This window comes from Bombina bombina, chromosome 2 (assembly GCF_027579735.1).
Source record: "Bombina bombina isolate aBomBom1 chromosome 2, aBomBom1.pri, whole genome shotgun sequence".
NCBI classification, from domain to species: domain Eukaryota; kingdom Metazoa; phylum Chordata; class Amphibia; order Anura; family Bombinatoridae; genus Bombina; species Bombina bombina.
The window spans coordinates 566,410,155-566,554,333 of NC_069500.1; the positions used below are offsets into that span (position 1 = coordinate 566,410,155).

Sequence of the window (144,179 nt, forward strand, 5' to 3'; positions counted from 1 at the left end):
CCTTTTGAGCCCTTCAGAGATGTCCTCTATCATGCAGAGGGAAGCTGAATGTCTCTGTCAGTATTTTTATCTGCACAGAAAAGCACTAAAATAGGCCCTTCCCACTCATATTGCAACAGTGGAAAGCTTCAGGAAACTGCCTCTAGGCAGAAATCAAACCAGCAATGTGGAAAAAAAAAAAAACTAGGCCCCAATAAGTTTTGTCACCAAACATATATAAAAACGATTAACATGCCAGCAAACGTTTTATATTACATTTTTATAAGAGTATGCATCTCTATGAATAAGCCTGATACCAGTAGCTATCACTGCATTTAAGGCTTTACTTACATTAATCTGGTATAAGCAGCATTTTCTAGCAAATTCCATCCCTAGAAAAATATTAACTGCACATACCTTATTGCAGGAAAACCTGCACGCCATTCCCTCTCTGAAGTTACCTCACTCCTCAGAATATGTGAGAACAGCCATGGATCTTAGTTACTTCTGCTAAGATCATAGAAAATGCAGGCAGATTCTTCTTCTAAATACTGCCTGAGATAAACAGCACACTCCGGTACCATTTAAAAATAACAAACTTTTGATTGAAGAAATAAACTAAGTATAAAACACCACTCTCCTCTTACGACCTCCATCTTTGTTGAGGGTTGCAAGAGAATGACTGGATATGGCAGTTAGGGGAGGAGCTATATAGCAGCTCTGCTGTGGGTGATCCTCTTGCAACTTCCTGTTGGGAAGGAGAATATCCCATATGTAATGGATGATCCGTGGACTGGATACACTTAACAAGAGAAATAACTTTTCATCTACACCTGATTGAACCGTTACACTTACTGTTAAATGAGTGCCAAGATCACAAAACAATGTGTGGCCATTTTTCATATCTAGGCTTTGCTAGACAGGGATGTTTTCACAAAATCAAGAATCATAAATTTGCAACTTGAACCAATTATTTATTTTAATTTACCAACCAATTCCATGTTTACCATAAAGGTTTTAATTGCCCACCACCTTGGTTTTATGCAAAAAAAAAAAAAAAAAAAAAAAAAAAAAAAGAGAAGAAGAAGAAGAGAAAAAGTGAATGCGATATTTTTAAAAACTTTCAAAGCTGCAATAAGTCTAAAAAAAAAAAAACAACAACAACAACAACAACACAAATAGTATTTTACATATTTAATACATATCCAAAAATAAGAACCGAACATTTATAGAACTGGTGTCACAGACTGAAATTTATTTAAAAAAAAAACAACAACAAAATAAAAACAAAAACACCCTTCAGTCTCATATTATTAACAACAACAAAAAAGGTAACTGAATTGGCTTAGAAGCGTCAAGAAACAACCACATTTCCTATCATGCAGTTAAAAATAAAAATGTTGCACTCATTTTTTTGTATAAAAAACAAAACTAGAAAACAGTTATTTAATATAGACAGTCCATAGATCCAACCACTCTGATTGGAAATAAATATTTATTGTTAAAGTGATGGTAAAGTTAAGTAGAGGCCAGAATATTAAAGTATGTCATCTGTACATTAAATACATTTCAAAACAGAACCAGAAAAGCCCATTTATTTAACATCTGCTTTTGTGTTCTCAGACAAGCAGCTGGCTGCCCCTTCTATACCTGTCTTTTTTTTCTAAAAGTCCCTAGGAGGGCAGAACAGCTCTACCCTCCATCCCATTGAAGATTGCTCCGTGCTCTTGGCCTCTGCTAGAAAGCCATATCAAAAGGTGCACACCTGCATTTGGCATTACAGGCTTTATGGCCAAGCAAAAGTAAACCGTGAATTGCCTCTCTAGCATGCAAGTACAACCTTCAATGGGACGGACACTACAGCCTCCTTGTGACCTTTAGAAAATAAAAACTGAAAATGGTTGAATTCTAATTGTTCACAATGTGCATATACGCTGCTTGAAGTGCAAAGGAACATGTATTTACTTGAGATCGGTTCACTTGTTTTTCGTGCAAAAAAAATAAATGCGTTTATGCATGATAGTAAATGCCAGGGTTTCTTCCCCGTTAAAAAGGCACACTATTGTTTAGGAAAGTGATGGCCTTCACTAGAGGTCATACAAAGAAGCATTTAGATTGTTTAAAACATTTAACTAGCTCAGCATTTTGTATACACAAATGTTTCTTTATGCTGTACATGATTTCTTTTTATAAAAAAAAAAACATACCATAGCTTTCACACAAATTGAAAGTGTCATATTAAGCAACCACACACACACCTCCCTGTATCTTGCATAAGATGAAAAATGTGCAGAGAAAATTCCAAAGGCATTGCTTTACACTGAATAGCAGCTTTGTCTCTAGATGTATGTGAGCAGAGCTAAACACAGGCCGTATAAGTCTAGAAAATGCAGAGCAAGGTGTCTTAAGCATATCAATGTGCTTATCAATATCATCTCTGTTGATACAGCCAACCTCTTTCCAACAACAATGTTCCTTCATTCTTCAGTTCTGCAACAGGTACATATAAAACACAGTAAAACACTCTGTAACCACTCAGTCTTTAAACCAGCTTGACAGCAGGAAAATATTTGTGTGCAGAGAAGTCAAATTCGGGTGGAATCTAAGTATAAAAAAGAAAAAAAAAAAGTTTCATTAAAAGTGATGCCAAATTATTGTGTGATTATTCTGTAGATACATGGTTTTAGCGGCATATTATTTGAGTGACAAATGAGACATAAACAAAGTTCTGGGCTGCCCTTGTGTTTTCTTTTTGTTTATATAATTATAATGCTATTACTAGGTTTGGGTGCCTCCATTTGTCCTCTTAAAAGCATCTCCAATAATACAAAGCTATCCAAACTCAAGCGTATAATATGACAAATCTGTGTGCACCCGCTATACAAAAGAACGTGATTGCAGCCACACTACTCTTCTTCAGCTTGGTATATTGTTTCTCCCACCTTTGCCAGACATACTGTAAGCATATTGTGTGAAACTGAGCTTAACGCTACATGAAACTTAGGTTCTCTGCTGCCTCTGAGCTTGCCTAGATAAACCTTTCAGCAAAAGATAACAAGAGAAGGAAACAAATTAAATAATAGAAGTAAATTGGAAAGCTGTTTACAATTGTATTATCTCTCTGAATCATAAAAGAAAAAAAATGGGTTTCATGACCCTTTAAGCTAATTTGTGTCACAACACACTACAAATGTTCTCCTACTACTTTCTGGCAAGTTCCATTGCAAGCAATGGGGCAAAAACAGCAGTACCTGCAGAAACTGTATATGTATTGTAGGGCACATCTGAGCATCTGCAAACAACAATTACCTATAGCTAAATAATAAAATAATTATACATCTTTTTAATAACTCGTGTGTTTACAAACAAATATACAGGCTTGTGCTTGATTTGTACTAAATCTACCCGATAGATCCTATGTAGACAGCTTCTATCTTAAAAGGACACAAACTCCAAGTTTTTTAATTCAGGATTCACATACAATTTTAAACAACTTTCCAATTTACTTCTATTATAAAATCAGCTTCATTCCCTTGATAGAATTTGCTGAAGAAGCAGCAATTCAATACTTAGATCTAGCTGAACAAGCAGCAATTCAATACTTAGATCTAGCTGAACACATCTAGTTAGCCAATCACAAAACACAAACGTGTGCAAGCACCAATCACCAGCTAGCTCCCACTAGTGTACATATTATTTTTCAACAATGGATACCAAGAGAACAAAGTACATTTACGATTTAAGTTAATTTAAAAGTGTCTTAAAATAACATCTGAATCATGCAAGTTTAATATTGACTTTCCAATCCCTTTAAGTCAAAACTGTAGTTCCTGAGTGTCACAAATGATCTTTTTCTGCCAGATTCAATGGATGCCTGGCTTTGTTTTTTGTTTTCTTAATTACTTCGGAATGATCAAAACCTGGGATAGCTGTTTCTATAGTGCAATCTTACCACCATCTTTATGTATATAATAAGCACCAGAGTATACTGTGATTAGCACTGGAAACTACTGTTCACATAGATGCACACATACAAACTGAAGCTTGTAGGATGGATCATACTAATAGATTATCATTCTTTGCTAGCAATGATTAGCAGCATCACTGTTTGTGCAAGATGCTACTTTTCACATTGTAGAGCAGTCTAATGATCTCACATGAATTGGTACATCCTTATTCACATCAGCATGTATTAGTACCTGGTCTTGCATTCTACAGCAGTATATATTATTAAAATAAGTGAATTTGATTTAAATAGTAGTGCTTGAACGCCACATATTAAATCATTAACCCATCATTTCAGATTTCAGTAGGTAGAACAGCTTTAGCAACCTACAACCGATATTGTTGAAATTAAATTTCATAGAGCATTTAACTATTATTATTGTTATATGTTGTGACCATAAGGACTTAACCTTTTAAAGCCGTTATGACGTTCTATTCCATCATAATTAGACTGGGCTTTAAAGCCGTTATGACGTTCTATTCCATCATAATTAGACTGGGCTTTAAAGCCGTTATGACGGAATAGAACGTCATAACCAACGGCTGTCCTGAAGCCTTCTGTGCAGTCAGGACTTAATCGCGGTCTTGGGGGCGTTCCTAGCATTGTAGGGATGCCCCCCAGACGCAATACAATAATTGAAATCTCGCGATCGTGTGCACGATCGAGTGGTTTCAATTTGTCTACATCGGAACAGTTGTTCCGATGTAGGCACTTTAGCCCAGACTCGAAAGGGTTAATGGTCCAGAGTGTATGAATACATGCATGCTCACTATAAGCTTTCCCTTCATAACTTTAGTTTTAAGAAAATAACATTAAGCAGGAACTGAATTATCTGTTAAGAGTATCACCTCATAAGAAACCAGAACAAACAGAATTATTAAAAATATATATAAAAAAAAGTAAATTCTGCAATCGGATAATTGACACAGTATTAAAAGCAGAACCCATGCTTACCCTTGAATCTTTCTTGTGGCCTCCTGCAAGCAGCTTCATTACTACAATATTATTTTTGGCAACCTTCAAAATCTCACTGACCTAAAGAAAAAGTTCAATAAATGGACCATTCAAATGAACGCATAATAAATGACACAATTGCAAATCTTCTGCAATATTATCCTGCATTTTAAAAACAATGTATAGTATATGTCTCTAAAGGTCAATACTGACAAGTCGGCTAAGAAGCATTTTACTATTTGATGATCATTGGTGAATAGTTAGGCAGAAACTTGAAATGTTTGAGTCCCCTAATTTTACTGTTCACTCCCCTAGCCTCCAATTTAACCATTTAACAAGAGAACACGCCAAACAACAAAGAGTGTATTTCATGTGATGTAATTAAAGGGACAGTTAACCCAAAAAATGAAATATATTTAAATGAAAGAACATAATCCATTATGTATAAGAGTGCAACTGTATTCTTACAATCTAGTTCCCTTATATGAGTAATTATATTTTTTTATCTAGCGTATTTCTGGTAGCTTACCTCTTCCCCATGTAAACTTTTCTATACGCACGTCAAATATCTTTTTCTATGGAGTTCCCGTCTCACTCCCTTGTCTATTACAGCGCATGTGTGAGTCTTTCAAGTGACGTTAACTAAAAGGGAGCTGAGCTCTGTCTTTTCATGTAGTCTTGTTATTGTTGGCTGGATCCCTTTGTCATTTTTTTATTTATAGCAGTGATATAATGGGCTGTGGTAATGCAGAGCTACAGTATAAATAACCTGTGACTGCCTAGTGTAGAAGTGACATTATGGCTGGGGAGATTGCAACTGCACAGTTTATAAAGGACATGAACTTAAGCTACTAATAAAATTTGTGTGCTATAGTGAAGTACAGCACAGGTTCTGTGCCCTGTGTGATTTACTGAGGTGCGTTTATAACTTGCAGCTCCGGGATCTGATCCTGTCACTTCAGTGTGCAGTCTTCAGGACCCTGCTCTCCGTTGCTGCCCACACAAGTTGCAGCTGTAACACTGCAATGTTACTAGTTTCTTTTTTTTATTCTTGGCTGAACCCCCTGTTTTTGGATACTACTATTATTATTATCAGTTATTTGTAGAGCGCCAATAGATTCCGCAGAGCTAAAAACAAGACAAATGGATAGAGGGCCCTGCCAGGAGTTTCACTGGTGTAAATCAGCTCTCATGAAGGAGATCTGCAAAGCAGCTAGGCTCGTAGGCTTACATGCTAAAATAAATTGATCTTTATTGTCAAGCTGACGTGCGCTCATGTGACAGATGCAGCTAGGGCTTCCTTGCATACTCCTTTTGGATTGTAGTGGGGGCGTGTTCCAAACTACCCTTGGCTCTGCCCATCTGTTAGGGCGTCCCTACCTTGCAGTGCAAAACTGCTCCAGAGCATTAAGGTAAAATAACATTTAAAATATAAATTTTTATTTTACTTAGCGCTTTAGCGCTGCAGAATCTTTTGACGCTCTACAAATAACTGATAATAATAATACTTATATCCACACATTTTTCAACTATTCAAGATACATTTGCTAATATTGTTTATTAATTGTGAGTCCTTTAAGAATGTGACAAAAGAGAATAATTGGTACTATACTCTTTCAAGCATTCCCTATCCAGGTTCCCCATCCACCAGTACTAAAACAATGACGAACACCATATGGAAAAGACTGTTAGTCAGGTCAACAACCCAGAACAAGAAACAACAACATAACAAAAAACATGCTATTCATGAAAAACAAACAGTAGAAGCAGAGGTGAAAAATGTTGTTAAGATATGTAAATAAGACTGCATAGGTACAGTAACATGCAGTAATAGGAAAAGTCAGGTCTCTCCCTCGCAGCATTATTACCAGAACTGACACCATTAGGAGGGCAAAGGCCCCGAGACCCTTACTAGAAGCTTTGTGCAGGACAAAATAGTTATATTTCTGAGCTCTGACCACCTGTGTAGTGTACAAGACAACATCCAGGTCATTACAGGGATTAGGACAAAAGACAGAAGAACCAGTAGTAGCCGACACCACCTTGGGGAGGGACTATGGCACTATAAGCAAAATCACCTTATCTTGGAGGAAAACCAGAGAATATCTTGTGAGGTTAAGACACAATGTTCAGTGAAGTGACATGTTAATAATATGAATGTTAGTAAAGTTATCTTCAAGGTAAGTTTCAGAAAGATGTAAACCAAAGCTAATCCAATACAATGCAATAAAACCTGCATAGCAATGTTACACAAGTATTAAAAATTAACAAAATTGCTGAATGCAAGTTATTAAAAATTCATGCTTGGATAAATGGGAACATCTGTTTTATCTACTCAATTTATTATTGCAACATTTAGATCAGTGGTTCCCATTTTTGCTTTGGAACACTTTTGAAATTCATAAATCGCCTGTGAATTATTTTCTATACCTGTGACAACCTCAAGGACTCAATGTAAATAAAAGGTGGGAAAGAGACAAAGTAAAAAAACAAAATTTATGCTTACCTGATAAATGTATTTATTTCTTGACACGGTGAGTCCACGGATCATCTAATTACTATTGGGAATATCACTCCTGCCCAGCAGGAGGCGGCAAAGAGCACCACAGCAAAGCTGTGGAATATCACCTCCCTTCCCTCTAACCCCAGTCATTCTACCGAAGTAAAAGGAGAAAAAGGAAGCAACAAGGTGCAGAGGTGCCTGGGGTTTATAATACAACAAAAATACCTGTCTTGCAAAAAAACAGGGCGGGCCGTGGACTCATTGTGTCAAGAAAGAAAGAAATTTATCAGGTAAGCATACATTTTGTTTTCTTTCTAATGACACGGTGAGTCCACGGATCATCTAATTACTATTGGGAATAAATACCCAAGCTAGAGGACACAGATAAGAGAGGGACAAGACAGGGAACCTAAACAGAAGGCACCACTGCTTGAAGAACCTTTCTCCCAAAAGAATCCTCAGCCGAGGCAAAAGTATCAAATTTATAGAATTTGGAAAAAGTGTGTAGAGAGGACCAAGTTGCAGCCTTGCACATCTGTTCCACAGAAGCTTCATTTTTGAATGCCCAGGAAGAGGAAACAGCCCTTGTAGAATGAGCCGTGACTCTCTCAGGAGGTTGCTGTCCAGCAGTTTCATACGCCAAGCGAATTATACTCTTCAGCCACAAAGAAAAAGAAGTAGCCGTAGCTTTCTGACCCTTACATTTCCCAGAGAAAACAACAAACAGAGCCGAAGACTGGCAAAATCCTTAGTCACCTGTAAACAGAATTTCAACTCACGCAGCACATCTAGGTTGTGCAGCAGACGCTCCTTATGAGAAGAAGGGTTAGGACACAAAGAAGGAACAACAATTTCCTGATTAATATTTCTATCTGAAACCACTTTAGGAAGGAACCCCAACTTAGTACGCAGAACTACATTATCAGAATGAAAAATAAGATAAGGGGATTCATACTGCAACGCCAAGAGTTCTGAGACTCTGCAGGCAGAAGAAATTGCAACAAGAAACAAAACTTTCCAAGATAATAATTTAATATCCAAGGAATGCATAAGCTCAAATGGAGCCTGTTGAAGAACCTTAAGAACAAGGTTAAGACTCCAGGGAGGAGTAACAGGTTTAAACACAGGCCTGATTCTGACCAAGGCCTGACAAAAGGATTGCACGTCTGGTACATCCGCCAGACGCTTATGCAACAAAATAGACAAGGCAGATATTTGACCCTTCAAAGTACTCGCAGATAAATCCTTCTCCAGACCCTCCTGGAGAAAGGACAAAATTCTAGGAATCCGAACTCTACTCCAAGAGTAGCCCCTGGATTCACACCAATGCAGATATTTACGCCATATCTTATGATAAATCTTTCTAGGCACAGGCTTACAAGCCTGAATCATGGTCTCAATGACCGACTCAGAAAACCCATGCTTAGATAAAATCAATCGTTCAATCTCCAAGCAGTCAGCTTCAGAGAAACTAGATTTGGATGAAGGAAGGGCCCTTGTAGTAGAAAGTCCTTCCTCAATGGAAGTCTCCAAGGTGAAAGATGACATCTCCACTAGGTCTGCATACCAAATCCTGTGAGTTCACACCGGTGCAATGAGGATCACCGACGCCCTTTCCTGTTTGATTCGAGCAATGACCCGAGGAAGGAGAGCGAACGGAGGACAAAAGGTATGCTAAACTGAAATTCCAAGGAACCGCCAGAGCATCTATCAGTACAGCCTGAGGATCCCTCGACCTCGAGAGCTTGGCATTCTGTCGAGATGCCATGAGATCCAGTTCCGGCTGTCCCTTATTTGAGAATCAAGCTGGAAAAAACTTCTGGATGGAGCTCCCACTCCCCCGGGTGAAAGGTCTGTCTGCTCAGAAAATCCGTTTCCCAATTGTCCACTCCTGGAATGTGAATTGCAGAAAGACAGCAGTTGTGGATCTCCTCCCACTGAATAATCCTGGCTACCTCAGTCATGGCCAAGGAACTCCGAGTTCCTCCCTGATGGTTAATGTAAGCCACTGAAGTTATATTGTCCGACTGGAACCTGATAAATTGGGCTGAAGATTACTGAGGCCAGAAGAGCATTGAAGATTGCCCTCAGCTCTAGAATGTTTATGGGGAGAACAGACTCCTCCTGAGTCCATGTCCCCTGAGCCCTTAGTGAGCCCCAGACTGCTCCCCTTCCCAGCAGGCTGGCGTCCGTTGTCACAATCACCCAGGTGGGTCTGCGGAAGCAGGTTCCCTGGGAGAGATGTTTCTGAAACAACCACCAAAGAAGAGAATCTCGTCTCCTGATCCAGATGTAATCTCTGAGACAGATCTGCATAATCCCGGTTTCATTGTCTGAGCATGCATAACTGCAAGGGTCTGAGGTGGAAACGGGCAAACGGAATGATGTCCATGGCAGCTACCATCAGACCTATTAACTCCATACATTGAGCCACTGATGGCTGAGGAGAGAACTGAAGAACCCTACAAGAATCGAAGATCCTTGATTTTCTGACCTCTGTCAGAAATATTTTCATGGATAGGGAATCTATTATGGTTCCCAAGAAAACTAACCTTGTAGCTGGAATTAAGGAACTCTTTTCCAGATTCACCTTCTATCCCCGAGAGTGCAGGAAAGATAACATCTCCGTGTGGGAGTTTGCTTACTGAAAAGGATGGTGCCTGAACCAGAATGTCGTCCAGGTAAGGCGCCACTGCAACGCCCCGTAACCGGAGCACAACCAACAGAGATTCCAGGACTTTTGAAAAAATTCTGGGAGCTGTGGCAAGGCCAAATGGAAGAGCCACAAACTGGAAGAGTTTGTCTAGAAAAGCAAACCTCAGAAACCTGTGATGATCCCTGTGAATGGGAACATGCAGGTACGCATCCTTTAAGTCTACTGTTGTCATGAATTGACTCTCTTGAACCAAGGGAAGAATGGAACGAATAGTTTCCATCTTGAAGGACGGTACTCTAAGGAAATTGTTTAGACTTTTGAGATCTAAAATTGGTCTGAAGGTTCCCTCTTTTTTGGGAACCACAGATTGGAGTAAAAATCCAGACCCTGCTCCTGTACTGGAACAGGAACTATCACTCCCATGACGGAGAGGTCCCAAACACAGTGTAAGAATGCCTCTCTTTTTATCTAGTCTACAGATAATCTTGAGAGCAGAAACCTGCAAGGTCTTGAACTCTAGTTTGTATCCCTGAGACACGATGTCTACCGCCCAGGGATCCTGAAAGTCCCGAATCCAAGCCTGAGTGAAGAATGAAAGTCTGCCCCCCACAAGATCCAGTCCCCGATCGGGGGCAGACCCTTCATGCTGATTTTGAGTCAGTAGAGGGCTTCTTAGATTGCTTTCCCTTGTTCCAAGACTGATTGGACCTCTAGGAAGGCTTGGATTGTTCCTGCTTTGTAAAGGGAGAGGAAGGCTTACCCTTGAAGTTTCGAAAGGAACGAAAATTACTCTGACGTCCCTTCTGCTTATTCCTCTTATCCTGAGGGAGGAAATGACCCTTTCCTCCCATAATGTCGGAGATAATTTCAGCCAATCCCGGCCCAAACAAAGTCTTACCCTTGTAAGGAATAGCCAAAAGCTTAGACTTAGACGATACATCCGCAGACCAGGATTTCAACCATAAGGCTCTGCGGGTCAGAACGGCAAATCCAGAAATCTTTGCTCACAGTTTGATAACCTGTAGGGAAGCATCCGTAATAAAGGAATTGGCCAACTTAAAGGGACATTATACACTAATTTTTTCTTTGCATAAATGTTTTGTAGATGATCTATTTATATAGCTCAAAGTTTTTAAAAAAAATAAATGTATAGTTTTGCTTATTTTTAAAGAACATTGCTCTGATTTTCAGACTCCTAACCAAGCCCCAAAGTTTTATGTGAATACTGTCAGCTACCTTCTCCAGCTTGCTCTTGTCTGTGTAAAGGGTCTTTTCATATGCAAAAGAAGGGGGAGGGGGGAGTGTCTTATTTGCCACTTGCAGTGGGCTTTCCAGCTACCTTTTCAACAGAGCCAAACTGACAGCTTCTAAGTAAGTTTTTAAACAGTTTTATACTGGATTTTTATATCAGTATCTGTGCATCTTATTCTTTATAGTAGTGTCTATTACATGCAGTTATATGAAAATGAGTGTATACTGTCCCTTTAAAGGGACATAAAACCCATTTCTTAATTTCATGATTTAGATAGAACATAACATTTTAAACAACTTTCTAATTTACTTCTATTATCAAATTGTCTTAGTTTCCCTTGTTATCCTTTGTGAAAAAGCAGAAATGTAAGCTCAAGAGTGTGCATGTGTCTGCAGTACTATATAGCAGCAGTTTTGCAAGAATGTTATACATTAGTAGGGGCACTAGATGGCAGCACTATTTCCTGACGTGTAGTGCTTCAGGCATGTGCACGCTACCTACCTAGGTATCTCTTCAACAAAGAATAACATGAGAATGAAAAAAATTGATAATAGAAGTAAATTGGAAACTTTTTAAAAATTGTGTCCTCTATCTGAATCATGAAAGAAAATTTTTGGGTTTAATGTCTCTTTAAGGGCCTTGAGCCTATCCTGGATCTCTTCCAGGGGAGTGTCTGTCTGAATAGAATCAGACAACGCATCAAACCAGTATGCCGCAGCACTAGTGACGGTAGCAATACACACCGCAGGTTGCCATTGTAAACCCTGGTGTACATACATCTTTTTGAGCAACCCCTCCAACTTCTTATCCATAGGATCTTTAAAGGAACAACTATCCTCAATGGGAATAGTAGTTCTCTTAGCTAAAGTGGAAATTGCCCCTTCCACCTTGGGGACCGTCTGCCAAGACTCCTTGATAGAGTCAACAATAGGAAACATCTTCTTAAAAATAGGGGATGGAGAAAAAGGGTCTCTCCCATTCCTTAGCAATAATCTCTGTAGCCCGATCTGGTACAGGAAAAACCTCCACCATGGAAGGTACATCAAAATACTTGTTAAAGGACCAGTCAACACATTAGATTTGCATAATCAACAAATGCAAGATAACAAGACAATACAATAGCACTTAGTCTGAACTTCAAATGAGAAGTAGATTTTTTTTATAACAAATTTCAAAGTTATGTATATTTCCACTCCCCTTGTACCATGTGATAGCAATCAGCCAATCACAAATGCATATACGTATAGTCTGTGAATTGTTGCACATGCTCAGTAGGATCTGGTGACTCAAAAATTGTAAATATAAAAGACTGTGCACATTTTTTTTAAATTGGAAAGTTGTTTAAAATTACATGCTGTATCTGAATCATGAAAATTTAATTTAACCTGAGTGTCCCTTTAAGCTTACTGGACTTCTTAGGATTGACTACTACGGTAGTGTTGGAATCGTTCAGGGTAGCCAAAACCTCCTTAAAAGGGACAGTCTACACCAGAACTTTTATTGTTTAAAAAGATAGATAATACCTTTATTACCCATTCCCCAGTTTTGCATAACCAACACAGTTATATTAATATTTGTTTTACCTCTGTGATTACCTTGTATCTAAGCCTCTGCAGACCGCCCTCTTATCTCAGTGCAGACTACTAAATAACTCCACGGGAGTGAGCACAGTTATCTATATGACACACATGAACTAGTACTGTCTAACTGAAAAACTTTCAAAATGCTCTGAGCTAAAAGGCGGTTTTCAACGGTTTAGAAATCAGTTCGAGTCTACCTACGTTTAGCTTTTCAAAAATACCACCAAGGGAACAAAGCAAATTTAATGATAAAAGTCAATTGGAAAGTTGTTTAAAATTGCTTGCCCTATCTGAATCATGAAAGTTTAATTTTGACTAGACTGTCCCTTTAAGAAACAAACGGAGGTGCTCCAGCTTAAATCTAAATTATATCACCTCAGCATCAGAAGAAGGAGTTACACTGTCTGAGTCTAAGATTTCACCCTCAGATGCCACCAAAGTACCTTCCTCTGCAGAAGAAATAAGGGAAGCAATGTCTTGCAATTAAACTCCAACTGGAGCTTGTGAGGATGTGCAGGGCACTGCATGTATGGACGACAAATTTTGGGACATATGAGGAGAAAGCTGCGGCATATCTTGAACATTTGCAGGAGACCCCTGAACAGCATCCACATTAGACAATGCTGGCTCAAAATCAAACAGCCTATCCCTGTAATTCAATGTTCTCTCAATACATGAGGAACAGAAAGGGATTGGTGGTTCCACATTAGCATCAAAACAAAGTACATGTAACATTCTGCAGGGCCTCTTGGTCCATCTTTACCCAAGAATTAACCAAAAGAAAATGTTTTTATTCGATTTTTAACTTTTAGCACAAAAAACGGTACTGTCCCTTTAAATTTTAAAAACAATACTCTTTTTTGTGTGTGATACCACAAAAAAACCCTCTTATAACCACCCAGACAGCCTCTACACTTCAGACAGCTTTCCTGCTGAGGTACCTACCTGTCCTGCTGACCGCTGGATAGAAAACTGCCCAACTCCTGTTAATATAAGATCCAAACTCAATAAGAACTGCTCCACTCGGTTTCCACCTTCTGTTTTTTTAGAAAGCGGAACCGCACTTATGCAAAGCACCTCTGACACACCAGAACTAAGAAGGGATGAAGGAAAGCACGCAAATTCTTTGCCCCTTCTGAAAACAGACCCGCCTATCATGGGTGTTACAAACAAAAACTCCCGTCCGACATTAACTTTGAAAATGAAGTCGCTAGGAGAGTAAAACCACCATAAGCTGCATAATAAAAAAGAACTATAGTTCCTTCCTCACGTCCCCAGTCCCTGCACAAACTGCCTGTCATGTCCTATAACCCACGATAGGATAAATGAGTCCCAACAGATAGAATGTTCAAGTTCCAATATTTTTCTGCATGTCTCCTAGCAAAATAAACTTAGCACTTACCTCTGAAATCTGCCTGGCAGCAGATATATATATATATATGAGGCGCAGTGACGATTATACCCCACAAGTTCCCATTGCTTGAAAGCCACCACTGCTCTACTGAAGAGACTGATATGGACTATGGCTACACCCTAGGACAAAGCAGCTCAATCTTGCACTACTAATTCTTCTAATACCTAAACTTTACCACTTCCTTGCTTTAACATAGGCAAAGAGAATGACTGGGGTTGGAGGGAAGGGAGGTGATATTTAACAGCTTTACTGTGGTGCTCTTTGCCGCCTCCTGCTGGGCAGGAGTGATATTCCTAATAGTAATTAGATGATCCGTGGACTCACAGTGTCATTAGAAAGAAAACAAAATTTATGCTTGCCTGATAAATTTCTTTCTTTCCGGATACGGTGAGTCCATGGAATCATCAATTACTCTTGGGAATATCACTCCTGGCCAGCAGAAGGAGGCAAAGAGCACCACAGCAAAGCTGTTATATGTCACTTCCCTTGTCACAATCCCCAGTCATTCGACCGAAGGAAAATGGAGAAAAAGGAAATAACACAAGGTGTAGAGGTTAAAGTTAAAAATAACCGTCTTAAAATAAAGGGAGGGCCGTAGACTCACAGTATCTGGAAATAAATAAATTTATCAGGTAAGCATAAATTTTGTTTTCTTTCCTAAGAGTCGGCTATATTACAAGTTGTGCGTTAGGGTAAAAAAGCAGCGCTAAGAGGTCCTAACGCTGCTTTTTAACGCCCCCTGGTATTACGAGTCTTGCAGGTACAGGTGTACCGCTCACTTTTTTGGCCAGACTCGGAAATACCGCAAATCCACTTACGTCAATTGCGTATCCTATATTTTCAATGGGACTTGCATAACGCCGGTATTACGAGTTTGACCAAAAGTGAGCGGTAGACCCTCTCCTGTCAAGACTGACACCGCATTTAAAAGTCAGTAGTTAAAGGATTACTTTCTGTTATAATTTTTAAGCTAAACAACTAACATATTAAAGTTAATAAACATTAATTAAAACCTACTGACCTATATTTTCTCCAAAACGAAGTTTCATAACGTTCTAAAAGTTATATCTTTTATTTGCCGATGATGTCACGTTATCCTGCCCACTATTTTCAGCACTGCGTGTTCAAAATACTTAAACCAATAACTTTTGTGTTTAAAGCGCCATTTTGAAACCTAGGTATTGTAAACGGATTGGTACAGAGCAAAGGATACCCACGGAGTGGGTTTGGAAAACAATTAAATTTGCAGACAAGATTTCTGATATACGGTAGAGATATGTTAATGAAATGCTATTCATAAAAAGCGTATTTGGGGTAGTTAGTTAGTAACAGGCATAGAAAATATTTACTTACAGTGGCCCTTTAAGAGTTTTACACTACAACGCTGTAGCATAAAACTCTTAACTAAAGTGCTAAAAAGAACACTAACACCCATAAACTACCTATTAACCCCTAAACCGAGGCCCCCCCACATCGCAAAAACTAAAATAACATTTTTAACCCCTAATCTGCCGAACCGGACATGGCCGCCATTATAATAAACATATTAACCCCTAAACCGCCGCACTCCCGCCTCGCAAACATTAGTTAAATAATATTAACCCCTAATCTGCCTGCCCTAACATCGCCGACACCTACCTACATTTATTAACCCCTAATCTGCCGCCCCCAACGTTGCCGCCACTATATTAAATGTATTAACCCCTAAACCTAACACCTCCTAACAAATATAATTTTAATAAATCTACCGTAAATAAAATTAATACAATTAACTAAATTATTCCTATTTAAAACTAAATACTTACCTATAAAATAAACCCTAAGCTAGCTACAATATAACTAATAGTTACATTGTATCTAGCTTAAGGTTTATTTTTATTTTACAGGAAACTTTGTATTTATTTTAACTAGGTACAATAGTTATTAACTATTTAATAACTACCTAGTTAAAATAAAGACAAATTTACCTGTAAAATAAAACCTAACCTATGTTACAATTACACCTAACACTACACTATAATTAAAATAATTACCTAAACTTAATACAATTAATTACAATTAAAAAAAATTATCTAAAGTACGAAAAACCCCCCCACTAAATTACAGAAAATAATAAAATAATTACAAGATTTTTAAACTAATTACAACTAATCTAATCCCCCTAACAAAATAAAAAGGCCCCCCCCCCCAAAAAAAAACCCTACCCTACACTAAATTACAAATAGCCCTTAAAAGAGCCTTTTGCGGGGCATTTCCCCAAAGTAATCAGCTCTTTTACCTGAAAAAAAAAAGTACAAATCCCCCCCCCAAACATTAAAACCCACCACCCACACAACCAACCCTACTCTAAAACCCACCCAATCCCCCCTTAAAAAAACCTAAAACTAACCCCTTGAAGATTACCCTACCGTGAGAAGTCTTCACCCAACCGGGCAGAAGTGGGCCTCCAGACGGGCAGAAGTCTTCATCCAGACGGCATCTTCTATCTTCATCCATCCGGCGCGGATCGGCTCCATCTTCAAGACATCCAACGCGGAGCATCCTCTTCTTTCTTCGTCCGACGACTGAATAAAGGTTCCTTTAAATGACGTCATCCAAGATGGCGTCCCTTCAATTCCAAATGGCTGATAGAATTATATCAGCCAATCGGAATTAAGGTAGAAAAAAATCCTATTGGCTGATGCAATCAGCCAATAGGATTGAAGTTCAATCCTATTGGCTGATCCAATCAGCCAATAGGATTGAGCTGGCATTCTATTGGCTGATTGGATCAGCCAATAGAATGCAAGCTCAATCCTATTGGCTGATTGCATTAGCCAATAGGATTTTTTCTACCTTAATTCCGATTGGCTGATAGAATTTTATCAGCCAATGGGAATTGAAGGGACGCCATCTTGGATGACGTCATTTAAAGGAACCTTCATTCAGTTGTTGGACGAAAAAAGAAGAGGATGCTCAGCGTCGGATGTCTTGAAGATGGAGCCGCTACGCGCCATCTGGATGAAGATAGAAGATGCCCTCTGGATGAAGACTTCTGGGGTGAGGACGTCTCACAGTAGGGTGATCTTCAAGGGGTTAGTGTTAGGTTTTTTTTAAGGGGGGATTGGGTGGGTTTTAGAGTAGGGTTGGTTGTGTGGGTGGTGGGTTTTAATGTTGGGGGGTATTTGTACATTTTTTTTTTTTTTTTTACAGGTAAAAGAGCTGATTACTTTGGGGCAATACCCTGCAAAAGGCCCTTTTAAGGGCTATTTGTAATTTAGTGTAGGGTAGGGCTTTTTTATTTTATTTTGGGGGGCTTTTTATTTTGTTAGGGGGATTAGAGTAGGTGTAATTAGTTTAAAAATCTTGTAATTATTTTATTTTCTGTAATTTAGTGGGGGGGGTTTTCATACTTTAGATAATTGTTTTAAATTGTAATTAATTGTATTTAGTTTAGGTAATTAATTTAATTATAGTGTAGTGTTAGGCGTAATTGTAACATAGGTTAGGTTTTATTTTACAGGTAAATTTGTCTTTAGTTTAACTAGGTAGTTATTAAATAGTTAATAACTATTTAATAACTATTGTACCTAGTTAAAATAAATACAAAGTTGCCTGTAAAATAAAAATAAACCCTAAGCTAGATACAATGTAACTATTAGTTATATTGTAGCTATCTTAGGGTTTATTTTATAGGTAAGTATTTAGTTTTAAATAGGAATAATTTAGTTAATTGTATTAATTTTGCTTAGATTTATTAAAATTATATTTAAATTAGGGGGGGTTAGGGTTAGACTTAGGTTTAGGGGTTAATAACTTTATTATAGTGGTGGCGACGTTGTGGGCGGCAGATTAGGGGTTAATAAATATAATGTAGGGTTCAGCGATGTTGGGGGCAGCAGATTAGGGGTTCATAAGTATAATGTAGGTGGCGGCGGTGTCCGGAGCAGCAGATTAGGGGTTAATAATTATAATTTAGGTGTCGGCAATGTCGGGGGCGGCAGATTAGGGGTTAATAAGTGTAAGATTAGGGGTGTTTAGACTCGGGGTTCATGTTAGGGTGTAGACATTAAAAGTATTTCCCCATAGGAATCAATGGGGTTGCGTTAGGAGCTTTACGCTGCTTTTTTGCAGGTGTTAGGTTTTTTTTCAGCCGGCTCTCCCCCATTGATTCCTATGGGGAAATCGTGCACAAGCACGTTTTAGCAGCTCACCGCAACCGTAAGCAGCGCTGGTATTGAGGGGAGATGTGGAGCTAAGTTTCAGCCGAGACAAAAGAATTCAATTTGTAAAATTTTGACAGGGAATGCAGAGAAGACCAAGTTGCAGCCTTGCAAATCTGTTCCACAGAAGCTTCATTTTTAAAAACCCAAGAAGAGACAGCCCTAGTGGAATGAGCTGTAATTCTCTCAGGAGACTGCTGGGCAAAACCAATTATACTTCTCAACCAGAGAGAAAGAGAAGTAGCAGAAGCTTTCTGACCCTTACGTTTCCCAGAGAAACAAACGAACAGGGCAGAAGACTGGTGAAAATCCTTAGTCGCCTATAAATAAAATTTTAAAGCATGCACAACCACCAAGTTGTACAACAAACTTTCTTCAGAAAAGAATAACTACGACAAAGAGAAGGAACAACAATTTCCTGATTAAAATTTCTGTCCAAAAAAGGAACCTAACTTAGTACGAAGAACCACCTCATCTGCATGAAAGATAAGGCGAATCACACTGCAAAGCTGAGAGTTCAGACACTCTCCGAGCAGAAGACATAGCAATAAGAAACCAAAACCTTCCAAGATAACAACTTAATATCTATGGATTGCAATGGCTCAAACGGAGCTTGCTGCAAACTTTTAAGAACAAAAGTTAAGGCTCCCAGGAGGAGCAACAGACTTAAACACAGGCCTGATTCTGACCAAGGCCTGACAAAAAAATGCACATCTGGAACATCCGCCAAACGCTTATGCAGCAAGAAAAGATAATGCAGAAATCTGACCCTTCAGAGAACTGACTGACAAAACTCCAGACCTTCCTGTAGAAAGGGCAAAATCCTAAGAATCTTGACCCTACTCCTAGAGTAGCCTATGGATTCACACCATAAGGACATTTATGCCATATCTTATGGTAAATGTTTCAAGCAACAGGCTACAAGCCAGAAACATGGTCTCAATGACCGACTCAGAAAACCCACGCTTAAACCGAACTAAGCATCCAATCTCCAAGCAGTCAGCTTCCGAGAAATGATATTTGGGTAAACGAAATAACCCTGAATTAGAATGTCCTTCCTCAGAGGAAATCTCCAAGGTGAGAGAGATGATGATATCTACACTAGGTCTGCATACCCAATCCTGTGAGGCCACGCAGGAGCTATCAGAATTACTGATGCTCTCTCCTGTTTGACACGAGCAATGACTTGTGGAAGGAAGCAAACAGGGATGCGAGATTGAAATCCCAGGAAAAGCCACCAGAACATCTACCAGAACGGTCTGTGGATCACTAGACCTTGACCCGTATCTTGGAAGCTTGGCGTTCTGCCGAAACGCCCTCAAAATCCAACTCCGGAAACCCCCCATTTGAAGGTTTACTCGGAGAACACCTCCGGATGGAGAGTCCCACTCCCCAAATTAAATATCTGTCTGTTCAGAAATCAGATTCCCAGTTGTACACCTCTGGAAAGTGGATGACAAACAGCAATCGTGAGCTTCCGCCCACAGACAATCCAAGTCACCTCCTATGACTAAGGAACTCTGAGTTCCTCTGGATTAAATAATGTCCATGCACCGCATAGGTTAACTGGATTCTGGAGTGGTGGGATCTGAACCCACGTCTCCAAGGAGACTGGAGGTTTTATTCAGTGCCTTAGACAGCACGTCGACTGATGTAAGCCACTGAGGTGACCTTGTCCGACTGGAACCAAGCTAAGTACAACTGAGGCCAAGCCCCCAGAACATTGCAAATCTCTTTCAACTCCAAGATGTTAAAGAGGAAAGCAGACACTTCCATGCCTTAAATAAGTCCCAGACTGCTTCCCAACCCAGCAGGCTGACGTCCGTGGTCACATCACCCAGGAATGTCTCCTGAAGCACTCACCCTGAGACAGATACTCCTGAAAAAACACCATGGGATAAAGTCTCTTGATGATTGATCTAGACCTATCTCCTGAGACAGATCCGAATGATCTCCATTGTATGGAAAATAGCAAAAAGAAAATAATGTCCATGGAAACCATCAGACCAATTCCCACCATACAGAGAGTCACTGAAAAGTGAAGGGAAAATCAACTGCAGCTAGATTCAAAAGCTCAACCCTCTGTGTTATGACTGCTTTTATAATTCAATAAAATATTGAATTTGTAGCTGTTCCTTTACTTCAACTCACAATGTTTTTCTTTATGAGCGAAGACAATGTTAGAACAGCACTTTTATTTGTAGCAGTAAAATGTCAGCAAGACAGACTTAATTAAATTCAGTGAAGTTATTTGTAGCAATAAGCCTCTTTTCAGTGTTTGCTTAAGATACCTTGTTAAAGATGTACAGCATACAAGAATTACAGAATGTAGCAGAATATCGTTATTGCTAGCAACTGATGCATGTAAGAGAAAATGTGGCACTTTAACACAGAAAAATAGCAGTCTCTTTTGAGCACACAGCTGGAGGCGGAGACCAGTGTTAACCTCACAGAGCAGCGGTGTGAAATGCTGCAGACAGTGATTGAAATATGAACAAGGTAATGCTAGATGTATTTACAAAGTCTATACAGTCTGTATCAAGAAGTTATTGTAAAGAAATACTTGCGGTTCAGGCCGTTAGCACTGTGAATTTAGTTGACAGTTGATACAGGCGGCTTTAAAGGTAGAAAACAAATGCAGCGTGGCTTGATGTTGTGGTTCAGCTGCAGAAATCAAGAAGCAGGCTTTTAGTAAATTAACTTCACTCTAGAAAGAGTTTAAGGATATGAGTTTTGAAATATATCTTGCAAGCTTTTTAGAAGTAGATCTTTAGATTAGTTCAAAGAAGAATCCAGGAGCTTTGATTGAAGTAGATTCCACTTGCATAGTCTGGTTGTTTGCAGGTAAGCTGAGAAAGCAAACTAACTTCAATAAACAAGCAAGGTTCAGGTGTAAGTGTCAAACCTTTATGGGAAGGTGATGAGAGGCGGGACAAAGTAGTTAAAGGCACAGGGAGACCTGACTGATCCCCCTCTTCAAGAAACCCCCCTACGAAGAGTCAGTCCAGGTTTGGAGGGAAACATCAAATGAAAATCATGTAACAATTGAGGAGCGTGTATGTCACGGAGGGGTATCCACGAATCCTCCTCAGGACCGTAACCTGTCCAATGAACAAGATACTCCAACCTCCTCCACCGAATTCTAGAGTCCAACATGGAGTCCACTTCATATTCAAGGGAATCATCAACCACAGAATGAGAGGAATCAAAATGTGAAGGGTCTGAGGTTGGAACTCCTAGATGAGGTTTCAACAGGGAAACGTGGAAGGATGGATGTATCCGGAGAGCAGGAGGTAGATGTAGGACTACTGCGTTGGAGTTGATTATTTTTTTAATCCTGAATGGTCCTATAAATTGGTTAGCCAATTTTTTACATGGAACCTTGAGTTTGAGGTTTCGGGTAGATAGCCAGACTAAGTCATTCACTTTGTAAGTTGGAGAGGGGGAATGTTTCTTGTCGTAGTACACTTTTTGTTTTGCCTTTGCATTCTCAAGATGTTTTTTCAGAGACGAAAGAGAATTTCTGATTTCAGAGAGGTAATCGGTGACATGGGGTGAATTTGAGGACGGAAGGATATTTGGCAAAGACATGGGATGAAAACCATAGGAAGCAAAAAATGGAGAAGTTTTTGTTGAAGAGTTTGGTGAGTTGATGTAGGCGAATTCAGCCATAGAAATCCAATCGGACCAACCTTCCTGAAGATGGGATACATAGCAACGGAGGTACTGCTCCAAAGTCTGGTTTAACCGTTCCGTTAACCCATTTGTTTGGGGATGAATAGCAGTAGTGTACTTAGGAGTAACTTTTAGTAAACAACACAGTTCCTTCCAGAACTTTGACGTGAACTGAGTGCCACGATCTGATATAATAGATGTTGGTAATCCATGTAGTCTAACTATTTGAGAGAAAAAGACATTAGCTGTCGTGACCGCATTAGGGATTTTCTTCAATGGAATAAAGTGTGCCATTCGAGTTAAATGGTCTATGACAACAAGTAGGGTTGTAAAGCTATTGGAAGGAGGTAGATCTACTATGAAATCCATACTGATCGTTTGCCATGGAGTGTCTGGAATAGGTAAAGGATTCAATAACCCGAAAGGTTTAGGATGATCTTTTTTGCTTTGGGCACAGATTTGACAATTTGTGACATATTCATATACATCTTTCTTAAGACCGGGCCACCAGAATACTCTTGTAAGAAACTTTTCGGTCTTAGTAATACCCGGATGTCCAGATAGGGGTAAATCGTGGAAGTTGTGAAGCATTTCCTTTCTTAGAGAATGCAGAACATATAGGAGATTTTTATGATAGTATAGACCTGATGTATGATATTTGAAGCAGGTGGAAGGAATGTTGGTGTCCTTATTTTGAGCGTTGAGCAATTCAGATTGTAAAGTGGTAGCATATGACAGAAATTTATGAGTGGGTAAAATGTTTTGGGGTTCTTCACGGTCAGGGAAGAACTCGAAGGCCCTAGATAAAGCATCTGCTTGAATATTTTTCGATCTGGGTCTGTAGTCGATATTAAAATTGAAGCGATCAAAGAAGAGTGACCAACGTACTTGCCTGGATGAGAGTGTTTTGTTCTTTTTTAAATATTGTAAATTTTTATGGTCTGTTAAAACAAGAAAAGGTTTGTTTGACCCTTCTAACAGATGCCTCCAGTGTTCAAGTGCGCTCTTTATGGCGAGTAATTCAAGATCTCCAACCGAGTAATTTCTTTCAGCCATGGAGAGAAGACGTGAGTAGAAAGCAATTGGATGTCGCTCATTTGAGTGGGTCCTTTGTTGAGATAGGATTGCCCCTAATCCAATGTTGGAAGCATCAACCTCAAGTGTGAAATTTGCTTCAGGGTCTGGAAGTTGTAAAGTTGGGGCTGAGGAGAAACATCTTTTCAATTCGTCAAAAGCTGTCTGAGCCTCTGGAGACCATTTGAATTTATTTTTTCCAGTAAGTTTCGTAAGCAGATGAACAATGGATGAGAAATTGTTAATAAATCTCCAATAAAAATTTGAAAAACCAAGGAATCTTTGTAAAGATTTTAAGGATGAAGGAGCTGGCCAGTTTAAGATAGATTCTACCTTCACAGGATCCATGTGGATTCCATTTGGTGTTATGATATAACCTAGAAATTTAATTGTGTTTACGTGGAACTCACACTTATCGAATTTGGCGTATAATCTGTGCTCTCAGAGTCTTGTTAACACCCACCTTACGTGTCTGACATGGTCTGATTTGTTTTTAGAGTATATTAAAATATCATCAAGATATATTACTACACAGACATCTAACAGGTCTTTAAAAATGTAATTAATAAAAAACTGAAAGGTGGCTGGAGCATTGGTTAATCCAAAGGGCATCACATTGTATTGAAACAATCCGTAGCGTGTTCTAAAAGCAGTTTTCCACTCATCCCCTTTCCTCATACGAATGAGGTTGTATGCCCCCTTAAGGTCTAATTTAGTGAAGATAGAGGCATCTGTCAATCTTTCAAGAAGTTCGGGGATGAGTGGTAACGGATATCTATTTTTTATAGTTATGGCATTTAGAGCTCTATAATCAATTATTGGACGTAGTGTCCTTATTAGTTACAAAGAATATACCAGCTGCAGCAGATGATGTGGATGTGGAAATTAAGTCTTTTCTAAGATTGTCATCCAGATATTCTCTGAGATGTTTCAGCTCTTTAACTGATAATGGAAATATGCGCCCAAAAGGTATGATAGACCTGGGTTTTGTGTCAATAAGACAGTCGTATGGTCTATGAGGGGGCAAATTTTCGGCTTCTTTGAGATCAAATACATCAGAGAAATCTGTGTATTCTACTGGAATATGACTTTGAGCGTGTAGTATTTGAACGTATGGGAAGCAAGTAGAGGTGCAATAGATAGAGTTAAATTGACAGGTATTCTCAGACCAATTTATGTTGGGGTTGTTTTTGTAACCATGGATACCCAAGTATGATAGAGTGTAAGGAAGTGGGTAAGAAATCAAATGAAATATACTCTTTATGACCTTCTGAACAAGTAACTAAAATGGGTATAGTGTGGCGAGTTATTGGCCCCTTTAAATAAGAAGAACCGTCAATAACTTTAACAAAAACAGGTTGATGCTTAATCACACAAGGAATTTTATTTTTGGATACAAAACCATGATCCATAAACATTCCATATGCTCCGGAGTCGATCATGGCCTCATTCTTGAGAATTAGTTGGTCCCACTGTAAAGACAATGATATTGTTAAATGAGTTTTGGGTAGCGAATCAATTTGTGGATTGACAATAAGTATCTTACCCTTTTTTTGTCGAGTCAAGATAGGACAGCTTGTTACATTATGTTCTTTATTACCGCAATTCATGCAGAGATTCAGTGTACGCCTGCGTATCTTCTCATCTTGAGAAAGAGGGCCTTTCATAACTCCTATTTCCATAGGTACTGGAGTTGGGTGAGTCTTTTCAACATGAGAGCTATAGACTTTCTTAGGATAGAAGTCAGATGGAGTTTTTTCTGCACGCCTTTCCCTGTATCTTCTATCCATTGCTATACAGGTTTTTATGAGAGCCTCCAAAGTTTCTGGGAATTCAATTCTTGACAATTCGTCTTTTAGGTGTTCAGAGAGCCCCAGACAAAACTGTACAGTTGTTAATCCCTGAGCTAGGATATCAACCTTCTGATTTAGTGATGTGATTTCATTTGTTAAAGATGCAGGATCCATTTTGGAATTATAGGGTTAACTTTTAAAGGCTTGTTTATTCTGTTATGACTGCTTTTATAATTCAATAAAATATTGAATTTGTAGCTGTTCCTTTACTTCAACTCACAATGTTTTTCTTTATGAGTGAAGACAATGTTAGAACAGCACTTTTATTTGTAGCAGTAAAATGTCAGCAAGACAGACTTAATTAAATTCAGTGAAGTTATTTGTAGCAATAAGCCTCTTTTCAGTGTTTGCTTAAGATACCTTGTTAAAGATGTACAGCATACAAGAATTACAGAATGTAACAGAATATCGTTATTGCTAGCAACTGATGCATGTAAGAGAAAATGTGGCACTTTAACACAGAAAAATAGCAGTCTCTTTTGAGCACACAGCTGGAGGCGGAGACCAGTGTTAACTTCACAGAGCAGCGGTGTGAAATGCTGCAGACAGTGATTGAAATATGAACAAGGTAATGCTAGATGTATTTACAAAGTCTATACAGTCTGTATCAAGAAGTTATTGTAAAGAAATACTTGCGGTTCAGGCCGTTAGCACTGTGAGTTTAGTTGACAGTTGATACAGGCGGCTTTAAAGGTAGAAAACAAATGCAGCGTGGCTTGATGTTGTGGATCAGCTGCAGAAATCAAGAAGCAGGCTTTTAGTAAATTAACTTCACTCTAGAAAGAGTTTAAGGATATGAGTTTTGAAATATATCTTGCAAGCTTTTTAGAAGTAGATCTTTAGATTAGTTCAACGAAGAATCCAGGAGCTTTGATTGAAGTAGATTCCACTTGCATAGTCTGGTTGTTTGCAGGTAAGCTGAGAAAGCAAACTAACTTCAATAAACAAGCAAGGTTCAGGTGTAAGTGTCAAACCTTTATGGGAAGGTGATGAGAGGCGGGACAAAGTAGTTAAAGGCACAGGGAGACCTGACACTCTGGTTGCAAGATGGTTAAGCTATCAACCGGACCATTAGAACTTCCACTGCCTTACTGAAGAGACTAACGTGGAGTACAGTTAGACCCAATCTTGAGAGGAAAGGTCAGAGCAAACCTACTCTAGCTTTAAAAATAATAAAATATTCTTCAGACACCAAAACTTCACCTCCTCCTTGCACCGAAGGCAAAGAGAATAACTGGGGATTGTGGGAAGGGAAGTGACATATAACAGCTTTGCTGTGGTGTTCTTTGCTTCCTCCTGCTGGCCACGAGTGATATTCCCAACAGTAATTGATGATTCCGTGGACTCACTGTATCTTAGGAAAGAAAGCTAATTTTACACAAGGTGTGTCACTAAATATCTTTCAAATGATGGATTTATGCTCAGAAAGGAACATTAAGTAATTTCCGATCTATTCACCATTAACACTAATTGTATGAGTCTACGTCAGTTGAGGGTTAGGGCACTGCTGGACGTCTGGAAAGACCAGAATAAAAATAAATGTTTTATAACTATTTAACATGCTTAATTAAACCTTTTTTTATGTGGGATTTGATTTTGGAGTTTCATATCCTGCTAAATGAATCCATGAAAAGGAAAATCTCACCTCAAGATCCTGATTAGGAATATTCTCTAAAATCATTTTTGCTTGTTGAAAATGTTTGCTGGCTGCCATGTACAGGTCTGAAGACTGAGGTGGCGGACTATATTTGTTCAAATCAGACATTTCCTTTAACATAAAAGTCAGAAGGAACCAAATGTCACATTCATGCAGGATAATGCACATTATTATAATAAACATCCAAATACAGTTAAAAATACATTTAAAAATCAGTACGTAGCCTATTTTTCAAAAAATGTATATTACACATAGATCAAAGGTATACAATAGATCAACAGTGTATTTTTTTTTTAAAGAAATGATTGCTGTCTATTTATAAAATCTATAATATTTAGAGGACAAACCTAATATTTGCATGGGCCATGTTGGAGGGAAAAAAGCAAGTGAAGCCCAAAACAACAAGAAAAAAACAAGATTGTTCTTTGCCTAATGTATTACATATATAACGAGTTAACAAGAGAATATGCATAAGGAAGCACTTGCTCTAAAGGGAGAAAATGTAGTGTAAGTGGTTGTAAGTGGTTATGAAAGCTGGCCCTCTACAGCTACTTAACGGGGGGGGGGGGGGTGCATAATAAAGACAATGTAATAAAACTTTGAATTTAATTTCAAATAAGCAGATATTTTTCTTTCTGACAAATGTATTCCCCCTCCCCCCATTTTCTGAACCCCTGTTTTATGTGACAGCCATCAGCCAATCACAGACTAGTATATGTATAACCTATGAACTTGTGCACATGCTCAGTAGAAACTGGTGCCTCAAAGTTTCTATATAAAAAATAGACAAAATTTGATAATGGAAGTAAATTGGAAAGTTTCTTAAAACTTTATGCTCTATCTGCATCATACAAATCTAATTTGACTTTACTGTCCCTTTAAAAATGATTAATAATGCATTTCAGCTACAAGAATGTTTAAAGTATAGCACCTTGAATTGTAAGTAGTGCACTGGTGGAGGTGTGATAACACTGTTAAATGGAGCAAACCGGTGCTCATACCGAACTTGTTCACTATCCAGCTCAAACTTTGGTTTCCTGACTTTGCCGTCCATATCAAACGCAATCATTGTCTGGGGATCATAATAAAAAAAGAAAAATGATTGTTCAGATACTAGTAATTAGTGAAACATAGGCTAAGTTAGGGTTTAGGTTAATGTGCTCATTACCTTGTACATCCCAGCACACATGTTCTGATATGCTTGGCTTAGAGTGATCTCTTTACTCAGTGGTCTAACTGTGGAAACATTTAACACATAACACAAAGTTTTAGTGAAGTTAAAGCGACATGAAACCCAAAATGTTTATTCATGATTAAGATAGAACATACAATTTTAAACAGCTTTCCAATTTACTTATGTTATCTAATTTGCTTCATTCTCTTGGTATCCTTTGCTGTAGAAGCAGCAAAGAACTACTAGGAATTAGTTAACGCGTTTGGTGGTTGCACATATATGCCTCATGTTATTGGCTCACCAATCAGTAGCTCCTTAGCCTACCTAGGTATCCTTTTTTAACCAAGGATGCCAAAAGAACAAAACAATTGAAATAAAAGTAAATTGAAAAGTTGTTTAAAATCCCTCGCTCTATCTGAATCATGAAAGAAAAAAATGTGGGTTTTATATCTGTAGAAAGGCTTAGGTTGTCTGGGAGAATTTTTTAAAGAAGCTTATACATTACTCCATTGTGACCTGTAAACATTAGTCAGTATATTAGTCCTAAATACATTATTTCTTAACGAATTAACAGGTTCAAGGCTGTAGTATACAAAGTTCACTTGTTCTACATAATGATGTGATATTCTTTAAAAAAAATATGTATTGCGTTGCATTAAAAATCCCCTGCTGTATGTCCTTAAATATACAGTAGGTATAGATAGAAATCAAAATCTTATATAAAAACTACAACTCTGAATATGTACAAACAACAAATATTTTCCCTTTATGCATACGTGGAGAGTATTTCACAGATTTATGCATAAACTATAAGCTAGTGTACTAACCAGTGTGGGTCTGATTAAGGTCTTATACAGCAAGAATGAAACAAAAAGACACTGTGCTAAAGATATGCCGTCACCATTATAAAAACATATTTACATTATGTTCTGCAGCATAAGTCTGTTCCTATATCAAGCTCCAGCACAATATAACTCACTGAAGAAACGTGAAACATTCTCTGTTAAAATAAGTTACCTTTCTTTTTTTTCTTTGTTTTTTTGCTGCTCCGGCCCTTTTGTTGTTCCTCCATTATCCTTTCTTCTGCCATCTGCGAGCTATCTGCTCGACTTAACGTGGACATCAACCAAGCATAAAGAAATTCAGAGAGGTACCTGCAAGAGAACACATTTCACAATAAAATGGGAGATATGACCACAAATCCACTGTTTCTGTGTAGAAAAAAAAAAAAACACCCACAAAGTGAAGCTCTCTTGGTTCTTAAAAAGGAGACTCAAATGTAAAATGAGAGGATTATTTTAATCTCGCATCTGATATTGAGACTCTCTCTGCTGAAAGGTTAAACCATCAGACATAATATTCAAAGGATGAAATACCCTGTGAAAATACACGATTGTTCTTTTAGTCCCCAAGATTAACAATGATCTATATTATAAAAAGCCTTTACAACAAACTTGACTGAGTTAATTAACTGGTTATTGCGGATTCTTCACACACACACACACACACAGATATATATATATATATATATATATATATATATATATATATATATAAATATAAATATAAAATATACTAAAATGTGCTCTAGGGGGTGCCAAAGTTAAACATATGGACAAAGTTAATATGAACCAAACAAAGTGGTGAATAAATTAATAATAATGAACCAAGGAGACACGATTGTATATATGAAAATATAATGTCCAATAAGTCTTTAAAGTACTAAAGTGATGTGGTCCCAAGTTCATACAAAAAGGCATAAGATTCAATAGTCTTGTAACTTGTCCCTGTGATTCTGCCCGGCTTCTTGTGTTATGTATTTAATGTTAATCTGAGCATTTTTAATATTCGCTAATTTTAGCCGGGTGGTCAGTAAAATCAGCTGGGTGGTGCACCCGCTAAAAACGTCCCGAGGAGAACACTGATGCATATTATAAAGCATTAAATGTATTGGATATTACACCAGGCTTATTCAAGCAATTGATAATGAAAATTGCAATACCTAAGTAATGATCTTTCTATAGAGAAAGAGATGAGGCCTTTGTTTATAAAGGGATAAGATGAGGTCTTCTCTTCCATTCAGTCCATATGAATGGGCATGTTCTCTAGAACAATGGGTTGTGGTTTCAATGAGCAAAAACAACTATGTCAAAGGAAAATAAAACCCAAAGGAGCAATTTCCTGCACATTTAACACTGCAGCTGGTATAAAAAGTAATTGGAAGCACATTAATATGAATAGGAAACCAATCTTACAGTACAGTATCATCAGCAGGTATAGTGATAAGTTTTACAGTAGAGGGGAAACCCAATGGAAGAATTATTGTAAAAAAAGGGAAGCATAAAAAGGAAAATTACGTTGCAAGGGGAAGTTTCTGACAAAGTTATAGTAAGGTTGGCGGCTCCTGGGTTTTCAGTATTAATTTTTTGTTTTGTGTGTATAACTTACCAGTAAATGTAGTAGTATTCATGCATGCTATAGAGCTCGAGTTCAAATCCACTCAACAGATACTGGATCATTATCCTCAAATTATGGTAAAGAACCCAGGTTCCCAAGCAGGCCAAATGTTGCCTCTGTGGTTCTTGCTTTAGTAGCATGCTGTGAAGAGCTGCATCTACCTTTTCAGCCTAGTGTGAACAAACAAAATCAGAAATACAAGAAACCACATAAACAGTAGACCCCAGTAATTAACGTAAAATAAAGCAAAACTCATTAACTTAGCAACAAAATACCCCAATTAACCATAGTTCATTTTTCCCATAGGAGGACAATTACAAACAGTTAAAGGAAAAACAATATTTGCCTACCTCATCTTGTAAAGTGGCAAAATCTTCCAAAATATGTCCCAGTTTATCTCTCTGTCGTGCTCTATTGTGCCCATGGATCTGAATCAAGCTGCAGAATGGCTTAAAAACAATAGCAAATAAATAAAAAGGTAAAGCCCATTTGTTTCCAGAATATGTTTACTTATAGTCCATACAAATAAAAATAATAGCAACAACAGCAAGGCCTAATCATTTTAACTTGGGGCTTTAAGTATACAATGTTAGGACAAATCACTAGGGTCTTAAAGAGATATACAATTTATATTTGAAATGATTGCACTACATTTTAAATACTATTTGAAGCGTTACTGCAATCTGCATGCCAAAAATGATTCTCTCCTCGGTTCTTGAATAAATGAACATGCCTTTGAACCACTGCACATACAACAGTCACACACATAGCTATGTCTCTAGCAGAATCTCTGAGTGCTGGTGACAAGAAACACATTGGGAGTAGTCTGAGGAGGCAAAGTACAATGCCTTGCAAAGGTATTCACCCCCCTTGACTTTTTACCTATTTTGTTACATTACAGCCTTAAGTTCAATGTTTTATTAATCTGAATTTTATGTTATGGATCAGAACACAATAGTCTAAGTTGATGAAGTGAAATGAGAAAAATATATACATAAAACAATTTTTTTAGAAATAGAAAACAGAAAATTGGCATGTGCGTATGTATTCACCCCCTTTGTTATGAAGCCCATAAAAAGCTCTGGTGCAACCAATTACCTTCAGAAGTCACATAATTAGTGAAATGATGTCCACCTGTGTGCAATCTAAGTGTCTAAGGGTTAGGTTATAAAAAAAATATCCAAATCTTTGATGATCCCCAAGAGCACCATCAAATCTTTCATAACCAAAATGGAAAGAACATGGCACAACAGCAAACCTGCCAAGAGACGGCCGCCCACCAAAACTCATGGACCGGGCAAGGAGGGAATTAATCAGAGAGGCAGCATAGAGACCTAGGGTAACCCTGGAGGAGCTGCAGAGTTCCACAGCAGAGACTGGAGTATCTGTACATAGGACGACAATAAGCCGTATTCTCCATAGAGTTGGGCTTTATGGCAAAGTGGTCAGAAGAAAGCCATTACTTTCAGCAAAAAACAAAATGGCACGTTTTGAGTCTGTGAAAAGGCATGTGGGAGACTCCCAGAATGTATGGAGAAAGGTGCTCTGGTCTGATGACACTAAAATTTAACTTTTCGGCCATCAAAGAAAAAGCTATGTCTGGCGCAAACCCAACACATCAAATCACCCAAAGAACACCATCCACACAGTGAAACATGGTGGTGGCAGCATCATGCTGTGGGGATGTTTTTCAGCAGCCGGGACTAGGAAACTGGTCAGAATTGAGGGAAAGATGGATGGTGCTAAATACAGGGATATTCTTGAGCAAAACCTGTACCACTCTGTGCATGATTTGAGGCTAGGACGGAGGTTTACCTTCCAGCAGGACAATGCCCCAAACACACTGCTAAAGCAACACTTGAGTGGTTTAAGGGGAAACATGTAAATGTGTTGGAATGGCCTAGTCAAAACCCAGACCGCAATCCAATAGAAAATCTGTGGTCAGACTTGCTGTTCACAAGCGCAAACCATCCAACTTGAAGGAGCTGGAGCAGTTTTGCAAGGAGGAATGGGCAAAAATCCCAATGGTAAGATGTGGCAAGCTCATAGAGACTTATCCAAAGCGACTTGGAGGTGGCTTTACAAAGTATTGACTTTAGGGGGGTGAATAGTTACGCACATTGACTTTTTCTGTTATTTTGTCCTATTTGTTGTTTGCTTCACAATAATAAAAAAAACATCTTCAAAGTTGTGGGCATGTTCTGTAAATTAAATGATACAAATCCTCAAACAATCCATGTTAATTCCAGGTTGAGGCAACAAAACACGAAAAATGCCAAGGGGGGTGAATACTTTTGCAAGGCATTGTAGGTAAATACATGTGTGCACCTGACCTACGGCTGTAAGTACAGGGGGTCGGGAACATGTTAAATAATATTCTATATCAGATATGGGTAGTGTAATATTGTGACAAATTATAAATAAAAATATTTTAGAAACCTAAAAGTAAACTGAAAAATGTGCTTTTAATTTTAAATAAAAAAATGCTGTAATATAAGTTTTACCTCTTCCTAAAGTAGACAATCTAAGATATGCATTATAGAAACACTGAACTTGTGAACGCATCATATTTCTATAGTCACATGAAATAGATTTGCATTGATCTGTGGCTAACAATTGTTCATAAAAAGGAATGAGGTTAACCAATGTAAAGTAATGAACCTATTTAAAAAATAAAAAAAGTGTCCAACTGGTCAGTCTATCTAATTCAGCAACAGTTTCCCCATTCCCCACCAGACACCTCATTTATAACCAGGGATCAAGTCCTACAAAAGAAAACAAACAAAAAAAAAAAGCGTGGGATCTTACCAAGACTTCCATCCTCCCTCACAATTACTATTGTGTATATATATATATATATATATATATATATATATATATATATATATATATATATATATATATATATATATATATATATATATATATATATATATATATATATATATATATATTATGACTAATACAGAACCTGGCCACCAGGAGGAAGCAAAGACACTCCAGCCAAAGGCTTAAATACCTCCCCCACTTCCCTCATCCCCCAGTCATTCTGCAGAGGGAACAAGGAACAGTAGGAGAAATAGCAGGGTCAAAAGATGCCAGAAGAAAACAATTTAAAATTTAGGGCCGCCCACCAGAGAGCACGGACAGGAGCTGTGGACTCTCCCTGTATTGAAGGAAAGGAAATTATCTGACAAGTCATAATTTGATAGGATGTAGATAGTTGCCGGTCTTTTATATCCATGGCAACTATCTACATCCCGTCATCTTGATAAAGGCATCGTTTAGATGCTTAAACGCGTAGATAAGTGACGGATGTGAAAAACCCATACAGAGACAGCTGACTTGAAGCTGGTCTACAATTGCCGGGTGATACCTGAAATAACAACAAAACACGCTTTTCTCCTATCTGGAAGACCCGGGTGAACACGGAGCAGAGAAGCCGACAGATACAAAAGCCATCACAGACAGCGGATTGGAAGCTGGTCTGAAACACTCTGTTAATATCTTGTGACTAAGAAACGTTCACTCCTTTATACAAACTACTCAGTAAATCCGAGTGAAGAATCGTTTTACTTTCAGCACTTTTTTCAAATAGAAGATCAACACAGAGATTGGCTACTTAAGAGCCACGTGACCCCACAGACGGAGTAACGGTTGGAGAACGCTGCTTACGATATACACAGAGCCACCCCGATACAGTAAGAACCAAGGGGGATAACATCAAGGATATAAGGTACTGTAAATTGACACACGAAAAGTGCAACAGTAACACACCAAAAGGAACTTGACACAATTTCATTTGGCTATAACCCAAGTGGATACAAAGTTGCAACCATTAATAATTTTTTAACGCTTACAGCTGCAGGAATATTCTGTTTAGACACTATATATATTTTAAATTATAAAATTCTATCCTTTGTTCATTTTAATTATTGGAAGATACCTATTTTATATATATTTGTTCTTACATTTACTCATAGAAAGGTAGAAAGGTACTATTTTATTCATATTGCGTGAATAGCCTATTGCGTGAATAGCTAATTGCATAAACCCCTTATAGGTTTAATACACACATATTGTGTTAATACCCTTTATAGGTTTTATTTTTATATCCTTTAGCCTGTTTGTTTTATGGGCGCCACTCTCTATGTATTGATTCTGTTGTATCTTAAATTTAGCTTCTGTGAGAGGATCACGCTTTTTTTAGAGTGTGCCAAAAGGATTCCAGGCTAGTGAGGTCTAGAGACTTTGTTTTGTCAAAGCGCATTCAAGGATCTAACCTGGCGCCACACTAGACCTCAGTCTAAGTCCACCCCTGATTGATGGAAAACGGAAGAAGCAATCCAAATTCTGATGGAAAACCAGAACACCAAGACTCAGGAGCCACCATAAGCCTAGAAATAGGCTACTGTCACATAAAAACCCCAAATCCCAAGACTTAGGATCAAAACGCGGATTTGAGAAACCAACGCCCCATAACCAGACCATGTTGAACAAGAATGGTGAAATGGTCATCCAGTGACAGCAGCTGGATTCGATCCCTCCACCTTTGAGATGCACAGCCGCAAAGATAACCATCAGGCTACACTGGACTGCTTTAGTCAGATAAGACATCCTAGTAGAGAGAACCTAGGGTTCTCTCTAAGCAAAGATGAGTAATAGACTCCAAGGGTTTCCAGCAGGGTGGAATAAAAAAACTCATCCTGGCCTCTAGGACCTCCGAACCCATGTGATCCAGCATCCAGAAGGCCTAGGACGACAGGTTCTGTCTGTCCTCCTTGATAAATAGGACCTGCTCTGCTGGACCATAATGACTCGAAAGAATAAACAGACTGAACAATTACCCAAAACAGGACCTGCCCGTCCATCAAGGGTAAGATGCATCTGTCATAAACCAAAAATAAATGTCATAATCATAAATTCCAGCAGTGCTAGGAAAACTGAGATAAATAAAGAAAATAAGATCTATAAAATCGAGGGAATCATCACCCTGAGGAAGCCAATAGTCACGACCAACAAAGTCGAACAAAACAACCCAAGTGACGAACCTCCAAAAGAAAGGGACCACAAGAATCCTGAGCTCTTAAAAATAAAAAACTATCGGAAACTGATTAAGAAATCAGTTAAATTCAAAAGGGAATAACACAGACCCCCCCCCCATAGAGCTTGGGACTGGGATTTTATAACTATATACATACGGACGATAAAGAAGAGGATCCAACCCCTTCCATGCGTCTAAGCAAGATCGTTATCCGATAGAGGGGACAGAGTCGACTGACGAATCAGGACTAGGAACCTCTAATATCAACAAAATCTCTCACAGAAGTAAATGCAGGCAGGCCAATCTAAGTCTAAACGCCAAATCCTCTGCAGACGGAGGAATCAAAACAGGCGATTCCAACCCCGGAGGTTCTACCACCGAAGCCTCAGAGGGAACTGCCCCCCCCCCCCCCGATAACTGATCTGGTAGTGTTGCCATTTTACACAACGGCCCATGTGAAAGAGAGCACAGACTAACCCCTCGCTTACACGTAGGAGAAAGAGGCAAACTCGCTAAAGCCATAGAGATGGCCATGAGAAAAAGCGCAGTAACCTCTGGCGGAAAAAAGTCTCCCTCAGACGAAGGAGTAATGGCACTTAGGGAAACTGCTTGTGTAGGATAAGATTCTAGCGGACGTACCTCACGGGACGAGGAATCCACAGAGGTAGACGGCTCAGTGGTCTCTAACATCTCAACATTGTTTGAACACCCCCTATTGCGGAATACGGAACATAATTGAGGAGGCTGGTTTACCCGGTCCTCCTCACAACATACACAGGTATCAAAATCTGTATCGGAGGAATCCTCTATATCAGAATCCTCCATAATCTTAATTAATAGATTTTAGACAAAAACACAACTGGCACCTCTAACCCCCAATAGCTGGGGCACTCACCACCTTCTATGACCCAGACAGGTAGAGAAATTAGCTCTTCTCCGCAGCCACTCGGCCAGGAATCGGAAACAAGATGTGACTACGCCTAGTCACATGGTGCCTTATGCAGGACCACCCCTGCTAAGTAAAAGCGCGCCAGCTTAATAAAACTGTGCAGCACTATAACCTGTATGTTCCATAATAGCCTAAGAGCCTAAAATGTCTCCGTACACATACGCAGTCAAAATCACATAACAAACATGATTAAAATGACCCCAATGTTCAATAATCTCCCTCGGGAGATATTAACCCTCGATCCCATAAACATTTAGGAGTCCCACTGAGACCCTGTCTATCGTTAATGTGTGTGTAAAATCAATCCTATCCGTGGAACAGCAACACGGTTCTTCAAGTTTGACAGATAGTAGCAGCGCCTCTGACATGGACTTGAGTGAAGAAAGCAGCCAGCAAAACTCGTCAACGCTGACTGCTTATAGGAGCTGTTAATCTGAGTTTGGATTGTTTCGCATAAAGACCCTCCCTGCATCTCCAGACTCTAACTTTCATCCATGCTCTGAGAGGCTGACAAGACTACTTAAAACTCCAGTTCTATCCTGAAGGGCAGATACCCCTCATAAGGAACTACTCCAAAAACTTTCGACACTTCTCTGCCAACCTCCTGTGACGAAAGGCAAAAGAATGACTGGGGGATGAGGGAAGTGGGGGAGATATTTAAGCCTTTGTCGACTCCTGGTGGCCAGGTTCAGTATTTAGAAGGAAAAAAAAAAAATATATATATATATATATATATATATATATATATATATATATATATATATATATATATATATATATATATATATATATATATACATACACACACACAGTCAGTATATACACACACACACTGTATTTATATTATCGATACACATTAGTTAGTGAAAGCAAATAAAATCCAATGAAGGATTAAATGGTTGCCTTTGGGCCTGAGAATCCTCACCTGTCACAGAGTCTCACCCATGTAAGGTGCAATAGTCCTATTTCTGCTGAGGGGAGCTAAATAACCCCAGAGCAAGACACACAGAAATGTAAGCACCATGTGTAATAAAAGATAATAAATATAATATTCATAACAGGGGTTATAACACAGCAGGACCGCTGAAAGACTTTTAGTTTATTGTAGGAAGTGTTACTGCCCATTACTAGAGGATCTCACTATCCCTCTAACCAGACTGTGCTCCAGCTCCTCCCACCAGCAGCAGCGTTTTTACTGAAGTGCTGTTCTCCGTCTAGAGGGAACTTAGTTCCTCCTGTAAAAATAGTGCAGGAACTCCGTTCCCATGGGTTCCTGCTTAATTTGACCCCTGTATATAACTGTGAAGGAAATTAAACAATTTAAAGGGGCATAAAAGTTGAAAAATGACACTAATTAGTTACATCATGTCATCGTCAGACTATCGATCCTGCACTACTGTGCATTTATCCCCCGTATAGGGGATAAACACACAGTAAAAGTACAACTAGGGACCCACAGAGCTGCTGGTTCTCAGCGGAAACTGACGCTGATTAAATCAGCAGAGCTAGTTAGACAGCCGAGTTCTGTGACTAGCACTGCTTATTGGATTAGTGGCAGCTTCCGGTCTGGACCACCAGTACTCTGAGGGTCCTTAGTGGTGCTTCTACTGTGTGTCTAACCCCTTTGCTGGGGTTTGACACACAGTAGCGCAGGATCAATAGTCTTAAAATTATATGCTGGAAAGAATTAGACAATGCATTTTTTTTTTACTATTATGGCCATTTATCTTCAACTGAAGCGCTACAGTACTCACCGCTCAAAATGAGTCTTAACTGGCAGATCTAGGCAGGTGAAAATACGTTTTATAAACTTTTTTTTTTAATGATATGAATATCAGAGCATCAACATATCAATTAGGGCTCTCTTTAAATTGAGCCTGTTTTCAAATTACTCACCCGCACACAATGAGTCACAAAGGAATCAATGTAGTCTTTTGCTTGATGGCTATTATATAAACAACATCTGAAAAAGAAAAAAAAAGTTGAGAGCTTTAAAGACAAGACCGGATATGTTCTGAAAAGTTACAGTATTCTCAAATAACGTACTTTGATGAAAGGACAGGAGGACTCACAAAAGAGCGCAGTGCATCTTTAACCATATCTTGCATCAGATGTGTTCCAAATACCTTCTTATTGTCCACTAAAAAAGTAGTCTTCAAAACAAAGAATGGCAGGTTTTTTAATGCAGAACAAAATTGATATAAATAATCAGCTGCAAAGACACATACAGTATATGTACACACACATTTTCTTTTTACTTGTTGAGTTACAGAAATTATATATAAAATATAGACCTATAGTTTATAAACATTATTGAAATTAGCGGATACTTGTTAGTTACCTGCAAGAGAGATCTTGAGAGAACACAAGGTGACTGTTCACTGAATTCACAAAAAAAATCCTGGTATACAAAGGCAGAAGAACAAAAAAAAAAAAAAAATCACCATAAACATTTATTGGAAGGTTTAAGATTGCAGAGGTTATGTACTAAACAGGAGCACTAAACATTTTTTCCTAAGACTTACAAAAATCCAGTGCACATCAATACGTACAATTTAAAAAGGGACAGTCTAGTCCAAATTAAAAACTTTCATGATTTAGATAGGGCATGCAATTTTAAACAACTTTATAATTTACTTTTACCATGAAATTTGCTTTGTTCCCTTGGTGATATTTTTGAAAAGATAAACCTAGGTAGGCTCAAACTGATTTCTAAACCGTTGAAAACCGCCTCTTATCTCAGAGCATTTTGAAAGTTTTTCACAGTTAGACAGTACTAGTTCATATGTGTCATATAGATAACATTGTGCTCACTCCAGTGGAGTTATTTAGGATTCTGCACTGATTGGCTAAACTGCATGTCTGACAAAAGCAATGAGATAAGGGGGCAATCTGCAGAGGCTTAGATACAAGGTAATCACAGAGGTAAAACATATATTAATATAACTGTGTTGGTTATGCAAAACTTGGGAATGGGTAATAAAGGGATTATCTTTCTTTTTAAACAATAACAATTCTAGTGTAGACTGTCCCTTTAAATTTTTTGATTGTGCTTTTGTATGCCATTTCAAAATATCCCAATGAAAGTTCTCTCTTGGAAAGGCTATCTTGAGTCATGTAGAGTTAACAAGATTACTTCATGCTCTACTAATAAGGAACAGTACAGGTATTGGCTTGTATATAATTTGATCAGAAACATTATCAATCCATAATAAAACCGTCTAAATCACTCAAATGATGAAAAGTTAAAAAAAAACTGAGGGGAATCTGTTTAATGGATCAAGGGAAAATACAGTAAAGACAAGATTCACACATTGCCAATACTTAAAAGGGACACTGAACCCAAAATTTTTCTTTTGTAATTCAGAAAGAGCATGCAATTTTAAGCAACTTTCTAATTTACTCCTATTATCAATTTTTCTTCGTTCTCTTGCTATCATTATTTGAAAAAGAAGGCATTTAAGCTTTTTTTTGGTTTCAGAACTCTGGACAGCACTTTATTGGTGGATGAATTTATCCACCAATCAGCAAGGACAACCCAGGTTGTTCACCAAAAATGGGCCGGCATCTAAACTTACATTCTTGCATTTCAAATAAAGATATCAAGAGAATGAAGAAAATTTGATAATAGGAGTAAATTAGAAAGTTGCTTAAAATTTAATGCTCAATCTGAATCACAAAATAATTTTTTTTGGGTACAGTGTCCCTTTAAGGGAACCTGGTTTATAAACATAACCCATATTACCACAATAAACGAAGATATATAATATTAAATATGAATGCTACTTATTGTTAGACATTTGCATTTTGGCATTCAGAAATGACAAAAAACAGAATTTATGTTTACCTGATAAATTACTTTCTCCAACGGTGTGTCCGGTCCACGGCGTCATCCTTACTTGTGGGATATTCTCTTCCCCAACAGGAAATGGCAAAGAGCCCAGCAAAGCTGGTCACATGATCCCTCCTAGGCTCCGCCTACCCCAGTCATTCGACCGACGTTAAGGAGGAATATTTGCATAGGAGAAACCATATGATACCGTGGTGACTGTAGTTAAAGAAAATAAATTATCAGACCTGATTAAAAAACCAGGGCGGGCCGTGGACCGGACACACCGTTGGAGAAAGTAATTTATCAGGTAAACATAAATTCTGTTTTCTCCAACATAGGTGTGTCCGGTCCACGGCGTCATCCTTACTTGTGGGAACCAATACCAAAGCTTTAGGACACGGATGAAGGGAGGGAGCAAATCAGGTCACCTAAATGGAAGGCACCACGGCTTGCAAAACCTTTCTCCCAAAAAACAGCCTCAGAAGAAGCAAAAGTATCAAACTTGTAAAATTTGGTAAAAGTGTGCAGTGAAGACCAAGTCGCTGCCCTACATATCTGATCAACAGAAGCCTCGTTCTTGAAGGCCCATGTGGAAGCCACAGCCCTAGTGGAATGAGCTGTGATTCTTTCAGGAGGCTGCCGTCCGGCAGTCTCGTAAGCCAATCTGATGATGCTTTTAATCCAAAAAGAGAGAGAGGTAGAAGTTGCTTTTTGACCTCTCCTTTTACCAGAATAAACAACAAACAAGGAAGATGTTTGTCTAAAATCCTTTGTAGCATCTAAATAGAATTTTAGAGCGCGAACAACATCCAAATTGTGCAACAAACGCTCCTTCTTCGAAACAGGTTTCGGACACAAAGAAGGCACGACTATCTCCTGGTTAATGTTTTTGTTAGAAACAACTTTCGGAAGAAAACCAGGTTTAGTACGTAAAACCACCTTATCTGCATGGAACACCAGATAAGGAGGAGAAACACTGCAGAGCAGATAATTCTGAAACTCTTCTAGCAGAAGAAATTGCAACCAAAAACAAAACTTTCCAAGATAATAACTTAATATCAACGGAATGTAAGGGTTCAAACGGAACCCCCTGAAGAACTGAAAGAACTAAGTTGAGACTCCAAGGAGGAGTCAAAGGTTTGTAAACAGGCTTGATTCTAACCAGAGCCTGAACAAAGGCTTGAACATCTGGCACAGCTGCCAGCTTTTTGTGAAGTAACACAGACAAGGCAGAAATCTGTCCCTTCAAGGAACTTGCAGATAACCCTTTCTCCAATCCTTCTTGGAGAAAAGATAGAATCTTAGGAATCTTTACCTTGTCCCAGGGGAATCCTTTAGATTCACACCAACAGATATATTTTTTCCATATTTTGTGGTAAATTTTTCTAGTTACAGGCTTTCTGGCCTGAACAAGAGTATCAATAACAGAATCTGAGAACCCTCGTTTTGATAAAATCAAGCGTTCAATCTCCAAGCAGTCAGCTGGAGTGAGACCAGATTCGGATGTACGAACGGACCTTGAACAAGAAGGTCTCGTCTCAAAGGTAGCCTCCATGGTGGAGCCGATGACATATTCACCAGATCTGCATACCAAGTCCTGCGTGGCCACGCAGGAGCTATCAAGATCACCGACGCCCTCTCCTGATGGATCCTGGCTACCACCCGGGGGATGAGAGGAAACGGCGGGAATACATAAGCTAGTTTGAAGGTCCAAGGTGCTACTAGTGCATCTACTAGAGTCGCCTTGGGATCCCTGGATCTGGACCCGTAGCAAGGAACCTTGAAGTTCTGACGAGAGGCCATCAGATCCATGTCTGGAATGCCCCACAGTTGAGTGATTTGGGCAAAGATTTCCGGATGGAGTTCCCACTCCCCCGGATGCAATGTCTGACGACTCAGAAAATCCGCTTCCCAATTTTCCACTCCTGGGATGTGGATTGCAGACAGGTGGCAGGAGCGAGTCTCCGCCACTGAATGATTTTGGTCACTTCTTCCATCGCCAGGGAACTCCTTGTTCCCCCCTGATGGTTGATGTACGCAACAGTCGTCATGTTGTCTGATTGAAACCGTATGAACTTGGCCGTCGCTAGCTGAGGCCAAGCCTTGAGAGCATTGAATATCGCTCTCAGTTCCAGAATATTTATCGGTAGAAGAGATTCTTCCCGAGACCAAAGACCCTGAGCTTTCAGGGATCCCCAGACCGCGCCCCAGCCCATCAGACTGGCGTCGGTCGTGACAATGACCCCACTCTGGTCTGCGGAAGGTCATCCCTTGTGACAGGTTGTCCAGGGACAGCCACCAGCGGAGTGAGTCTCTGGTCCTCTGATTTACTTGTATCTTCGGAGACAAGTCTGTATAGTCCCCATTCCACTGACTGAGCATGCACAGTTGTAATGGTCTTAGATGAATGCGCGCAAAAGGAACTATGTCCATTGCCGCTACCATCAAACCTATTACTTCCATGCACTGCGCTATGGAAGGAAGAGGAACGGAAAGAAGTGTCCGACAAGAGTTTAGAAGTTTTGATTTTCTGGCCTCTGTCAGAAAAATCCTCATTTCTAAGGAGTCTATTATTGTTCCCAAGAAGGGAACCCTTGTCGACGGAGATAGAGAACTCTTTTCCACGTTCACTTTCCATCCGTGAGATCTGAGAAAGGCCAGGACTATGTCCGTGTGAGCCTTTGCTTGAGGAAGGGACGACGCTTGAATCAGAATGTCGTCCAAGTAAGGTACTACTGCAATGCCCCTTGGTCTTAGCACCGCTAGAAGGGACCCTAGTACCTTTGTGAAAATCCTTGGAGCAGTGGCTAATCCGAAAGGACGCGCCACGAACTGGTAATGCTTGTCCAGGAATGCGAACCTTAGGAACCGATGATGTTCCTTGTGGATAGGAATATGTAGATACGCATCCTTTAAATCCACCGTGGTCATGAATTGACCTTCCTGGATGGAAGGAAGAATTGTTCGAATGGTTTCCATCTTGAACGATGGAACCTTGAGAAACTTGTTTAAGATCTTGAGATCTAAGATTGGTCTGAACGTTCCCTCTTTTTTGGGAACTATGAACAGATTGGAGTAGAACCCCATCCCTTGTTCTCCTAATGGAACAGGATGAATTACTCCCATTTTTAGCAGGTCTTCTACACAATGTAAGAATGCCTGTCTTTTTATGTGGTCTGAAGACAATTGAGACCTGTGGAACCTCCCCCTTGGGGGAAGTCCCTTGAATTCCAGAAGATAACCTTGGGAGACTATTTCTAGTGCCCAAGGATCCAGAACATCTCTTGCCCAAGCCTGAGCGAAGAGAGAGAGTCTGCCCCCCACCAGATCCGGTCCCGGATCGGGGGCCAACATTTCATGCTGTCTTGGTAGCAGTGGCAGGTTCTTGGCCTGCTTTCCCTTGTTCCAGCCTTGCATTGGTCTCCAGGCTGGCTTGGCTTGAGAAGTATTACCCTCTTGTTTAGAGGACGTAGCACTTGGGGCTGGTCCGTTTCTACGAAAGGGACGAAAATTAGGTTTATTTTTGGCCTTGAAAGACCTATCCTGAGGAAGGGCGTGGCCCTTACCCCCAGTGATATCAGAGATAATCTCTTTCAAGTCAGGGCCAAACAGCGTTTTCCCCTTGAAAGGAATGTTAAGTAGTTTGTTCTTGGAAGACGCATCCGCTGACCAAGATTTCAACCAAAGCGCTCTGCGCGCCACAATAGCAAACCCAGAATTTTTCGCCGCTAACCTAGCCAATTGCAAAGTGGCGTCTAGGGTGAAAGAATTAGCCAATTTGAGAGCACGGATTCTGTCCATAATCTCCTCATAAGGAGGAGAATCACTATCGATCGCCTTAACTAGTTCATCGAACCAGAAACACGCGGCTGTAGTGACAGGGACAATGCATGAAATTGGTTGTAGAAAGTAACCTTGCTGAACAAACATCTTTTTAAGCAAACCTTCTAATTTTTTATCCATAGGATCTTTGAAAGCACAACTATCTTCTATGGGTATAGTGGTGCGTTTGTTTAAAGTAGAAACCGCTCCCCTCGACCTTGGGGACTGTCTGCCATAAGTCCTTTCTGGGGTCGACCATAGGAAACAATTTTTTAAATATGGGGGGAGGGACGAAAGGTATACCGGGCCTTTCCCATTCTTTATTTACAATGTCCGCCACCCGCTTGGGTATAGGAAAAGCTTCTGGGAGCCCCGGGACCTCTAGGAACTTGTCCATTTTACATAGTTTCTCTGGGATGATCAAATTCTCACAATCATCCAGAGTGGATAATACCTCCTTAAGCAGAGCGCGGAGATGTTCCAACTTAAATTTAAATGTAATCACATCGGGTTCAGCTTGTTGAGAAATTTTCCCTGAATCTGAAATTTCTCCCTCAGACAAAACCTCCCTGGCCCCCTCAGACTGGTGTAGGGGCATTTCAGAACCATTATCATCAGCGTCCTCATGCTCTTCAGTATCTAAAACAGAGCAGTCGCGCTTACGCTGATAAGTGGGCATTTTGGCTAAAATGTTTTTGATAGAATTATCCATTACAGCCGTTAATTGTTGCATAGTAAGGAGTATTGGTGCGCTAGATGTACTAGGGGCCTCCTGAGTGGGCAAGACTCGTGTAGACGAAGGAGGGAATGATGCAGTACCATGCTTACTCCCCTCACTTGAGGAATCATCTTGGGCATCATTTTCAGTGTCACATAAATCACATTTATTTAAATGAGAAGGAACCCTGGCTTCCCCACATTCAGAACACAGTATATCTGGTAGTTCAGACATGTTAAACAGGCATAAAATTGATAACAAAGTACAAAAAACGTTTTAAAATAAAACCGTTACTGTCACTTTAAATTTTAAACTGAACACACTTTATTACTGCAATTGCGAAAAAGTATGAAGGAATTGTTCAAATTTCACCACAGTGTCTTAAAGCCTTAAAAGTATTGCACACCAAATTTGGAAGCTTTAACCCTTAAAATAACGGAACCGGAGCCGTTTTTATATTTAACCCCTTTACAGTCCCTGGAATCTGCTTTGCTGAGACCCAACCAAGCCCAAAGGGGAATACGATACCAAATGACGCCTTCAAAAAGTCTTTTCTATGTATCAGAGCTCCTCACACATGCGACTGCATGTCATGCCTCTCAAAAAACAAGTGCGCAATACCGGCGCGAAAATGAGGCTCTGCCTATGATTAGGGAAAGCCCCTAAAGAATAAGGAGTCTAAAACAGTGCCTGCCGATATTATTTTATCAAAATACCCAGATTAAATGATTCCTCAAGGCTAAATATGTGTAATATATGAATCGATTTAGTCCAGAAAAAGTCTACAGTCTTAATAAGCCCTTGTGAAGCCCTTATTTACTTTCTGAATAAACATGGCTTACCCGGATCCCATAGGGAAAATGACAGCTTCCAGCATTACATCGTCTTGTTAGAATGTGTCATACCTCAAGCAGCAAAAGACTGCTCACTGTTCCCCCAACTGAAGTTAATTCCTCTCAACAGTCCTGTGTGGAACAGCCATGGATTTTAGTAACGGTTGCTAAAATCATATTCCTCATACAAACAGAAATCTTCATCTCTTTTCTGTTTCAGAGTAAATAGTACATACCAGCACTATTTTAAAATAACAAACTCTTGATTGAATAATAAAAACTACAGTTAAACACTAAAAAACTCTAAGCCATCTCCGTGGAGATGTTGCCTGTACAACGGCAAAGAGAATGACTGGGGTAGGCGGAGCCTAGGAGGGATCATGTGACCAGCTTTGCTGGGCTCTTTGCCATTTCCTGTTGGGGAAGAGAATATCCCACAAGTAAGGATGACGCCGTGGACCGGACACACCTATGTTGGAGAAATAGCTGCGGTCTGTGGCATTTTACTCTTTTCGGCACAGGATATATTGGTAAAAAATGGCACACACTCTTTTATACAAATATATCTCTGTAAGGAACTGAATGCCGCAGACAGCGTCAATTTTCGCCATTCATTTTCTGAACTGCCAAAATGCACATCTACTTATTACACCTTTTCTTACATATGTCTTGTAATGGCCTAGCAGAACATGAGCATTACTGTGTTCACTTAGCATGCAGTTATTCAAGCTTTCACTGCAGAAACACTTTCATAAGTTAAAAGAGAAGGTGTATAGAATGTATGGCCTTTCCTTCAGGATGTTCAATAAAAACAACTAAAATCAAGAAATTCTCATTTATTTGTTACTTATTGGCAGTACAAAACCCAACATTAGTTAGAAAAGAGTTTAAGTTTAAATTGTATTTTTGTCCCCAGCTATATAGAACTTACCAGTATACTATGAAGATTTGTTAAGTTCACAACTTCACAAACTGATTTTATTCGATCTATAAGTTTGTAAAAATAGCTAACCATTTCCTCTTTTTTAATTATTTTTGCATATCGTGGGAATGTTGGAGGAAGTAATCGCTGGTTAACAAGAGGCTCAAATCCCATCATAATTGGGTGATCTAAAAATAAAAATAAAAATCAAGATATGTAACATTAAAACCTACATTAACAAGTAAAGCATGAACAAAATAAATAATAGCTTTGATGATGAAAAACAAAGTGTTTTTTTTAAACTAAAAAAAGGCTTGTAAGAAATTGCAGAGGATGAAAAAAGAAGTGATTTTTTATCTATAAACAATATTTAAAGTTGACTGGACTAGTAATGCTTTTTCATCGTAACTGGTAACTATTTTGTGCATGAGTTTTTAAATACCGGTATATAGAATTATATTCACACACAACTATTCATGGTAAAAACATAGCATGATTACAACAAAAATATTAATATTTCTGAAAAACAATACAAAGAATTCTACAACCGTACCTCCTTTTGTAGTATCGTTCTGGGCTTGAATGCCATGTGAAAGGGAGTTGTGTATGGCAGAAAGAAGGTCACCTGCTTGACTTATTAGCTTGGATGCTTCTATGACAGCACCTGTCCTATTAAACATAGAAAAAAACAGTAAATACACTAGATCAAACTAAATAAAACTTTAAACAGTAGATGCTTAAAGGGACATTGTACAATAGATTTTCCTTGAAACAAATGTTTTCTAGAAAATCCATTTATATAACCCATCTGGGTGTTTTTGTAAAAATGTATAGTTTTGCTTATTTTTAAACAACATTGCGCTGATTTTCAGACTCCTAACCAAGCCCCAAAGATTTAGATGTATACTGATGTCTACAGACTAATGATTGCTCCTGTTAGTATAATGGGTCTTTTCATATGCAGGGGGTGTCTGCTATTCCTGCTTTCTCAGCCCATTTCAGTGGGTGTCCCAACCTAACTTCATCAACCGTGCTAAAGTGGGAGCTTCTAAGTATGTTTCTAAAAGGTTCTATACTGGATTTTTATATTAGCATCTGTGCATATTCTTCTTTATAGTAGTGCCTATTACATGCAGTTAGATAAAAATTAGTGTATAATGTCTCTTTAATAGAAGATAGCACAGCCTTCTTACCTCCTTCTTTGTGAAGGCTATCAAAACCGTCAGCAGTACACGTGTAAACTTCACTCGGCTAAACACAGCTAAACACTGCTGGTGCTAAGAAATAAAAAGAGCATGTTACTATGAAGTAAATGCTAAATATACGATCTTCTTAAACTTCAATGCATGCCATAGAATACACAGCAAAATGTATAGATGACTTCAGACTTAACTAAAAAGTTCTTTATAATAATTACGTAATTTGGCAGTGCTACAAAATAATAATAATCGCTACAGTTTATAATAAAACTGTTTATCTGAATAATTTAATAGCAGAAATAATCATGTTTAATTGTACGGCATATTCAAAAGGTCATAATGCAAGATACTAGGCTGTTTAATGCTAAGACGTCTTTCATAGGATATAATGCATTCCTGAGCAATGAACCATCTAACTTCAATGCCGTTATTGCTACAGATTGGTAGTTATTGTTCATGGCATAGGACACACCTCCACGTACACTATGCAATATCTCAAGAGCTAGTTATATTACCAAACAAATAAGAAGCACTGTTTTATAATAATACATAAAGATTATATTAGTTATTTATTTAGTTGTTCACTAATAAAAAAATAAATGAAAGAAAAAAAAAGCTACACAAGTTTGGAAATCGTACATCTAATGACAAAATTTGCCAAAAACTGAAAACGGATCAAAAACATACTGAAGCATTCCTTCAGAATCAGCACAAAAATATACTTCTTCAAACAGAAAATAAATTACTTCAAGTTCTACTTCAGGATCTCTTGTTTCACCCTGGCGACTTCTTGTGCTCTAGTAAAAAAAAAAAAAAAGTTTAACCGATGACAAAAATACATTTAAATGGCAATTCCAATCAGAAGTAAACATAAAATTCCAGAACCCATGAAAGGTATCAGTTTTGTATGATTTACAGTGGATTCATAATTATCTATTAAGCATTTCTTTAATAAATCTTGCGCACAAACATTTGAGAAACTATTTTCCCACAATAATATCATTACAAAATTTAATATGATGAGGTTTAAAAAAAAAAAAAAAAAAAAAAATACCTTTACTCTCCTTTGCAGATCATCTTCTACGTCTTTTAACATACCTTGGAATTTAGAGAGAGTAATTAAAAAAAAACTTGTACAACTGAATATCATTATGTGATATATTTTTGGGCATACAATATACACTATTACAAAACCAGGTACTTCTTATGTGTCCGATATAATTTAGGGGCAGGAACGTTGGCAGGCCAGGTAACATGGTTTAAGTGGGAAGGAGCTCACAGGCAAGCTAGCAGTTCAGTGTGGCAGCTAAGAAGATTCCCAAGACAAACATCAGTTCCTTACTACCTGCTGAGACACAGGATCATGAAAGCCCCTAATATGGACCCAGTGCACTTGAGACCAGCATGAGTAAATATGTGCATGTACAAGGTTCAGCACGCAGGTGTGAATTCGAGAAAGCATGTGTGGATCTGTCATTGAACGCAGGTGACAGCTATAGTGTTCCTGTGTGAAGTGAGTTTGTTTTTTAAACTGCAAGACTCATGCCAGACAAGCTATCCAATATATCAAATTTAACCCTGCAATGACAGGAGCACTTATCGCACAGTCCATTGCCCATAGAACTCACAGCAGATTCTAAATCAGAGCTGCAAAATGTATTACAGGTATGTTTCCCATTTTAACACAGAATGAACTAGACAACTCATACATAGTAGTTCATCAAGTTCAACCTATACAAATCTTAAATATACTTACAAAAAAACTCCAGTTGATCTTAAAATTAATCCCATTAAAAAAGGTGACCCATTTAACACAAACAATCATATCCCTAAATTCTGTTTCTAGCCAGAAATGTATCCAAACAATTTTTTTTAATGTATTTAAGGTATTGGCATTTACTACCTCCTCAGGAAATGAGTTCTACTCACATTAAACATTTTCTCTAAAAGTTTCCCTTTACACGTTATGTCTCATATGTTCATAGAGCAAAATATAGTGTGCACATAAAATTGATACAGGAACAGAATATATTCACCTGTAACACGAAGATCTGTCACACCATTAGCCATTTTAAAACCATAGGTCATTGATTGAAAATCCTCCTGTGTAAGAATAAGATAGGTTTTATTCAGTAATAGCGTTTTTTTGGTTTACAGAGGTATTTTCTTTAAATGACACACATAGTTACAGAACAAAAATAGATGTACCTCTTCAAAAACAGCAGCTTTGTTAACTTTTTCTCTAGCAATGTCACAGATCTTGAGTATTTCCTAGTGCAAAAGCACTTCATAGCTGGGTCTTCTATGAGGTCTGGGTTATGGACATAAAGGCAAGTGAAAACAGTTTGTGCTAAAGAGTGACCTTCTAACCAGGTTATCTGGAGAAGAGAAAAAGAAAGAACAATCCTTGCTAAGAGGTAGGTATGCAGGTAACAGAAGCTAGAACAGCAAGAAAAGGGAGTAAAGTAAAAATGGCTAAAATTAAACCAAAATAAATAGAAATTTTATGTGTACCAAGGTATTATCATACAAAATATAACAAATAAACCACAGTCGCTCCAAAAAGAAACTTCACTGTTTAGCCATTTTATATCTCAATGTGATAATACAAAACTATATAAAATATAAACAGAGGAGATGATTGTATAGGATGTGTGTGTATCTGAGTAGGTAAGTTGCCCAAGAGCAGACTTGATAACACAAATATCAGCAAAAATTGTGTTACACATATATAAAAAATATCATTAAAATAGCTCATGCACAAAATGCAATAGTAAACTTACCGCAAGTTTTGTTACTAAAACAGAAAATGATTTTGTGCCACCAGTACTGTTCTCTTGACATATTATAAATAACACAGAGTTATAAGAGGCAAATAAAAGCAACTGGCTCTTGTTTATTTTATATGACTGAGCAGTCCTCCACCTGTCTCATAATAATTGAACTCATACACCTTTCAGAGTCCATAAAAATGAGAAAAGTACACAGCACACTTACAAGACAGCAGAAACAGGTATCCATAATTCCTATCAGTTCTGGTAGAGTCAGATCCCTTACTCTAATGGTGCCATCCTGTAAATAAAAATCAGTGTCAAAATAGAAAAAATTCACAACACAAGTTGCAAAAGACCCAAATTAAGACACTAATCTGTATGGATAGATAGACAAAGAAAATTTAATTTGAAACCCACCGGCAAACATATCAGTAAAAATAGCTTTTGGATATATTAAAAAAAAAAAAAAAAAAAAGGACCACAAACGGGTGATGCCCGTTTCTCATTGTGTTAGACAACATTTTTATGAAAAACAGAGCACTTCATAAAAGTAAAACCAACCTTTATTGCTTGATCAAAGTTGAGCACTTTGCGATTAACCTGATTTCCAATCATGCCAGCATCCATTTTAGGGTCCATCATTTCAATAGCAGACATGGCTTCAAAGAGACCAAAACTGATGAGGAATAAAAACAGTAAGAATATGTAAAAATGTATTCTAAAAGCCCAAATGAGAAAAAAAACAAACAAACCAAGACTTGCACAAAACACCTTTCCCTATCATTTAAAGGGACAAAACACCCATATACTAAATCACATGAGTGATGCAGCAAATTTGTAATAAGCTGACAAAAAATATTACCTGAATAGCTATGTAAAAAAGGAAGATATTTTACCACAAAATTACTTAAGCTCACATTAGTAAGTGCTCAGTTAACAGTTGTCCCTCAGCTAGTGTCATCTTGGGGGGGGGGGGGGGGAACCAGCAGCCAATCAGCTTCATCAGTGCTTATGTCATACTTTGATTTACTATGATCTCATGATATTTCACTAAAATCTTATGAAATTTCATAGGAAACTTCCTTCAATTGAGGAGTGGAATGACATGACTGTGTCTGCGTGACAGATGCATGCTCCCTTGCAAGTCCCAGGACTAGCATCCTGATTGGCTGCTTAAAGACTACATAGAGATGTTCAGGTGATATTTTATAGTCAGCTTTTTACAGATATGCTGCATAACTTTCAAGAGCTTCAACATTTGGTTATGTCATATATATATATATATATATATATATATATATATATATATATATATATGTGTGTGTGTGTGTGTGTAATTTAAACATTAAAGGCGCAAAGAAGAAACCAAAACATTTAAACATTTGCCATGCGCTACAAAGAGAAAACAACAGCTTTTTGATTAGATTTTTAAATCATGTTTCATTTTTGGAGGATTTTTTTATAATTTGTAAAAGGCCATAATAAATCTGAAGAGCATTTAATTTTAAGACTATCTACCCTACACTACTGTGTATTTAACCACTACAAAGAAGAAGAAAAAAGAACCGCTAGTTACACATGAGTAGTATGATTAGATAAGTGGATATAATGAATACTATAAAGTAAAAAGTAATAAACTAGTAAAACTAGCTTTACATTATGTAAAAAAAAATTGATGGAAGTAGTAAATAAAAATAAAGAGAGTACAGCAAAACTCACAGCTTGTCATGGAGTAGCTCTCCCAACTTTAATTCTGGAAAAAAGAGAAGTTCATTGGAATGTTAGTTTCTCTGTTAAATGTAAATCACTATGAAATTACAATGTAATATACAAGATATAGTGTATGTAAGATATAAAAATCTTCTGCACTTATTATGTTAGTGAAAATAGTACTATAAAGACAGAACTATGAAACTAGCTTTTATAAGCTACAGCAAAATGATGCCCGTTTTCACAGTTCCCTGTTGCTTGACAACATCCGTACCTTACACAATGTAAGATTTGGTGCATATATAATCATGACGTAAATAACTTAAAAATAAGATTTATCTAAAAAAAAAAATTAAGCATGATTGTACATAAAGGGACATAACAATATATTTTTTTAATTTACTTTGTAATGTAAATAGCTTTAACTAATACAAATAGCCCTTACTGCCCTTCTGGAAAGCACCAAAGACCCTGCTGCCTCTGGCACTTTCCAGGGTGCGCTAAATACATGCTTGCAAATGTTAACAAGCCTGCAGAGAATCCAGAGCTGGCATGGGAATAATACACAGAAACAACCATTTGCAGGGCAGCAGTGTGTTGGTGATTTCCAGAAAAGACTAATTTATTTAAATGTTAGTGACAACCATGGGTATCTGCTGTGATACACTGACTAGTGTGCCACAACACCCTGCACCTATAAACCCAGGGAAGAATAATGTTGTGTGCCTCAGTTTCCTAAAATACTGTACTTTTAATCTATTTTAAGGGTATGATATATATGCATGCACATCATTTCCTTACAACTAGAATATTCTCTTTCATTTCAAATGAAAGCTATTTTTTTCAGGTTCTTGTAACAATCCTTTTATTCTACTTTATTCATGGTTACAGACTTATTTAGTAATTATTACTTATTCTTTCATTAAACATGTTGAATATTAACAGACAATGATGAGAACTATTCTATCACTCTAGTTCTTGTGTAATGTGAAATATAGAAGGAGCATTCTAGGAAGGTAATATACATATACCTGGACCGTGTCCTGCTTTACAGCATCTTATGGCTTGTACCTGTGTATAGAATTACCTCTGCAGGCATCTCTGAAGTCTTGAGTTATCTCTATCCAGTTGCCATTGTTTTTTCCCATCTTCTCCTGCATAGGAATTTCCCATCCAGCATCGTCATCTTCCATCGATGCTTTCATAACCATGGCACCTAACGAAACAAACATGATTGGTTAGCCAAAAAGATATACAGTATCTCACAAAAGTGAGTACACCCCTCACATTTTTGTAAATATTTTATTAAATCTTTTCATGTGACAACACTAAAGAAATGACACTTTGCTACAATGTAAAGTAGTGAAATTGTGAGCTTATTTTACTGAGCATTATATTATAAAGTAAGTGTCTCTCCTCAAAGGGATACCGAACACAATTTTTTTTCTTTCATGATTCAGATAGAACATGCAATTTTAAGCAACTTTCTTATTTACTCCAATTATCAATCGTTCTCTTGGTATCTTTATTTAAAAAGCAGAAATGTAAGCTTATGAGCCAGCCCATCTTTGGTTCAGAACCTGGTTGCACTTGCTGATTGGTGGCTAAATGTAGCCAAATGTAGTTTTTTTATAACTAGAATATGTGTGTTATTTTCCATACATCTATATGAGGTACCTTTGACTCCTGGTTATTTTTACTGCATTTTAGATTCTAATAGACTTCCCTGGTTTAGAGGTCTGCCTCTTCAATTTTTATACTACTGTTTATACCTTTAGATGCTGTTTTGTAAGATACTGTTTTACTTCTATAATTCTGATTTAAAAGTGATTGTGAAGTTTAATCAATAAAGCCTTATATCTTAAAACTTTAATGCATTAAACTTTACAAACAATACTTACCTTTTGTTACCACCGATCCTCTGCCTGCATCTCGGACTATATTTTGCATATAGATGGCTTCCTCCAATCGTTGCGTGCCCCATGAGCTCAACACCAATGGGGGGGCACGCAATGATTGGAGGTGGCTGGATTCGGCTTTAATATACAGAAGACGGCGTGGGTAGAGGATCGGCAGTCTGTTTAGCGTTACAAAAAGGCATTTAAAAAAAAAAAAAGCGTGCTTGTAAAGTTTAATGAATTAAAGTGCCCCTGTGCTTTAACTGATTCAACTTTACAACCACTTTAAAAAAAAAAGGACACAAAACCCATTTTTTTCTTTTCATGATTCAGATAGAACATGCAATTGATGAAAGCATTTCTAATCTTACTGTGCTATCTCTAGTTGTCATTTATGTTTCATGCTCAAAAAAACATAATTTATGTAAGAACTTACCTGATAAATTCATTTCTTTCATATTAGCAAGAGTCCATGAGCTAGTGACGTATGGGATATACATTCCTACCAGGAGGGGCAAAGTTTCCCAAACCTCAAAATGCCTATAAATACACCCCTCACCACACCCACAATTCAGTTTAACGAATAGCCAAGAAGTGGGGTGATAAAAAAGTGCGAAAGCATAAAAAATAAGGAATTGGAATAATTGTGCTTTATACAAAAATCATAACCACCCCAAAAAAGGGTGGGCCTCATGGACTCTTGCTAATATGAAAGAAATGAATTTATCAGGTAAGTTCTTACATAAATTATGTTTTCTTTCATGTAATTAGCAAGAGTCCATGAGCTAGTGACGTATGGGATAATAATTACCCAAGATGTGGATCTTTCCACGCAAGAGTCACTAGAGAGGGAGGGATAAAATAAAGACAGCCAATTCCTGCTGAAAATAATCCACACCCAAAATAAAGTTTAATGAAAAACATAAGCAGAAGATTCAAACTGAAACCGCTGCCTGAAGTACTTTTCTACCAAAAACTGCTTCAGAAGAAGAAAATACATCAAAATGGTAGAATTTAGTAAAAGTATGCAAAGAGGACCAAGTTGCTGCTTTGCAAATCTGATCAATCGAAGCTTCATTCCTAAACGCCCAGGAAGTAGAAACTGACCTAGTAGAATGAGCTGTAATCCTTTGAGGCAGAGTTTTACCCGACTCAACATAGGCAAGATGAATTAAAGATTTCAACCAAGATGCCAAAGAAATGGCAGAAGCTTTCTGGCCTTTTCTAGAACCGGAAAAGATAACAAATAAACTAGAAGTCTTTCGGAAAGACTTAGTAGCTTCAACATAATATTTCAAAGCTCTAACAACATCCAAAGAATGTAACGATTTCTCCTTAGAATTCTTAGGATTAGGACATAATGAAGGAACCACAATTTCTCTACTAATGTTGTTGGAATTCACAACTTTAGGTAAAAATTTAAAAGAAGTTCGCAACACTGCCTTATCCTGATGAAAAATCAGAAAAGGAGACTCACAAGAAAGAGCAGATAATTCCGAAACTCTTCTGGCAGAAGAGATTGCCAAAAGGAACAAAACTTTCCAAGAAAGTAATTAATGTCCAATGAATGCATAGGTTCAAACGGAGGAGCTTGAAGAGCCCCTAGAACCAAATTCAAACTCCAAGGAGGAGAAATTGACTTAATGACAAGTTTTATACGAACCAAAGCTTGTACAAAACAATGAATATCAGGAAGATTAGCAATCTTTCTGTGAAAAAGAACAGAAAGAGCAGAGATTTGTCCTTTCAAGGAACTTGCGGACAAACCTTTATCTAAACCATCCTGAAGAAACTGTAAAATTCTTGGAATTCTAAAAGAATGCCAAGAAAAATGATGAGATAGACACCAAGAAATATAAGTCTTCCAGACTCTATAATATATCTCTCTGGATACAGATTTACGAGCCTGTAACATAGTATTAATCACAGAGTCAGAGAAACCTCTTTGACTAAGAATCAAGCGTTCAATCTCCATACCTTTAAATTTAAGGATTTGAGATCCTGATGGAAAAAAGGACCTTGCGACAGAAGGTCTGGTCGTAGCGGAAGAGTCCACGGATGGCAAGAGGCCATCCGGACAAGATCCGCATACCAAAACCTGTGAGGCCATGCCGGAGCTACCAGCAGAACAAACGAGCATTCCTTCAGAATCTTGGAGATTACTCTTGGAAGAAGAACTAGAGGCGGAAAGATATAGGCAGGATGATACTTCCAAGGAAGTGACAATGCATCCACTGCTTCCGCTTGAGGATCCCTGGATCTGGACAGATACCTGGGAAGTTTCTTGTTTAGATGAGAGGCCATCAGATCTATTTCTGGAAGTCCCCACATTTGAACAATCTGAAGAAATACCTCTGAGTGAAGAGACCATTCGCCCGGATGTAACGTTTGGCGACTGAGATAATCCGCTTCCCAATTGTCTATACCTGGGATATGAACCGCAGAGATTAGACAGGAGCTGGATTCCGCCCAAACCAGAATTCAAGATACTTCTTTCATAGCCAGAGGACTGTGAGTCCCTCCTTGATGATTGATGTATGCCACAGTTGTGACATTGTCTGTCTGAAAACAAATGAACGATTCTCTCTTCAGAAGAGGCCAAGACTGAAGAGCTCTGAAAATTGCACGGAGTTCCAAAATATTGATCGGTAATCTCACCTCCTGAGATTCCCAAACTCCTTGTGCCGTCAGAGATCCCCACACAGCTCCCCAACCTGTGAGACTTGCATCTGTTGAAATTACAGTCCAGGTCGGAAGCACAAAAGAAGCCCCCTGAATTAAACGATGGTGATCTGTCCACCACGTTAGAGAGTGTCGTACAATCGGTTTTAAAGATATTAATTGAGATATCTTTGTGTAATCCCTGCACCATTGATTCAGCATACAGAGCTGAAGAGGTCGCATGTGAAAACGAGCAAAGGGGATCGCGTCCGATGCAGCAGTCATAAGACCTAGAATTTCCATGCATAATGCTACCGAAGGGAATGAATGTGACTGAAGGTTTCGACAAGCTGAAATCAATTTTAGACGTCTCTTGTCTGTTAAAGACAGAGTCATGGACACTGAATCTATCTGGAAACCCAGAAAAGTTACCCTTGACTGAGGAATCAATGAACTTTTTGGTAAATTGATCCTCCAACCATGATCTTGAAGAAACAACACAAGTCGATTCGTATGAGATTCTGCTAAATGTAAAGACTGAGCAAGTACCAAGATATCGTCCAAATAAGGAAATACCACAATACCCTGTTCTCTGATTACAGACAGAAGGGCACCGAGAACTTTTGAAAAAATTCTTGGAGCTGTAGCTAGGCCAAACGGCAGAGCCACAAACTGGTAATGCTTGTCCAGAAAAGAGAATCTCAGGAACTGATAATGATCTGGATGAATCGGAATATGCAGATAAGCATCCTGTAAATCTATTGTGGACATATAATGCCCTTGCTGAACAAAAGGCAAGATAGTCCTTACAGTTACCATTTTGAACGTTGGTATCCTTACATAACGATTCAATATTTTTAGATCCAGAACTGGTCTGAAGGAATTCTCCTTCTTTGGTACAATGAAGAGATTTGAATAAAACCCCATCCCCTGTTCCAGAACTGGAACTGGCATAATTACTCAAGCCAACTCTAGATCTGAAACACAATTCAGAAATGCTTGAGCTTTCACTGGATTTACTGGGACACGGGAAAGAAAAAATCTCTTTGCAGGAGGTCTCATCTTGAAACCAATTCTGTACCCTTCTGAAACAATGTTCTGAATCCAAAGATTGTGAACAGAATTGAACCAAATTTCTTTGAAAAAATGTAACCTGCCCCCTACCAGCTGAGCTGGAATGAGGGCTGCACCTTCATGTGGACTTAGAAGCAGGCTTTGCCTTTCTAGAAGGCTTGGATTTATTCCAGACTGGAGATGGTTTCCAAACTGAAACTGCTCCTGAGGATGAAGGATCAGGCTTTTGTTCTTTGTTGAAACGAAAGGAACGAAAACGATTATTAGCCCTGTTTTTACCCTTAGATTTTTTATCCTGTGGTAAAAAAGTTCCTTTCCCACCAGTAACAGTTGAGATAATGGAATCCAACTGAGAACCAAATAATTTGTTACCCTGGAAAGAAATGGAAAGTAGAGTTGATTTAGAAGCCATATCAGCATTCCAAGTTTTAAGCCATAAAGCTCTTCTAGCTAAAATAGCTAGAGACATAAACCTGACATCAACTCTAATAATATCAAAAATGGCATCACAGATAAAATTATTAGCATGCTGAAGAAGAATAATAATATTATGAGAATCATGATCTGTTACTTGTTGCGCTAAAGTCTCCAACCAAAAAGTTGAAGCTGCAGCAACATCAGCCAAAGATATAGCAGGTCTAAGAAGATTACCTGAACACAGATAAGCTTTTCTTAGAAAGGATTCAATTTTCCTATCTAAAGGATCTTTAAACGAAGTACCATCTGACGTAGGAATAGTAGTACGTTTAGCAAGGGTAGAAATAGCCCCATCAACTTTAGGTATTTTGTCCCAAAATTCTAATCTGTCAGACGGCACAGGATATAATTGCTTAAAACGTTTAGAAGGAGTAAATGAATTACCCAATTTATCCCATTCTCTGGAAATTACTTCAGAAATAGCATTAGGAACAGGAAAAACTTCTGGAATAACCACAGGAGATTTAAACACCTTATCTAAACGTTTAGAATTAGTATCAAGAGGACCAGAATCCTCTATTTCTAAAGCAATTAGTACTTCTTTAAGTAAAGAACGAATAAATTCCATTTTAAATAAATATGAAGATTTATCAGCATCAATCTCTGAGACAGAATCCTCTGAACCAGAAGAGTCATCAGAATCAGAATGATGATGTTCATTTAAAAATTCATCTGTAGAGAGAGAAGTTTTAAAAGATTTTTTATGTTTACTAGAAGGAGAAATAACAGACATAGCCTTCTTGATGGATTCAGAAACAAAATCTCTTATGTTATCAGGAACATTCTGCACCTTAGATGTTGAGGGAACTGCAACAGGCAATGGTACATTACTAAAGGAAATATTATCTGCTTTAACAAGTTTGTCATGACAATTAATACAAACAACAGCCGGAGGAATAGCTACCAAAAGTTTACAGCAGATACACTTAGCTTTGGTAGTTCCAGCACTAGACAGCGATTTTCCTGAAGTATCTTCTGACTCAGATGCAACGTGAGACATCTTGCAATATGTAAGAGAAAAAACAACATATAAAGCAAAATTGATCAAATTCCTTAAATGACAGTTTCAGGAATGGGAAAAAATGCCAATAAACAAGCTTCTAGTAACCAGAAGCAAAGAAAAAATCAGACTGAAATAATGTGGAGACAAAAGCGACGCCCATATTTTTTGGCGCCAAATAATACGCCCACATTGTTTGGCGCCTAAATGCTTTTTGCCGCCAAAAATGACGCCACATCCGGAACGCCGACATTTTTGGCGCAAAAGGACGTCAAAAAATGACGCAACTTCCGGCGACACGTATGACGCCGGAAACAGAAAAGATTTTTTGCGCCAAAAAAGTCCGCGCCAAGAATGACGCAATAAAATGAAGCATTTTCAGCCCCCGCGAGCCTAACAGCCCACAGGGAAAAAAAGTCAAATTTTTAAGGTAAGAAAAAATGATTGATTCAAACGCATTATCCCAAATATGAAACTGACTGTCTGAAAATAAGGAATGTTGAACATTCTGAGTCAAGGCAAATAAATGTTTGAATACATATATTTAGAACTTTATAAATAAAGTGCCCAACCATAGCTTAGAGTGTCACAGAAAATAAGATTTACTTACCCCAGGACACTCATCTACACGTTTGTAGAAAGCCAAACCAGTACTGAAACGAAAATCAGCAGAGGTAATGGTATATAAATAAGAGTATATCGTCGATCTGAAAAGGGAGGTAAGAGATGAATCTCTACGACCGATAACAGAGAACCTATGAAATAGACCCCGTAGAAGGAGATCACTGCATTCAAATAGGCAATACTCTCCTCACATTCCTCTGACATTCACTGCACGCTGAGAGGAAAACCGGGCTCCAACTTGCTGCGGAGCGCATATCAATGTAGAATCTAGCACAAACTTACTTCACCACCTCCATAGGAGGCAAAGTTTGTAAAACTGAATTGTGGGTGTGGTGAGGGGTGTATTTATAGGCATTTTGAGGTTTGGGAAACTTTGCCCCTCCTGGTAGGAATGTATATCCCATACGTCACTAGCTCATGGACTCTTGCTAATTACATGAAAGAAACAAAATTTATGCTTACCTGATAAATTTATTTCTCTTGTGGTGTATCCAGTCCACGGATTCATCCATTACTTGTGGGATATTCTCCTTCCCAACAGGAAGCTGCAAGAGGATCACCCACAGCAGAGCTGTCTATATAGCTCCTCCCCTAACTGCCACCCCCAGTCATTCGACCGAAGACAAGCAAGAGAAAGGAGAAACTATAGGGTGCAGTGGTGACTGTAGTTTAAAAATAAAAAACACCTGGCTTAAAATGACAGGGCGGGCCGTGGACTGGATACACCACAAGAGAAATAAATTTATCAGGTAAGCATAAATTTTGTTTTCTCTTGTAAGGTGTATCCAGTCCACAGATTCATCCATTACTTGTGGGATACCAATACCAAAGCTTTAGGACACGGATGAAGGGAGGGACAAGGCAGGCGCTTAAACGGAAGGCACCACTGCCTGTAAGACCTTTCTCCCAAAAATAGCCTCCGAAGAAGCAAAAGTATCAAATTTGTAGAATTTAGAAAAAGTATGAAGCGAGGACCAAGTCGCCGCCTTACAAATCTGTTCAACAGAAGCCTTATTTTTAAAAGCCCATGTGGAAGCCACCGCTCTAGTGGAATGAGCTGTAATTCTTTCAGGAGGCTGCTGGCCAGCAGTCTCATAAGCTAAGCGGATTATACTTCTTAACCAAAAGGAAAGAGCAGTTGCTGAAGCCTTTTGGCCTTTCCTCTGACCAGAGTAGACAACAAACAATGCAGATGTTTGACGAAAATCTTTAGTAGCTTGTAAATAAAACTTTAAAGCACGAACCACGTCAAGATTGTGTAATAGACGTTCTTTCTTTGAAGGAGGATTAGGACACAGTGACGGAACAACAATCTCCTGATTGATATTCTTATTAGATACCACCTTAGGAAGAAACCCAGGTTTGGTACGCAAAACTACCTTATCTGCATGGAAGATCAGATAAGGGGAATCACACTGCAAGGAAGATAACTCTGAAACTCTTCGAGCCGAAGAGATAGCTACCAAAAACAGAACTTTCCAAGATAAAAGCTTAATATCTATGGAATGCCGAGGTTCAAACGGAACCCCTTGAAGAACTAAATTTAAACTCCATGGCGGAGCAACAGGTTTAAACACAGGCTTGATTCTAACTAAAGCCTGACAAAACGCCTGAACGTCTGGAACATCCGCAAGACGCTTGTGCAAAAGAATAGACAGAGCAGAAATCTGTCCCTTTAAGGAACTAGCTGACAATCCCTTCTCCAATCCTTCTTGGAGAAAAGATAATATCCTGGGAATCCTGACTTTACTCCATGAGTAACCCTTGGATTCACACCAATGAAGATATTTACACCATATCTTATGATAGATTTTCCTGGTGACAGGCTTTCGAGCCTGAATTAAGGTATCAATGACCGATTCGGAGAAACCACGTTTTGATAAAATCAAGCGTTCAATCTCCAAGCAGTCAGACGCAGAGAAATTAGATTTGGATGGTTGAAAGGACCCTGAAGTAGAAGGTCCTGCCTCAGCGGTAGAGTCCATGGTGGAAGGGATGACATGTCCACCAGACCTGCATACCAAGTCCTGCGTGGCCACGCAGGTGCTATCAAAATCACCGAAGCTCTCTCCTGCTTGATCTTGGCAATCAGACGAGGGAGCAGAGGAAACTGTGGAAACACATAAGCCAGGTTGAAAGACCAAGGCGCTGCTAGAGCATCTATCAGCGCTGCTTTGGGATCCCTGGACCTGGATCCGTAACAAGGAAGCTTGGCGTTCTGTCGAGACGCCATGAGATCCAGTTCTGGTTTGCCCCAAAGTTGAATCAACTGTGCAAACACCTCCGGATGGAGTTCCCACTCCCCCGGATGAAAAGTCTGTCGACTTAGAAAATCCGCCTCCCAGTTCTCTACTCCTGGGATATGGATAGCTGATAGATGGCAAGAGTGAACCTCTGCCCATAGAATTATTTTTGAAACCTCCAATATTGCTAGGGAACTCCTTGTTCCCCCTTGATGGTTGATGTAGGCTACAGTCGTGATGTTGTCCGACAGAAATCTGATGAACCTGACCGCAGCTAGCTGAGGCCAAGCCTGAAGAGCATTGAATATTGCTCTTAGTTCCAGAATGTTTATCGGAAGGAGTGTCTCCTCCCGAGTCCACAAGCCCTGAGCCTTCAGGGAGTTCCAGACTGCACCCCAGCCCAGAAGGCTGGCATCTGTCATTACTATTGTCCAATCTGGCCTGCGGAAGGACATACCCTTGGACAGATGGACCCGAGATAACCACCAGAGAAGAGAATCCCTTGTCTCTTGATCCAGATTTAGTAGAGGGGACAAATCTGTGTAATCCCCATTCCACTGACTGAGCATGCAGAGTTGCAGCGGTCTGAGATGTAGGCGGGCAAACGGTACTATGTCCATTGCCGCTACCATTAAGCCGATTACTTCCATACACTGAGCCACTGAAGGGCGAGAAGTAGAATAAAGAACACGGCAAGAATTTAGAAGTTTTGACAACCTGGCCTCTGTCAGGTAAATCTTCATTTCTACAGAAGGAAACTCTTGTGAGAGGGGATAGAGAACTTTTTTCTTCGTTCACTTTCCACCCATGCGACCTCAGAAATGCCCGAACAATGTCTGTATGGGACCTGGCGATTTGAAAATTCTACGCCTGTATTAGAATATCGTCTAGGTAAGGGGCTACTGCTATACCCCACGGCCTTAGGACCGCTAGGAGTGACCCCCAGAACCTTCGTAAAGATTCTTGGTGCCGTAGGTAACCCAAAGGGAAGAGCCACAAACTGGTAATGCCTGTCTAGGAAGGCAAACCTGAGAAACCGATGATGATCTCTGTGTATCAGAATGTGCAGATAAGCATCCTTTAAGTCCACGGTAGTCATGTATTGACCCTCCTGGATCATAGGTAGGGTGGTTCGAATAGTCTCCATCTTGAAGGATGGGACCCTGAGAAATTTGTTTAGGATCTTGAGATCTAAGATTGGTCTGAAGGTTCCCTCTTTCTTGGGAACCACAAAGAGATTTGAATAGAAGCCTTGCCCCTGTTCCTCCTTTGGAACTGGGTGGATCACTCCCATAACTAGGAGGTCTTGAACACAATGTAAGAATGCCTCTCTCTTTATCTGGTTTGCAGATAATTGTAAGAGATTAAATCTTCCTTTTGGGGAAGAAGCTTTGAAGTCCAGAAGATATCCCTGGGACACAATTTCCAACGCCCAGGGATCCTGGACATCTCTTGCCCAAGCCTGGGCGAAGAGAGAAAGTCTGCCCCCTACTAGATCCGTTACCGGATCGGGGGCTGATCTTTCATGCTGTCTTAGAGGCAGCAGTAGGTTTTTTGGCCTGCTTTCCTTTGTTTCAAGCCTGGTTAGGTCTCCAGACCGGCTTGGACTGGGCAAAATTTCCCTCTTGTTTTGTATTAGAGGAAGTTGAAGCTGCGCCACTCTTGAAGTTTCGAAAGGCACGAAAAACAGAATTTATGCTTACCTGATAAATTACTTTCTCCAACGGTGTGTCCGGTCCACGGCGTTATCCTTACTTGTGGGATATTCTCTTCCCCAACGGGAAATGGCAAAGAGCCCAGCAAAGCTGGTCACATGATCCCTCCTAGGCTCCGCCTACCCCAGTCATTCGACCGACGGACAGGAGGAAATATGCATAGGAGAAACCATATGATACCGTGGTGACTGTAGTTAGAGAAAATAATTCATCAGACCTGATTAAAAAAACCAGGGCGGGCCGTGGACCGGACACACCGTTGGAGAAAGTAATTTATCAGGTAAGCATAAATTCTGTTTTCTCCAACATAGGTGTGTCCGGTCCACGGCGTCATCCTTACTTGTGGGAACCAATACCAAAGCTTTAGGACACGGATGAAGGGAGGGAGCAAATCAGGTCACCTAAATGGAAGTCACCACGGCTTGCAAAACCTTTCTCCCAAAAATAGCCTCTGAAGAAGCAAAAGTATCAAATTTGTAAAATTTGGCAAAAGTGTGCAGAGAAGACCAAGTCGCTGCCTTACATATATGGTCAACATAAGCCTCGTTCTTGAAGGCCCATGTGGAAGCCACAGCCCTAGTGGAGTGAGCTGTGATTCTTTCAGGAGGCTGCCGTCCGGCAGTCTCATAAGCCAATCGGATAATGCTTTTAAGCCAAAAGGAAAGAGAGGTAGAAGTTGCTTTTTGACCTCTCCTTTTACCAGAATAAACAACAAACAAAGAAGATGTTTGTCTGAAATCTTTAGTAGCCTCTAAATAGAATTTTAGAGCACGGACTACGTCCAAATTGTGTAAAAAACGTTCCTTCTTTGAAGCTGGATTTGGACACAAAGAAGGTACAACTATCTCCTGGTTAATATTTTTGTTGGAAACAACTTTCGGAAAAAAAACAGGCTTAGTACGCAAAACCACCTTATCTGCATGGAACACCAGATAGGGCGGAGAACACTGCAGAGCAGATAACTCTGAAACTCTTCTAGCAGAAGAAATTGCAACCAAAAACAAAACTTTCCAAGATAATAACTTAATATCTACGGAATGTAAGGGTTCAAACGGAACCCCTTGAAGAACTGAAAGAACTAGATTTAGACTCCAGGGAGGAGTCAAAGGTCTGTAAACAGTCTTGATTCTAACCAGAGCCTGAACAAATGCTTGAACGTCTGGCACAGCTGCCAGCCTTTTGTGAAGTAAAACAGATAAAGCAGAGATCTGTCCCTTCAGAGAACTTGCAGATAATCCTTTCTCCAAACCTTCTTGTAGAAAGGATAGAATCTTAGGAATTTTTATCTTGTTCCATGGGAATCCTTTAGATTCACACCAACAGATATATTTTTTCCATATTTTATGGTAAATTTTTCTAGTTACAGGCTTTCTAGCCTGAATCAGAGTATCTATTACAGAATCTGAAAACCCACGCTTTGATAAAATCAAGCGTTCAATCTCCAAGCCGTCAGTTGGAGGGAAACCAGATTCGGATGTTCGAATGGACCTTGAACAAGAAGGTCCTGTCTCAAAGGTAGCTTCCATGGTGGAGCCGATGACATATTCACCAGGTCTGCATACCAAGTCCTGCGTGGCCACGCAGGAGCTATCAAGATCACCGAAGCCCTCTCCTGATTGATCCTGGCTACCAGCCTGGGAATGAGAGGAAACGGTGGGAATACATAAGCTAGGTTGAAGGTCCAAGGTGCTACTAGTGCATCTACTAGCGTCGCCTTGGGATCCCTGGATCTGGACCCGTAGCAAGGAACCTTGAAGTTCTGATGAGACGCCATCAGATCCATGTCTGGAATGCCCCATAATTGAGTTATTTGGGCAAAGATTTCCGGATGGAGTTCCCACTCCCCCGGATGGAATGTCTGACGACTCAGAAAATCCGCTTCCCAATTTTCCACTCCTGGGATGTGGATTGCAGACAAGTGGCAGGAGTGATCCTCCGCCCATTGAATTATTTTGGTCACTTCCTCCATCGCCAGGGAACTCCTTGTTCCCCCCTGATGGTTGATATATGCAACAGTCGTCATGTTGTCTGATTGAAACCTTATGAATTTGGCCTTTGCTAGTTGAGGCCAAGCTTTGAGAGCATTGAATATCGCTCTCAGTTCCAGAATATTTAATCGGGAGAAGAGATTCTTCCCGAGACCATAGACCCTGAGCTTTCAGGGGTTCCCAGACCGCGCCCCAGCCCACCAGACTGGCGTCGGTCGTGAAAATGACCCACTCTGGTCTGCGGAAGCTCATTCCCTGTGAAAGGTTGTCCAGGATCAGCCACCAACGGAGTGAATCTCTGGTCTTTTGATCTACTTGAATCGTCGGAGACAAGTCTGTATAATCCCCATTCCACTGTCTGAGCATGCACAGTTGTAATGGTCTTAGATGAATTCGTGCAAAAGGAACTATGTCCATTGCTGCAACCATCAATCCTATTACTTCCATGCACTGCGCTATGGAAGGACGAAGAACAGAATGAAGTACTTGACAAGAGCTTAGAATTTTTGATTTTCTGACCTCTGTCAGAAAAATCCTCATTTCTAAGGAATCTATTATTGTTCCCAAGAAGGGAACTCTTGTTGACGGGGACAGAGAACTTTTTTCTTTGTTCACTTTCCATCCGTGAGATCTGAGAAAGGCTAGGACGATGTCCGTATGAGCCTTTGCTTTTGACAGAGACGACGCTTGAATCAGGATGTCGTCCAAGTAAGGTACTACTGCAATGCCCCTTGGTCTTAGAACCGCTAGAAGGGACCCTAGTACCTTTGTGAAAATTCTCGGAGCAGTGGCTAATACGAATGGAAGTGCCACAAACTGGTAATGCTTGTCCAGAAAAGCGAACCTTAGGAACTGATGATGTTCCTTGTGGATAGGAATATGTAGGTACGCATCCTTTAAATCCACCGTGGTCATAAATTGACCTTCCTGGATGGTGGGAAGGATCGTTCGAATGGTTTCCATTTTGAACGATGGAACCCTGAGAAATTTGTTTAGGATCTTGAGATCTAAAATTGGTCTGAATGTTCCCTCTTTTTTGGGAACTATGAACAGGTTGGAATAAAACCCCATCCCTTGTTCTCTTATTGGAACTGGATGAATTACTCCCATCTTTAACAGGTCTTCTACACAATGTAAGAATGCCTGTCTTTTTATTTGGTTTGAAGATAATTGAGACCTGTGGAACCTTCCCCTTGGGGGTAGTTCCTTGAATTCCAGGAGATAACCTTGAGAAACTATTTCTAGTGCCCAAGGATCCTGAACATCTCTTGCCCAAGCCTGAGCAAAGAGAGAAAGTCTGCCCCCCACCAGATCCGGTCCCGGATCGGGGGCCATCCCTTCATGCTGTTTTGGTAGCAGTGGCAGGCTTCTTGGCCTGCTTACCCTTGTTCCAGCCTTGCATCGGTCTCCAGGTTGGTTTGGGTTGTGAAGTATTACCCTCTTGCTTAGAGGATGTAGAATTAGAGGCTGGTCCGTTTCTGCGAAAGGGACGAAAATTAGGCTTATTTTTAGCCTTAAAAGACCTATCCTGAGGGAGGGCGTGGCCCTTTCCCCCTGTGATGTCTGAAATAATCTCTTTCAAATCAGGTCCAAACAGTGTTTTACCTTTGAAAGGGATGTTAAGCAATTTTGTCTTGGAAGACACATCCGCTGACCAAGACTTTAGCCAAAGCGCTCTGCGCGCCACGATAGCAAACCCTGAATTTTTCGCCGCTAATCTAGCTAATTGCAAAGCGGCATCTAAAATAAAAGAGTTAGCCAATTTAAGTGCTTGAACTCTGTCCATACCCTTCCTCGAACCAGAAACACGCTGCCGTAGTGACAGGAACAATGCATGAAATTGGTTGTAGAAGGTAACCTTGCTGAACAAACATCTTTTTAAGCAAACCCTCTAATTTTTTATCCATAGGATCTTTGAAAGCACAACTATCCTCTATAGGAATAGTAGTGCGTTTGTTTAGAGTAGAAACCGTCCCCTCGACCTTGGGGACTGTCTGCCATAAGTCCTTTCTGGGGTCGACTATAGGAAATAATTTCTTAAATATAGGGGGAGGAACAAAAGGTATGCCGGGCCTTTCCCACTCCTTATTTACTATGTCCGCCACCCGCTTGGGTATAGGAAAGGCGTCGGGGGGCACCGGGACCTCTAGGAACTTGTCCATCTTACATAATTTTTCAGGAATTACCAAATTGTCACAATCATCCAGAGTAGATAATACCTCCTTAAGCAGTGCGCGGAGATGTTCTAATTTAAATTTAAATGTTACAACATCAGGTTCAGCTTGTTGAGAAATTTTTCCTGAATCTGAAATTTCTCCCTCAGACAAAACCTCCCTCCTGGCCCCTTCAGATTGGTGTGAGGGTATGTCAGAACAGTTATCATCAGCGTCCTCTTGCTCTTCAGTGTTTAAAACAGAGCAATCGCGCTTTCTCTGATAAGTAGGCATTTTGGATAAAATGTTTGCAATAGAATTATCCATTACAGCCGTTAATTGTTGCATGGTAATAAGTATTGGCGCACTAGATGTACTAGGGGCCTCTTGTGTGGGCAAAACTGGTGTAGACACAGAAGGGGATGATGCAGAATCATGCTTACTCCCCTCATTTGAAGAATCATCTTGGGCAATATCATTATCTGTGGCATCATTGTCCCTACTTTGTTTGGACACTATGGCACAATTATCACATAAATTTAAATGGGGAGAAACCTTGGTTTTCATACATATAGAACATAGCTTATCTGATGGTACAGACATGTTAAACAGGCTTAAACTTGTCAACAAAGCACAAAAAACGTTTTAAAATAAAACCGTTACTGTCACTTTAAATTTCAAACTGAACACACTTTATTACTGAATATGTGAAAAAGTATGAAGGAATTGTTCAAAATTCACCAAAATTTCACCACAGTGTCATAAAGCCTTAAAAGTATTGCACACCAAATTTGAAAGCTTTAACCCTTAAAATAACGGAACCGGAGCCGTTTTTACATTTAACCCCTATACAGTCCCAGCTATCTGCTTTGCTGAGACCCAACCAAGCCCAGAGGGGAATACGATACCAAATGACGCCTTCTATAAGCTTTTTCAGTGGTTCTTAGCTCCTCACACATGCATTTGCATGCCTTGCTCTCCAAAAACAACTGCGCATTAGTGGCGCGAAAATGAGGCTCTGCCTATAACTAGAAAAGGCCCCCATCTGAAAAAGGTGTCCAATACAGTGCCTGCCATTTTTCTAAACAATCCCCAAGATTATAATAACTATTAAGAGTTATAATCTGCAAAATATGCTTAGCAAAGTAATCGTTTTAGCCCAGAAAAATGTCTACCAGTTTTTTAAGCCCTTATAAAGCCCTTTATTCTTTTACTTAATCTAAGAAAATGGCTTACCGGTCCCCATAAGGGGAAATGACAGCCTTCCAGCATTACATAGTCTTGTTAGAAATGTGGCCAGTCATACCTCAAGCAGAAAAGTCTGCCAACTGTTTCCCCCAACTGAAGTTACTTCATCTCAACAGTCCTGTGTGGAAACAGCAATCGATTTTAGTAACGTTTGCTAAAATCATCTTCCTCTTACAAACAGAAATCTTCATCTCTTTTCTGTTTCAGAGTAAATAGTACATACCAGCACTATTTTAAAATAACAAACACTTGATGCACCTGAATAGCAAAACCTGAGTTGGTTAAATGAACAACGGCGTCAGAAACAAATGAATTGGCTAGCTTAAGAGCTTTAAGCTTGTCAAGGATATCATCCAATGGGGTTTCTACCTGTAGAGCCTCTTCTAAAGACTCAAACCAGAAGGCCGCAGCAGCAGTGACAGGGGCAAAGGGCTGGAGAATAAAACCTTGTTGAATAAAAATTTTCTTACGGTAACCCTCTAATTTTTTGTCCATTGGATCTAGAAAAGCACAACTGTCCTCGACAGGGATAGTTGTACGCTTCGCTAGAGTAGAGACTGCTCCCTCCACCTTAGGGACCGTTTGCCACAAGTCCCGTGTAGTGGCATCTATGGGAAACATCTTTTTAAAAACAGGAGGGGGAGAGAACGGTACACCTGGTCTATCCCATTCCTTAGTAATAATTTCTGAAAACCTCTTAGGTATTGGAAAAACATCAGTGTAAACAGGCACTGCGTAGTATTTATCCAATTTACACAATTTCTCTGGGACTACAATGGCGTCACAGTCATCCAGAGTTGCTAATACCTCCCTGAGCAACATGCGGAGGTGTTCAAGCTTAAATTTAAATGTAGACATATCAGAATCAGATTGAAGTGTCTTCCCTGAGTCAGAAAAATCACCCACAGATAGAAGCTCTCCTTCGGCTTTTGCACATTGTGAGGCTATAATCGGACATAGCTACTAAAGTGTCAGAGAGCTCTGTATTTTTTCTAGCCCCAGAGCTGTCTTGCTTTCCTTGTAACCCTGGCAGTTTGGACAATACTTCTGTAAGAGTATGATTCATAACTGCCGCCATGCCTTGTATACGCAATGGGTATGCTAGATGTACTTGGCGCCCCTTGAGCGGGAGTTAAAGGCTCTGACACGTGGGGAGAGTTAGTCGGCATAACTTACCCCTTGTCAATTTCCTCTGGTGATAAATCTTTTAAAGCCAGAATATGGTCTTTCTAACTTATAGTAAGATCAGTGCATTTGGTACACATTCTAAGAGGGGGTTCCACAATGGCTTCTAAACATAATGAACAAGGAGTTTCCTCTATGTCAGACATGTTTAACAGACTAGTAATGAGACCAGCAAGCTTTGAAAACACTTTAATTAATGTGAAAAAGCAGAATATAAAAAACGGTACTGTGCCTTTAAGGGAAAAAAACAAACACAAAAACTGCAAAACAGTGAAAAAAGCAGTTAACTCTATGAAATTTTTACAGTGTATATAATAGACTAAAATAGCATTGCACCCACTTGCAAATGGATGATTAACCCCTCAGGTTCAAAAACAAAGCAAAAAAAAACTGTAAAAACCGTTATAACAGTCACAAGCAAACTGCCACAGCTCTACTGTTGCTCCTACCTTCCCATAAAACGACTTTTGTAGGCACAAAAATCCCTTTACAGAGGTCCAATATGACAGGGGACTCCTTCAGGGAAGCTGGATGTCTCAGAATGTAAAAAACAACTGCGCAATTAGAGCGCGAAAATAGGCCCCTCCCACCATGCACTCAAAGTCAGAGGGCCTTAAAAAACTATTCCCAGGAGTAAACTAACAGCCATGTGGAAAACTAGGCCCCAAATAAAGATTTATCACCTCAGTAAAAAACGTTACTTTATATATATATAACGTTTTACATACTAAGCCATAATAGAAAGTAATATGAAGATTACCCTTTACTGCAAGCATGATGCCAGTCATTATTAAATCACTGCAATCAGGCTTACCTTAACTATATCAGGCACTGTCAGCATTTTCTAGTTCTTATCATCCTCTAGAAAAAAAATATACTGAACATACCTCAGGGCAGTTAATTCTGCAGGCCGTTTTTCCAGCTGAAGTTTACCCATACTCTTCAGTTATGTGTGAGAACAGCAGTGGACCTTAGTTACAACCTGCTAAGATCATCAAAAACCTCAAATTCTTCTTCTAATTTCTGCCTGAGGTAAAAAAACAGTACAACGCCGGCACCGTTTAAAAATAACAAACTTTTGATTGAAGATAAACTACACTAATTCCCCACATCTCTCTAGTTACTTCCCTTGTCGAGAGCTGCAAGAGAATGACTGGAGGTTGCAGTTAGGGGAGGAGCTATATAGACAGCTCTGCTGTGGGTGATCCTCTTGCAGCTTCCTGTTGGGAAGGAGGATATCCCACAAGTAATGGATGAATCCGTGGACTGGATACACCTTACAAGAGAAATTCATGTTAGATTTTTTTATTTCAGAAGGAACAGCAGGTAAGTCGGGATGTTTTATCATTTGATCCAATTTCTGTAGTTTTTTTGACATGGGGATAAACATTTTCCTGGAATGACATTTTACCTTTCTTCATCTGCAGTTAACAATTGAAAGGAATGATCCAGAGTTTGGCAGTAGTTACTTTTCTGTATTTTTAGAACATGTTTTTTTAGAATCGCTAATTTATCTGAATTACAGTATTTTCAGTTTGAAGTTATGATTACTTGGATTTCATGTTTGCAGTATGAATATTTTTTTGTTGTTGTTATTTATACATTGTTTGTAGTTAAGGGGAAGACTTTATTCAGGTTTATTTTTGTGTTTTTGATCCCTTTTCTGTCCATGTACGTTTTATCCAAGATATTTCAAATTTCTTTATAACGGTTATTTTCTTAGATTGTACTTGTAGTCCAGACTATTTCTGGTATAGTGGGCTAAAGGGCCCTTAACAACGCTGCAGTCCTGAGCCCTGCAGAAATAAGAGCTGCAGAGTTACGGATGCAAAGAGGGTCACTCTGTGGCCCTCTCTGCATCGGACAGCGGTGGTGCCGATTGTTGGTGGGTGGGTAAGGAGGGAGGCGGGAGGGACCGCTATGCTATGTAGTCGTCGTGAACAGCGGCAGTGAGTGGGAAGGAGGGAGGGGTGAGGAGGGGAAGCAGGGAGAGGGGGATCGGGTGGGAAAGCAATCTGGGAGAGGAAGGGGCAGCTACACTACAGGAAAAAAAAAAGTTTTTTGGGGGTAAAATAAATAACAATTAGAGCAAACTGGTACTGGCAGACAGGTAGAGGGGGGAGGTTTAGAGAGCTGTTGGGGGGAGAATCCTACACTGCAGAAAATATATTACAAAAAAAAAAAAACTTTCTGCCAGTACTTAAGATGGGGGTGACCATTGTAGGGTGGGGGAGGTAAGAGAGCTATTTGAGAGGGATCGATACACTAAAGCTAAAATTAACCCTACAAGATGCCTAATTAACCCCTTCACTGCTGGGCATAATACATGTGTGGGGCGCCTTCTAATTGCTAAAAAGCAATGCCAAAGCCATAAATGTCTGCTATTTCTGAACAAAGGGGATCCCAGAGAAGCATTTACAACCATTTGTGCCATGATTGCACAAACTGTTTGTAAATAATTTTAGTGAGAAACCTAAAATTGTAAAAAGTTAATAATTTTTTTTTATTTGATCGCATTTGGCGGTGAAATGGTGGCATGAAATATACCAAAATGGGTTGTCTACTTAAAAAAATAATATATATATATATATATATATATATATATATATATATTTGATAGGTAAATAAAAAGGGCTATATTTCTGTTTAAAATGTAGTGATGGCAAAAATGCTAAAAATGCTCTGGTCTTTTGGGGAAGTTTGTCTGAAATACCCGTTCCTTAAGGGGTTAAAGCTAGTTTTTATGTTCATGTCTTGGCTTATATCCTATACTTACCATAACATAATTGTACAGTTTGGGGACCTTCCTTTAGATTTAGTAGCATTTATGGTAACATCACTTTATTCACTCTGGCGGGGGTCTCCTACTGTTTATACGGTTAATTTCAAGTGATCATCATGTCAGTTATGTGTCCTGAATTTCAAGTTATTTTTGTGTACTGTTCTAGACTCTTTGTCTAGAATTGTTTTGGACCTGTGCATACTCTTATCAGGCAAACAGGGGTATACTGAAACCAAGGCAGAACATGCTGCGATCTGCAGTGTCATTGCAGAATATGCAGCATGTCTGCAGAAAGTATGGAGCAGTGCCAGATAAAAATCAAATGTGTGCCTGCAACTTTCATTTCTACCTGTAGGTGTCAATGTTCCGTTATAGCTCAATGTAAATAGTTACTGCGTTCTTCTCTCTTGATTTTTCTCCCCCTTTGTGAACTCTAGTGCGGTGCAGGGAGACCACAAAGTGGAAGCAGAGAAGCTAAACCAGGGCTTAAAGGGACACTGAACCCAAATTTTTTCTTTCATGATTCAGATAGAGCATGCAATTTTAAGCAACTTTCTAATTTACTTCTATTATCAATTTTAATTAATTCTCTTGCTATCTTTATTTGAAAAAAAGCCATCTCAGCTAAGGAGCCAGCAAATGTTTGCTTCAGTACCATGGACAGCACTTGTTTATTGACCACTCAGCAAGGACAACCCAGGTTGTTCACCAAAAATGGGCCGGCATCTAAACTTACATTCTTGCTTTTCAAATAAACATACCAAGAGAATGAAGAAAATTTGATAATAGGAGTAAATTAGAAAGTTGATTAAAAATGCATGCTCTATGTGAATCACGAAAGAATTTTTTTGAGTACAGTGTCCCTTAACTTTTTTTTTTTTTTTAATCTAGGAGTCAACCAAAAAAAAAAAAAAAACTTAGGTGCCAGTTTTTTTTTCTTCTTTAATTAATTTGTTTGTGTAGACCTCACAGAGGCTGAAGGTTTCCCAAATAAGTTATGCACAGTATTCTGGAAATAGGGTTGTGGACCCTTACCAGGCCATTTTCAGAATTCTGTATATATCCCATTAACTCATTTGGGAAAGCTTCAGCCTTTGTCATGTATAACATGGAAAATATAAAGTAATGTGCTTTTTATTTATTTTTATTGAGGTTACTATATCAAACAATTGCAAATTACAGGATTATGTCTCCAAGAGCACACAGTAAAATTACATTTTACATATATTTAGAAGACAATTAGTAGTTAGACTCAAAACACACTCTGTCCACACAGAGCACTCTAAATTAAGACTGTAAAATTCAGGGGAAGAGATTAACTTGCTATCCCCTGAACCCCCTTAGCACGTAAGCCTAAAAGTCCAGCTGTTTGTAGATCACCTTCTTAAGAGCTGACTACAACAGTGCAACTCTTGGCAGGGCCCTCTACCCATTTGATCCCTATAATTGTTTTGTTGTACTCCCCCTTTGCTTATAGCGCTGCGGAATCTGTTGGCGCTCTACAAATAACCGATAATAATAATAACTTCAAATATTTATATGAATAGCACTCTTCACACCACTTGGACTATAATAGAAAATAAAAAAACAAAGCTTACCCCTTTAAAAAAAAACAAATTGGCACTCTTGGACAACCTAGGCTGACGTTATGAAATATAGGGGCCATTCGGGATTACAACAGAAAGGGCCACTGTTAGACCCATTGTATCTTGGATATGAAAATATCAGGACCTAAACAAGATGGCCTCTTTTAAAACCTTAAAATATACTGAGTATGAATAACTAGCATTTCAGAAGAAAAAAAAATACTAAACATAGCCGAGTTCATAAACACGGTGCGTTTGATGACCTGGAGTTTGACAAAGCATGGTACTGGTAAAGATCAAGAATCATAGCATATATGGCAATGATTCCTGAGTGTATAGTACACATATATAACTGCCTTGTCTAGCATAAAATACAATAAGACTCCTATTCAAATGGCAAATTACTCAAACTGATAGTTTTTTTTTTATTTAATCTCTAGAATTTATATGAAGTCAACCTCCAATTTCCACTGAAGTTGGCTTGGGGAAATTTCTTAGAGCCAGAATGCAATCTATACAGTTTATGTACAATAATAAAGGATTCCACTATCCTATGCGACTGATTCCTGCCATATGGGTCATGCACCTTTTTTATTACTACATTTACCTTTTTTTGGATTTATTATTTTGTCATTGTTCTATTGATATATAGTGGGAAATTCAAATTTGAAGTTTCTTATTTTTTTTTTTAAGGACTATTTTTTTATTCTTTAGGTAGAAGGTGATCAAGTTTTGAATAGTATTGAGATGTGTTCTTATAAGAGCAGTCACAGTATCTTAGTCTTTTGAGATAGAGATCTTACTCTGGGGGATTTCTTTACGAGTAGTTTGACTTTTTGCCATACATTAGTTTCCTTTTAGGCTTGATATGTGCCGATCTGCTACGGTTGCTTAATGTTGACTGTAATCTTATTTTTTCTACCCATCTACCGTATTGCTTTATACTCTCTTTACTGGTATTACCAGGGAAGGCCATGATAACTAGAAATTACCAAATATAAGCAATTTCTATATCTTGGCCTATATCCCAGGGTAATACTTACCAACCCTTTTTTCTTAGTCCGCATTTTTGACTGGACATCTCGAGGAAGAGGAAAGGGAGGTGCCTGAGGATTACCTTTATAGGTAAATCAGAGGAGTGGTAGTTCTGTCCAAGTCCCTTTGATGAGGGGTCCTCCACTGCTAAGTATTACCCATGGATATAGGCCAAGATATAGAAATGGCTTATATTTGGTTGTTAATTTCTAGTTTTTTTAATGACAAAGATTATTTCTATAACATTTGATTGGATAAAGTTTATGATCACTTTAACAGACCTCCCCTTAATTAGACACAGTCTCCAAGGTTGAACTTGCCTTTAAAACAATCCCTGAGGAGCCCCATAATGCTGATGAGGGATCTTATAGAATCTCTCCAGAGCAGAGAGCTTTAGAGAATTAGGCACTAATACATATGTACATATGTACTTCCGACTGCAGTAACTATAGTCGCGGCAAGAGTAGAAATGCCCCTTAAGGGACAGTAAACAATTTGAGATTTTGATATAAAATGTTTAGTTATGCATAGCAAAACAACTATGCAATAGACTTATTATTTATTTTGCCCTCTTTCATGTACTTTAGGCTCTAGAAAATTGTGTTTCTTTTAATTCTCAGACCTGAAAGCACAAATAAGGCTTCTCAATATCAAAGGGCCATGATAGATACCCAAATGTTGAAACACTTGAAAGTGATGCAGCATAGCCATAAAAAGCTGACTAGAAAATATCACCTGAACATTTCTATGTAAAAAAAAAAAAAAAAAAAAGATATTTTACCTCAACAATTCCTCAGTAGCCACATCCCATTGTAAAGGACTTCAAAGCAGCAAATCAGAATGTCTGTCCCGGGACAGCTAAGGGAGTGAGCTTTCGTGCACACTCCTCCTATTTTCCTATTCAGTTTAAGAAAGTTTACTATGAACTCTCATGAGAGTTAAATCGACACTGAACCCAAATTTTTTCTTTTGTAATTCAGATGGAGCATGCAATTTTAAGCAACTTTCTAATTGACTCCTATTATCACATATTCTCCATTCTCTTTGTATCTTTATTTGAAAAGCAAGAATGTAAGTTTAGATGCCAGCCCATTTTTGGTGAATAACCTGGGTTGTCCTTGCTGATTGGACAGCACCAATAAACAAGTCTGCAAGAGAACGAAGAAAAAAGAAAATTTATGCTTACCTGATAAATTTATTTCTTTTTAGACACAATGAGTCCACGGATCATCATCCTTACTTGTGGGATATCACCTCCTGGTCAGCAGGAGGAGGCAAAGAGCAGCAGAGCTGTTAAATAGCTCCTCTCTTCCCTCCCACTCCAGTCATTCGACCAAAGTTAGGAAGAGATAGGAAAAGCAAAGGTGTAAAGGTGTCTGAAGTTTACAAAAAAGAACACCCTGTCTTAAAAAGAACAGGGCGGGCCGTTGACTCATCGTGTCTAAAAAGAAACACATTTATTAGGTAAGCATACATTTCTTTTCTTTTTAAAGACACAATGAGTCCACGAATCATCATCCTTACTTGTGGGATACAATACCAAAGCTAGAGTACACGGATGATAAGGGAGGGACAAGACAGGGAACCTAAACGGAAGGCACCACTGCTTGAAGAACCTTTCTCCAAAAAGCAGCCTCAGCCGAGGCAAAAGTATCAAATTTGTAAAATTTAAAAAAAGTGTGAAGAGAAGACCAAGTTGCAGCCTTGCAAATCTGTTCCACAGAAGCTTCATTTTGAATGCCCATGAGGAAGCAACCGCCATAGTGGAATGAGCCATAATTCTTTCAGGAGGCTGCTGTCCAGCAGTCTTATATGCAAAGCTGATGATACTCTTCAACCAAAAAGAAAGAGGTAGCTGTAACTTTCTGACACTTACGTTTTCCAGAGAAAATTACAAACAGAGAAGACTGACGAAAGTCTTTAGTTGCTTGTAAGTAAAACTTCAAAGCACGGACTACATCCAAATTGTGCAGAAGACGTTCCTTCTGAGAAGAAGGATTAGGACACAAGGAAGGAACAACAATCTCCTGATTAATGTTCCTGTCTGAAACAACCTTAGGAAGGAACCCTAGTTTAGTACGTAAAACTACCATATCCGAATGGAAAATAAGGTAAGGCGAATTGTATTGCAATGCAGAAAGCTCAGACACTCTTCGAGCTGAAGAAATAGCAACAAGAAATAAAACTTTCCAAGATAACTTAATATCTAAGGAATGCATAGGCTCAAATGGAGCCCCTTGAAGAACTTTAAGAACTAAATTCAGACTCCATGGAGGAGTAACTGGTTTGAACACAGGTCTGATCCTAACCAAGGCCTGACAAAAGGATTGAACACCTGGGACATCAGCCAGACGTTTGTGTAACAAAATAGATAAGGCAGAGATCAGACCCTTTAGGGAACTTGCCGATAAACCCTTCTCCAATCCTTCTTGGAGAAAAGACAAAATTCTGGGAATCTTAACTCTACTCCATGAGTAGCCCTTGGATTCAAACCAATAAAGATATTTACACCATATCTTATAGTAAATCTTTCTAGTTACAGGCTTACGTGCCTGAATCAAGGTCTCTATGACCGAATCAGAAAAACCCCGCTTGGATGGGATTAAGCGTTCAATCTCCAAGCAGTCATCTTCAGAGAAATTAGATTTGGATGAAGGAAGGGTCCTTGAATGAGAAGATCCTTCCTCAATGGCAGTCTCCAAGGTGGTAGGGATGACATGTCCCCCAGATCTGCATTCCAAATACTGTGAGGCCACGCAGAAGCAATGAGGACCACTGATGCCTTCTCCTGTTTGATTCGAGCAATGGCCCGAGGAAGAAGACCAAACGGGGGAAAAATATATGCTAGGCTGAAGGACCAAGGAACTGCTAGAGCATCTATCAGTTCCGCCTGGGGATCCCTGGACCTTGACCCGTATCTCGGGAGCTTGGCATTCTGACAAGATACCATGAAATCTAACTCTGGCCGACCCCATTTGAGAATCAGGTTGGAGAATACTTCCGGGTGGAGTTCCCACTCTCACGGATGAAAGGTCTGCCTGCTCAGAAAGTCCGCCTCCCAGTTCTCCACCCCTGGGATGTGGATCGCTGACTGATGGCAAGAATGGGCCTCCGCCCACCGGATTATCTTGGCTACCGCGGTCATCGCTAAGGAAGTCCTCGTTCCTCCCGGATGATTGATGTAAGCCACTGTCGTTATGTTGTCCGTCTGGAATCTGATGAACTGGGCCAAAGCCAACTTAGGCCAGGCCAGAAGAGCATTGAAGATCACTCTCAGTTCCAGGATGTTTATAGGAAGAACAGACTCCGCCCGAGTCCACACTCCCTGAGCCTTTAGAGGACCCCAGACAGCTCCCCACCCTAGAAGGCTGGCATCTGTTGTCACAACCATCCAGGATGGTCTGCAAAAGCATGTTCCCTGGGATAGATGATGCAGAGACAACCACCATTGAAGTGAGTCCCTTGTCTCCTGTTCCAGGGTTATTTGAGGAGACAAGTCTGCATAATCTCCATTCCACTGCCAGCCGAGGATTGGACTGAAGGGGTCGACAGGTATCTAGAATCTTTGATTTCCTGACCTCTGTCAGAAAAATCCTCATAGATATAGAATCGATTAAAGTTCCCAAGAAACCCTTGTTTTCGGGATTAAGGAACTCTTTTCCAGATTTACCTTCCACCCATGAGTTCTCATTAAGGATAGTACAATTTCGGTATAGGACCTTGCTTGTTGACAAGATGGCGCCTGGATTCGAATATCGTCCAGATAAGGCGCCACCGCAATGCCCCGCGGTCTTAGAACCGCCAGCAGAGACCCCAGAACCTTTGTGAAAATTCTGGGTGCCGTGGCCAGCCCGAAAGGAAGAGCCACGAACTGAAAGTGTCTGTCCAGAAAGGCAAACCTTAGGAACTTGTGATGATCTCTGTGGATAGGAACATGTAGATATGCATCCTTTAAGTCCACTGTCGTCATAAAATTGACCCTCCTGGATCAATGGAAGAATAGCACGAATAGTTTCCATCTTGAAAGATGAAACTCTGAGAAACTTCTTCAGAGTCTTGAGGTCTAAGATAGGTCTGAAAGTTTCCTCCTTCTTGGGAACTACAAACAGATTTGAATAAAAACCCTGCCCGTGTTCCTGTTCAGAAACGGGAATAATCACTCCCAGGGAGTAGAGGTCTCTTACACAATGTAAGAATGCCTCTCTTTTTATCCGATTTGCAGATAATCTTGAAAGAAGAAATCTTCCTCGAGGAAATTTTTTTTAACTCCAGTTTGTATCCCTGGGACACTATTTCTATAGCCCAGGGATCCTGAACGTCTCGCACCCAAGCCTGAACGAAGAAAGAAAGTCTGCCCCCCACCAGATCCGGTCCCGGATCGGGGGCAAGCCCTTCATGCTGTTTTGGAGTCAGCAGCAGGCTTCTTGGACTGTTTACCCTTGTTCCAAGGCTGGTTGGGTCTCCAAGTAGGCTTAGATTGCGAATAGTTTGCTTCCTGTTTAGAGGAGGAAGTGGAAGAATTTCCCTTGAAATTGCGAAAGGAACGAAAATTACTTTGTCGTCCTTTTTGTTTATTTCTCTTATCCTGAGGAAGGAGATGACCCTTACCTCCCGTGATGTCAGAGATAATTTCCTTCAGGCCAGGTCCAAACAAGGTCTTTCCCCTGTAAGGAATAGCTAGAAGCTTAGATTTAGATGAAACGTCCGCAGACCAAGGTTTTAACCATAAAGCTCTGCGGGCTAGGATAGAGAACCCTGAACTCTTAGCTGCTAATTTAGTAATTTGCAGAGAAGCATTCGTAATAAAAGCATTGGCTAACTTCAGAGTTTTAATCCTATCTTGGATCTTCTCCAAAGAAGTCTCAGACTTAAGAGACTCGGACAGAGCATCAAACCAATAAGCTGCCGCACTAGTGACAGTAGCAATGCACGCAGCCGGCTGCAACAGCAGACCCTGGTGAACATAAATATTTTTAAGTAGACCCTCCAACTTCTTGTCCATGGGGTCTTTAAAGGCACAACTATCCTCAATAAGAATAGTAGTTCACTTGGCTAAAATGGAAATAGCCCCTTCTACCTTAGGAACCGATTGCCAAGCTTCCTTGACAGTGTCAGCTATAGGAAACATCTTTCTGAAATTAGGAGACGGAGAGAAGGGAATACCTGGTCTCTCCCATCCCTTAGAAACAATCTTCGAAGCTCGCTTAGGAACTGGAAAAACATCTAAGTAGGAACTTCGAATATCTGTCCGATTTACTCGCCTTCACCGGAGCGACTATTACGGTCGAATCACAGTCGTCTACGGTAACCAACACCTCCCTGAGTAACATACGCAGGGGTTCTAGTTTAAATCAGAGACAATCTCTGAATCATTCAAAGGTTCTGAATCTGAAATCTCGCCATCTGATAAAACCTCTATACCCTCCATCTCAGGTCCCTGGGAGGGTACCTCTGAGACTGCCACCATGACATCAGAAACCTCACTGATAACATGTTTGTCTTTCATCTTGCGCTTGACTTGAAGCATAGGAAAAGCAGACAACGCATCAGAAATTGTGGAAGACATAACCGCAGCTATGTCTTTTAAAGTAACTCCAGCAGGTGCTAGAGCAGAAGCGCAGGGTACTGCTGGTGGGGGCGTTAATTTTTGGGACGCTTGGGGAGAAAGTTGCGGCATAAATTGACCCTCATCAGAAGACTCTTGGACGACATCTGCCTGAGAGGAGATTGGCTCAGTAAAAATGTATCCCTAAAACTTACAGTCCTTTCAATACATGTAGTACAGAAAGGGATTGGTGGTTCCACATTTGCATCAAGACATAAAGCACATGTAACTGCTTGCACCTCATCTTGATCCATCTTTCACATAAAATATTGATATTGAGCAGAAAAAAAATACTGGGAATAGCAATAAGATTATCAAAAACTGTTACTGTCTCTTAAATTTAAACAGTTTTTCTTTCTCTTGACAAAACTGCCAATTTTGCTGTAGTAATAAAAGGGTCAGAAAAAAATAAGTAATAATTAAACCTCTGCACCACAGCAACCTGCTGAAGTGATCCTACCTTAACCAATGCTACCGGATCCCAGAAGACAACGATCCGTTACCGCAGACTGCCAGAAAAAAAACGGACTAGGAACGCATCTGTGCTAAAAGCGCATGAAAGGTATCTACATGCTGCTCTAGCTCAGAAAAACCCCAGTACAGCACATCTGAAGTTATAGGCACAACTATCCTCCTGCCACTGCTTGGAAATAGAGCTACAAGCAGAGGCGCCAAAAAGCAGGAAGTCCCGCCCTTCGTGGGCGTGCTGCAAGTCTGTTTCCCTCTTAGAGAGAAAACTAAAGTGAAACCACCGGAGCCCTCCATTGTAGTAAAAATAAAATTAGCAACATAACTCCAGCCCCAGTGCCTGCACCAAATCACTGCCCAAATAAGACTTTTATTCTGAAAGTCTGACACTGTCCCCACATAAATAAGGCTTCCCATTAACCCCTTATGTGCCCCAGTGCTAAGTTAAACACTGAGACTCCTTAAATCCCAGAAAAAGTAGCACTTACCTCAAACACTGCCTGGCAGGAGGGCAGTTCCCAAGCTTGAGAGGTCCTCTCCCTCACATTGGCCTGAGAGATAAAGTCATGCCGAGTCAGAAAGAATCTCAAGCTGAAGCATATAGGGCAGCTGAAAATGGGAGGCACAGTGAGAATTATGTCCCACAAGTTCCCATAGCTCTAAAGCCACCAAAGCTCTACTGTAGAGACTGATATGGACTAAGGCTACACCCCAGAACAAAGTAGCACTCTCTGGCACTACTTTAAAAATAATAAACTCTTGATTGAAGAATCTAACCTAACACATCACTTTACCTCTTCCTATCACTAACGTAGGCAAAGAGAATGACTGGAGTGGGAGCGAAGGGAAGAGCTATTTAACAGCTCTGCTGTGGTGCTCTTTGCCTCCTCCTGCTCACCAGGAGGTGATATGCCACAAGTAAGGATGATGATCCGTGGACTCATTGTGTCTTTAAAAAGAAATTGGTAATAGAAGTAAATTGGAAAGTTGCTTAAAATTGAATACTCTATCTGAATCATGAAAGAAAAAAAATTGGGTTCAGTGTCCCTTTAAGTCAAATCTCATGAGATCACAGTAAAAGAGTTCATGACCTCAGCACTGCTGATGCTGATTGGCAGCTGTTCATTTCTTCATTTTTTACCTGCAGCTGAGCAACAGCTGAAGTATAACTTTTTACACAGAACTTACTCTGCTGAGCTGAGGAGATTGTGAGGTAAAATATCTTCCTTTTTTACATAGAGATGCTAAAGTGATATTTTCCTATCAGCTTTTTACAGTTATACTGCATCAGTTTCAAGTGATTTAGCATATGAGTATTATGTCCCTTTAACCCTGCTACACATCTTTCCCTAATTGGCTTTAGTCAGATAAAGGCAAAACAATGCTCTATATACCTGTGGTCGACTCAAATTGGATCCTCCATATAAGGTAATTGGTGGGTGGAGTTTGACTATTGAAAAGTTAAGCAAATAAGATGTTAATTTATTTAAAAAAATGTTTAAACTTGTATGACGTTATTCTACAGCAGGACAACAGAAGTGTTTTGTAATTACAAGGCGTTTACTGTGTTTTTAAATCACAGGTAGGCAGCGATGTCAAAGGAAAACACTTAGTTTACCAATTTGCAGAAGTTATAGGAGGAGGTGCATAAATTACCACAAGTAATATTCTGCCTAAAATCTGCAAGGTAATGCGGCCTAAAAGGCACAATAAGAACAACAACCTAGCACCACAAATTTCTTTGTGCATGCTGTGGGGTAAGCGAGATGACATTTGTGCTAACTGTTGACCTTGCACACAACACATGACTAATAACTTATAATGTGAGCAATGTTTAGCACTGCCGCAGTATAGGCCGCACTTAAGTAGTGTAGGATGCGCCAGACATTCTCTGGTTATTCTTTTTAACCATTCACTTGCAATACTAGATTGTTCTCTATTCATAGCGCAGACCTGCAATATTGATAACAATCTGCGATATCAGTAACACTCCATTTGTATTCTGGGCCCTTTATGTTTAATGCTTAGAGGGCAACACATTTTCTCGAAACTAGATATTGACATTCGGATGCTTTGTTAGCATCTGAATATAGAAGGCGGCGGCCGCTTATGGCCGTCGACTCGTTTCAGACAGAGCCATATTCTTTCCTGTGAAAGTGCAACAATAAGTTCTTGATTTGCACAGATCTTAGTGTGCTGCACATTCACAAGAAGATATGCGACTCCGAAAAGAGCCAAACACCACGAGTGGCCGCCTTCTTCAATATTCAGATGCTAACTAAGCATCCGAATCTCCATGTCTACTTAAAACACACTAGAACTACTTGTGTGGCACACATAGCAATGTGTAAATGTCAAATAAAAATACAAAAAAAAAAAATCTGATTTTTTTTTTATTTAAATATGATTTATTTTAATAAAATGCTTTTTAAATTAATCTAAATATAGCTTTCTATTTAATAAAACACCACAAGGGTGCCACATGGCCTAGCACAGTTAGAAATAATGGCAATGAGAGGCAATAAATAACACTCACACTAAAGCTGCACCTTCAGGTGCTAAAAGCTGGAACTTCACAGCAGTCCAGCTGACTGATACCCTCGTATAATCAGGAACAAGTTGTTTCCAACACTCTCCAGACCAATGTGACCAGGTAGAAATGAACATCCACAGGCAAGTGAGCATATTAACCAATCAGTGATGCATTTCTCACCCAGCCTGATGAAAACAACCGTAACCGTCTACAAAATCCATCCACTGCAGGGGAAGCAAAGTCCCCCAAGTTAAAAGGATACTGAACCCAATTTTTTTCTCTCATGATTCAGATAGAGCATGCAATTTTAAGCAACTTTCTAATCTACTCCTATTATTAATTTTCTTTGTTCTCTTGGTATCTTTATTTGAAAAAGCAGGAATGTAAGCTTTACATGCCGGACCATCTTTGGTTCAGCACCTGGGTAGTGAATGCTGATTGGTGGATAAATGCAGCCACCAATCGGCAAGTGGTATCCAGTGTCCTGAACCTAAATTGGGCCGGCTCATAAGCTTACATTCCTGCTTTTTTCAAATAAAGATACCAAGAGAACAAAGAAAAATTGAGAATAGGTGTAAATTAGAAAGTTGCTTAAAAGTGCATGCTCTATATGAATCATGAAAGAAAGAAAAAATTGGGTTCAGTGTCCCTTTAAGTCTTGCAGCCTAGCACTGCCCGGGATTGAAGAGAGGGTCTACTAGTACTGTCCACCTTGAAGGCTGTACAGAGCTAGGAGGAGGATAGGGGGAATGGGTCCAGATTAGCTTTATAGGTAATCAGGGGAGTTGTCATTTCCGTCCATGCCCCTTTGGGAGAGGGCTTTTTACTGCTAAGCATTACCAGGGAGGGCCAAGATAGATTGATTTTATATACTTACTTGCGGTCTGGTCACACTGGTCTGGACAGTGTTGGAAATGAATGGTGTCTGAAGCATGCCTTTTCTTTTAAGCAAAAAGGCTCTAAAATAAACAAAATTTAGAAATAAAGGGGCACAAACCCAAAACTGTTCTTTTATTATTTAGATAGAGCACACAATTTTAAACAATTTTCCAGTTTACTTCTGTTATCAGGTTTGCTTTAATCTCTTGGTATCCTTTGTTGAAGGAGCAGCCAATGACAAGAGGCATATATGTGCCGCCACCAATTAGTAGCTGGGTCCCAGTACTGCATTCCTAGTCCTAAGCCTACCTAGATATGCTTTTAAACAAAGGATAATGAGGATTGAAGCAAATTAGATAGCAGTACAATGGAAAATGTTTTAAATTTGCATGCTCTATCTGAATCATGAACGTTTTAAATTTTGACTTTACTGTCCCTTTAATCCCATTGTTCCCCTGCAATTCTATGTACACAGAAACAATACCTTACTAAGTTTCAAGAAGCTCAATAAATTGAAGACTATCTGGAGTGGAATATATCTGCACAAGGACCTATGTGTGAGATGGGAGGAGGCAAGCAGTAAAAATGAACGTGAAACCTATAATGGTATTTAATTGTTAATAGGTAATGATTATTCTTCTTACAATAAAGTACAGCTGCAAAGTTGGTCAAATATGAATGATTAACTTATGAAATTGGAAGGTTAATTATACCCAGTTTAATAAGTATCCTAACGGTATATAACTAAATCATGAATAATTTAATATAACAGGTGCACATGCCCTCACCAGATATGTGCGTATGCCGCAGAAAAACAGCAATAACTTTTATTAGAAGCATGTTTGTTAATGGAAGGATATTGCAAAAATGCTTCTAATAAAAGTTATTGCTGTTTTTCTGCGGCATACGCACATATCCGACGAGGGCCCGTGAACCAGTATTCAAACACCACACTTTCTCAGAGAGCTGGCGGTGGTGTGTATCGCTTTTAAAGACATAATTTGTGTCATAAAAGTCACTGCTGACTCAGAGAAGGTTTGGGGTTTGAATACCGGTGCACGGGCACTCACAGGATATGTGCGTATGCTGCAAAAACACAGTAATAGCTGTTTTTATTTTAAATGTATACGCACCCATGTACATTTAGTTTTTGACATTGCTATCCCTTTAAAGAGTGTAATGTAGAGGAAACATCTCTATGAAATTAAAAAAAATGCATACTGGCTTGAGAAGAAAAAGGAAAAACAACAAAACCAGTATCCGTTTGAGATTGTGCCTACTTTACATAAACTCATCTTTGCCTCAAAGCCTTTTTTTGCTCCCATATACTAATAATTTGTTCCATATTCCTCTCATAAACAACTTTAACTAGAACAGACTAATCTCATCTTGTTTTCCTCCTGCACTAATTTTGTTTCACACACATGTAATTTTCATAACACCTGATTGGTCCATCACCTCTCCTTTTGGTATTAAACTCTAATTTTGAAATCTCATAATTCTGTGCCATTTACATTTGTAGGCATAGTCACCATTCTCTCAACACCTCCCTGGTCTCTAAATAGTCACCGCTTAACCTGCTTCCCAATCACCTACACCAGGGGTACACAACCTTTTGGACCTCAGGGACCACTAAACTCACAATTTTTAATCTCGTGGACCACTAACATGAAACCTCTATAATGTGTGTGTGTGTATATATATATATATATATATATATATATATATATATATATATATATATATATATATATATATATATATATATATATATATATATAATACACACACATACTGTACATAACTAGTATAACCATAGCTAAGTTTACATTATGTATATATTTACACATTTTTAAGAATTCTTTTTTGGAATTCACTGAATGACAGAACTGAGAGAATACTTCCAAATGACAGATGAAGGGTGAGTGCCAACTTTTGAGCTGGAAAAAAGAGGCAGAAAGTGGTAAAAAAATAATTATGTTTAAAAAGGACCGCAAGACTTCCAAGTTACCTCCCCAGTTAGGAATTATTCAAAACTACTTATGATCATGGACAGACATTAGAGTCATAAATTAAGTTTATATCAGAAAGCTCTCAATATGGATGTGAGCTAACCACGACTGATGTTACTGGCAATTACTGTAATACTGGTGGCATATGGCTGATCTGCTGGATGGCAATTACTGGAATTCAGGTGGAATGGCTTTGTGCGAGGGAAAATTATTAGACTGAAAAATAATTAATATTTAATAAAAGAAAAAAAGAAGATGGAGGGGAGGAAGCTAAAACAGTGATGCAAGTCCATCTGAAGGAATTAGGAAAACTACTACAAAGAGACAGGTAAAGGGAAGAAAATAAATTACATATAAGAGAAAAAATAAATAAATATATATATATATATATATATATATATATATATATATTTATTTATTTTTTCAAGTTAAGACTATATCAACCTCTGCTGGCTTTAAAATGGAAGCATCTTCCACTGAGCAGCGTGTCGGGTGGGAGGAGTTGAAAAGAAACAATCTAGCTACGCAATTTACACTGTACTATGCAACGTGCGTAGGAAGATCGTAATTTAACTCCTCCTCCGTCAGTTTTCACGGATGTCCAGCCAGGCACTGTAGGGAGTTGCGGCGCGACAGGGGTAACACCATCAGAGGAGATTAATTCCTGCTTGATGGTGTCATGGACCACCAACATCTTCTCACGGACCACCGGTTGACGACCGCTGACCTACACTACCTAAATTATTTGCTCACTGGTGCAATTTACTTTCCCAGTTGCACAAAGTTTAATACAGGGCTGAAAGCAGTACTTTTGCAGTCACGTGTTAAAGGAGCAGCTCCATAGTTGTACTTTAACTATGTGTTTAACCACGTTGCTGAAGTTAGACACATACATCTACAGAGTATGTAGTGCTACAAGCACATGCTTTAGCAAATTAAAGCACATTTTTCTATTTCAATGACACTTTAGAAGGCTGCACAATGTATTATTATTGTTCATAACATTATAGACACAACTAAGCCCAGGAGTAAATTTAGCCATAGCTTATATAGAAGACAGGACCTTCGGACATCAATATACAGTATTGTACTTTTATGACACAAACGTTTAGATCGAAGAACATATTTCACATTAGCATCTCTTTTTAAAGTGAAAAAAAGAGTTAAATATTACACAGTAATAAGGAACGGAATTAACAGGTTATATATCTGCCTCAAAACATGCTAAGACTGTCTCTCACATACATTAGTTTCCCTTCATTCAGCAGAGCATAATGCCCTAAAAGTCACCCTTTGCTGGGGTATCCCTCTTTAACCCCAGTCAGATACTGTCTGTCACACACACTGCCCTACTCACCTCCACCACCGGTTCAGCTATCAGTACTGCACGTTCCGTACCGACTGCGTGATGACGTCAAGAAAATGCGGGGCTAGATCTGGGATCAGGGAAATGTGAGAAATAGAGAGTAACGTAGTTGAAAACCCCAAATCATAGTTACAGATAGAGCTAAATAATAATAATAGTTACTTGACAGTGAATAAATACATTATAGGCCTTTACGTAGCAATGCGTGCTCTGAGAAATAGCAAGGCAGCTTCTGTTCTCTCACATATCGCGATATCATGGTGAGAATTGAGCGGAGTAAGCTCCCGTGACGTCACTGAGACTTGAAGCAGCTTGTGTGTGAGACACCTGCTATACACAACAGTGCGAGTTGCTGCTGCGCGTGTACTGACACCTGTAGTTGCACAACCGACACTGACTGGGTGTGTGAGCGTCACACATTTATTACATTCCTGGAGCTCGTCTTTGTGTAGACAGCGAAATATGAGTACGATAGCAACACAACCACAAGATGGAGTTCAGCTAATTATATTATAAGGGCAAATGTTACACTGTTTTAGTCCATTGATTTACATTGTTGAATACTCAGTTTACAGGGTTAGCAAACACTAGGCTGGCAGCAGGAACCCTGTAAATTCAAACATACAAGGTACAGCTACAAAGGGCATGAGAGAAATATTGGAACAAAAAAATCTAAATGTTATGTACATTTATATTTATCTTTTTTCTTATAATTTAAAATGACATTAAAATATTTGTAAATATTATTTTAAAGTATTTTGCAGAGGCTTTAAAAAAATAAACCGAATAAACATATTTTTTTGCATGTCATACACTTGGTGGTTGTTACTTTCCAGTCAGTGAATATACTGCAGTATCACTTGTCACAAGCATAGACATTCCTGCTAGTTTCAATATAGATTATCCTAACTGTGGATTTTAATGAAGATTTAGGGACATTATAGTGATGAAATGCTGTAATTTGACCCAGCTGTGCGTCTAGTGCTGCATATTCGCTCAGCTACCATATCTGATACTTTAACTATGTTTTTAATCCCTTTGTGAACCAGTATTTCTCATACACATACGCACTATGAGCTCCTGTTTCTTTGCATAATATTTAATCATATACACAGCTTAAAGGGACATTATACACTAATTTTTCATAGCATAAATATTTTGTAGATTATCCATTTATATAGCCCATAAAGTTGTAGGTTTTTTTAAAAATGTCTAGTTTTCCTTATTTTTAAATAACATTGATTTTCAGACTCCTAACCAAGCCCCAAACTTTTATGAGAATACCGTCAGCTACCTTCTCCAGCTTGCTCCTGTTTGTGTAAAGTGTCTTTTCATATGCAAAAGAAGGGGGAGGGTTTTATTTCCCACTTGCAGTGGGCTTTCCTGCTACCTTTTCAACAAAGCTAAACTGAGAGCTTCTAAGTAAGTTTTTAAACAGTTTTATACTGGATTTTATATCAATATATGTGCATCTTATTCTTTATAGTAGTGTCTATTACATGGTTATATGAAAATGAGTGTATACTGTCCCTTTTAAAGGGATACTAAACCTAATTTCTTCTTTCATGTTTCAGGTACAGCATGCAATTTTAAGCAACTTTCTAATTTACTCATATTTTCATTCTCTTGCTATCTTTATTTGAAAAAGCAGGAATCTAAGCTAAGGAGCTGGACCATTTTTGGTTCAGAACCCTGGATAGCGCTTGCTGATTGGTGGGTACATAGGAGTAAATTAGAAAGTTGCTTAAAATTGCATGCTCTATCGGAATCATGAAAGAAAAATGGGTTTTGTATCTCTTTAATGTATGCACTTAGCAATGGTATTTATTTTACAATGTAAAAGTAGTTAAGACAGATCTTTACTCATCTAATATTATACATGCAATGTTGCGTGATTTAGTTTGCAGTCATATATTATTAAATTCCACACAAAACTTGTCTCGCCAATATAGCATGCTTCATTTCAAAGCTGATGCACTGATCGTTATGCGGGATAAATAAAGCAATAATCAAAGTAAAATGGATTTAAACAAAGTTAATATATATAAATGTCAGTATATGGCCGGGTTATAACACAATATATTTAATAATTATTTTTTTAAACTAAACCCAAATAAAATGCATATACAAAACCATAAAATTAATATAAATTCCTAAATTCTTTTTATTAGTTAATATCTATAAACACATTGAAATATATTTGTAGGAACCAGAATATGAGTCAAACTATACCGTGTTTAAACTGTTGCAATACTCTTTACAAAGCAAACCAAATTGTAACTTTATAACTAGCCTTATTCACAATAGAATTTCATTCATTTAACACAATGAGATTCCAAGATATTAGCTACTAACATTCAAGAAATACAATCAGCTATGTAGCCACAATTGATTCTAATACAATTCTAATTTAAAACATCAAAATAGTATCTATTATTTGTGCCAACAACCAAACTCCTATACCACTTTATCTAAGCTAAAATAAATTCTTAGTTACTTACAATTAAGACCGATATTAAAATATATATATCTATTTTTGCAAAGATGAATTACTTAGCACTAAGGATTTGTTTTAAAATACACAGGCTATGAAATACAAGATTAAAATACAATTTATTCTTCTAAGTCTTCTACCTACAGCAACAATGGATGTTTGTTTAAATATTTAGCATTCAAAAGGCAAGCTTAAAACTATCCAGGACTATGAACATGAATCCACAATATAAATATGCTCTTTAAATCTATTAACTACAGCAGCAGTGAATATTCCTTTAAGTCTGCTATTTGACAAATATAAAAAATTAGAACAATCATACATCACCAGTTTTGAGCCAATTTGTAGTTCAATCTTTTCCAAATATTTTCATATATCCTCATATGAAGATAAGTGTAATTGCAATTGATAAGAAAAAGTATGGCCCAATTTGCTTATAGTTTGACTGTGTCCCTCGCAACAGTTTTCAGTCAGTTTAGCAAAATCCTCAGCAGCCTCCTTTCTCCTCTTGCATTCCAGCTTATATTGTCTAATCATAGGTGAGAATATGGGAGGCCCTTCGGAAACCTTGTCCCTTCTTATTGGTTCATTTTGGAAATGTATGGTTGCTAGGGAAATGCATCTTTCAGAAAACTAAGAAGATATTCACAGAGATGTGAATCTCTTCTGTAAGTATGCACTTATAAGCACTCTGAGCCTAGACTGTAAGACGGTTTTTCCGGACTGAGTTGAAATAAAATATAACTTTTATTAGAAATTGCACTTAAAATAAGGATAACACACAAATTAAAATTGACACTAGCACTATCATGTGATCAGACACTGTATATTTATCTAGTGGAGGACTGTAATATCTGTGGCCTATAGTCAATTGATATGTGCCTCCTAAGCAGTGCTGTATTAACTAAGCTATACTTAGTATAAAGGGTCCCAAATACTGGGTATGTATTGTATATCAATATCTTACGTAATCTATACCGTATACCGGGATACCCTTGTGTTTTTGATATATGTGATATACGCCAGGAAATTTCACTCTAATCCCTGTGTATTATAGCTGATTAGTTGCTTCTATTCAGAACGATCTATGTATGTTATTCAGGAGTTGCCTTTGTGTGGCTGTATAATATCACAATCTCTTATGTACTTGAACGTGAAAATATTAGAAGATTTACAGGCCCATTTATCAAGCTCCGTACGGAGCTTGAAGGGCCGTGTTTCTGGCGAGTCTTCAGACTCGCCAGAAACACAACTTATGAAGCAGCGGTCTAAAGACTGCTGCTCCATAACCCTGTCCGCCTGCTCTGAACAGGCGGACAGGAATCGCCGGACATCAACCCGATCGAATACGATCGGGTTGATTGACAGCTCCCTGCTGGCGGCCGATTGGCCGCGAGTCAGCAGGGGGCCGCGTTGCACCAGCAGCTCTTGTGAGCTGCTGGTGCAATGTTAAATGCGGAGAGCGTATTGCTCTCCGCATTTAGCGAGGTCTTGCGGACCTGATCCGCAGTGTCGGATCAGGTCCGCAAGCCCTTTGATAAATGGGCCTGTTAGTTTGAAAGCAGCTCCGGTGTAATGTACTGTTTTTCACCGTTATCAGAATAAAGCTTTTTATACAGTATATTCTCTGTGTCCCTCCACTTCAAGAGGGCTGCCAAGAGACTTGCTTTTATTGCAAATACTCTTCAGTGAGTGGTACATGTGACTCTGGGTTGCAATGTATTTTGTTTCAAATTACGTAGCAATTTCAGTTATGCTTAGTGTACATTTTGAACATACAGCCTAAATACCAGTATCAGAATTTAAAGACAACATTAATTTTGTGTTGCCTATGTTAATATAAATTGTATTTGGCTATATATGCGTTGCAGGCATATAACCCGCACTTGTATAATGGCTTAATTGGAAGGAAGCATAAGCACTGTATTGCCACTATGTTTCAGAATTATATTTGGCTCAGTTTTCTCTGCAACCAAAGCCTGTATTGGAGTAAATGCTCGCTTATTCTTATATTTGTCGATATTTTTCAGTTATCTTTCTATTTTGTAAAAGCTAAGTATAGCCAATATTCACTGCCTCTGGCACTATCTCAGAGTGTATACAATTTAATAAATACCTATGTTTTAGGTTACTTTAGCACTGGCTAAGTCTGGCACAACCCAGACTGTTCAACAGATTAACTAAGTATAGCTATAATTTTCTATGTGGCTAGATCAACATGTAGTGCTAGGCTGTTAAAACCAGAGCGCCCAAACGCTCACGCTGACTCCTGACTAGTTTCGCCCCTCCGGGCTTTGTCAAAGGCGGCGCGCCGCCGTTTGTTTGGGGGTATATGCCGGTTACACCGGAAGTCCCGCCTTCTTCGATTTTTGATGTATTTTACGATTGGACAAATTCTGAAGATTGACAGCTTAAGGTTCCAATCAATTGATGCTAATGATAGTCTATCTACTGTCGGGGTTTCGTGAGCTGTCACTGCATGACATGTCAGATTCTCTCAAAGCTCATTAGGGTTCTTTGGGTAGTTCATCTGTATTCATATTTCATACTCTTTTATGTTAAATACTGGACAAGGTGTTTCATTTATTAATCAGACTTGATATTCTTAATATACTTGACAGCCTTTGATATGTTATATTCAATATTCTATAATACGACATTGTGGTCACCTTAGTGCTCCAATGAGTGAGTGCTCTTGGGGGAAAAATGATTTTGAAAAAACTTGTGGGATTTTAATCTAAATGTGAATATTTTGTTGGGTCCTATAAGTGTCTTGGTAACAATAAAATTATTTTTGTCTGATTATTCCTCAGTGTGACATTGATTTCCATGTTAAGTGTAAATATTATAGGTGACAAACGTGTTCTTACTGCAATCTAATGTTGCATGCTAATACTGCTGCGGCTGGTTTATATTTATAGCTAACATTCAGTCTGTGGTGATAGAACAAGTATTTGAGGTAGTTCTATGATGTGAATGGGAGTGTTATTGGGGGATTTTAAAAATTAATTGGGAACTGTGTGATATATGCGTGAATTATGTGTTAATGTGATTTTAGTTCCAGAATTGGGGAGAACGGTGAACTTTGATTCTTAAAAAGTTTTTTTTTTTGTGATGTCTTCTTATTACTGTCTTTCTATGTTTTCATTAATATATTAAATTTTATTGTTTATTACATATGTTGTGTGTCCAGTTTTTGTATTATGATATATTCATAATAATTCATCTGTATTGTAGATTATGTCTCTACTTAATATACAGGGATTCTATATCCCTCACTGTTGTTATTCATGTATTTTTTACAGAAAAATATAATAATTGTTCTGTTCATTTAGTCCGTGTGGTTGAACTGTGTTCAATAAATAAATCCACCGGCTTTCGGCTTTCAGCTTTCAGTAAAGCTGTTTCCAAGTTGTCTCCTCTCATTCCTAGACTCACTTTTTCTATACCCCAACATTGTAGGTCATTTGGATTGGAATTGTGGAATTTTAAGAAATGTGCAGCTACACTAGTTATGGCTTTCATTTCTTCCTTATCCTTCGCTGCGTTTTTAATGTTTCTTAAATGTTCCATTAGTCTCAGGTGTAGTTTCCTCGAGGTCATTCCTACATAGTACAGATTGCATGTACAGTGTAGTACATAGATTACACTCTCTGTATTGCAATTTATGTATCTTTTGATGTTGTGTTTTTTACCAAACCTGTCTGTAGTAGTATCAGTGTTACGCATATATTTGCATGTGCTGCAGTTGCCACATTTGCGTGCTCCTGGTTTGAATGCTGTTAAGGTTTTCTTTCTTTGAAAATGACTACTTGTTACACAGTCTTTTAGGTTTTTCGTCCTTCTGTAACCAACTGAGGGCCTGTCTCCTAAGATGGTCTTTAATGTCGGATCCATCATTAAGATGTTCCAATGTTTCTGTATGATAATTTGTGGTGTTTGGCTGTTGTATGTCATAATCAGCCTCGGTATATTCGAGCTGTTTTTGTATTTCTTGAAGAGGAGGTCATGTCTTGGAGTATGTAGAGCTCTATATTTGGCTTTTTTGGTACTTCTTTTGCTGTACCCTCTTGTCCATAGTCTCTCCTCCAATTCTTTTGCCCTGTTGTTGAATACCTGCTCATCTGAGCAATTTCTGCGTAGCCTTAAGAATTCTCCTGTAGGTAGACTTTTCATCGTGCTTGGAGCATGTGCACTTGTACTGTGTAGCAAGCTGTTTGCAGCTGTAGGTTTCCTGTACAGGTCAGTGGTCACATTCCCATCAATGTTCTTATTTATTGTTATATCCAAAAAGTTTATTTTGGTAAGACTTCTCTTCATGTGTTAATTTGATGTTCAGATCATTTTGATTTAGATGTTTTAAGAAGTTTAATAAATCACTGTGCGTGCCTTCCCAAATAAAGAGGATATCATCTATGAAACGTATCCACATGGGGATACAGTCAGTATACCTTTGGTTGCTTTCTGTGAATACATATTCTTTCTCCCACCAGCCAAGAAAAAGGTTGGCATAGGTGGGGGCACAGGTGGTGCCCATGGCTGTGCCTCTAGTTTGCAAATAGAATTGACCAACTGATGGCAGTTGTTCTACATATTAGAACAACTGCCATCATATGTGCAAGACACAATGCAAGTTCTACAAAGATTAGAAAATCTAACACTTAATGATTCAACTTGGCTTGTCACTACTGATGTAGAATCCCTATACACTTCAATTAACCATCAACAGGGTATACAAGCCACAAGATACTTTCTAGAAAGATACTCAGAAGAAAATAGGGAACATGACAACTTCATTTTAAAATTGTTAGATTTTGTTTTGATTTACAATTTCTTTACATTTGATGGTCAATTCTATTTGCAAACTAGAGGCACAGCCATGGGCGCCACCTGTGCCCCCACCTATGCCAACCTTTTTCTTGGCTGGTGGGAGAAAGAATATGTATTCACAGAAAGCAACCAAAGGTATACTGACTGTATCCCCATGTGGATACGTTTCATAGATGATATCCTCTTTATTTGGGAAGGCACGCACAGTGATTTATTAAACTTCTTAAAACATCTAAATCAAAATGATCTGAACATCAAATTAACACATGAAGAAAGTCTTACCAAAATAAGCTTTTTGGATATAACAATAAATAAGAACATTGATGGGAATGTGACCACTGACCTGTACAGGAAACCTACAGCTGCAAACAGCTTGCTACACAGTACAAGTGCACATGCTCCAAGCACGATGAAAAGTCTACCTACAGGAGAATTCTTAAGGCTACGCAGAAATTGCTCAGATGAGCAGGTATTCAACAACAGGGCAAAAGAATTGGAGGAGAGACTATGGACAAGAGGGTACAGCAAAAGAAGTACCAACAAAGCCAAATATAGAGCTCTACATACTCCAAGACATGACCTCCTCTTCAAGAAATACAAAAACAGCTCGAATATACCGAGGCTGATTATGACATACAACAGCCAAACACCACAAATTCTGAGTATCATACAGAAACATTGGAACATCTTAATGATGGATCCGACATTAAAGACCATCTTAGGAGACAGGCCCTCAGTTGGTTACAGAAGGACGAAAAACCTAAAAGACCGTGTAACAAGTAGTCATTTTCAAAGAAAGAAAACCTTAACAGCATTCAAACCAGGAGCACGCAAATGTGGCAACTGCAGCACATGCAAATATATGCGTAACACTGATACTACTACAGACAGGTTTGGTAAAAAACACAACATCAAAAGATACATAAGTTGCAATACAGAGAGTGTAATCTATGTACTACACTGTACATGCAATCTGTACTATGTAGGAATGACCTCGAGGAAACTACACCTGAGACTAATGGAACATTTAAGAAACATTAAAAACGCAGCGAAGGATAAGGAAGAAATGAAAGCCATAACTAGTGTAGCTGCACATTTCTTAAAATTCCACAATTCCAATCCAAATGACCTACAATGTTGGGGTATAGAAAAAGTGAGTCTAGGAATGAGAGGAGGCAACTTGGAAACAGCTTTACTGAAAGCTGAAAGCCGGTGGATTTATTTATTGAACACAGTTCAACCACACGGACTAAATGAACAGAACAATTATTATATTATATTTTTCTGTAAAAAATACATGAATAACAACAGTGAGTGATATAGAATCCCTGTATATTAAGTAGAGACATAATCTACAATACAGATGAATTATTATGAATATATCATAATACAAAAACTGGACACACAACATATATAATAAACAATAAAATTTAATATATTAATGAAAACATAGAAAGACAGTAATAAGAAGACATCACAAAATATATATTTTTAAAAAAACTTTTTAAGAATCAACGTTCACCGTTCTCCCCAATTCTGGCACTAAAATCACATTAACACATAATTCACGCATATATCACACAGTTCCCAATTAATTTTTAAGATCCCCCAATAACACTCCCATTCACATCATAGAACTACCTCAAATACTTGTTCTATCACCACAGACTGAATGTTAGCTATAAATATAAACCAGCCACAGCAGTATTAGCATGCAACATTAGATTGCAGTAAGAACACGTTTGTCACCTATAATATTTACACTTAACATGGAAATCAATTTCACACTGAGGAATAATCAGACAAAAATAATTTTATTGTTACCAAGACACTTATAGGACCCAACAAAACATTCACATTTAGATTAAAATCCCACAAGTTTTTTCAAAATCATTTTTCCCCCAAGAGCACTCACTCATTGGAGCACTAAGGTGACCACAATGTCGTATTATAGAATATTGAATATAACATATCAAAGGCTGTCAAGTATATTAAGAATATCAAGTCTGATTAATAAATGAAACACCTTGTCCGGTATTTAACATATAAAAGAGTATGAAATATGAATACAGATGAACTACCCAAGGAACCCTAATGAGCTTTGAGAGAATCTGACATGTCATGCAGTGACAGCTCACGAAACCCCGACAGTAGATAGATACTATCATTAGCATCAATTGATTGGAACCTTAAGCTGTCAATCTTCAGAATTTGTCCAATCGTAAAATACATCAAAAATCGAAGAAGGCGGGACTTCCGGTGTAACCGGCATATACCCCCAAACAAACGGCGGCGCGCCACCTTTGACAAAGCCCGGAGGGGCGAAACTAGTCAGGAGTCAGCGTGAGCGTTTGGGCGCTCTGGTTTTAACAGCCTAGCACTACATGTTGATCTAGCCACATAGAAAATTATAGCTATACTTAGTTAATCTGTTGAACAGTCTGGGTTGTGCCAGACTTAGCCAGTGCTAAAGTAACCTAAAACATAGGTATTTATTAAATTGTATACACTCTGAGATAGTGCCAGAGGCAGTGAATATTGGCTATACTTAGCTTTTACAAAATAGAAAGATAGCTGAAAAATATCGACAAATATAAGAATAAGCAAGCATTTACTCCAATACTCCAATACAGGCTTTGGTTGCAGATAAAACGGAGCCAAATATAATTCTGAAACATAGTGGCAATACAGAGCTTATGCTTCCTTCCAATTTAGCCATTATACAAGTGCGGGTTATATGCCTGCAACGCATATATAGCCAAATACAATTTATATTAACATAGGCAACACAAAATTAATGTTGTCTTTAAATTCTGATACTGGTATTTAGGCTGTATGTTCAAAATGTACACTAAGCATAACTGAAATTGCTACGTAATTTGAAACAAAATACATTGCAACCCAGAGTCACATGTACCACTCACTAAAGAGTATTTGCAATAAAAGCAAGTCTCTTGGCAGCCCTCTTGAAGTGGAGGGACACAGAGAATATACTGTATAAAAAGCTTTATTCTGATAACGGTGAAAAACAGTACATTACACCGGAGCTGCTTTCAAACTAAATCTTCTAATATTTTCACGTTTAAGTACATAAGAGATTGTGATATTATACAGCCACACAAAGGCAACTCCTGAATAACATACATAGATCGTTCTGAATAGAAGCAACTAATCAGCTATAATACACAGGGATTAGAGTGAAATTTCCTGGCGTATATCACATATATCAAAAACACAAGGGTATCCCGGTATACGGTATAGATTACGTAAGATATTGATATACAATACATACCCAGTATTTGGGACCCTTTATACTAAGTATAGCTTAGTTAATACAGCACTGCTTAGGAGGCACATATCAATTGACTATAGGCCACAGATATTACAGTCCTCCACTAGATAAATATACAGTGTCTGATCACATGATAGTGCTAGTGTCAATTTTAATTTGTGTGTTATCCTTATTTTAAGTGCAATTTCTAATAAAAGTTATATTTTATTTCAACTCAGTCCGGAAAAACCGTCTTACAGTCTAGGCTCAGAGTGCTTATAAGTGCATACTTACAGAAGAAATTCACATCTCTGTGAATATCTTCTTAGTTTTCTGGAATATTAATTTTCTATGCATCTAGCACCATTCCCTATAAAATATAAGCTTGATTGACCAATAAACATTAAGTTTAGAAACATATAATAATAGGGAAACAGCCCGAGTGGTGCCTTTGTTCATGTGTGTGTAGCAAGGAAATGCATCTTTGTTAACAACCAACTGTCTTTTGGCTGTAATTCTTGCATCGCAACACCGGGGGCAGCATAACAAACAAACAGATATAGTCCCACCATCATTTTTGTTATATTTTAAATATCTCCTTATATAATGATTATTTCCCATCATAACCTCTTGCATCAATCACTTATAATCTGAATTCCAGACAGGATAGCATCATGTCAATTTTCTGATTATTCCAATACCAAACACAATATGTTTTTAACATGTTATATCAAAGTAATTTATACTGCTAACTATTCCAAAATTATAGCATTTAAAATCATGATATATATGTTCATACAGATACAGCATGTTTCACATTCCCAGTAATTTTTTTGAATACACAGATCCATGTTCATGGCTACCATTCAATGGACATCTTATCTGAAAAATTAAGGACAGATATTATTTTGGAATTAGTCTAACATTTATACATTTATTTATATAGATACTTATTTTGAATTTTTTTGTTTGAATATTTGAGTATTCCTTTATATGAAGATTATATAGATAATTTAATTTGCAAGATTTATTTATTCTTTATTTTTATTCTCTTTATGTTACACAGAGATTTCAAATGCCAATTATCTGTGTACTTACTAGATGACTGGAATGAAGGAAATAATTGTTAGAAATGTTAAACATTCATATATCTATTTGCAATATTTATCAATCTCAGCAAATATGAATGTTATTTGTCTCTGCCTGGCCACTTTCATTGTCTAGAATTTATGGATTCAAATACAGCATGGACATATGGTTGTGTAAGATATGTACACAGCTCACAGGGGATCATTTAACAGTTAGTTGTTAAAAGCTACAATTCCTTGAATATGTTTGTATTTTCAAACATTCTCACAGACGGATCGGCTCCTCACCTTGGGTAGGAAACCCATATATGGGCATGTACTTTTGAGACTCCATCATGCCAATTTCCATTTCCTTGAAATTGTGAGCATCTCATTAGGCTTTAAATGAAAAGTTTTAGACATTTACGTCTCTATTCACTGTATGGGGTCCTTGTAATCCAGGCAATGAAATAGATGCTCCCTCTTTGAAGTAACTGTCTGTTAGCTCATAATATGTTAGCTTATCAGGAAATAGTGCAGAACCTTGTCTACAACAGAGGTTGGTGGTCTAACATTTGATCATCAAGTAAATGTTAATTATTACTTTCCTAGATTTTAAAACCAGTTTTCATTAACTGACCAAATGCTTCATTTCTTTATTCTCACCTGGATGCATTGTAATTTTGAATGCTGAGTGGGGGAGGATTGTACTTTGGTCAGCCAAAGCATTTAATGTCTTATAAATGAATGAATCATTTGGTGCTGACAGCCAAATATATATTAAATAATATATATATTAATCTTCACATATACCTTGACATAAAAAACAATTAGGTGCTGCAGTTTCAAGAGTAGTTTATCACATTTTGGAACTGTAACCCTTCTGCATCCCGCTTGCCTGTGGTCCACAGTCTCTTTCCCACAGGTTGATTAATACCGATATGCTCTACAAAAAGAGTGTTCACATTAACAGGGTATCCAATTTTAGATGAAATTTTAAAGAGCAAGGTTCACATATTTAGGCTAATTTTTTAAAAGAAAAAAAGTTAATAATATGAAAGGATGAATGATGAGCCACAGTAGTTAGAAACAAGATATATGCTCATCAAATTATGGCATGAATAAATTAGTGAATGGGCCATGGTATTTGGATTATATGCTTAACCACTTAAAGACTGCTCACGTACCCTATACGTTAGCGGTTGTTCCCATACCCCATTAGAGGACTTTATGTCAGCAAGACCACGCTATATCTGCATGCCACCAGAAGTGAGGCATTCAGTACTAGTAAATCTCTTATCGACCACGCAACATACAGGGTATATTGGTTGTTAAGGGGTAAAAAGATATTGGATTTTTTTTTTTTAAAGGAGCTAAAAAAGAATCCAAATCTTATTTAGCTCTCCATTGAGACATTTCAAAAGTTACAGTTACCATAATCGGAAGACCATAACAGAGTTATTACAAGGAGAAACATTAAATATTTTAAGTTTTATGATACCGTGCACTATTATTTTATAGTGGTGTCCTCTGAAATAGGTGTTGTACACAGCCCTTATCACGTTATGTTTACCATTTTACTAACATTTGTACCTTATCATTTATGACTTGATGTGTACTCCAGCATAGACCCTCACGGATCACTAAGGTAGCCCAATTTATTTTTGCCTGTGTAGCAAAGCTACCCTCTGGTGGAGGTATTGCTGGATAGCCATAACATATGTATTTGATTGACATTTTATCAATACTTAAAAAGGTGCCCTGTTTATGATATATTGTTGGCGTTGGAGCCTTTAAGTTACACAGGCATAGATCCTCAAGGATCACTATGGTGGCCATTTTTCACCCAGGTTTGCGAAGCCACCCTTTAGTGGAGGTGTTGCCTTGTTTTTTTTCTTCTTCTTTTTAGGGGATCAGAACTCCCCGCTTCTGAATGCAGTTCATATTAATTATAGTTCATTTCTCCATATTACAATTGGAGATTTTTTTCTCACTATATATATGCATGATTTGATAGGCACTGTATCTACCACCAGGGTTGGTGGTTATATACACTAATAAACTTAAAATTTGTGTGCTGAAATCCCTGTCTTGTGTGTAGTAACTGATTGAGTTCCTACTTTCTTCTTCCTCTTTTGCGTCTTAAAAAGAAACATTAAATAATTATGAACCTACAAGATGGTCCCCGGTAGATATGGGCAAAATTTTGTTATTCGGCATTCATTGCGATACTAATGCCAAATATGGCAGCAGGCAGTGGCATTTGGTTAGTTTCGCTGCCAGATATATCTAGGGTTGCTAGGTGCCCTCCCCAAAAATACCGGACAAATAACAGGGGGGGGAGGGGGATGAGAGAAAATGGGTACAAAAGTGTGTATATATATTGTAATGCAAAAAAGGAAAGAGAATCACCACTACTAGTAAAATATATAAAACTAAAACTTTATTCCAAAAATAGTTACAAATACAGGACAGCAGACCCATATAAATGTAGCTTAGTAGGAGCGTAGCAATAGGTGGCTTACGCCTTTCAGCATAGTGCCGTAGTCATAGCCTATCTGAATGCTATGCTCCCTTAGTTTAAAAAGACCTTAACAGTAAAATGATTGGGTTATCAGGTGCTCCTCCCCTAGCTATTTTAATTGCCAGTTAAAGAAATACCTAAAGACTATCTGACTAAATAAAGGGTAGGAGAAACCACATATAATTGAGTGAATATGTGAGCTCAGCTTGATGCATATTGCCTAAACCTGAGAAACGTATTCCCTGTCTTATCTCTTTAGTATTAAATCGGATCATTAAAAAAATAATTTAATGATATTCATACAACAAGCGTAAGAACACTAACAATAATATTAAGGGTTCCTTCTGAATCTCCCTCTCTCTCAAAAGAGAGGATCTTTGTCTTCCTTCTACCTGCTTTCTAGCTAGACTAATGGTCTTTTTGGAGTAACCCCTTGCTTTCAGTCTACATTGTAAGTCAACAGCCTCACAGGAAAAGTCACTCTGTTTGGTGCAGTTGCGTTTAAGGCGTGTAAATTCACCCTTAGAACCTGCCACGGCTGTATGCTTTGGATGGAAACTTTTGCCGTAAAGCAAAGAATTCCCTGATATGGGCTTCCTGTAAATCTTTGTGACCACTGCCAACCCACTAACACCAGTTAGGGTGACATCCAAATAGTTTATCTCCTTACGCTTGGTCTCAAACGTGAAACTGAGACCTATTGAATTTTGTTTAACTTGTTCACAAAAATAGCCACATCATACTCTCTCCACTTCCAAATGAAGAGGAGATCATCAACATATCTACCATATCTGTGTATGTTATTCTTGTGAATATATTTGTGTTCCTATCTCCAAAGATGTGGAAATGTTCCCACCAACCTAAAAATAGGTTGGCGTACGAGGGGGCAAACTTTGCCCCCATTTCCGTTCCACACCTCTGGAGATAGAACACATCTTGAAACTGAAAAAAATTATGAGTGAGGAGGAATCTTGTCACCCTTAGGATGTATTCTTGAAAATATATATATAGTATTCCAGGAATAAATGTATAATTCTTTTCTTGTATTGCTACTAAATAGTTTCCAAAGACAAAAAAAATGCAGAAATAAAACCACGAGTTCCAGCCCACTCAGAAAATACTGTAACATATCGCAGCCTGATATCACTGTCCCTTTAAGACTGCCTTCCCTGCTTCTGACAATCATGCTAGTTTGGGCAGTATTTGCATTCAACTTACCTGCCTAATTAATCATTCATACACCTAATTCCCTCAGCCTCTTTTTAAGTCTTCTCAGGTCTAATGTGCATTGCATTAACTTTGAAGTTGTGTTCCTGAACAACAGAGGTCTGTGACTGTTCCTGCGTGGATTTTACTAACCTATTCAAGCTACAGCCTTTCCTTTTACCTATGCTTAAAATCATCTAATCGCAAGTATCCAAATAATTCCATTTTGTTTCCTGGACACTGCTACTTAACAAATTCTGAACTTTATTATAAACTACAAGTATGCTTTTGGTTATCATCACTCTCTAATTACTACAACAGCATCTTACTCAGAACTATTCTCTGCTACAAGTTGTCATAGCTGAAATATCCTACTGGAAATATGTTAATATATTCAGAATTCTGCATCTATGTGTTCAGTTAAAAGCTTTCATGTGATTCTCCATTATATGCACAAACAGTAATTAATGCCTTAAACTTGCAACTTGTCTATCACCTGTGCTGCTCTGCTTATTACTGACATACAGCTCTATATAATATTATGTACTGTGAACCTGCAACAAACCTTAGTTTGCATCTATGAGTCAATCTTCTACCAGTTTACTCTGAAGCCTGAACATTCCACATTGCTATATTTTTCTCTCATTGAATCCTGCAGCTACTCCTATTAACTAACTATAAGTCACAGTGAAACCTGAATATATTGTATACATATGTTGCACTCTCCACAAATTCTACAATAACTTCTAGCAACTATGAATCACAGAATATCATCTATCCACGTCCAGGATATTCTTCCACGGGTCAGGGGTCGGTGTCTCCAAATCCCTACCACTGCCCCGAGGGTCTGTGTCCTGAGCGCATGTACACCGGAACATGACAAATACAAATACACACACCATGTACTGCCTAGTGAAAAGCATTCCCACAGATTCACTGTTCATATATATGAACACTCATTAAGCAGACTGAATCTGGCTCATCTCTAGTTTATAAATTATTCAACCCTTTACTAAGTACTAACAATGAATGCCTGTTACCCAGTCTTTATTCAACTCTGTTATGAAGATGTAGCATTAAATTATTACCACTGCATCAACAAATAAAGCAATCTTGTTGAGAATGCAACTTACATACCTGAGTTTGCTAGTTAAAACTATTATATCTCATAAAAACCTCTACACAAGGCATAGGGACAGTGTGAGGGGAGAAGAGGACCACTATGAGCTGTAAAGATAGATAACAAATTGAGGAGACAGGACTCTCAGCAGACAAAGCAGCAGGCAAAATGCATGTGTAGACTTCTGTAGACATTGCAGAGCCTTTGGGTCTTCTTGCTGTCGTGACGTCACATGCGTGATCACGTGACGTCCGATAGTCTCACACTCACATAGCAAGGCAGCACGCACGGCGCCGGCTAAAGCATAGGGTGGTTTTGTTACAGCTGAAGGAGTGCCGGTGGACACTGGCTACCAGGGCTGGGCATAACTGCTGGGTTACTTATGGTACTAGTTGGGTATAGCTGGATGCAGCCTGGACTCCGGGGGACACAGAATGTAAAAGCATTTTAAAAAATAAAAACACGCATATTAACTACCTAAGGCTATGTCCGTTTTTTTAGAAATAATATTACCAGGCAGGAACCTGAAATACCAGACAGTCCGGTCTAATACCGGACACCTGGCAACCCTAGATATATCAGTGTCCAAGAGTTATACACAGCGATCTGTGCAAATCCAGATCTTTGTGTGTTACACTTTCACACTGATATACCCGGCGCCGAAACAGCCATATTCGGCATTCGATTCACAAAAAATGCTGAGTCCCAAAATTTTGCCCATGCCTAGTCCTCAGAATCATTCAGAATGGGGGAAAAAACATGAGCTCATGTTAGAGGCCAAGCCTAAAGAAATGTTTTTGGATCTTGTCACCAGCTAAAGAATGAGTGAATTTAGAAGTTAATATGGGATATAAAGAGATGTAGAGGAAATTGGCCTTTGTATTTGAGAAGCATGGCAGATATTTGTGACTAGGCACTGATGGTGGTGGATGGATTCCTTGATGATTTTTGAGCGATGCTTGGATTTTCTACCTGTAAACAATGTCATGTATTATATGGCAGACATATTGTCAATTTGAAGAAGGATAGAAATAAATTAAAAGGATATGAAACACAAATATTTTCTTTTGTGAGTCAGACAGAGCATACAATTTTAAAAAAAAGTTTCCAATTAACTTGTATTATCAAATTTGCGTAGTTGCAATGATATTCTGTGTTGAAGAGATCTGGAGCACTGCATAGCAGGTAATAGTGCTGCCATCTAGTGCTCTTGCTAATAGATAACATTCTTGCAAAACTACTGCCATATACTGCTCCAGAAATGGGCCGGCTCATAAGCATAGCTTTTCAACAAAAGATAGCAAGAGAACAAATAAAATGTGATAATAGAAGTAAATTAGAAAAAAAGTTTAAAATTGCATGCTCTATCTGAATCATGAAAGAAAATTTCTGGGTTTCATGTCCCATTAATTGAATTTTTGAATGTTTGCATCAAAACAAAACAAAAATAGTAGTTCTAAATATTTAAAATGAAATAATTTTTATGTATTTAACAATTTTCCACTGGTAATTGAAGGTCTGCATCTCACACTCAAACCAGATCTGCTAGCTTTGGATGCAATATGTTAGGATTTGCTTAAAATAGCTGTCTTTTTCCATGCCTGTATATGGGTCAATAACTAGGAGAGCTCCCTTCTGACCTCCAACAGTAACACAATTTGGAGATAATAAGCAAGATATTTTTGTAGGTTTTCAAATTTTGGAGACCATATAGAGGAGCAAGGCAAATGGCTTGAATTGACAATGAGGGTAACCTAACAATTCAAGCCAAAGTTCGCAAAGGAAAGAAATTCATATTTTTCAGACTTTAAAGAAATTTCTCTCTTGATGGTTCTAATTTTCATTTTATCTACAAATAATTGAGGAACTTGTTTTCTGGAAACTCAGAAAAATTAGATTGTGTACATACAGATTTCTATTTGTTCACAAGGAAATACAAACTTTCTAGTATATTAAAGGGACAGTCTAGTCAAAAATAAATAAGCATAGGGCGGTTTCGTTACAGCTGAGCGACGAGTCTAGGGCTAGAAGGAGTGATGGTGGACACCGGCTGCCAGGGCTGGGCGTAACTGCTGGGTTACTTACGGTACTAGTTGGGTATAGCTGGATGCAGCCTGGACTTTAACCCCTTAATGACAACTGACGTACCAGGTACGTCATGCATTAACTAACAGTTAATGACAATAGACGTACCTGGTACGTCAGTTGTCTAAGAGAGTGCTGGAAGCGATCGCAATCGCTTCCAGCAGCTCTCAGGGTATTGCAGTGATGCCTCCATTTGATGGCATCCTGCAATACCTTTTCAGAAGACTCCGATGCAGAGAGAGCCACTCTGTGGCTCTCTCTGCACCGGTAGCGATGGTGCCGGTTCGTTGGTGGGTGGGAGCACATCAGGGAGGCGGGTGGGCGGCCCATCGCTACCCGGCATCCGGTTCCTGTAAGTGCTATGTGCACGCCGGGTGCCGGGAGCGTGCGGGGGCGCGCGTGCGCGCCCGATTACATGGCCACTGACACCAATGATAAAGGAAGGGGGGACAAAAATGAATGTAATATAAATAAATATATAAGGATCTGGGAGGGGGAGGGGGTTGGGGTATTGTGGGGGGCTGCTACACTACAGAAAACATTAAAATGGCAAAAAATTGCAAAAAAAAAACACTTGTTTTGGGGGCAAATTGGGTACTGGCAGACAGCTGCCAGTACCCAAGATGGCGGCAATTAGGTAGGGGAGAGGGTTAGAGAGCTGGGGGGGGGATCATGGAGGTTGGGGCTAAGGCAGGGGTCCATCACAGCTAAAACATTTTAATTTTTTTTATTAAAAAAAAGAAAAACTCCTTTTATTTAGTACTGGCAGACTTTCTGCCAGTACTTAAGATGGCGGGGACAATTGTGGGGTGGGGGAGGGAAGAGAACTGTTTGGGAGGGATCAGGGGGTGGGATGTGTCAGGTGGGAGGCTGATCTCTACCCTAAAGCTAAAATTAACCCTGCAAGCTCCCTACAACCTACCTAATTAACCCCTTCACTGCTGGGCATAATTTACGTGTGGTGCGCAGCAGCATTTAGTGGCCTTCTAATTACCAAAAAGCAATGCCAAAGCCATATAAGTCTGCTATTTCTGAACAAAGGGGATCCCAAAGAAGCATTTACAACCATTTGTGCCTTAATTGCACAAGCTGTTTGTAAATAATTTCAGTGGGAAACCTAAAGTTTGTGACAAAATTTGTGAAAAAGTGAACTTTTTTTTTTATTTGATGACATTTGGCGGTGAAATGGTGGCATGAAATATACCAAAATGGGCCTAGATCAATACTTTGGGTTGTCTTCTAAAAAAAAATATATACATGTCAAGGGATATTCAGGTATTCCTGACAGATATCAGGGTTCCAATGTAACTAGCACTAATTTTGAAAAAAAGTTGTTTGGAAATAGCAAAGTGCTACTTGTATTTATGGCCCTATAACTTGCAAAAAAAGTAAAGAACATGTAAACATTGGGTATTTCTAAACTCAGGACAAAATTTAGAAACTATTTAGCATAGGTGTTTTTTGGTGATTATAGATGTGTAACAGATTTTGGGGGTCAAAGTTAGAAAAAGTGTGTTTTTTTCAATTTTTTCCTCATATTTTATATTTTTTTTATAGGAAATTATAAGATATGATGAAAATAATGGTATCTTTAGAAAGTCCATTTAATGGCGAGAAAAACGGTATATAATATGTGTGGGTACAGTAAACGAGTAAGAGGAAAATTACAGCTAAACACAAACACCGCAGAAATGTAAAAATAGCCATTGTCATTAAGGGTAAGAAAATTGAAAAATGGTCCGGTCATTAAGGGGTTAAAGAAATTTCTCTCTTGATGGTTCTAATTTTCATTTAATCTACAAATAATTGAGGAACTTGTTTTCTGGAAACTCAGAAAAATTAGATTGTGTACATACAGATTTCTATTTGTTCACAAGGAAATACAAACTTACTAGTATATTAAAGGGACAGTCTAGTCAAAAATAAACTTTAATGATTCAGATAGGGCATGTCATTTTAAACAATTTTCCAGTTTACTTGTATCAACAATTTTGCTTTGTTCTCTTGGTATTCTTAGTTGAAAGCTAAACCTAGGTATGCTAATATGCTAATTTCTTAGCCCTTGAAGGCCGTCTCCTATATGAATGCATTTTGAAATTGTGTTCACCACTAGAGGGCATTAGTTCATGTATGCCATATAGCAGTGACGTGCAGTGACGTCAGAGGCTGGTGAGGCAGTGGCTAGGATACGCCTTCATTCTTTAGATATCCTTTGTTGAGGAAATAGCAATGCACATGGGTGAGCCAATCACATGTGGTATCTATGTGCAGCCACCAATCAGCAGCTACTGAGCATATTTAGATATGATTTTCAACAAAGGATATCAAAAGAATGAAAAAAAATAGATATTAGATGTAAATTGGAAAGTTATTTAAATTTGCATATGGGATTGATATGGGTTTCATGTCCCTTTAAATGGTGTCTTGGAAAACTGGTCAACTTAGTAAACATCTGATTTTAGTCTAAAAGGATTGTAACAGAAACTCTTGCCAGATAACACAAGGCTTGCTCTGATTATGAGATCTAGAAATCCATGCCCATTAAAATATGTTTAAAACATACTTTTTACTTTAATGCTGCAAATAATGCTTATAGATTCTTTCATTATGCAGTAAATATAAAAATGTCTTGATCCAGTGGCGGCTGGTGAAATCTAAAGATGGTGGGGCGCTTGGCCTCACCCCTTTAAATAAAGCCACACCATCAGGTGGCACTATCAATTCATTTATTAAATAAAAGGTAGACAGAAACACAGAGAAGCATTCGGGGGGAGAGGGAGAGACAGACGGGGGAGAGAGACACAGAGGGTTAGAGAGAAAGAGAGAGAGACACAATCACACACAGAGGGGTTAGAGAGAGAGAGAGAAAGAGAGAGAGACACAATCACACACAGAGGGTTAGAGAGAGAGAAAGAGAGAGACACAATCACACACAGAGGGCTAGAGAGAGAAAGAGAGAGAGACACACAATCACACACAGAGGGTTAGAGAGAGAGAAATAAAGAGAGAGAGAGACAATCACACACAGAGGGTTAGAGAGAGAGAAAGAGAGAGAGACACAATGATTCAATCACATACAGAGGGTTAGAGAGAGACACAATCACACTCAGAGGGTTAGAGAGAGAGAGAGAAAGAGAGACACAATCACACACAGAGGGTTAGAGAGAGAAAGAGAGAGACACAATCGCACACAGAGGGTTAGAGAGAGCACGAGAGACACAATCACACACAGAGGGTTAGAGAGAGAGCTAGAGACACAATCACACACAGAGGGTTAGAGAGAGAGCGAGAGACACAATCACACACAGAGGGTTAGAGAGAGAGAGAGAAAGAGAGAGACACATTCACACACAGAGGGTTAGAGAGAGACACAATCACACACAGAGGGTTAGAGAGAGAGACACAATCACACACAGAGGGTTAGAGAGAGAGAGAGAGAGAGAGAGAGACACAATCACACACAGAGGGTTAGAGAGAGACACAATCACACACAGAGGGTTAGAGAGAGCGCGAGAGACACAATCACACACAGAGGGTTAGAGAGAGAGCGAGAGACACAATCACACACAGAGGGTTAGAGAGAGACACAATCACACACAGAGGGTTAGAGAGAGAGAGAAAGAGAGAGAGAGAGACACAATCACACACAGAGGGTTAGAGAGAGAAAGAAAGAGAGAGAGAGAGAGAGAGAGACACACAATCACACACAGAGGGTTAGAGAGAAAGAGAGAGAGAGACACAATCACACACAGAGGGTTAGAGAGAGACACAATCACACACAGAGGGTTAGAGATAGAGAGAGAGAGACACAATCACACACAGAGGGTTAGAGAGAGACACAATCACACACAGAGGGTTAGAGAGAGAGAAAGAGAGAGAGAGAGAGAGAGAGAGAGAGACACAATCACACACAGAGGGTTAGAGAGAGAAAGAAAGAGAGAGAGAGACACAATCACACACAGAGGGTTAGAGAGAGAGAGAGAGAGAGAGAGAGAGAGAATCACACACAGAGGGTTAGAGAGAGACACAATCACACACAGAGGGTTAGAGAGAGAGAGAAAGAGAGAGAGAGACACACAATCACACACAGAGGGTTAGAGAGAGACACAATCACACACAGAGGGTTAGAGATAGAGAGAGAGAAAGAGAGAGAGAGAGAGAGAGAGAGAGAGAGACACACAATCACACACAGAGGGTTAGAGAGAGAGAGAGAGAGAGAGAGAGAGAGAGAGACAATCACACACAGAGGGTTAGAGAGAGACACAATCACACACAGAGGGTTAGAGAGAAAGAGAGAGAGAGACAAAATCACACACAGAGGGTTAGAGAGAGACACAATCACACACAGAGGGTTAGAGAGAGAGAGAGAGAGACAATCACACACAGAGGGTTAGAGAGAGACACAATCACACACAGAGGGTTAGAGAGACACATAAGGGATGAGAGTCAGAGGGGGAGGAAGAGAGACAGAGAGAGAAAGAGACCATGGGGGAGAACAACACATAAGGAGAGAGATGGATAGAGAGAGAGACACACACACACACATACAAGGGGGGGGGGGGGGAGAGGGACCACTGCATTTTTAAGTAATAAAACAGCAAAGCTACAGAGACTAAGTGAGACTATAACTAAATGAGACCATACATTAGTGTGCAGTACAGAGGCAAGCTGCTAAGTTAATGGGTGTAAAGTTTGAGTAAACAAAATACAAAAACGATCCTTTGCTGTAAAAGAGTAAAAAAAACACTAAACCACATTCATTGAATTATCATTTTCACTAACAGAATCCTTTTCAGTAAAATCTTAATTAATAAGATGGGGCTGAAACAGTGCTCTCTGTGCCTCTCTCTCTTCCTGCTCTGTAAGGATTCAGGAAGTGACAGTGGCACATTCCACTGCACTTAGAGGGGAAGAACAAAACTCTCTTTTTCACTTTAGCAAAGCTAGCAGGTTCACAGGACAGCAACAAAATAAATGAAAGTTGTTTTTTTCCGTTTTTGTTTTATTTTATATCATTTAACATCCAGCCCCAACCCTAAGTTCCATTTACTAATGCCTCTCACTGGATTGGTTCAGCCCAAATAGGACTGCCTCAAATAAGCAGTTAATGGGCCATGCAATGATCTTAACCACTTTCATCCAGTAGATGGCGCAGCATGTTGTGTAATGGTGGGCAGACCTGCTTGTGCCTCTTCATTGCACAACATATAGCTGTGAAAAAAAAAATGCTGGGGAAAAAAAATACAATTTTTTTTTTTTTTTTTTTAAAGTCAATAAAAAAATATATATTTTTGCCCATATGAGAGGTGAAGCACTGCCTCACCTGCCTCTAGTGACTGCACATCACTGCCATATAGATAACAGTGTGCTGACGCCCATGGAGTTACCTAGGAGCCAGCACTGATTGGCTAAAATGCAAGTCTGTCAAAAGAGGCTTGGATACAAGGTAATCACAGAGGTAAAAAAAAGTGTATTAATATAATGGTGCTGGTTATGCAAAACTGGGGAATGGGTAATAAAGGGATTATCTATCTTTTTAAATAATAAAAATTCTGGTGTTGACTCTCCCTTTAAATGATAGGTTTAAATGTTGTAACATCAACTTTGGGTCTTGCTTAATATTTTAAATCTTCTCTAACTAAATTATATAGGTATGTGCATTCAGATCCTTTGTTTGGATCCAAAGGCGGCTACTCGCGGCATTCAGTTATTTTTTGGAGCCAGATTTCTTCTTGTGTGTAAAATGATACTGGCACTCAGCAGGAAGGAATCCAGTAGCTGGCACAGGAAAAGCAAAAACACAGGCATCTAGTTTGAAAATGTGAAGAAAGTTGCATAGTCCAAAAACAAGCCGTAGTCAGGGATTGGAGAAGTGCTGAGAGAAGTCAAACAAGCTGAAGTCGATACACAGGAAAATAATCCACAAGTAGTAGCTAGATTACGGGTGAGCAAACAACCACAATAATCAGACAAGGCAAGATGGTAGGAAGTGACCTCTTATAGGCCCAGGACCAGAGTCAGGTGAAGAGAGTTTAATATAATGATGCAGGAGCCAGATTCAAGGTAAGGTAAGAAAGAGATAGATATATTCTGGGGGGAAATTATTACAGGTTTTACTTTTCCAGGCATAGTCAAAAGGTTACAATTTGGATTTTTGTAAAGAATGCTGCCAGGCAATAAGCCATTAGTCTTCAAACAAAGCTTGGTGAAAGAGCTAAATCTGTATGTTGGTCTATGTGTCTCAATAGTGATGATTTCCATTCCACCTTGTAGCCTGGAACAAAAAACTTGTTGAATGCATTCACAAATATAAGGATGAACAAAAGATTTACAACTACAGTCTCCTTCCTCATTGATGGCTAAAGGCTGACACACAAACATGCAGATGCTGGGATTTCAAAGCCCCTTGCCTATAAAATAGAGAGGTATAAGACCCCAGTTTGGAAAGAGTTAACACTCTCTTTCCAATGTGGAGTCTCAAACTCCTGTCATTAGTAGGAGATTGGCATTGGCAAAAAAGTAATCACATTGTCAGGGTATCTGTGAAGTGGTCTTAGATGAACTATAGATGGATCATAGAATCTAATATTTTATTTTTAGCTAAAATCTAATTTGATATGAATTGGTCTCACTATGGCCCTGCCCCCCTCACTGCTGCTTGGGACAAGTTGGAAAACATTTGGTTCAGTAAGTAAAGGCAATTTATTTCAAAGAGATGTTCACTATATGACTTTGTTTGAAGTTTAATTTCCTGATCTTTCCTCTATGTAATAAAAGGTTATCAGGTAATGACCTCATGTAGAGATATGCAGACGTAACGTCTGGGACTGAACTCTTTGAGGCTTAAGTGTATGCTAGAGTTGATTATCTCCTGCTGACTGGGATACACAAAATATCCTACTTACCAGACTTGGTAAAAAGTTACGGCTAGATTACGAGTTTTGCGTTAGAGGCTGTGCGGTGCTAACGAGCAGTTTTCCCTCACCGCTCACTTACCTACAGCGCTGGTATTACGAGTTTTCAGAAACTCATTGTTAAAAGACAAGAAGTGAGCGTTGAGCAAAATTTTGCTCCAAATCTCACTCCAATACCAGCGCTGCTTAAGTCAGCGGTGAGCTGGTGTAACGTACTCGTGCACGATTTCCCCATAGGATTCAACGGGGAGAGCCGGCTGAAAATAAGTCTAACACCTGCAAAAAAGCAGCGTATAACTCACTAACGCAGCCCCATTGATTCCTATGGGGAAATAAAATTTATGTCTACACCTAACACCCTAACATGAACCCAGAGTCTAAACACCCCTAATCTTACACTTATTAACCCCTAATCTGCTGCCCCCAACATCGCCGACACCTACATTATAATTATTAACCCCTAATCTGCCGCTCCGGACACCGCCGCCACCTACATTATACTTATGAACCCCTAATCTGCTGCCCCCAACATCGCCGAACCCTACATTATATTTATTAACCCCTACTGTGCTGCCCCCAATGTCACCGCCACCTACCTACACTTATTAACCCCTAATCTGCCGCCCCAACATTGCCGCCACTATAATAAACATATTAACCCCTAAACCGCCGCACTCCCGCCTCGCAAATATTAGTTAAATATTATTAACCCATAATCTGCCAGCCCTAACATCGCCGCCACCTACCTACATTTATTAACCCCTAATCTGCCGCCCCCAATGTCGCCGCCACTATATTAAAGTTATTAACCCCTAAACCTAAGTCTAACCCTAAACCTAACACCCCCTAACTTAAATATAATTAAAAGAAATCGAAATAAATATTCCTATCATTAACTAAATTATTCCTATTTAAAACTAAAAACTTACCTATAAAATAAACCCTAAGCTAGCTACAATATAACTAATAGTTACATTGTAGCTATTTTAGGATTTATTTTTATTTTACAGGCACGTTTGTATTTATTTTAACTAGGTAGAATAGTTATTAAATAGTTAATAACTATTTAGTAACTATTCTACCTAGTTAAAATAAATACAAACGTGCCTGTAAAATAAAAATAAATCCTAAAATAGCTACAATGTAACTATTAGTTATATTGTAGCTAGCTTAGGGTTTATTTTATAGGTAAGTATTTAGTTTTAGTTACATTGTAGCTATTTTAGGATTTATTTTTATTTTACAGGTACTTTTGTATTTATTTTAACTAGGTAGAATAGTTATTAAATAGTTAATAACTATTTAGTAACTATTCTACCTAGTTAAAATAAATACAAAAGTACCTGTAAAATAAAACCTAACCTAAGTTACAATTACACCTAACACTACACTATAATTAAATTAATTCCCTAAATTAAATACAATTAAATACAATTAAATAAAATTAGCTAAAGTACCAAAAAAACAAACACTAAATGACAGAAAATAATAAACAAATTACAAGATTTTTAAACTAATTACACCTAATCTAATCCCCCTAACAAAATAAAAAAGCCCCCCCCCAAAATAAAAAAGCCCTACCCTACACTAAATTACAAATAGCCCTTAAAAGGGCCTTTTGCGGGGCATTTCCCCAAAGTAATCAGCTCTTTTACCTGTCAAAAAAATTACAAATCCCCCCAACATTAAAACCCACCACCCACACAACCAACCCTACTCTAAAACCCACCCAATACCCCCTTAAAAAAACCTAACACTAACCCCTTGAAGATCACCTTACCGGGAGAAGTCTTCATCCAACCGGGCCGAAGTCCTCAACGAAGCCGGGAGAAGTCTTCATCCAAGCCGGGCGAAGTGGTCCTCCAGACGGGCAGAAGTTTTCATCCAAACGGCATCTTCTATCTTCATCCATGCGGCGCGGCGCGGAGCGGGTCCATCTTCAAGACATCCGACGCGGAGCATCCTCTTCATCCAACGGCTAACACTGAATGAAGGTTCCTTTAAATGACGTCATCCAAGATGGCGTCCCTTCAATTCCGATTGGCTGATAGAATTCTATCAGCCAATCAGAATTAAGGTAGAAAAAATCCAATTGGCTGTTGCAATCAGCCAATAGGATTGAGCTGGCATTATATTGGATTCTATTGGACTTCTGCCTGTCTGGAGGACCACTTCGCCCGGCTTGGATGAAGACTTCTCCCGGCTTCGTTGAGGACTTTTTTTTTTTGGAGTGCTATTTAGCACCCAGGGCTGGGATGTTGCTGAGTCACTTGATGTGTACCTGGTCCGGTCTTGGAGTGCAGTTCCCTTCCGTGTTTTGTATTTCTCTGGGTGATTACATCCACCTGTGCACCCCTTCTTTGTTCTCAGTTTGTTTGGCTTTGTAAGCTCGCATGGTGTTGCTGTGTTAGGGACTCAGGCAGTGGAAAGGACCTTGACGTGGTGCCTGAGCTTTTCCCATTTGGCCAGATGCGGTAACTAACCTTTCCAGTTGTGATTTTATCTTAGCTGTGAGCTAGCTGGTGAGTGCTGGGTGTCTCTATGTGTTGTATTACTTTTTGTTTGTAATCACCCTTGTTTCCTGCACCCATTCCGGACTGGGGTTAACTGCCTGTGGCTCTGGTGACATCACAGCTTTTTTGGAGTGCTATTTAGCACCCAGGGCTGGGATGTTGCTGAGTCACTTGATGAGCACCTGGTCCGGTCTTGGAGTGCAGTTCCCTTCCGTGTTTTGTATTTCTCTGGGTGATTACATCCACCTGTGCACCCCTTCTTTGTTCTCAGTTTGTTTGGCTTTGTAAGCTTGCATGGTGTGGCTGTGTTAGGGACTCAAGCAGTGGAAAGGACCTTGACGTGGTGCCTGAGCTTTTCCCATTTGTCCAGATGCGGTGACTAACCTTTCCAGTTGTGATTTTATCTTAGCTGTGAGCTAGCTGGTGAGTGCTGGGTGTCTCTATGTGTTGTATTACTTTTTGTTTGTAATCCCCCTTGTTTCTTGCACCCATTCTGGACTGGGGTTAACTGCCTGTGGCTCTGGTGACATCACAGCTTTTTTGGAGTGCTATTTAGCACCCAGGGCTGGGATGTTGCGGAGTCACTTGATGAGCACCTGGTCCGGTCTTGGAGTGCAGTTCCCTTCCGTGTTTTGTATTTCTCTGGGTGATTACATCCACCTGTGCACCCCTTCTTTGTTCTCAGTTTGTTTGGCTTTGTAAGCTCGCATGGTGTGGCTGTGTTAGGGACTCAGGCAGTGGAAAGGACCTTGACGTGGTGCCTGAGCTTTTCCCATTTGTCCAGATGCGGTGACTAACCTTTCCAGTTGTGATTTTATCTTAGCTGTGAGCTAGCTGGTGAGTGCTGGGTGTCTCTATGTGTTGTATTACTTTTTGTTTGTAATCCCCCTTGTTTCTTGCACCCATTCTGGACTGGGGTTAACTGCCTGTGGCTCTGGTGACATCACAGCTTTTTTGGAGTGCTATTTAGCACCCAGGGCTGGGATGTTGCTGAGTCACTTGATGTGTACCTGGTCCGCTCTTGGAGTGCAGTTCCCTTCCGTGTTTTGTATTTCTCTGGGTGATTACATCCACCTGTGCACCCCTTCTTTGTTCTCAGTTTGTTTGGGTTTGTAAGCTCGCATGGTGTGGCTGTGTTAGGGACTCAAGCAGTGGAAAGGACCTTGACGTGGTGCCTGAGCTTTTCCCATTTGGCCAGATGCGGTAACTAACCTTTCCAGTTGTGATTTTATCTTAGCTGTGAGCTAGCTGGTGAGTGCTGGGTGTCTCTATGTGTTGTATTACTTTTGTTTGTAATCCCCCTTGTTTCTTGCACCCATTCTGGACTGGGGTTAACTGCCTGTGGCTCTGGTGACATCACAGCTTTTTTGGAGTGCTATTTAGCACCCAGGGCTGGGATGTTGCTGAGTCACTTGATGTGTACCTAGTCCGCTCTTGGAGTGCAGTTCCCTTCCGTGTTTTGTATTTCTCTGGGTGATTACATCCACCTGTGCACCCCTTCTTTGTTCTCAGTTTGTTTGGCTTTGTAAGCTTGCATGGTGTGGCTGTGTTAGGGACTCAAGCAGTGGAAAGGACCTTGACGTGGTGCCTGAGCTTTTCCCATTTGGCCAGATGCGGTAACTAACCTTTCCAGTTGTGATTTTATCTTAGCTGTGAGCTAGCTGGTGAGTGCTGGGTGTCTCTATGTGTTGTATTACTTTTTGTTTGTAATCCCCCTTGTTTCTTGCACCCATTCCGGACTGGGGTTAACTGCCTGTGGCTCTGGTGACATCACAGCTTTTTTGGAGTGCTATTTAGGACCCAGGGCTGGGATGTTGCTGAGTCACTTGATGTGTACCTGGTCCGGTCTTGGAGTGCAGTTCCCTTCCATGTTTTGTATTTCTCTGGGTGATTACATCCACCTGTGCACCCCTTCTTTGTTCTCAGTTTGTTTGGCTTTGTAAGCTTGCATGGTGTGGCTGTGTTAGGGACTCAGGCAGTGGAAAGGACCTTGACGTGGTGTCTGAGGTTTTCCCATTTGGCCAGATGCGGTAACTTACCTTTCCAGTTGTGATTTTATCTTAGCTGTGAGCTAGCTGGTGAGTGCTGGGTGTCTCTATGTGTTGTATTACTTTTTGTTTGTAATCCCCCTTGTTTCTTGCACCCATTCCGGACTGGGTTAACTGCCTGTGGCTCTGGTGACATCACAGCTTTTTTGGAGTGCTATTTAGCACCCAGGGAAAACCTCTGAATTACATTGTTTCCAATGCAGCAAAGGATTCTGGGTAAGATATGCATATTAAGTACACAATGACACACCTTTTTACTTCAGTCTGCTTTTCAGCAGGTTCCCTTTACGCCAAAGTATCGCTTTTCACACAACTTATAAACTTAGCTAGGGTTAGTGCAGTGATTCATAACCATCCCAGAACAGACTGTTTTGTGGTTCTTGCCACTCATCAGCTGGGAGAAGGTTAGAATCACTGCTGGGTGAAGTTGATTCCGGGCAGAATACAACAACATTTTAAATTAGGGGGAGATAAAAGGTGAGTTTAAAATCCTCCACTACGCACAAAATATAGAAAAAATAACTCATTGTGTAGTTCATTAACAAATCTAGACAGGCCCAGAGGCTTGTTTTCCCACAGAAAACCTCTGAATTACATTGTTTCCAATGCAGCAAAGGATTCTGGGTAAGATATGCAAATTAAGTACACAATGACACACCTTTTTACTTCAGTCTGCTTTTCAGCAGGTTCCCTTTACGCCAAAGTATCGCTGTTCACACAACTTATAAACTTAGCTAGGGTTAGTGCAGTGATTCATAACCATCCCAGGACAGACTGTTTCATGGTTCTTGCCACTCATCAGCTGGGAGAAGGTTAGAATCACTGCTGGGTGAAGTTGATTCCGGGCAGAATACAACAACATTTTAAATTAGGGGGAGATAAAAGGTGAGTTTAAAATCCTCCACTACGCACAAAATATAGAAAAAATAACTCATTGTGTAGTTCATTAACAAATCTAGACAGACCCAGAGGCTTGTTTTCCCACAGAAAACCTCTGAATTACATTGTTTCTAATGCAGCAAAGGATTCTGGGTAAGATATGCAAATTAAGTACACAATGACACACATTTTTACTTCAGTCTGCTTTTCAGCAGGTTCCCTTTACGCCAAAGTATCGCTGTTCACATAAATAAAAAAAAATAAATATATATATATATATATATATATATATATATATACACACACACACACACACACATGTATATGGATAAATATATAGATAGGTAGATAGATATATAAATAAATAAATAAATAATGAATTCTAAGAAGGATAAAATGTAAGAATTAGTTCACTTTTATAGCACCATTTTACAGCACCATCTTGTGGCGAATTAGTGAAAATACAACCAACTATACTTAGCATTGAGTGAATTATTCCCAGGGACTAATTATCATTTGTCCAATCACAGGGTACAGATCCTAACACCTCAGTGAATGGCTGTTGGAGATTGGGGGGGAGTTGTAGTTTAGGATAAATTGAGCCACAGAGTTCTCACAGGAGACTGTTTTTTTGTATGAAAGTCAGGGCGAGGTGCTGCCTGATTGTCCTCTGAACATCCTGGTCACCCATTTCATATTTGTGGATATCCTAGGAACTTTGTCTGTTTTTCCTATTGGACTAAGATACTTTTTGGGACCGGGCACAGAGGGAACATACTGCTGACCAGAGATCACTAAAGGCTTGGAGCAAGGATTGGGGAAGTATAAAAAACCTATAATTATATTTAATCAATTGTGGCATTTAAGGTCCTTAATTAAGATTTGTATGAGCATAGGCCCAATTTTGTTTCATATGTATTTTTCCCTATAATCTAACTTATATAGTCTAGAATCTAATTTGCCTATAAATATAAAAATCCTGTTATAGATAGTAACATAGTAACATAGTAACATAGTAGATAAGGTTGAAAAAAGACTGAAGTCCATCGAGTTCAACCTATACAAATCTAAAATACTTACAAAAAGCTCCAGTTAAGCTTAAATAACCCCATTAAAATGTGACCCATTTAATACTAGCAATCATATCCATGAATTTTGTTTATATACAGAAATTTATCCAGACTATTTTTAATAGTGTTAATTTAATTCAGCATATTGTGAGGAAAACCCCGAGCATTATGTTTAAATATATTTCACTTTATTTGTGTGGTATCCTCTAAGGTTAAGATTTTGTTGAGGCATCAAAAGTTTTATTGTATCCCTTTTAAATTGCTTATTGGCTATAGTCATACATTTAAATCTGATTAATTGCTATAGATTGCTAAGTATCAGGATATAATTTTTATGGTAATATTGGCTAAGATTATATTAAATAGCCGTTTGTTAATATATACTGCATAGTTGCTCCATGCTGGTTCACTGTACTTTGTAATAGATTTCACTGTTAGATTTGTATCCATAGGGTTAGAATCAAGACAAAGTGTAGTGACGTATTTTATTTCACACTGTATCAGAGAATTTGTTTTATGTATAATTAAGTTGTATGCCGCCTGTTATAGGTTGTTTAATAAATCTGTATATATATATATATATATATTTTTTTAATTGAATCCTCTTTACTTCACAAACATAATCCACTGTGTTTAAAAAGATATCTCCTCATATAGAACTACTAAAAAAATAAAAAAAATAATACAAGTATATGGGAGACTACCGATGAGACAATAGTAATTTATTTTGTAATCTATACCTATATATATATATATATATATATATATACATAATAACTCGTTGGAGGTTACTGCCGAAATAGTCAAAATTAATATTGTAATCTATAATATACTACATTTACTGGAGGCACCACTGACGGATCAGAGATATTATTTTGTGTAGTAAATTTGTATTTAATAACAAAATTATATTGTACAAACAGTGATTTCTTAGAAATTAAACAAGCGTTTTTATTTTATTAAGTACAACACGAAAATAGCTATGTCCTCAACAAAAAGCAACGCTAACGTTTCTGTATATGATGAAAATGTGCCCTCCCCAAGATCCTCTGTTCCTGAAATGGCTTAGGCAGAAACTCTTAGATTCAAAGCCATGAGCCACCTCGTGAGCAGGCTTGATATTGGGGACGACGTCTCCATGTATATTAAGGGGTGTAAAGCTAAGGCCAACTTAGTAAATGCACGGAATTTAGAGGGCGTGACGAAATACATTTCAAAACTTGGCCGATCCTAATGTATTTGAGCTGTGAGATGTCTAGCCAAATAGCAGGACAAAACGGACAATTAGGACAGCTAAGGGATGAAAATTATTCATTACGAGAATTTGAAGAAGCCTTTATTAACGGAAAGGTAGAGGTTCTAGAAGCTAATTTAAAGGTTTCTGCCTTAAATAAATATAATCAGAAATTAGTGGCTGAATTTAAAGCTTTAGAAGAAGACTATGAAAAATGCCAAAATGAAAATAAAACTTTAAAAGCTAGATATCGTGGGGCTGAAAAAGGATATGAACAAGAAATAAATGAATTAAAAAGACAAAGACAAATCAGCAGCAATAACAAACCTTTGAATAATAACACTAATGCTGAAATGATTAACTCAATTAAGGACTGGGTCAGAAATCAGTTTCAAAATACCAGACAGGAGGATAGACAAAAGTCCCCAAATTATAGCCCTAATTCAGGCCCAGAGATAACTTTTCCCCTTAGGCAATTACCTAACTCTGGAGGACAAGATGATTATTACACCTCAGAGGAAGAGGTCAGTTACTATAACAGGTCAGAAGGGGGGGCTAGCTTCTCAGACAGCCCATACCAAAATACACGGGTGAAATTTCAGCACAGTAAAGGTAGAACAGATAGAGGACGCTCTAACCCAAATAATAAGACCCCAATGAAATCTGGTAATGTACTTAATAAAGTGTATGACACCCCTACAATAATTAAATTCCTAAGTAACGCAGTACGCCCATTTTCCCACTTCCATAATTGATCATTTAGAGGCTTATGAAAATGCCTTAGCTATATTAAATATAAATTATGGGAAATCTAAAATTGAATTTCTGTCATGGGTATTTGAGGTTAAGCATCATAAATACGTTGGACTGCTGAGACTTTGCGTTTTGTGGGCGGGGCTGACAGACGTGCTACGCAGCTCCATGGTGGCTATGAGTCACTGAAGCAGGAGCTCAAGCCCCACTGCTACAGCCCGTGTACCCGGCCTGGTTCTGGGATTTTCGGGGTTATTGGCCGTGTTTGAGGCCATAGCGGCAGAAGTGCCTTTTGCCTGTTGAGGCCAGGTGGTAAGGTACCACACTCCACTTCAGTAGGAGAAGTCCTGTGGACGGTCCAGAGGTTTGGCGTGAGAGCCCTTGAGATTCCTGAGGTGTTTCCCTAAGCTCCAGCTGATATCGCCGCTTGTAGGTCGGGCAGCTTCACGGCGGAGGGATCCGTGTGCCGCGCCTCCTCCTCGCGGCAAAGAGCACCAAGCTACCAACCGCAGATGCACCCTGGAAGTGGCGTTCACACATTGTTTTATCTCCCTAAAGTACCCGGAGGAAGTGGAGTTTTTTGTTCAGAGCTGCTGTCTTAATTGTTGCCTTGGAGGAAAAGTGGTTTCATGAGAGCCTCCTATGATCCGTGGGGTTAAGTTTGGTTTAAGAAGCTCGAGTCCTATGTTGGTGTTAAGCCCTGGATCACTGTTTATTCGCTTGGAAGCCGTGTTTAAGGGTCGTATTTGCCTAAACTGACCCTACAGGTACTCTTGCAGCGTTTCATATGTTGTGGCCATGCTTAATTAAAATCTGCAGTGACTGTTTGTTTTGTTCTTTTTGGACTTTAGTTAACCTTTTAAAGCCGTTATGCCGTTCTATTCCGTCATAATTAGACTGGACTTTAAAGCCGTTATGACGGAATAGAACGTCATAGCTAATGGCTGTCCTGAAGCCTTCTGTGCTGTCAGGACTTGATCGCGGTCTTGGGGGCGTTCCTAGGGTTGTAGGGACGCCCCCCAGACGCGATCCAATAATTGAAATCTTGCGATCGTGTGCATGATCGCGTGGTTTCAATTTGTCTACATCGGAACAGTTGTTCCGATGTAGGCACTTTAGCCCTGACTCGAAAGGGTTAAATTTGCTGATATTATATAATCTTCAAACTTTCTGCCCTGCTTATATCTATCTCTAAGAAATCTCCTGAGAGACATATAAGAAGTATTCCCCTCTTTGGAACTTTTTGTCAATCCAGTTGTACTGGGGTTTTTGTTTTTTTTTATTAACAGGGCTGAATCTATTTAAATAGAGTGTTTATCTAAAATCTGAAAAATATATTTAAGTGTGGGTAGAAATGTTAAATGTACTGTTACCTATAGGTTTAAATTAGAAACCTCGGTTTGGAATACCCTTTTTTTTTTCTCTATATATATTGCAAACACTATCAGTACTTGAAAAAAAAAAATCACTTAATGTGTGGATTGAAATGTTAGTTGCACTATTATCTTTGGTCCAAATCCGACATAATATTTGAATATCTGTTTTTTCTTATATAAAGTGTAAAGCTCATCAGTATTAAGGGTTTAACAGATAAGTAAAGATTAATAGCGGTATTAAGTTATATACTTAGAGGATTCTCCACAGAGTCAATAATGTCTGATATGTAAATTTCATATCTTGGTTAGTTTATATCCAAATCAGAGTTGTACAAATTGGTTATATACAAGAAGGTATGATCTTTTTCCTCTGTATTGATTCAAAATAGATGTATTATTGAGTAAATAGGCTCTGAGTACACAGTTTATTAAATCACAAAAAAAAAAAAAAAAGGGAAAAGAAAAAAAAAAACTCACTTGTTTCACATTAGTTATCTGTATTTTAAGGTCTAGGCGTCTAAGAAGTCCTAGATATATCACTTATTAAAAAAAAAAAAAAAAACACAGTATTTTGATAAGATTTATATACACATAAAAAGCCTATGGAAAGGTTTATTACACAGGGGAAACAAAACTCTCCCATAATGCCTTCAAAAGTGAAAGACAAGAGGAATAAGAATTCAGATACTATTTTAGATACTCCTATGGAGATGGCTACCCACATTGTAGATACCCAATCTTTATTGGCCCAGCTGACAGCGTTGTTTACTCCCCAGTTTGACACTATTAAGCAGGGCCGTCTTTAATATTGACTGGACCCTGGGCAAAAAATTTCTTGCCCCTCCCCCCCATGCAATTTCGCTCTCCACCCCAACATCCCAAAAAACAACTAAATAAATTTTTTTTTTTAATTGTTAGCCCAGCAGTGGATTATCCACTAAATTGCAATATGTGAAACTGGACCTAAGCAGTACTAATAAGTAAATAAATATATAAATTGCTCCACTGTGGATTCATTTAATATTCTTTTGAATGTGATTCTGCTGTGAGGTTAGCTGGTTAAAAAGATTTAGGGCAGCCAACAGGAGCAAAGCAAGGTAAAGACTGAGGAGGAAACATGGAGGTGCAGTATAAGTTTACTGACTGGAACAGCAGAACTACTATGGGAAGCTGTAAAATCTGAGACAGAGAGAAAACAAAAACTATAACAATAAACCTTACATTAATGTGTGAAGTATCAGCATGACACTATACATCAGCCACAGCAGCACATGTCACTTATTTGCTAGGGCCACAGCAGAAAGAGCAGGGCTAAGGGGACCAGCAGACTGGATGCCGTCTGTCCAAGGCTGCATGGATACAGTGTGAGATGAGTCACACAGCCTCAAGACTGAAGAGAGCAGTGTATGCAGCTGCACAGATGCTCAAATCCTCACGTGCTTGCCGCTCCAGCTTTCTGCTGCATGCGCCTACAGTCAGCCCTACCCAGAAACAATCCCTACCACCGGAGCAGTTACCTGGTAACAGTGGTAACCCCAGTAGGACCTTTTATGATGCAGTGGGAATGGCTGGATGCCGAGTTAGGGCTTTGCATTTTGTGCTGTGCACATCTAAAACAGCACATGGCAATAGCTTGGCTGTGACAGTATTAGGACTGAATGTGTGTGTTCCCCATGTCACAAACATGTCACATCAGCAGTCTGGTATGAACCATAAAAAAAAAAAAAAAAATTTTTTTAAGGACTCTTGGGCCCCTCAACAGAAACTGGGCCCTGGGCAAGCTGCCCCTTTTGCCCTGTGTTAAAGACGGCCCTGCTATTAAGAAAGAGCTAAATAATATATCATCTGAGCTTATTACATTATCAAACGAGGTTAAACAATTCTCTACTAGATTAAATGAGGCAGAATCCAGAATATCTGATTTAGAAGATTTAGTTAATACTCAAGAAAATTTAGTTCAAAGACAGGAGACTAAGATTTCAGATTTACAATTACGCCTGGAGGATCTTGAGGATCGCTCCAGACGCAACAATATTAGAATTGTTGGTCTCCCAGAAACACCTCAATATGAGGACCTCCTGAAGTTTACTTCTTTCTTGCTACCTCAAGCGTTGGGTTCCCCCCCCCACCAACTACCATTAGCAGTTGAGAGGGCGCAAAGATTGGGTGCAAGAAAACCCAACGCAGACTCTTCACACAGAAGTAGAATGTGCTTCTTTAAATTACTGAAATATCAGGATAAAGTGGAACTCTTGAAACTTTATAGAAAATGTGAGACATTTATTTTTGACAATAACAAACTTTTATTGTTTCAAGACTTCTCACTTGAAACCTCTGCTAAGAGGAAACAAATGATACCGAATTGTTCAAAAATTGTGCAAAAAAAATGTAAAAGCATGGTTAATTTACCTCGCTAAGATAATTGTGGAAGACAAGGATAATAGATGGGCTTTAAATAATATTTTAGAAGCCCAAGAGTTTATTGATAAAATGTAGTATAAAAGGGTATTATCCCGTTTAATTTTATTTTAAAGCTTAGATGCGTAATGTTTTATTTTTGGCTCTCAAAAGAGTTAGGTTGAGAGGATCTGTTTTTTTTTATTAGCAGGCAGCAACTCTGTTTGTTTTTCGTTTTTTGTATAACTGTTTACAAGTTTTGTGATGGTGCGAATTTATCCTTAAGAATACATTCTATAGGTATGAACAATATTACAGGGTGGGGGTTGTTGTTGTGTTCTGTGGTGTTTTTTTTTTTTTCCTCTCTTTCCCTGCCCTTTTTCTGCCTCCCCTCTTCCCCTTTGCCGATTTCATTTTTGGCCTATTACCATACTACTTTGAATCCATCCGATCACGTTTAATCCCGAAAGATAAGCAGGTGAAGGCCAGGTCAGAACTAGGAGGTCCTCTCCACAAGATATTTTTTTAGATATAGATGTCTATAGTTACAGCCAATATTAACATCCTATCGTGGAATGTGGGAGGGATTACATCTCCAAAAAAGAGGAAACTTATTAATAAGCATTTAGCAAAATTTAACCCTGATGTTGTAATGATTCAGGAAACGCATCTTAAGGAAATAGAACTCCCCAAATTTAAATGAAAATGGGTAGGGGAATTAGTTGCGGCCCCGGCTGTTAAAAGAAGATCAGGGGTGGCAATCCTTTTCCATAAGAATTTGGATTATAACATTTTTAATGTCCAAGCCGACCCCGAAAGAAGATATATTATTGTAGGTGCACAGCTTAATGGTTGTAATTATACCTTGTGTAATGTCTATGGACCTAATAGTTACTCTCCAGTTTTTTGGGACAATATTAAATATAAACTATTCCCATTTGTTGGAGGGAATGTAATATTAGGGGGGATTTTAATATGTCTATATGTCCTGAATTGGATAGATTATCATTAAAAAATATAAGGGAATATCATAAAATTGCAAAAATGTTTAAAAAGTTAAGTCATGAATTAAATTTGGTAGATATTTGGAGATTAAAAAACCCCGACCAGTGAAGTTTTACGTGTGAATCAAAAGTTCTCAAAACTTTCTCCAGAATAGATATTCTATTTATTTCCAAACCTTTGGCTATTTGCAGAACAGAGGCTACTATCTATGATGTTGTGATATCGGACCATTCACCAATCTCAGTTAGACTGTGTGCATCAGTTGTACCTAAGAATCAAGTCCCACCTTTTTTTTTTCTGCGTTTCTTGGCAAATAACCCAAGATTTATTAATAATTTAAAACAGAAGTGGAATGATTATGTGACATATAATATAACTCAATGTGAGAAAATGGAGAGGTTTTGGGAAGCTGCGAAAGCAGTCTTAAGGGGGGAAATCAAATCATATCTCCATAACTGGAAAAGAAAGACTTCGGCTTTGGAACTGCAGCTCACTGCCCAAGTGAGAAATGCTTTTAGGAACTATGTTATTTCTAGATCTTGTGATAACTGGGATAAATATTGTAAAGCCAGGAGAGAAAGGGCCAAAGATCTCTTGAAGAAGAACAAAAAATTAACCTCCAGTATAGAGGAACATATGGTAATTCCGCAAAATATCTGGCCAAATTAGTTAAAATCAGAAAGAGTAAAAATCTTATTCTATCTATTAAAGATAATAATATAAGTTATACCGATCCTGAGGACATTAATAAACTTTTGGACTATACTTTTGGACTAAAATTAAGATCCCTACCATCTCTGAGGAGGAACATCAAGGTCTGAATCAACCAATAACAGAGGACGAGATATTAGAATCAATTCAAGCAGCAAGTAGTAATGAGGCGCCAGGTCCTGATGGCCTTCCAATAGAGTTTTACAAAATTCTAGTTGAAGAAATAAAAGTACATCTAACTAGGTTATTTAATTTTTATTTTTATGATGGAAATGAAATGTCAAGCTATTTTACTGCAGCACGTATCTCGCTGATTCTAAAAAAAAGCAAAGATCCCCTAGATCCAGGGGCCTACAGACCCATATCGGTACTCAATGCAGATTATAAAATATTGACTGCTATCATATCGGCCAGATTAGCAGTATTTTTGGATAAAATCATTCACCCTGAGCAGACAGGATTTATGAAAAATAGAAGTTAATTTAGAAATATTTGACAAGTTTCCTCATTGTTAGATTATGTTTGGAATTTGGATCATAGCAAAAATGATACAAAAAATACAGGGAAGGAGCTATATTAACTGTTGATGCATGTTAAGGGTTAAGGTGAGCCTGACTAGAGCCATCTTGTTCTTGGCATCCATCTTGTAATGATTAGACTTTATTATAATGGGTTATTCTGTAGTGAGAAATATAGGCTTGTTATTTTACTCTGCTAAGCCAGCTAACCTTGTAGATGTACCTGGAACTATGCCCAGGAGAGTATTATCTCAGTAAGATGGTCAAACGACCTCAGAGATGCATTTATTGTTATGACTATATAGATTGTTTAGAGCTAGTGATTTTCCAGAATAACACTGTGTATAACTGAGTAAAATGACGCGGTCATAACGTGTCACCATGTTAACTCTATCTGCTGTTACTGAAGTCTATAAGACATGCCTTGTATCTTTCAATAAAGTAGAAAAGTTTTGGATCATTGCTGCGTGGTCTGAGTCTGTTCTAAGGATATCCTTATCAGATAATCTACATCTGCTTCAGGTGGTACCGTAGGCCAGAGGCTTTGGCCTGCACTGACACCCCCCCTGGAAATAACACCTAACAATTCTTAGTGTCAGCAAGTGGGATCCGCTGTGGGCGAGTGGATCAGTGTTTATTTTTACTCTGCTTTTCCCGCTGTGGATCTGAACCTAAATTTAGTTGGTTGTATTTTGTAATAGGTGTTATATATGATAAAGGGTTAAGGGATTCCTGCAATTGAGTGCAGGAGGTTGTGCCGAGGATCTGAGTCCTGCGGGCACTTGTAATAATCCCTCTAGCCAGGTGTACAGTCCTGGGCTAGGTTAAAGACAGATATTGTAGTTCTGTCTGGTAAGCGCGCAAGATAATAATTGGCATGCAAGGTGGCATGGCCTTGTGAGTGGAGTCTAATGTGTGTTGAAGTTTTTCATATCCCTTTCTTATAATAGAGTTTTGTTACCCACCTGGATCTCATGTTTGATATCTGATGCTTTGCTTTGCTTATTTGCTTTTGATTGAAAATTGTGCTGTGCTTAGAACATATTAAGTGATTGTGCATTTTATCTTTGCTGCTGTTATTTTTGCTGCAATTTTTTTGTGGAAATGGGATCTGCTCATAGCAAAAAGTGGGATAAAAATGCTGATGTTCAGAAATGTAATATTAAGTACAAGTCTGTACAGCGTGTGCCATCTAGTGCTGGTAAAAATACTGTGCGTGTTACAAACCCTCAGCCAGTTAAAGGGGAAACTCCTAAAGAGTTTGTCGCAAGAATAGCAGGGCAATATTATGTAACGCCGTTCACTGATAACATTTGCGGCTGGAGTGAGTCATTGTATCCTCAGGAGAAAAATCCATTCCCCCGTACAGGCTCTCTCTGTGAACCGCATGTAACTATGATAAGGGGTATGTGTTTAAAGGATACTGCTTATCAGGGGCCAGATGGGGACCCAATGTGGGATCAAAAATATATGAGAGAATGTGGAGAGGTTTGGGTAAAACTGTCGTTGTTTTGGACTGAATGTAATACCCTTCCTCCGCCATATCCGGCCGTCCCCACGGCACCGGCACTGGCTCTCCCTTCCTCACCTCCTCCGGCTGCACTGTACCCCTCGTTGCCTGTGCTTAAGAAAGCACACAGCATTAGGGAGACGGAGCAGTTGGAAGACGCTGCAGTTGCAACTTTAATTGCTAGAAAAGGGTTAACAGTTTCTTTTCAGGATGAGAGCTGTGTAGAAAGAGGAATGTCTAGTCAGGAGGGGGAGGAGGAATTGGAATGTCAGGCTCAGAGCAGTGTAAAACAGAAATCAGCTCACACCTTCACTAGCACTGTGGGTAAAGAAGGGGGGCTACAGAGCGCTTCAAAGAAGCCTAAAACGAAAGCTGTAAAAATTACAACTGTCACAGATCCCAGTCCTGTAGGGAAGCATACGAGATCTCACAGGCAGGGAGCGGACACTGATTCAGACAGTGATGTAGACATAGATGCACCATTCGTAACTATAGGCGACCAAACTATGGTCCGTCCGCCTGACACAGACCGGTTGATGGATTGGGCATTAAAATGCCCTGACCCTGTGAAGCATCCGATGGGAGCAATCTCCTATCTTAAGAGGGTCACAAACGATATGTGTCTGGGTGGTCCTGACTATAGGTTTTTGTTGAATGTGATTACTAAATATTCAGATGTGAATTTTACTGAAGTGTGCATTTTTCTGGATACTAAATATGATGTTCCAATTGGTGATAATTATGTGTGGAGAGATTCGACTGCTGTAAGTGAGATGTGGGAGGCGGTTGAGAAATTCTTTAAAAGTCAGCATGGTGATCGTAAAGATATTACGAAAGCTGGTGCGTGTAAGCAAAAGAAAGGTGAACAGGTGTCTGATTTTTTGAAGAGGTTTGGTGATTGCTGGAAGCAAGAATGTTGTTTAGGAACGCACGGAGATTTGGGACAATTGTATGTGCAACATTTGTTGAATAATATGGATTTGCAAACTGAGCAATTGGTGAGACAGACAATTTCAGGTATTCATGCCATGAAAGTTGAGGAATTTGAAAAGGCTGTGCGAGAGAAAGATGTGGCAGATTTTTCTCGTATGTGTAATGAGAAAGGTCAAGAGAGTATGTTTAAAACCTCTATTTTGTCCTCTTCCTCTCCTGTTACCTGAATCATTAGAGGGAGGGGGAGAGACAGATCTCAGTGGAACGGTAATAGGAGAGGAGGAGTAAATACCTCTACAGACAGATCTTGCTGGAATTGTGGGTCTTATGATCATTGGCAGCGGGACTGCCCACAGCCTAAGAGGGATAGAAATGATCAGTATGATGGGAATAATAATTCCCCCCAGAATCCCAGCAACGCTCCTAGATATCAGATTCCCTGGACTCAGTCTCCTTCTCAGAATCAGAATAATACCCGCTAGGATTGCCAGCAGAAGGGACTGCTCACATGTTATACTGCTCAATTGTCTTATCATTGGCAAGATTTACCATTAATGTCTTTAGTTGTGCAAGGTGTCCCACATGAATTTTTGGTAGATACCGGAGCAACTAAATCTAGCATTTCTGCTAGAGAATACAATGGGCCAGTAACTAATACATGTGAAAAATCTGTTGGCATTACAGGAGTCCCAATTTTGTGTCCCAGGACGCCTCCTTTGGAGGTGTATCCAAATGACAGCCCTTCAAACAGGTTTATTTATGCTTTTCGCATAATACCCAATAGCCCTGTTAATTTGCTGGGAAGGGATTTAATGGCTAAGATGCAAATGTCTGTTAACATTATTTTTATAAGGGTGGACTGCATGTTGATACTCCCTGGGATACGGTTCAGTCGCTGTATGCAGCTGATCCTAAACCTGCCCTTACTAAACAGTTGTACCTTGACAAACTCAGTTTACAGACTCTTGAGAATGTGTTTGAGTATGCCTCACACCCTGACAAAGTTGTGACACAAGCTTTTTACAGACCCTGGATTACTGACCATGTTGAGAAAGAAATGTGGAAAGCACCAGTTCATGCAGTTGTACTCACACCAGATACAGTATATGTGCAAACACCAGAACATTTGTGGACATGGAAATATGGCAGGGATATTGTGAAAGCTCCTAAGATTATACCTGTACAGTTAGAGCCAGATGCATTCACACATGCTTCACACATCACTAATGACGTGCCAGAGGCACTTGATGATTTAAAACAGAGTTTATGGGCCACTGGATTTAATGATCCAGGTTTCATTTCATGCACACCATATAAAGCCACTCTCAAACCAGGTGCTAAACCTATATACATTAAGCAGTACCCTTTGTCAAAAGAAAAGGAACAAGGAATAGCTCCTGCAATTAAGGATCTATTATATAAGAAAGTTATTAGACGTACACTGACACCATACAATACACCTATCAATCCTGTTCCTAAACCTGGAGGTACAGAATACAGATTTACACAAGACTTGCGAGCAGTAAATGCTCTGGTGCAGCCACTTGCACCGATAGTGCCAGATGTTAATGCTATTTTAACAGCCATCCCAAGTACTGCAACTTGCTTAACAGCCATTGATCTCTGCAGTGCATTCTTTATCATCCCTGTGCATCCCGACACTCAACCGTTGTTTGGTTTCACGTATTTGGGGGATCAATATACATGGAATCGTTTACCGATGGGCTTCATTGATTCCCCCGCCGCGTACTCAGCTGTAGTTCATAAGACCCTAGAATCCTGGACACCTCCTGGAGGTTCCACTTTGATACAGTATGTGGATGATTTGTTGTTGTGCAGTGTTGATGAACAGACTTGTAAAACTGACTCTCTCCATTTGCTTCAGCACTTAGGAGATGCAGGACACAAAGTGACTTTGAGAAAAATGCAATTTTGTCTTCCACAAGTAACATACCTGGGTTTTATTCTTTCAGCAGGCAAGAGACTGTTATCCCCTGAAAGAGTTAAGGCTCTCATGGTTCTTCCTTGACCACAAACAAAGACTGCTATGTTATCCTTTCTGGGTATGGTTACTTACTGTAGGCAATGGATACCAGACTGTTCATATTTTACGCTCAGTTACAGGTCAGCATGAACCAGAACAAATCCAATGGACACAGGCTCTTGATGAGGCCTACAGCACCCTCAAGCAGGCTCTCTGTTCCGCTCCAGCCTTAGGTTTACCGAACTATAACCTACCATTTCACCTGTATTGCACAGAAGGGGGAGGTACAGCAGCAGGGGTCCTTGCTCAGGAACACGGTAATGGGTACAGAGCGATAGCTTTTTTTTCAAAATTGTTGCCAACGGTGGTACAGGGTATGCCAGCATGCTTAAGAGCTACAGCAGCATGCGCTATGATGGTGGAGGCGGCACAAACATTGGTACTGTCACATTCTTTGATATTGCATACATCACATCAAGTCTTGTAAGTGTTAAATAAGCTCACTACACAACATATGACTGCACAGAGAAGGTCAGGCTATGAAACAATTCTCACATCTACTGCAAATCTCACTATCAAATACATTGCACCCACAGGAGGCCCAGCACCTTTTTTACATGCATTAATTTCTAATGGTCCTTTAGAACACACTGATGACCACAATTGCATAGACACGGTACACACAGAGACGTCACCGCGTCTTGACTTGCAAACAACTCCACTAGAGGGAGAAGTTGTTTTTCTTGATGGGTCATGTTCTAAACCTGCTGATGGTGTTTATCTTACAGGCTTTGCTGTGGTACAGTTGCCCAACACAGTGATTGCTGCTGGTTCTCTGCCTTTTGTGTCAGCTCAGGCAGCTGAACTGGTAGCCCTAGCTCAGGCATGTAGAGCATTTGCGATGAAAGATGTGACCATTTACACTGACTCAAGGTATGCGTTTGGAGTTGTGCATGATTTTGGAGTGATTTGGCAGAACAGAGGTTTTGTTGCAGCTGATGGTAAGAGTATCTCACATTCTACACTGGTACAGGAACTCTTGGATGCAATTAAATTGCCACATAAGCTAGCAATTGTTAAATGTAAAGGCCACAGTACTGACTCCACTGACATTAGATTTGGCAATGATTTTGCAGACACAATATCTAGGGAAGCTGCACTTCAGGGTCCACCACACCCTGACTATCTCAGCACGAATACACAGGAACAGTTACATATGGTAATGATTCCTGCACTGGCATCTGATGTGGATGTGGCGCACCTACAGTTTGGCGCAACTGAAACTGATTTACAGACTTGGATGTCTGCTGGTCTGACCAAAGGCCAAGATGGCCTGTGGTCAGACGAGGAGGGGAGAGTGGGGATACCACAAATTGCTGCACCATTGTTTATTAGTCATTTTCATGGTTTTGGCCACATAAGTAAACAGACCAAGAATCTGATGACATCCAAATATGTCATTAAAGATTTGTCGCGCATGATTGATAGACAACTGGATAGATGTCTAACTTGTGCCAGAAATAATCCTGGAGGCCTTGTACATGGTAAACTTGAACATTTACCGCCCCCTGATGGTCCTATGCAGGTATTGCAAATTGATTTTACACACATGCCCACTGCTCGAGGTGGATACAAGTATCTTTTAGTCATTGTTGATCAATTCTGTAAGTGGGTTGAGGCTTTTCCAACCACTAAAGAAAATGCACGTACTGTAGCAAAGATATTGTGCAAAGAAATTATTCCTCGTTTTGGGTGTCCATTACAGATAAACAGTGACAAAGGTACTCCTTTTACTTCACAGATTACGCAAATGGTTTGTACTATGTTATCCATTGACTGGAAATGTCATATTCCTTATCACCCACAGTCATCAGGGCAGGTAGAACGCATGAATAGAACCATTAAAGAGAAGTTCAGGAAGGGAACTGGTGGTACATTTACTAAATGGCTTGAACATTTACCTGCAGTTTTGGCAGAAATCAGAATGACCCCTAGCGCCACTACGGGTTATTCACCTTTTGAAATTTTGATGGACAGACCTTTTCCAACCCCATGGTGTAAACAGAAAGGTTCTCCTGTGGTAAGGGGAGATATAAATGTTGTAAGGGAAGAATATGTGAGTAATTTGATTGAAACATTGAATGGCATCTATGGTGACGTTTCTTCTACTCTCCCTCAACCCACAGGTACCCCGACACATCCGTTCAAGCCTGGAGATACTGTCTTGGTGAAACAGCTCCACAAGAATAAGTCGTTGGATCCTCCTTTTGGCCTTCCAACTACAGTGATCGCTGTGACGAGAACCGCTGTCCTCACGGAGGAAGCTCCAGTATGGATCCACGTGAACCGGATCAAGAGAGCCCCAGACGACGTCAACCCTGGCCGCTCCATGATTCCATCGAGTATCGAGTAGTGTGGTACCTCCTGCCAGGAGCGTTCCTGGTGTCCGTTGGTATCATCCTGGTCCAGTCTTCAATCCTGGTGCGCCCCTGCACAAACTCAGGCCATTCCCTAGTCCTGGTGCGCCCCGGCAACAATGATAATAAAAGTGTAATTGACAATGTCACTAATCCCTTATCCATCCCTCTCACCCGTGATACCAGAGAGTTGCATATGTCGGCGTGGGAAACTGACAATGCTTTTGTTAAAGCTGCCACGAACTTATACAAAGTGACTAATCAGACTGCTTCTTGTTGGGTCTGTGGCTATGTGCCTCATGGGGGGAAATGGGGTTATCCTTTTGTGGGTTTTCCTATTACCGCACACAACTTGACACAAATGATAAAGGATGATACTATGTAGAATTTTACACCAATAGTTAACACTGATAAAGGTTTTGAAAAGGATAGAGTTCACTTAGTTAATTGTGTAAATCATGGTATTATTATTTCCCATAATCTTAATGGTACTATTTTTCACCCCTGTACACTTAGTCAAATGCCCATTACAGTTGCCTTAATCTACAATGCAGCTACACCAGTTAATGCTACACTGTTAAATATATGGGATGGGTCTTATCTTTCTTTTGAGTATATTCGTAATTTTACTGCTAAGTACACTGAACCACATAACACAATTCGTAATTGGTTTTGGCGTAACAGACATATAGGTAAGCAGACAGGTGCTTCTCCAGAAGCTAAGAGGAAAAGATTTCCCTCCTGTCCTCCAGTTATTAAGTTACCTTATGGTTATTATTGGCTTTGTGAAAGATGAGCAGTTAAAATTATACCATGTAGCCATCTCTCACCCTGTTACTTGGGTTACATATTCCCAGCATTAAGTATTCATGACACACTCCCTAATGATAAACTGCGTACACGTAGAGCTTCTAGTTTTACAGAAGCAATGCCAAGATAGCTACTGCATCCTGGTTTCCTACTGCAGCTATCATGCGATTATATTATAATCTTAATTTGTTTGCCACACTTGTAGATGCAGCTTTTAATTCCACTGCAGACGCCATAGAGTCCTTGACTATGCGACAAGAGCAGATCGCTCAGACCGCTCTCCAGAATAGAATGGCTTTAGATTATTTGCTAGCCGCAGAAGGAGGAGTATTTAAGCGCATAGGTTCTTCTTGCTGTGTTTTTATCTGGAATAACACTGGTAGAATACACCATGATCTTGATACTTTGCATGACATTCAATCACATACGTAAACAGCCAACAGGTCTCTTTGATGGTATAGATTGGTCCTTTGGTCTGGGTTCCTGGCTAGGAGCCCTTGGTATGAAAATTTTAATGGGTTTTGCATTTCTTCTTTTTCTTTTTCTCGCTTTCTTTTTCATATATAAGCTTACTGTGTGTTTGATTAATAAGCTTACCAGTACTCATGCTAACCCTCACCATTCTTTTTTTCACAAGGTCACCGCTCAGCCATCTCGCCATAAAGTTCTTTATATTTGTTAAGATGTTTTAGTTGTTATGTTATTCTGTTAGAATAAAAGGATGGTATGTTAAGGGTTAAGGTGAGCCTGACTAGAGCCATCTTGTTCTTGGCATCCATCTTGTAATGATTAGACTTTATTATAATGGGTTATTCTGTAGTGAGAAATATAGACTTGTTATTTTACTCTGCTAAGCCAGCTAACCTTGTAGATGTACCTGGAACTATGCCCAGGAGAGTATTATCTCAGTAAGATGGTCAAACGACCTTGTTGTTCTCAGAGATGCATTTATTGTTATGACTATATAGATTGTTTAGAGCTAGTGATTTTCCAGAATAACACCTTGTATAACTGTGTAAAATGACGCGGTCATAACGTGTCACTGTTAACTCTATCTGCTGTTACTGAAGTCTATAAGACATGCCTTGTATATTTCAATAAAGTAGAATAGCTTTGGATCATTGCTGCGTGGTCTGAGTCTGTTCTAAGGATATCCTTATCAGATAATCTACATCTGCTTCAGGTGGTACCGTAGGCCCGAGGCTTTGGCCTGCACTGACACCCCCCTTGGAAATAACACCTAACAATGCAGAAAAAGCTTTTGATGCAATTAATTGGAATTATCTATTTACTGCGGTGGAGAAATTCGGACTCAGAAATCAATTCCTTCAGTTTGTTCGTAATCCGTATAAATCTCCTATATCATATTTATGTATAAATGGCTCCTTATCTCCCAAAATCAACCTAAAGAGAGGCACCCGACAAGGTTGCCCGCTCTCACCCCTTCTCTTCAACTTGGCCATGGAACCTTTTGCTATTTGGTTGAGGGATAACCTTTCAGGTATACTACTAGGTTCCCATACGTTAAAAATTCTTCTTTATGCAGATGATCTGCTTATATTTCTGGATAACGTATACAAAGGTATCCCCCAGCTCCTTCGACTTTTTCATCTTTTTCCGGATATAAAATTAATTATAATAAAAGTGAACTCTTAATGTTTTCTAAAGGGAAACTTAAGCCGTGTTCTCACCCTTTTAAAACTGTCGATTCGTTTCGATATCTCGGCATAGTTTTGCATAGAAATCCAGGAAAATGGTACAGGATGAATTACGGTCCAATATTGCAGAAAATTAAGTCAGATCTAAACTCTTGGTCCTCCTTATTAATCTCTCTTTCAGCAAGAACCAGCTTGATAAAAACTATTGTTTTTCCTCGATTATTATATCTTTTCCAAAACCTTCCCTTACTATTATCTAATAAAGACGTTTCAGATTTGCAGACTTGGCAATCCAGGTTTATATGGGGGAAATGTATACCTCGGATTGCTTTTAAGAAACTAATGCTAAAGCGCCAGGTAGCGAGATTGGCCCTTCCAGATTTAAAATTATACAATTGGGCCTCTTTAGTTAAGGTTGCTCTGGAATGGATTACGGAGTTAAAAAAAAAATTATTACTGGATTTAGAGTCTTTTTTTAGTATCTTCATTTTCATTAAAGGCTATTTTACATTGTTCATTAAAGAGACTTCCTTCAAATGTGTCCAAATTGATCTCTATTAAGAATATTATTATTGCCTGGCAGAAAATTTGTAATTACCTTAAGGTGTCTCCAGTTTTTTCGGAGTTTCTCCTAATAATGGGTAACCCAGAATTTATCCCAGGTATAGCTCAGGTAGTATTTAGAAGATGGGCGGACCATGGACTAATATATATCCATCAGATTTTTAGCACCAATCAAATAATGACTTCTGAATCTTTGTTCCAAAAGTTTTCTCTCCCAAGTTCGAATTTATATGCTTATTTTCAATTACGTCATTTTGTCATGTCTCAGAAATGGAACACTGTAAGACTGTCCGAATGGTCTGATATCATGAAAATTATTAGTAGATTCTCACTAGGTGTTACTTCTATATCTCTGATTTATGATATTATGCTGGCTAAGCAGGTAGATTTACATGTTAGTAAATTATATAATTTTTGGATGAGGTACTTTCCTGTTTTGGAAGAGAACAGGATCACTAGGAGTTTTGAGATGTTGGATAAGCTACTGATACCAACATCTTGGAGAGAATCTCATATGAAACTTATTAATAATTACTATTTATCACCAAATAGAATGTCAAAATTTTATCCCTCTCAAGACTTTTGCTGTTACCGTTGTTCTCTCCCTAAAGCGGATATTAAACATTTATTTTGGTCTTGTCCGAAAATATTTCAGCTCTGGCAGAAGATCTGGTTTTGGTATAGTAAATTATATCAAGATCTTATTGTCTATATCCCAGAAGACATATTTTTTCTTATATGCTCTAAATCCAGATCTATAAGATTGACTAAAGTTTTAAATACTATTATCCTTACAATTAGACATTTGATATTGAAAAATTGGAAAGATTATGCTGCTCCGAGCTTTTCATTATTTATTAAAGAAATTCAATATCAGATATTATTTGAATCTCATTATACAAAGTTTTCAGCTGAACCTAGGATAAGAGCCTTCCTGTTGGACTGGGCCCGCTTATTAAATCCTTTCCACTACATATCCAAAGACGTATATTATCCCCATTCTTAAATTCTATTTAATTTCTTGAGTTAGTAATTGCCAATCTTTTTCCATCATCATGGCTGACGTGAGGAAGGGATATGGTTTTCTTATGGCTAGACTTAGAGTTCTGCGGCCAAAGGGGTGCGTTAGCTACGCGTGCTTTTTTTCCCCCGCACCTTTTAAATACCGCTGGTATTTAGAGTTTACAGAAGGGCTGCGTTAGGCTCCAAAAAGGGAGCATAGAGCATAATTTACCGCCACTGCAACTCTAAATACCAGAGGTGCTTACGGACGCGGCCAGCTTCAAAAACGTGCTCGTGCACGATTCCCCCATAGGAAACAAAAAAGCAGCGTTCAGCTCCTAACGCAGCTCCATTGTTTCCTATGGGGAAACACTTCCTAAGTCTGCACCTAGCACCCTAACGTGTACCCCGAGTCTAAACACCCCTAACCTTACACTTATTAACCCCTAATTTGCCGACCCCGCTATCGCTGACCCCTGCATATTATTTTTAACCCCTAATCTGCCGCTCCGTACACCGCCGCAACCTACGTTATCCCTATGTACCCCTAATCTGCTGCCCCTAACACCGCCGACCCCTATATTATTTTTATTAACCCCTAATCTGCCCCCCCAACGTTGCCGCTACCTACCTACAATTATTAACCCCTAATCTGCCGACCGGACCTCACCGCTACTATAATAAATGTATTAACCCCTAAAGCTAAGTCTAACCCTAACCCTAACACCTATCAGGCAAGATTGAGTTCCGATCAGCCAATAGAATGCGCGCTCAATCTGATTGGCTGATTGGATCAGCCAATCGGATTTAACTTGAATCCTATCAGCCAATCGGAATTCAAGGGACGCCATCTTGGATGACGTCCCTTAAAGGAACCTTCATTCGTCGTTAATCCATCGGTGAAGAAGGATGGCTCCGCGTCGGCTGCTTGAAGATGGTCCCGCTCCGCGCCGGATGGAAGAAGATAGAAGATGCCGCCTGGATGAAGATGTTTGCTGGTCCGGATGTCCTCTTCTTGCCCGATAGGATGAAGACTTCGGACCCTCTTCTGGACGGATCGGTGATACCCGGCGTGGTGAAGACAAGGTAGGGAGTTCTTCAGGGGCTTAGTGTTAGGTTTATTTAAGGGGGGTTTGGGTTAGATTAGGGGTATGTGGGTGGTGGGTTGTAATGTTGGGGGGGGGTATTGTATGTTTTTTTTACAGGCAAAAGAGCAGAATTCTTTGGGGCATGCCCCGCAAAAGGCCCTTTTAAGGGCTGGTAAGGTAAAAGAGCTTTACAATTTTAATTTTAGAATAGGGTAGGGCATTTTTTTATTTTGGGGGGCTTTGTTATTTTTTTAGGGGGCTTAGAGTAGGTGTAATTAGTTTAAAATTCTTGTAAGCTTTTTTTATTTTTTGTAATTTAGTGTTTGTTTTTTTGTAATTTAGTTTAGTTGATATAATTGTAGATAATTGTAGATAGTTTATTTAATTTATTTATTGATAGTGTAGTGTTAGGTTTAATTGTAACTTAGGTTAGGATTTATTTTACAGGTAATTTTGTAATTATTTTAACTAGGTAACTATTAAATAGTTCTTAACTATTTAATAGCTATTGTACCTGGTTAAAATAAATACAAAGTTGCCTGTAAAATAAATTTAAATCCTAAAATAGCTACAATATAATTATTTGTTATATTGTAGCTATATTAGGGTTTATTTTACAGGTAAGTATTTAGCTTTAAATAGGAATAATTTATTTAATAAGATTTATTTTATTTTGTTAGATTAAAATTATATTTAATTTAGGGGGGTGTTAGGGTTAGGGTTAGACTTAGCTTTAGGGGTTAATACATTTATTAGAGTAGCGGCGAGGTCCGGTCGGCAGATTAGGGGTTAATACTTGAAGTTAGGTGTCGGCGATGTTAGGGAGGGCAGATTAGGGGTTAATACTATTTATTATAGGGTTTTTGAGGCGGGAGTGAGGCGGATTAGGGGTTAATAACTTTATTATAGTAGCGGTGAGGTCCGGTCGGCAGATTAGGGTTTAATAATTGTAGGTAGGTAGCGGCGACGTGGGGGGGGCAGATTAGGGGTAAATAAATATTATGTAGGGGTCGGCAATGTTAGGGGCAGCAGATTAGGGGTACATAGGGATAATGTAGGTGGCGGCGGTGTGCGGTCGGCAGATTAGGGGTTAAAAAAAATTAATAGAGTGGCGGCGATGTGGGGGGGCCTCGATTTAGGGGTACATAGGTAGTTTATGGGTGTTAGTGTACTTTAGAGCACAGTAGTTAAGAGCTTTATGAACCGGCGTTAGCCCAGAAAGCTCTTAACTCCTGGCTTTTCTCTGCGGCTGTAGTCTTGTCGTTAGATTTCTAACGCTCACTTCAGGCAAGACTCTTCAGAAACGACTCTAAATACCGGCGTTAGGAAGATCCCATTGAAAAGATAGGATACGCAATTGGCGTAGGGGGATCTGCGGTATGGAAAAGTTGCGGCTGGAAAGTGAGCGTTAGACCCTTTAATGACTGACTCTAAATACCAGCGGGCGGTAAAAACCAGCGTTAGAACTCTAAATCTAGGCGTTAGTCTCGATATGGTAGGACAAGTCTTAATGTAATTTATAGGGTCAGAACAGAGGTATTGTGGGCAAGGGTCCTCAAGGGGGACGTTGTGAACGGGGGGGGGGGGGCGGGGGAGGCAGTGAACTAAAATATTTTCCTTATGTATATACATTTTTATAATTTATTTTTTTTTTATTTATTTTTTTAATTTACCACCCGGTGTTAGAATGTTGAATTTGTTTATTTAAGAAAAAAAAATAAAAAAAATACCAGCAGGTCTCATAATGCAGTTTGAACATAATTTAAGGGCATAATGTTTTGTATTATGAACAATGTTCCAGTGTCCCTGTATATTTCTGTTTATGTTGTTTTTTATGTATATGTGATATTGGGCCCTGCGTGGCGTAAGATGTCTAAATTGAATGTTACGGCTGTATCTGCTGGTTATAAATAAATAAAAAAAAAAGCATCATAAATACTTTGCTTCACTAAAAGATATGAATGTCAGATCTTGGAGTGAAATAAAGCAAATGTGGCGCCAATCAGAGCCCAGTTCAATTCCTTTCTACACTCAAAGGAGCTTAGAGTATGGCCGAAAATTATCCCAAATTTGAGAGCTCAGAATTTGTCAACCTGTTTTATGAAGCCCTACCCCCTCATATCAAAGTAAATTTGGCTAGAGACTTTGATGAAAACTGTTCATTAGATTGGCTGATTCGGGAAAGTACAACATTATATGCCATACAGCAAACCAATGACTATGGGGATAAAAGAGAGAGAAAGCCCACTCCTAAAGTGGTGGCTGAAACGAGGGTGTCACCTAGCCCCCTCAATTTAGAGTCCAAAAAGAAGATGTATGCAGAAGTGGCCAGAGAAAACAGGCCTAGCCCACAAAGCTTTGAATCTGCCCCTTCCCCATCAAGGGCTGAGGCGCAAAGGGAATATACCCAAGAGGGGGGGCATGACCAGGGAAATAGGTATCCCCAAAGAGAAGAATACGCACAAGGTAATAGGTATCCCCGTAAAGGTAGATACAATAGGTGGCGCAGACATTCTCAGGGTTACTAATCGTCCCCGTTAAATAGTACACCCCAAGAAAATAACGCGAGACAGGCTGAACCCCAGGGGCAACCACGCCAGGATAGAAACAGCGGCCCTGATTCTGAGGGGACCCAATGGTCCAGGAATCACTACTATGGGGCATCAAGAGATAGGCCCAGGGGTAGAGGTAACTTGTACAATCAGGTTGATCAGCTTAGTACCCAGTAAACTCGGTTGAGCAAACAATTCGCTAATATAAGTCAAGCGTTTACGGCTCAGCAACCGAATAATACTTTTTTATGGGTACAGCCAGTGGCCAACAGTGGGCCACAGGCACAGTCATAAGTACTCAGTTATTATCTGAGGGGAGAGAAATATCAAATAAAAGAATAAATGTAAAAAATATTAATCAAATTCTCTCCCTACAGCCCAGCAACGAAAGGCCTGAATGTCATGACAGGTGTCCCCAGTCTGGAAGTATTAATGACTCTTCTATTTTTCAGTTGCCCCTAATCATTATTATCACAGATGAACGCGCAGAACAATCCCTACAGGAGACAGTATCCCCTAACTGCAGTGCCGTATACAGGAAACCCGTTATCCCCATTACAGAGGAGGCAGTCGATAAAGATTGTGCCGTGTCAGGTGATGTAGTGAATATAAGTAAACCGTGGCGAAGTCCACCAATGTTTAAACATGACAACTTTATGTGTGAAATGGTAGAAACTGCAGGGAGATATTATGTATCAACTGAAATCCAGGATTCTGTTAATAATCCTATCATGGGATTGATTGATACTGGATCTTAGGTAACTATCCTATCCCACAGGTATTACACACAGTTAGATGAGCTAACGCACCACAAACCTAAGCTAAGGGAATTTGATGGTTCACTAATAGGTGTTGGGGGCGATCCCCTCAAAGTT

The 144,179-nt window shown here is 39.1% G+C and overlaps 1 protein-coding gene across 1 annotated transcript; it reads right to left on the reverse strand.

The window, feature by feature from the left end:
* Nucleotides 1–1,158: 1,158 nt before the first annotated feature.
* NAA35 (N-alpha-acetyltransferase 35, NatC auxiliary subunit) lies at nt 1,159–89,009 on the reverse strand. The gene is given in 25 exon segments (XM_053702433.1): nt 1,159–2,581; nt 4,940–5,020; nt 26,794–26,916; nt 27,737–27,877; nt 27,974–28,041; nt 28,997–29,133; nt 30,428–30,606; nt 30,787–30,885; nt 38,326–38,392; nt 38,476–38,582; nt 38,771–38,830; nt 46,566–46,744; nt 47,110–47,224; nt 47,750–47,833; nt 48,502–48,552; nt 48,810–48,853; nt 49,792–49,858; nt 49,964–50,026; nt 50,029–50,133; nt 50,753–50,827; nt 51,091–51,205; nt 52,249–52,282; nt 53,327–53,455; nt 88,763–88,841; nt 88,952–89,009. Coding segments are annotated over 23 exon segments (2,178 nt in total). The 5' UTR covers nt 53,451–53,455; nt 88,763–88,841; nt 88,952–89,009; the 3' UTR covers nt 1,159–2,521.
* Between the last annotated feature and the right edge of the window lie 55,170 nt (nt 89,010–144,179).